The sequence below is a fragment of the Mixophyes fleayi genome, chromosome 2, assembly GCF_038048845.1.
Source record: "Mixophyes fleayi isolate aMixFle1 chromosome 2, aMixFle1.hap1, whole genome shotgun sequence".
Taxonomy (NCBI): Eukaryota; Metazoa; Chordata; class Amphibia; order Anura; family Limnodynastidae; genus Mixophyes; species Mixophyes fleayi.
Window position 1 is genome coordinate 88,687,783 of NC_134403.1, and position 144,179 is coordinate 88,831,961.

General features: G+C 41.6%; 4 protein-coding genes across 4 annotated transcripts in view; 2 read left to right on the plus strand and 2 right to left on the minus strand.

Moving 5' to 3' along the window:
* The first annotated feature begins 8,924 nt into the window (after positions 1-8,924).
* On the plus strand, positions 8,925-47,889 carry LOC142141271 (protein LBH-like). The gene is made up of 4 exons (XM_075199595.1): positions 8,925-9,018; positions 12,078-12,196; positions 33,025-33,226; positions 46,677-47,889. The coding sequence occupies exons 2-4, from the start codon at positions 12,086-12,088 to the stop codon at positions 46,721-46,723; spliced, it is 360 nt and encodes a 119-aa protein (XP_075055696.1). The 5' UTR covers positions 8,925-9,018; positions 12,078-12,085; the 3' UTR covers positions 46,724-47,889.
* A 5,541-nt stretch (positions 47,890-53,430) lies between these two features.
* On the plus strand, positions 53,431-69,382 carry COQ10A (coenzyme Q10A). The gene is made up of 5 exons (XM_075199596.1): positions 53,431-53,705; positions 62,898-63,041; positions 64,967-65,159; positions 65,848-65,949; positions 67,427-69,382. Exons 1-5 carry the CDS (start codon positions 53,581-53,583, stop codon positions 67,592-67,594), a joined length of 732 nt encoding a protein of 243 aa, XP_075055697.1. The 5' UTR covers positions 53,431-53,580; the 3' UTR covers positions 67,595-69,382.
* Positions 69,383-92,701: 23,319 nt separating this feature from the next.
* On the minus strand, positions 92,702-111,905 carry CS (citrate synthase). The gene is made up of 11 exons (XM_075199598.1): positions 111,713-111,905; positions 102,377-102,424; positions 102,145-102,252; positions 99,928-99,993; positions 99,715-99,846; positions 99,078-99,266; positions 96,328-96,527; positions 95,909-96,038; positions 95,722-95,823; positions 95,431-95,640; positions 92,702-94,367 (listed from the first exon to the last, which is right to left on the minus strand). The coding sequence occupies exons 1-11, from the start codon at positions 111,761-111,763 to the stop codon at positions 94,197-94,199; spliced, it is 1,407 nt and encodes a 468-aa protein (XP_075055699.1). The 5' UTR covers positions 111,764-111,905; the 3' UTR covers positions 92,702-94,196.
* Positions 111,906-127,789: 15,884 nt separating this feature from the next.
* CNPY2 (canopy FGF signaling regulator 2) overlaps positions 127,790-144,179 on the minus strand; it is a 20,911-nt gene continuing 4,521 nt past the window's right edge. The window contains exons 3-6 of the mRNA XM_075199599.1: positions 135,946-136,061; positions 132,825-133,022; positions 128,689-128,785; positions 127,790-127,978 (exon numbers count right to left, since the gene is read on the minus strand). Of these exons, the coding sequence (XP_075055700.1) occupies positions 127,935-127,978; positions 128,689-128,785; positions 132,825-133,022; positions 135,946-136,061 (455 nt within the window). The 3' untranslated portion in view covers positions 127,790-127,934. The remainder of the gene's footprint in view (positions 127,979-128,688; positions 128,786-132,824; positions 133,023-135,945; positions 136,062-144,179) is intronic.

Sequence of the window (144,179 nt, forward strand, 5' to 3'; positions counted from 1 at the left end):
GTCTACTTGCTTACAACAGAGGAACTGGGGTGCCTGTAAGGTAATGGAGTAGGTATGTCTCTGTAATGTTCGTTTGTACCAGCCAGAATTGCCTAATCCATACCTACTAGCACATACTTATCCTGCATATTACAAACAAGCACCTGCCAGTAGGGATACTCTTAAAGCAGCAATCCCAAATAGAAGGGTTTTCTTTTCTTTAAATAGCAAGTTGTGTACATTTTCAGCATGCATCTAATAGTCCTCTTTCTTAGCTGTCCTGCAAAACATTATCTCCTTTTCAATTTCTCTGAAAGTCACAAAACGTGACAGTTAAAGACTCCCAGTTCTTGGAACTACATAGTGCTCAGAGGGGTGTTCCAAAGCATCTCTGCTCACTACACCATGTACCATGTGACTGTTGCCACCATGGTAGCCCATGACTGTGCAGAATTATAAATAATAGCATAAAATTGTTACAACTACTGCGCTGTTCTTTTATTATCCACTCCCCGAAATACGTGTAAGTTATGTGCGAAGCACCATTGTTATAGTGCCTACAAACAATTTTTGATCGATACTTAAAATTAACTTAATATACTTAGTAAATTGATATCACCTATTTAGATTATCATTTAGTGAATTCATGTTGGTAGAAGGATATCCGGCCTGTTTTTTATGTATTTCACATACAGTGAAGCGCTCCCATTGATACACGTTTATTGCTGTCTCCAGCAGGCACTTAGTCCTTACCATGCGCATCTCCAATAAACGCTCCTTCCCCGGTGCCATTAACGCCCACAGAAAGCACCCGAGTCCCGTCCAGCCAGCGATCGCCAGGGAACCTACTAGTACCCGGTAGGCTGTGGACATGGCGAGACAGGGGAGACCTACAGGTTACCAAAGGACACACAGGAGTTACCAGTAACTGACAATATCACATAGAGAATCGTTACAGCACAGACTGCCCTCTGTCGTCCCGTCTGTACAGAACAGTATTATCTAGGGTATTACATCCCAGCTTACAACGTGTCCTCAACCACTCTTAGCATTCAGCGGTGTCGTCCATTTGCACGGAGACCATGACTCATTAATGTCTGTGAAAACAGCCTCATAGAAAGGGACGCCGATAATGGATATGAGGCGAAAACGGAGTTCTATTATCTATGAGAACTGACCGTAGACAATGTGTTTAGCGATTACACAGTTAGGCGGCAACCATTTTGTGGGCAGGAACAACATCCAGATACTGCAGCCTTTCAATTCACTAATGTCAATAGCGAAACACGAGGCACGCTGATCAGCCTACAAAATGGCCGCCTCCACAGTATGGAAGCTACGGGTACATCAAATACTGTAATAAACAATAATCTGATTATTGTAAAGGGTGTATTTGCCTGGTTTTAGTCAGTATTGGTATAGCAGTCACAAGTTGAGACTATTGAAAAACCACAAAGGACATTACTGGAAAGTCTGTATTATAATTTTGTATAAAATGGTGATCATGGCACACAGAAACAACACACAATAACATGAAACAGAAGGTAAATTTGGACCTGTAACATTAAGTTTACAATCTATGAGGTGTGGAAAACACTTGATCTATAGGGGTCGATTCAATTCGGCCACGGTAGTGTAGAAATGACACAATGTTAATTTATTACTGTTAATACAGTAATTGTAAGCCGGATTTCTGCTCATGGCCCCCGAGGATTCGAGCAAAAATCAACATTAAAATCAACATATTAACGGCAACAAATTAGAATTATTCCTACAAGTATTTTGGAGTAGATTTTATTAAGTAGCTTAATTTCATAGTTGAGGACGTAGTTAAATCCATATTTTGTTCTCTCAGAGTAACTGCTTTCAGATTTAGGAGTCCTGGCCAAGTTAGCCAAAGCAACCCCACTGCCTAAGTGGTTTGTACGTACATTGACTATAGACACATACCCATTCCCCGCCCTATTCCGTCCGTGCGCAGTAGTAAGTGTGTTTTGCACTGGAAGCTGAATTGAACGTGTTTGTGTTCTATGGCATATGGATTGTGTTCTTGGTATGTGCAGAGTGATTTTGCAGATTGTAATATCGGATCGCCATTTACGTTCCTTGATGAATCAGGCCCATTATCTTTTAGAACTATATCATCTTTCACACTTCCTGCAACATATTAATTTGTCCACATTACTCCCTCAAAACTCCAAGGGGCAAATGTATCAAGCTGAGAGTTTTCCGGTGGGTTTGATAGCAGCCAATCAGATTCTAGCTATCATTTTGTAGAATGTACTAAATAAATGATAGCTAGAATCTGATTGTTTTTTCAAACCCGCTGGAAAACTCTCAGCTTGATCCATTTACACCCAAACCTCTAATTAACCCTCATTAACTTTTTTTCTATTTGTATTCACTGTGAAATCCTCACCCTGTTGCCAGAAAATAAAAGGTCACATATCTTTTCACCTTTCCATCTTTCTGCTTTTGTTAGCTGGTGATATATCACCAAATAGAGGTCACTTTCTCGTGAAGCAGAACGCAACGCATTGGCATAAATCTCGTACTTCTGTACAGACTGGTCCAGTCTGTTTTCTGTACAGCGCTGCAGAAATTTTGTGTCGCCCTATAAATAAAGTTTATTAATAAAAATAATAATAATAAATATATAAAAAAAATGCTCTGCACACTGCCAAACAAACACACTTCAAATCTTTTATCTCTGCTTAGGCTTCTAAGCTCAAACACCTTTTTAACACATTTAAATCTGTTCTCAATCCTCCCCCAAAACCGTCTGACCACTATCCATGCTCAAGATTTTGTTTCATACTTCAAGGACAAGATTGATAAAATCCAACATGAAGTGGTATTTTCTTCCTCGACAAACAACCAGCTCAAGTCTTTCATGGCTCTATCAAGCACCCCTTCTTCATTTGATTCCACAAATGAAGATGAAGTATCTACACTCTTTTTATCTTCCTACTCTACTACCTGTCTTCTTGATACCCTCACAAATCAGTAGATTCCTGTCTCCTGTGTTCATCTCAACCTCAACTGAAATTTGTAATCTCTCCATACTGGTATCTTTCCATCAATATTCAAGCATGTATTCATTACTTCTATTCTGAAGAAAAAAAATTCTGACCCAAACTCTCTCTCAAATTACCATCCTACCGTTCAGCTCCAAGCTTCTTGAGAAAATTGGCAACACTCGCCTCACACACTTTCTTTCCTCACACAACCTATTGGACCTTCTTCAGTCAGACTGTCGATCCCAACACTCCAAACAGACCGCACTGTCTAGGGTTGTCATTGAGTTGATCACTGCTAAATCTAAAAGCTATTACTTCCGATTCCCCGGAATCTCTGCTGCATTTGACACTGTTGACTACTCTCCTCTCACTCAAACACTACTAACCCTAGGTCTTAAGGACATTGTCCTATCCTGGTTCTCATCCTACCTATCTAATTGCTCTTTGAGTGTTAGTTTTCCTGCATCAACCTCCTCTGCACTTCCTTGATCAGTTGGAATACCACAATGCTCAGTCCTAGGTCTTCTGCTCTTCTCTATCTATACCACTACTCTTGGAAAACTAATAAGCTCCTTTGGATTTCAGTATCATATCTATGCGGATGCTTCCCAAATTTATCTCTCTCACCAACTGTGTTGATCCGTGTTACTGAATGCCTTTCTGCCATCCTGGATGTCCTCTAGTCACCTCAAACTCGAGCTTTGAAAAAGAGTGATTAATATTCCCATTAGCTAATAGAAGTTACCCAGGGTCATCTTGACTACATTATAGGCCCCCAGGCAAAGCATGGCACAGGGGCCATAACTACACAACCACTTATGTACAATTAGCACATGTACATTGTTTTCATCAAGGATAAGATATGGATTCACAACAGCAAGATCACATGTACAGATAACAGCAGATACTGAGGTGATTAGTCCACCTAAACATTTTAATAAAGGGGGTTTGAAGGTTCTGAATAAATCTGGTATAATATACTGAAAAGTTGGCAAGCCTATGGGGCCCCTATGCTCATGGGGCCCCCAGGAAACTGCCCAGCATGCCCATGCGTTAAGACAGCCCTGAAGCTACCTACCTGATATTTCTACTTTTGTTAACACCACGACAATAAATCCTACCCCACAAGCTCGGCATGATCCTTGACTCAGAACTATCCTTTGTTCCCTACATCCAATCTATATCTAAGTCCTGTTATATAAATCTAAGAAACATTTCCAGAATATACACATATCTCACATAAGACAATGCACAAACTTTAATTCATGCACTCATGATCTCCCGCATTAACTATTGCAATACTGTCCTTACTGGCATTCCTAAAATCAGACTCTCATTCCTAAAATCTATTTTGCATGCAGCGGCTAGATTAATTTCCTAAAGCTGGGTACACACTACAGAAATTTCGACCAAATTTTTATGCCAAGCAATTTTACATGCGATCAATGTTCGGATCCCTCGGTCCATGGACTGCATACACACTAGCCTTGTTTAGGACGATAAAGGGAAGAGCGGACGTCCCTTTAGCTACTTTTTACAGCCATGTTGTCGTGAGCAATGACTGTAATTTCGTACACACTGTTGTGGATCGGTCAGAAGTTTATACACACTACACAGCGGAAACGAGATTGGAACGAAAATATTAAACAGTACGACCAACCAAATGAGGCGATAATCGTCCATTTGGGCAGACTTTCGACCATCGTGTCACTGCACACACTGACCCGAGTTTTGAACGAGCGGTCGTATGTCGGCTGTTTTAGCCGATTATTGGGTGAAAACAGTGTAGTGTGTACCCAGCTTTACAAATTGTTCTTTCACTGCTGTTCTGCTCTGTCAGTCTCTATATTAGTTTCCTGTTTTTTTACAGAATCCAATATAAACTAGCATACATGGCTATCAACAAAACTGCACTAACATACATCTCCTCACTTGTCTCAAAATATTTCCAACTCGACACCTTTGTTCTACACAAGATCTGCATCTCTCATCCACTCTCATTAACTGCTCCCATTTCGGGTTACAGGACTATTTTCAGGCTACACCCACTAAAGTATCCTATTAGGACACTTTACACAGTTCACACAAGCAACAACCCTCTGACCCCTGACCAACACTGCTGTGTGACTGGATCCTATATAGCCCACTAAGCACTTTTACACTTGCAATCTGGCTGGGCCTATATGCAATATGTAGCACTTAACCTCATGTATCAAACTGCCATTACCTTACAGATTGTAAGCTTGCGGGCAGGGCCCTCTCACCTGTCTGTCTGTATTACCCATTCTCGTTTTATCACTGTTTGTTCCCAGTTGTACAGCACTACAGAATATGATGGTGCTATATAAATAAATATTAATAAAGATAATGAGAGTCTACACAATATGCACCATTTTGTGAATATCATGTTCTTATTTCTGAAGTGGAATATCGATACAATTTACTGCTGTGAGCCTAGGGTGCAGGAATCTCTTCTCTTTATTCTGGAGTCAAACATTTCATTTAGAGTGCTTCAAATACAATACGTTACAATACTACTTAAACTTGATTTTGTCATTAATCAACAAGGGGGGATAAATTGGCATCTGATGCACTTACGTTTTTGGATAAAGCATGCTCTACAGAAAACTTAAGACAGTCAACTTGTACATTAAAAGTGACTGATCAATTGATTTAAACATACCTATAATCTTGTCTTGTTTTGCCAATTTGAAAGAAAGGTATGTTCTGCCCATGATTGTTTGCACATTTGATCTGTAAATAGAACAATATGCGAAACATCTTTTGCAGTCTTAAACCACATGTGTATGGTCAGATAACACAGATTGGGTTGATTGAACAACCTTATCTTGCCATACACTGGTTCAGGGGCGGATCTAGACTATTGATATACCCGGGGTGATTTTAGGGGGGCGATCTAGGCGCTGCCCCCTTTCTGATTTCTAAGGCTGCTGACGGCTGCACAGTATGTGCAGGTCTGCTCAGCAGTGGCAGTGTGCTGCCCCGCTGCTCTGATTGTGTTTAAAACACAATCAGAGCAGCCGGGCAGCACACTGTCACTACCGAACGGACCTGCACAGTGTGCAGCTGTCAGCAGCTAGCCCCTGCTAGGGAGGACGATCGCCCCGATCGCCCCCCCCCCCCCCCCCCCCCCACCTGGATCCGCCACTGCACTGGTTGATTAAGTAATTGGCTAAAGGATTTTCCTTACTGACCTATCAAATCCAGTCATTTAAATTTTTCATTTGATTAACACACAGGCACATCGACACCTGTGTAGCTAAATCTAGAACATTTATATTTTGGCTTGCTTATGTGATGGACAGATTTTTGGATACTGTACTCATGATTTGTAATTAACTAATACCGTTCTCCTCCATTTCTGTGCAAAGAGCTGCCAGCTGCTTGTCCAGGACTGACCCTCCCCCTCTCCAGAGCCTTCCTTTGAGAAGATAAGGGATAATCCACCACAAGCTGCTTTACTGCTCTTTGAGAATCAGCAAATCTCAATGTCTTCCAACCCCCTGCTCCTCTGACACAGCTGGAAAGTGGGGTGTTATGCATTTTAAACATCTAGAGCATTGGTCAATTAGTGGAGCTTATTAATTGCTAATTTTCAATACAATTTTAAATGCAGTTAGCCATTACAATTGAAATGTAAATAAGACTTCAAGATACTGGAAATCTGTGATACTTGGCTTTTCCTTGATTACTTAATGTTAAATAAGAATAGCTAAGAACATTTTCAAATTGAGTATGCAGGATCACTTGCATTCTAAAAGCCTATGGTTGAAATAGACAGAGCGCTCTAACAAAATAGATTTCACAAATAAATATGCAAATGTTTTCAAATCTCACTTTGAGTGTCAGTTCTGTTAACTTATAAAATAATTCAGAAGTTTATTGAGGCATTAAACCATTTTACAATATAAGTCAGTTTGTGTAATAAATTACCCCTGTTAGCAATGTAGACTTAAATCTAACTACTTATTTAAATGTAACACTTTCAAAAATGAGTAGCAGCAGACAGCATAGTACAGCCATCCTTCATATTAATCAGCATGGCATTCCCTATTCAGAAACTGCAACTGATTATATTATACTTGCCACAAATGTTGCAGTCCCATCATATTGGAACTATAGAAAGTGATTGTTAAAGCAATTTGGCCTCACACATAGAAGGCAAAATTGCACAGATCTACTTGGATCACAATGAACCAGTATAGGTAGAATGCAATAGAAATTGTTTGCATGGGCAACCTACTATTAAATCTAAGGTTAAGCTCAGCAATCAGATCGCTTTTAAATGAAAAATGTCCACTGAAGATGCTCTGATTGTTGCTCAGTTTGGCTATCTACTTTTGATCATATTATATTGTTTGTCACCCACAAATGTTTTTTCAATCTTTACAAAAAATGAAGTTTTTCTTTGAAGGCTATTAACAGATATATCTATAGGTCAGTTAGATTTTATACAGATAGCAATATACAGTAAAACTGTCAGTGTACATTGTAGAACCATACATTTGCATGTCTAAAGATGCTGTTTTCATTTTAGGTGAACTTATTAACATATCTCTCCTTTCCTTCAGGAGACTTCATCATCCTCTGAATGGGAGAGAAAGGAGTGCATACCAATGTTTTATGTGTTATACAAACCACTCTCCAGGCTTTACAGTTCTAATGTAAATATATTAATAGGTGCAAGTAAGGCACAATTTTATATTTCTGTCCAAATTACCAAATATGTTATTTATTCCTTCACTCTCTTGTTTGATAATGCTGGTTGTTATATAACAGCCATAAAAATATGAATGGGCCCTTACTATTGGGTAATGCCTATTACTCATTTTGGGCCTGATTCTTCAAGGCACAAATACTGAGAGCAATGTGTGTTTGTTTTAAGATGCTCCTTAAATGGATCTGAAGGCGTGCGCTCATGTAGGTGTAGGTCTGCTCTGCTCTACTACAGAATACACTGCAGGATACGTCCAAAACCTATGCTGAATATAAATTTACAAAAAAACGCACAGAAAAAAAAGAGAATATTGATTTAATATATATATAGATAGATATATAGCACCTTTCTCTCAATAGGATTCAGATTACATTACAATGTTGCAGTCGATGAGGCAGCCATCTTGGGAGCGCTCAGCTGCAATTCTATGAAATCTCTCGCATCCCTTCCCCATTAGAGCTCTAAATCTTCAGCCACACTAGGGTCCATTTTTGTAAGGAGACAATAAACCTACCAGTATGTTTTATGAACATAGACCGTAGAACATACAAACTCCACACAGATCTAGCTGGAATTGAACCCATGACCCCAGCACTATGAGGCAGCAATACTAATCACTGTGCCACCGTGCTACACATATGCTTTGAATATCATTTTCAAGATGCTCAAAACTTGGCTCTTAGTCTAATGACTTAACACAGAGAAGCTTCTCCCTTAGTTATAGTGCCCCTTTGATCTTTAGCACAAAAATGTTTCATGAATAGAGATTGGGCCCAATAAAGCACATACAGCCATCATTTAGTAACAGAAGTAGTTGAAACTTTTTAATTGAATTGTACAGCATGCTATCTAGGCTTAAGGAGTTTGAGCTGTACACTCCCAGCTGTTTCACTATTGTGTATTTGTAGTTAATTGCAAGGTCTAAGAACATCAAACAACCATGATATATATATTTTGTGTGTGTGTGTGTATATATATATATATATATATATATATATATATATATATATATATATATGAATACTACCCTAGCCACTAGTGCCATTGACGAGTTATCATTTTATCGTTTATATAAGAATAAAAAATAAGTCATCAATTGTTTTGAAGGGAAAATTTTAAGGATCTAATAGTGGCTGCGCTGAACTAAGCATAGCAGTGAGCAACACAGCGGGGATCATGGGAAAATGAGGATTAGCTAGTTCCAAGGACAGAGCTGTCTTAAGATAGCAGCTGGAGAAAGATCTACTAGCTCCCAGCATGAGACTGCGCAGCCACTGAGAGGTAGGCAATCGTAAACATTTTATTTTAATCTTAGCACAAAACGCCTAACAAAAGGTTCACATTATAAGTAAATTGGTACAATTTGTCATGTCCGCATAAAGTCATTCCCTTTAATTTCATCTTGTCCCTGGAATTACCTACCAACTAATCTCCAGCAAGTTTCCTCAGTAAATCTTTTTAAACTTGCTCTATAGACCCCCTTTTTTCAGACTCTGCAGGCGCCCATGCAAGTATTCTTCTTTCTTTCTGTTTTACATACATTGTAACCTCTGGGTCTGTGACCTCTATTTGTGTATTATTGTGATTCTTATTACTTTTGTCTCACTGTACCATGTGGCCCTATGCAATTATCACATGCAACAATCACATCAGAGACAATATCAACTTACAGGTAACATTTTATTAGACAAGAACAATAATTACTGATTTTTATAGACACTTTATACCATGATACTTTTTATGATATATTGCTGGAGTTTCCTTTTATCAATTGGCTAAAGATCTTTAAGTGACACAAAAAGGTACAGAAGCACCTAACTGACTAATGAATGAACATAGTGACACTATGCTTGAACATTTTGGGCTTTATCTCAGGATAAGAAGATTATTTTCTGATGGTATATTTTGTGATAGGTAATGGGGGTTGCTATGCTGCAGTTTTAATGTGGCCACTAATACTGATGAAAATAAGAATGATATATATCATAAGTAGGCGACTTGAGGCAGCCAAGCAGTTGAAGAATTTAACTTTCCAGCACTAGTCAAAGTTATCCAAGTCTGCAGTGTATTATAACCGAAAATATCTTCAAGTTAGCACTAGCATGTAATTCCTGAATATCCCTACTTTAGTTTAACAGTCCCACTTCCCTCTCTACTGTGTCTACTGATATTAATTCTGTTCAAAACAAGGGTATTAATATGTCTACTAAATACAAATAGTCCAATGTCCAGATAAAGTGCATTGAAAGGAGATACTAACTATTTAATCCTGTAGACTCAGATCCCTATGCTTTCCCACTTGATGATGTCTGAGACTTCTACTCTAAGGCACCAAACTAGCAGTGTCCTAATAACTTGTAGGACACACCTCTCACTAGTACAGAACATGGAAGCTGCATACAGTAATACAAACATTTGCATGAACAAGCAAATGTTCTAACAAAATTAGAGATGTACATAGCTCTCAAAAATAGCACAATAAGGAAGGAAAAGGTAATAAGGACATTTAAGCCCAAATGACGACTTATATTATTAATATTACTATTAACATTTATTTATATAGATAAAAAAGGAATAGGAAAATAAACAGACGCTACCAGTCTTTACCATCTCTCATTATAATGGTATGAAATTCAAGTCGTGAGTGAGGAAATGTTAAACAAGTCTTAAAATCTTGAAGTCTAACAGTGATGAAGCAGCTGATTCTTCTGTTTAAAAATGTTCTCTGCCAAAGAGGCAATCAAACACAAGGGAAAAAAGCAAATATAATGTAGTAGGTATGAATAAGAACAAAAACACATCACTCTGTTGTAGTGTATGTGGTTGTATATATCTCTCGCAGATGTATAGTTACAATGTATCTAACTGATTTAATACCAATATATCACCTTTATGTGCACACACTTACTAGAAGTAAGATGTACTGATGCTATGAACACACTCTCTATTCACCGTCCTTCACAGCATCTAGGATTTCCATTCTACAAATAGAATCTCATGAGAGATCCATCCATATAATATAGAAAGAAAAGGAACTTCAAATAGTGTATTACCATTTATTAAAATATACAATTAATTAAAAGGCATACAGAGAAATTGTATAAACTTGCATCAAAACGTTTTTTTTTTAAGAAGGTTGCTTCCTACCAGATCAAGGATGGAAAAAAGCAATAAGCGAGCGCTGAGACAATTGAAGTTTTTGCAGCATCGTGTTGGATTTCGGTGTATTCTGGAAATTATTTTTAGATGCATGTAACAGGATTTGTAAACATAGTGGATGTGGGGAACAAAGAACAATTCTGAGTCAAAGAAAACACATAGACAGTGAGCTTGAGGGGTAGGGTTTATATTTGTGTTGTCAACTAGTATAGAGATGTCAGACAGGTAGCTTGTGATGACTGATGGTAATATTATTAGCTTGCTGAAAGTTTGAGGTGGAGGTGATAAGAGATATCCAAGATGAAATGGCAGGAAGAAAGTAACACAGACCAACACAGATGGTGAGAGATCCGGAGAGGATAGGTAAATTTGGGTATAATCCTTGTAGATATTGAGATACTGACATCCATAGGAGCTTATTTGGTTTCCAAGAGAACACCAGAATAAGACAATGTATTGCAGTGAATGTAGCATTTGCATGAGAACAGAGTGGTCAACAGTGAGCAATTCAGCAGAGTGGAAACAGAAGCAAGTAATGTCCTTTATACTTAGCAGTGAACAGTCTCTGTGGAGTATTAGGTACAAAGGCATGACTGAAGAGGGTCCAATGAGGAAAGGAAGCATGTAAGGAGAATGTAGGCAATCCACTAAAGACACTTGTAGGTGCATAGGAGATTATAGATGGGACAGTAATATGAGATTTTCTATCAGAAATAGTTTTGTTTCAGAATAGAAATAATAACCACATGCTTGTATTATGTTAGGAAGAGAGATTAAAGATGTTAGTTAAGATTAGGACAAGCACAAGAGACAGCAATCAGATAATTTGTGAAGGGTTAGGGTCAAGTAGACAGGTAGAGTGGCAGTAGAAGAAGAGCGTAAATACGTCATTGGTGTCAAATTGGTGTCAAATGAAGACGTTGTTGCTCGGGTAAAAGGATATATTTCCATGCTCAATCTTGTCTTTAAAGTGGGATGCGAAATCTTGGGCAATGCTAAGGGAAAAAGGCTTGGGGTGGATGGCATAAGATTAAAATGTATTAAAGATGTGTTTGGGGTTAGCAGCTTGAGGGAATAATATTATTCTTTAACAAAACTCCAATAAAACATGTTGTATTATTCATAAACATTTCCAAGTGTTTGCCCACATTACAACTCTTCCCTCCTATTTTCCTTACAAGGAGGCATCATGAATGAAGTGTCGGTTCTCCGCCTTCCCGTGGAGGATGATGTAAATGAAGTGATTCATGGCTTGGAAGGTGTAGCCCTGAAACACAGTGACAGCCGTCTGCCTTTTCAGGTAACAGAAAGAAGAGTGATAGAATAGCCACTTGCCTTTGGTACCACAGACGGGGTGGGGGGACTGTAATGGAAGCACACTGCAGTGACTTAATGAATAGATAGAAATCTTCACTGAGTTGCAACAGTGCTGAAAATTCCCATAGGATAGTCATGTTAAAAGTATTTGAAATATAATGCAACTAATAAAAAATTAAAGAAATTAAAATATAGACCAATTCTTCAAAGTAAGGGTGCATACTGGGACTATGACTGTCAAATCCCAGAATGGAGGAACAGTAACGGTATACTTCTTGCACTTCTGAGGGCCATAGAGATAAGGGGAGCCGAGACTTTACTGTATTTGTTTAGAAACATGATGATTATGGTTGTTAGGGAACTGGGAACTATTCCAAAATAGTGTCCATTCAAGAATTGTTCTTATACTAGCTTGTCAAACAATCTGATTATAGTTTTGAAAAACAAACAAAGCTGCATCCTAATAGATCTTCCATGAATATATGAATCATAATAGATTAAGCTGAGTAAATATTATTTATTTATATAGCAACAACTTATTCTGCAGTGCTTTACATTTGGGAACAAACACAGTAATAAAACAATACTGGGCAATACAGGCAGAGAGGTAAGAGGGACCTGCCTGCAAACTTACATTGGGACATTGGGAGTTTGGTACATGAGGTTAAGTGCCCTATATTGTATATTGGACCAGCCAGATTGCAGTGGGACTATGTGACCTAATCACACAACAATGTTGGTTTAGGATTCAAAGGGTTGTTTGAGTATAGAAAGAGGATGTAAGTTTTGTGTGAACTGTGTAGAGAGATGGTAATCGGGTTGAATAGCCTAGGTAGGTCTAAAAGACGGTTGGGAAATTTCATAAGCTTGCTTGAACAGTCGGGTGTTCAGAGGTGTTCAGAGAATGTTTGAAGGTTTGGATTCTAGGGAAAAGTCTTGTTGTACGAGGGAGGGAATTCCACAGAGTGGATGCAGCCCAAAAAAAGTACCGTAATCAGTAATAAGTGTGGATGACAGACACAGATCTTGGACAGAGAAGGGTCTAGTTAGGAGACATTTTGAAATGAATAGCTGTATGTTGGTGCAGATTTGTTTATGGTCTTGTACATTAAAAGTATTTTATATTGGATTCAGTGACAAACAGGCAACCAATGTAGGGACTGACAGAGAGGAGCAGCAGTCAGGAGGGAACTGCAATAGTCAATGTGGAAGATGAGTGCATGAATTAAAGTTTTTGCAGTAATCTGGAAATGTTTATGTAACAGGATTTGGAAACAGATTGGATGTAGGGAACAAAGGACAGTTCTTAGTCAAGGATGTCACCTAGACAGCGAGCTTGAAGGGTAGGGTCACTTTTCATCATCATTATTTATATAGCGCCACCAATTCTGCAGTGCTGTACAGAGAATATTTTCATGTTATCAACGGAAAATGACAGAGATGTCATGTAATTTGCTTCTCTTGTCTGCTGGTAGTATTAGCTCAAATTTTGAACGATTGAGTTTCAGGTGATAAGAGGACATCCAAGATTAAATGACAGAAAGACATTCCGTAATGGGGAACAACACAGATGGTGAGATATCTATAGTCACTAGCTACAGGAGTAATAAACTGCAGATTGAAGAGTCCTAACCTCTGTTACCTTACCCTTTGTGACATATTTAAACAATACAACATATCTTCATGAATAAAGACGCGGACAACTGTTAAATTTAACTAATTAACGTTGTGATTTATTAATTGGATTATAATTGGCTGTCTTTTATACTCGGTGGTGGAGAAGGCAAAGATGGTGAGGCGACCCCGAGTGTGTGAAAACTTACCAAACAGTGTGGCCCTGAGGCACTAACCACTGGTCCCAGGACGACTCCTTTACGATTGGCCGGTGCTAAATCTGGCTTCAGTTTACCTGTCCCCCCTCTGGGCTCGCAGTGTCCTGCCCGTACAGAGCATTCCAAGGAGTTCTGTTTAATGAACCAAGAGCCAAGGTGCCTGGAAGAGGGTAGTGCCCTTTGGCCAATCAGCGGTAGCACCGTGTGACCGGTTGCCGACTCACCACATTTGCCTTCCTGTGACAATCTGAAAGCAAAAGGTTAATGACATATCATGACACCAAACATCTAGGGCGGGTGCGGTGGGTTTTTCCAGCCGGGTAATGAGGCTTCCACATGCCTGTGGCCGGCGTATATCCTCTCCAGGGAGTCCACGCCCCCTCCCAACCCATTGGTTTGTTACAGGAGAGGAGTTACCTTAAAGCTGCAGGTACCATTTGTTGTCCCTATCACTGAGTTTAGGGACGTTCCGCTTAGGGCTGCACTTGTCATTATAGCAGACTGGAAAAGAGTGGATGTAGTCCCACTGCACAAAAGTGGAAGCAAGGAAGAGGAAAGCAACTACCGACCAGTGAGCCTTATATCAGTAGTAGGGAAATTGATGGAAAGAGCTGTAGAGTATATCAAATCCAGCAACTTCCAGGATCCCAGCCAGCATGGACTGACATTTTTGACTGGGCGACTAAAGTAATAGATCAAGGGGGGGGGACAGTGGCTGTAGTTTATCTAGATGTTAGTAAGGCTTTTCACACTGTCTCACATAGCAGACTGTTAAATAAACTCGAAAGCTTGAGATGGGATTCTAAGATGATTGAATGGATAAGATCTAGGTTGCAGGATAGAAAACAGAGAGTTGTAGTAAATAGAGTGCATTCACAGAAGGGAACAGTTACTAGTTCAGTACCCCAGGGATTCGTACATGGACCAGTGTGTTTTAATATCTTTATTGGTGAAATTGCAAATGGTATTGAAGGGAAAGTATGCCCAAATGATTGATGATCTAAATAGACTAGATCGGCGGTTCCCAAACTGTGCGCCGCGGCTCCCAGGGGTGCCGCGGCGCTGTCTCAGGGGTGCCGCGGGCCAGACATAAAAAAAATAAACAGAAACACTTACCAATCTGCACGGCGCCGGGACCCACCATTCTCCTCTCTCACGCAGCTGTCATATCAGTGACAGCCACTGCGTGAGAGAGGAGGATGCTGGGTCCGGGGCCGCGCGGATTGGTAAGTGTTGCTGTTTATTTTTTTATGGCTGCCGCGCGGCAGAGGGGGCATAGTGAGAGAGAGACAGAGGAGATTGACAGCGTGACAGGAGAGGGACAGAGGAGAGTGACAGGAGGGGGACAGAGGAGAGTGGCAGTGTGACAGAAGGGGGACAGAGGAGAGTGACAGCGTGACAGGAGGGGGACAGAGGAGAGTGACAGTGTGACAGGAGGGAGACAGAGGAGAGTGACAGCGTGACAGGAGGGGGACAGAGGAGAGTGACAGCGTGACAGGAGGGGGACAGAGGAGAGTGACAGTGTGACAGGAGGGGGACAGAGGAGAGTGACAGCGTGACAGAAGGGGGACAGAGGAGAGTGACAGCGTGACAGGAGGGGGGCAGAGGAGAGTGACAGCGTGACAGGAGAGCGACAGAGAAGAGTGACAGCGTGACAGAGGGCAGAGGAGCTGGGACAGCTTGACAGAGGGCAGAGGAGGGGGACAGCGTGAGAGAGGGCAGAGGAGGGGGACAGAGGGCAGAGGAGCTGGGACAGCGTGACAGAGGGCAGAGGAGCTGGGACAGCGTGACAGAGGGCAGAGGAGGAGGAGGACAGTGTGAGAGAGGGCAGAGGAGGGGGACAGAGGGCAGAGGAGCTGGGACAGCGTGACAGGACAGAGGAGGGGGACAGAGGGCAGAGGAGCTGGGACAGCATGACAGAGGGCAGAGTAGCTGGGACAGCTTGACAGAGGGCAGAGGAGGGGGACAGCGTGAGAGAGGGCAGAGGAGGGGGACAGAGGGCAGAGGAGCTGGGACAGCATGAGAGGGCAGAGGAGCTGGGACAGCGTGACAGAGGGCAGAGGAGGAGGACAGCGTGAGAGGGCAGAGGAGAGGGACAGATGGGAGAGGAGCTGTGACAGAGGGCAGAGGAGGGGGACAGCGTGACAGAGGGCAGAGGAGGGGGACAGCATGGCAGATGAGCTGGGACAGCGTCACAGAGGGCAGAGGAGGGGGACAGTGGGCAGAGGAGGAGGACAGCGTGAGAGGGGCAGTGGAGGGGGACAGCGTGACAGAGGGCAGAGTGTCTAGATGCAGTGGGGGCAGAGTGTCTGGATGCAGAGGGGGCATTTTTGCATACAACTAAATAAGCATATCTGTCCTGACCTAAATACTTATTACAATTTTTTGACCCAACTACTTCCAAAACAGGACTGCTCGGTAATTATTTTGGAGGGGTGCCTTAAAAAAATTATGGAGACTCTAAGGGTGCCGCGAACTGCAAAAGTTTGGTAACCACTGGACTAGATGAATGGTCGAGATTTTTTCAAATACAGTTTAATGCCAAAAAATCCAAAATAATGCACTTGGGTATCAAAAACTAAGGCTAAATATAGTATAAACAGCACTTTAATGGAAACTACTGAGGAGGAAAGAGATTTAGAAGTCACTATTTCAGGTGACTTAAAGGCAGGTAAGCAAAGTAACAAAGCAATGAGAAAGGAAAGTCAGATCCTTGGTTGAATAGGGAGAGGAATCAGTAGCAGAAAGAAATAATAATGCCACTGTATAGTTCATTGATACAACTTCATCTAGAATGCTGTGTTCAGTTGTGGAGGCCATATCTCCAGAAGGATATAAATAAATTAGAGACTGTACAAAGAAGGGCAACTAAAATGGTGCGGGGCCTACAGCACAAAACTTACCTGGAAAGACTAAAAGATCATAATATGTATAGTTTGGAGCACAGAAGAGAAAGGGGGGACATGATAGAAACTTACAAATATATCATGAGTTTCAACAAAGTACAGGAGGGAAACATTCTTCAAAGGAAGAGAAGTATTAGAACACGAGGACATGCACTGAAACTGGAGGGAAGTAGGTTCAGAGGAAATATGATGAAAAATTACTTCACAGTAAGGGTAGTGGATAAGTGGAATAGCCTCTCATCAGAGGTGGTAGAGGTTAATTCAGTAGAGCAATTTAAACATGCTTGGGATGGAGATAAGGATATCCTTAAAAAGGAATAAAGATTAAATAGGGTTGGAGTTACCATATTTTAAAAAATGGGCAGACAAGATGGACCAAGTGGTTCTTATCTGCCGTCAAATTCTATATTTCTATCTGGCGAGGATATATACAATTGGGTGTAATCCACACAGAGAGGACACTGAAATCCAAAGGAACTTTTTAATTTTCCAAGAGCAGTGGTATTGATAGAGAAGTGCACAGTGCCTAGGAAGAAGCCTCATGGTACTCCAACTGATAGAGGAAGCAGAGAGGAGGTGGATCCAGAGAATTTAACAAAAGAGAAAGGATAGAACAGTTTCTGAAGACCTACGGAATGTAGCATATTTATGAGAAGAGAGTAGTCCGAATTGTCAATTGCTGCAGAGAGATCCAGGAGAATTAGAAGCGAGTAATGGCCATTAGATTTAGCAGTGATCAAATTATTGACACCTTTAGTCAGTGGAGTCTCTGTGGAGTGTTGGGAATTAAACCTTGATTGAAAAGGGTCCAGTAGGTTGTGAGGGGAAATAAAGCATGTGTGGCGATTGGCATGGAAGTTTAGAGATTGGTAATCTGAGACTTTCTATCAGAATTAGTCTATTTTTGAATAGGAGTAATCACTGCATGTTTTAATTCACTTGTGTATTATGTAAACCCAGTGCCGTAACTAGCCATTTTAGTGCCCTGGGCGAGACAGGGAACCGGCGCCCCCCATCTAAGTGGGAGTGTCAATTGTCGGGTGGGTGTGGTCAACCTACTGTGGGGGCGTGGCTAGCACTTTACAAGTTCTAGACCGCACTGAAACCCCTCCCTCCCCATTATTCTTGGTCTGGCTTTGTAAGGATCTTTATGTAATAAGCCTCCATAGAATCAAAGTACTTTAAATGCAGCTATCACATGCTAGCTGTATAAAAAAATGAATTGGTTATTGAAATAAAACTCACTGAAACAAATTAAAACATAAATGTAATGGTACCATCTGTATCACACTGCCCCTTCATCCCACTGTGCTCTCCATAACAGTTTCTCCTTTATCACACCGTGCCATGGAGCCATCTCTATCATTGTGCCCCCTTGTCACCATCACACTAAATATATATATATATATATATATATATATATATATATATATATATATATATATATAACACAAAACAAATGGGAGGGGGCGCCAAATAGTATAATACTGTATATAAAAATACAGAAAGGTGTACCAAAAGTCAGAATCTTAACCACTAAATAGGTATAGACACTCAGGTAATAATAGTGGATCAACAGGAAGAAGGAAATGAGGAACCACTCTAGAACACCAGCGCCGTGCCAATATAATATGCGTACCAGATAAAAGATCTTTAAAGCTTATCTGTAGGTATAACCGGTATCTTCACCAATCAAGTTGAGCCTTATTACCCCATGGGAATAGCAGATGCTTCATACAATGTTGAAAGGTTCTGGAACTGGCACTTCATATATACTCAGTAGTATTCAGGATAATGGAGAGGAAGAAACTCACATAGTGTAATGCTGTATAGCAATACATTTATTACATAAATAATGTGGATGTGCACTTACATAAAATATATATATATATATATACACACACATGTACACATACACATACAATATAAAGAGCCTCCTAGTGTCCGCCATACCTTACAGAGAACATTCCTGTAACCGCCATACTATACAGAGAGCATTCCTGTGACCGCCATACTATACAGAGAGCATTCCTATGACCACCATACTATACAGAGAGCATTCCTGTGACCGCCATACTATACAGAGAGGATTCCTATGATCACCATACAATACAGAGAGCATTCCTGTGACCGCAATACCTTACAGAGAGCATTCCTGTGACCTCCATACCATACAGAGAGCATTCCTGTGACCTCCATACTATACAGAGAGCATTCCTGTGACCTCCATACTATACAGAGAGCATTCCTGTGACCTCCATACTATACAGAGAGCATTCCTGTGACCACCATACTATACAGAGAGCATTCCTATGACCACCATACTATACAGAGAGGATTCCTATAATCACCATACAATACAGAGAGCATCCCTATGACCACCATACTATACAGAGAGCATTCTTGTGACTGCAATACAGATAAATACCTCACCTGAAATTAATAGACCCCACCATTAAATTAAAAAGCCCCATCAATAAATTAAATTGACCCACCAGCACCCCACAAATAAACTAGTACCCATTAAATAATTAGCCCCGCCTAAACGTCACCATTAAATTAATAGCCTACCTCCCACCCATGTACTAAGACACCCAACCTCCCTACCCTCATATCACACATTATATTAATACATACCCCCCTTCCCTCACACATTATGGCAGCATACCCCCCCTTCCCTCATAAAGCATAGCAGCATCCCCCCCCCTCCATAATAGCAAGATGCAGCACACATTCCTCCCCTCCATAATAGCAGCACACATTCCCCCCCTCCCTAATAGCAGCACACATTCCCCCCTCCCCCCCTCCATAATTGCAGCTTACATTCCCCCCCGCCTCCCTCCATAATTTCAGCTTACATTCCCCCCCCCCCTTGCCTCCATCCATAATTGCAGCTTACATTTCCCCCTCCCCTTGCCTCCATCCATAATTGCAGCTTACATTCCCCCCCCTTACCTCCATCCATAATTGCAGCTTACATTCCCCCCCCTTACCTCCATCCATAATTGCAGCTTACATTCCCCCCCCCTTACCTCCATCCATAATTGCAGCTTACATTCCCCCCCCCCTTGCCTCCATCCATAATTGCAGCTTACATTCCCCCCCCTTACCTCCATCCATAATTGCAGCTTACATTCCCCCCCCCCTTACCTCCATCCATAATTGCAGCTTACATTCCCCCCCCCTTACCTCCATCCATAATTGCAGCTTACATCTCCTCCATAATTGCAGCTTACATCCCCCTTCCCCTGCTTTGAAACTTACCTCCTGTCCAGCCGTCGCTGCCTGGCTCCTCTCTGCTTCTCTGCTCCTCTGCTGCCTAGCAACGTCATGACATCAGACGCTGAGGCAGAGGGCAGAGTTCAGAAGGGGGTGGAGCCGGGTGCCGGCTGCCATCTTGGATGCGCCGGGCGGCCGGCAGTCTGAATCTGAGGTCTGTTTCATTTTATTTTTTTTCTTTTCACTGCTCACACAGAAGTCGGTGCGGGCGGCCACTGCGCCCCCTTGGGACTGCGCCCGGGGCGGCGGCACCGCCCGCACCGGCCTCGTTACGGCTCTGTGTAAACCTACCTGAGAAATAAACCGGAATCAGTGGAAATCCTGGTCTTGAGGCCCTTGTTAAACTGTGAAGCCAAAAAAAGTGCTTTGCTTTTTCAGTATAAATGAAGCTATCACAACATACAGAGATAATACGCCTCAAATATGATGCTGAAATTACAAACTAAAAGAACAATATGACTTGCTTACTTTTTATATGTTAACATATCACAAAATACAAGGGAAAAATAAATATCTCCCTCTCTTTGTCTGTGTGTGTGTATGTTAGGGAATTTAGACTGTGAGCTCCAATGGGACAGGGACTGATGTGAGTGAGTTCTCTGTACAGCGCTGTGGAATTAGTGGCGCTATATAAATAGCTGCTGATGATGATAACAACAAACAACCCTTGTTTATTAAGAACTGAATACATTAGATAATTGCACCAAAATAGTTAAAAACAAAAATTTCTGGAACAAGGATTACTGAATACATGCTGTGCTCAGCCAGAGGTGTCTTAATAAAGGGAACAAAAGGGTATTTTCCCTGGGCCTATTAGGACAGTGATCTCCCCATTAGACTTCATAGCAATGCAGATTGAATAGGGGAAGGCCTATAAGGCTCATATCACAATACCCTGTGTCCTGAAAGACAAAAGACTACTTGTTACAAATAGGACTTGTCCACATGAGCAGAATAACATTGGATTAATATCTCCAGCAAGGGATTTATTGATCCTTATGATGTATACACTTTCTACATGGACAGGATTTAAATATACAGCACAGAGTAAACACATGAATCTTATGCGGCGGTTTTCTTGCAGAAAATTCCATGCTGTGTGTTTAATTGCTGCTCATGTGGACAATGTACATAAAAATTATCTTACAGAAAATAATAAAAAAAAAAAAAAATGTTTGTATGGCCCTAACATTAATCCAAGATAGAACTCTGAATCTACCCCAAAGCCTTTTATGCATTTTACACTTACAACTGGAGACGCAGAACGGTGGAGGGAAAGCGTAAGTCAAGTACAGTAAGCGCATGTTCACTAGGTGTATCACAGACCAGTGCCACTCCATAGGAACTTTATTGAATAAAATCTGCGTCTCAGAGGGAGAGGATGTTACCAATAGTCCTTCCAAAACAGAGTATGGTGTGATCCCTCTATGTAATAAGCCATATAAAAAGAATAAATAATATATTTTGTGTATTGTTTAATGAACCAGCATTACTCCTTTAATTTCTAATAAAACTGCTCACCTATTATAGTGGTAATTCAGCTTTTAGTGTATGATGTCACCCTTTTTGTCGTTTTAAAGGTAAGCCTCAAATCAGTCATTTTGTCCTGTGTATTAACTGTTCCCTTGGGGTCCCAGTTCAAATATAACCCTTATAAAAAAAAATAGAGCGATGTACAACTGAAAGCATCTTAAGATGTGTCCGAATGAGCATATGCATATAAATACATTAAATTGTGTACAACTTTACCTGAGAAATCTCGTGTGCAAATACATCCAACTTTACATGAGTCCCTTAATGTAAATAAATGACTTGACTCTCTAAAACACCATGGCACTTCAAGCTATACACTTAAATATCAGATGATATTTGTCGTTTTAACAATAGCGAAGCAAACTTGGCCATTTTCCAGGGACACTTTCACATTTTAAAGATTTGTCTTTGAAAAGTTTTACCCATGGAAATGTCCCTGTGTTTCAATATGCACAGTAAAATTCCTTTTTGTGCATGTTGAATGGAATGCTTACCATTCATTCCCTAAGCTCTCTAAATTAACATCTATTAAGGAGCAGTACTTAAAATGCAAAAAAAAAAGCTTTGTGTAATCAAATTCAGTAAACTTGTGATGAAGGGAATTACAGTGCTCCAAGCTCTGATAAGACACTATTGGGTACGTATGATGAGCTAAAGCTAGGTACACACTACAGAATTTTCCACCAACTTTTTATGCCGATCGATTTTACATGCTCGGTCCATGGACTGCATACACACTAGCCTTGTTTAGGACGATAAAGGGAAGAGCGGACGTCCCTTTAGCGCCTTTTTACAGCCATGTCGTGAGCAATGACTGTAATTTCGTACTCACTGTTGTGGATCGGTCGGAAGTTTATACACACTACACAGCGGAAACGAGATTGTAACGAAAATAGTAAACGGTACGACCAACCAAATGAGGCAACAATCGTCCATTTGGGCAGACTTTCGACCATCGTGTCACTGCACACACTGACCCGACTTTTGAACGAGCGGTCGTATGTCGGCTGATTTAGCCGATTATTGGATGAAAACTGTGTAGTGTGTGTCTAGCTTTAGATGTACTAGATCAGTTGCAGTGTGTTCTTAGAAAATATTTTAAAATGTTGACAACTACAGTAAAGGAAAGATCTGTCACGGGCACTAGGAGTTGCTTACCCGAGTTTCACCAGATGGAACTCTGCTAGAGAGGCGGGGTTATGGCACGCACCTCAAAGCAGGCAGGTGAATGATTGGAGCGACACAACAGCAGGAGAGTAGAGATAGTCTGAGGAAGTCAGCGACTTGCAGCTATGGTTAGAGGAAAGTCAGCGACTTGGAGCAGTAAACTGGAGGCTGAAGATAATGTAGACACTAGGAGTGGACGTGGATAGGTGATGGTAGGTAGAGGAGGAGTCAGTGGTCTGCGTACAGCAAGTTGTACCACTGTAGTGATGGGAAGAATAGTACTGGTGCAGGTAGGTAGCAGGGTAGTCGGTGGTCTGCGTTCAGCAAGTTGTACCACCGATATGGTGAGGAGTCTGGTCCAGGTGTAGGTAGCTAATAGGAGAGTCAGTGGTCTGCGTATAGCAAGTTGTACCACCGCTGTGATAGGAGGACTTGTCCAGGTGCGGGTAGGTAGCAGGGAAGTCAGTGGTCTGCGTGCAGCAAGTTGTACCACTGCTGTGAGAAGGAATGAGGACTTGTCCAGGTGCAGGAGAGTGAAGTTGAAAGGCAAACTGAGGCTGTATGGAAACAGCAGTAGTAGAGCAATGTCTTGTGAGGCAGAGATGGAAGGCACAATGAATAGTCTGTATGGAGTAGATGCCTTGCAGGGAGGAGAAGCTGGTCACAGCAGATATGCACAATAACGCTAAGTAGTAGCGTGAGGAGATATCGTAGCTTGAGTGAAAGCTTGTCCTAAATGAAGCAATGCAGTAACACAGTCTATATGGGTACTTGTACCCTGTGCAGCAAACAACAATGGATACAACTGGTATGCGAGCAATAGGCAATAGTCAATAGTCAGTAGAGCATACCCAGTTGTGCAGATCCGGAATCAGCTGAGAAGTAAAGCGTTGTAGCGGTATGGGAACCGCCGCTGAGTTGAGCAGGAAGCAGCGTGGAAGCTGAAGCACGAGTAGAGCTGGAAGCAGTTTGGAAACTGTACACACGAGTAGAGCTGGAAGCAGTTTGGAAACTGTACACAGAAGTAGAGCTGGAAGCAGTTTGGAAACTGCACACAGGAGTAGAGCTGGAAGCAGTTTGGAAACTGCACACAGGAGTAGAGCTGGAAGCAGTTTGGAAACTGCACACAGGAGTAGAGCTGGAAGCAGTTTGGAAACTGCACACAGGAGTAGAGCTGGAAGCAGTTTGGAAACTGCACACAGCAGTAGAGCTGGAAGCAGTTTGGAAACTGCACACAGGAGTAGAGCTGCAAGCAGTTTGGAAACTGCACACAGGAGTAGAGCTGCAAGCAGTTTGGAAACTGCACACAGGAGTAGAGCTGCAAGCAGTTTGGAAACTGCACACAGGAGTAGAGCTGCAAGCAGTTTGGAAACTGCACACAGGAGTAGAGCTGGAAGCAGTTTGGAAACTGCACACACCTATAGAAGTTCACTGGGAGTGAGACTTCAAGATCAGGCAACTACCTAAGGCTGCAGGTGCCTTAAGTAGGGAGGGGTGATTGATCCATCAATCACATTAGTGGTCAGGTGTAGTTGTTAAAGGGACCTGCGCATGCGCAGTACGACAGGATGGCGGACGGCCGCGGTTCCACACAGGTGTGAGCGGGAAAGATGGAGAACCACGTACCAGAGTGGAGGCACTCACACTCCGGTGAGTGACAGTACCCCCCCTTTTAAAGGTGTGCACAGAACACTTGGAACCGGGTTTGCCCGGAAATTTTTGGTAGAATTTTTTAAGCAGGGCTGGAGCGTTGAGGTCCTCAGCGCGAATCCAGGAGCGTTCTTCTGGACCGAAGCCCTTCCAATGAACGAGGAATCGGAGAGTTCCTCGCGAAATTTTAGCATCCAGGATCTGAGAAATCTCGAACTCCTCTTCTTGATGAATCTGTACTGGTTTAGGTACAGAAGGAGGAGCAGAAAAATGATTGATAACAAGAGGTTTGAGCAGAGAGACATAGAAGGCATTGGAGATCCGGAGGTTCTTTGGTAATAGTAGCTTGAAGCATACTGGATTTATGACTTGAGTGATCTTGTATGGTCCGATGAAGCGTGGCGCAAACTTCATGGACGGAACCTTCAAGCGGATGTTTTTTGTAGAGAGCCATACACGGTCTCCAAGCTTGAGTGGTGGAATGGCTCGCCTCTTTTTATCTGCGAAGAATTTGTATCTGGCTGATGCTTTCCTCAGGGATGATCTCACCTGAGTCCAGATGGTTTTAAAGTTTTGACAAAGTCTCTCCACCGCAGGGACTTGGGTGGGAGGGAGGGCAGGAAACTCTGGGAGAGACGGATGGTGATCGTAAACCACGAAAAAAGGAGTTTTTGTTGAAGACTCATGGTACATGTTATTGTGGGCAAACTCAGCCCACGGGAGTAAATCTACCCAATTATCTTGATTGGCTGAGGAAAAGATTCTTATGAAGGTCTCGAGATCTTGATTAACCCTTTCGGTCTGGCCGTTTGATTGGGGATGGTAAGACGATGATAGAGACAGTCGGATACCCAAGTTCTTACAAAGGGCTCGCCAGAATCTGGAGATGAACTGCACTCCTCTATCGGACACAATCTCGGACGGACAGCCGTGAATTCGAAAAATCTCTTTAATAAAATGGTCAGCCAAGGTAGAAGAAGATGGTAATCCGGTGAGAGGGACGAAGTGAACCATCTTGGAGAATCTATCCACCACTACCCAGATGGTATTACATCTCTTGCTAAGAGGAAGTTCGGTGACAAAGTCCATACTTATGTGGGTCCAAGGTTTGGTAGGGATAGGTAGTGGTTGGAGCAATCCCGCTGGTGTTCTGCGGGAAGACTTAAATTGAGAGCAGATCTCACAAGCGGCCACAAATTCTCTGACATCCTTTCTGATAGAAGGCCACCAATAACTCCGGGAAAGGATCTCAAAAGTCTTTCGTTCACCAGAATGTCCAGAGAAGCATGAAGAATGGTACCATGACAATATTCTCTTGCGTAGAGATGGCGGAACAAGAGTTCTTCCAAGCGGTAGCACATTGGTGGACGAAGTGGCCAAAGTCACACATTTGGGATCCAGTATAGGATGATCGGAAGAATCCAAGATGTCAGAAGGAGGAGCAAATGCCCGGGATAAAGCATCTGCTTTCCTGTTCTTTGCAGCAGGTTTGAACGTTATAATGAGTTCGAAGCGAGAAAAGAAAAGTGACCACCTCGCCTGTCGAGGGTTTAGACATTGGGCTGTTTGTAAATAGAGGAGATTTTTGTGGTCGGTGAAGATGGTTACCGGATAATGAGCCCCCTCCAGTAGATATCTCCACTCCTCCAATGCGACTTTTATTGCCAACAGTTCTTTGTCACCGATGGTGTAGTTCTTTTCCGCGGGTAGAAGACCCCGGGAGTAGAAGGCACAAGGATGGAATTTCTGTTGCTCAGATCTTTGGGAGAGAATAGCTCCTAGTCCGACATTGGAGGCGTCCACCTCGAGAAAGAAGGGAAGGTTTACGTCAGGCTGCCGAAGAACAGGGGCGGTAGAAAATGCTTCTTTAAGGCTTTGGAAAGCGTGAAAGGCCTCGGAGGACCAGTGTTTAGTATTGGCGCCCTTCTTGGTCAGGGCCACAATAGGAGAAGCAATAGATGAGTTCAGGATAAAACGTCTGTAATAATTCGCAAACCCCAGGAAGCGTTGTATAGCCCTGAGGGTAGTTGGCTGGGGCCAAAGTAGAACGGCATTAACTTTGTCTGGGTCCATCTCCAGACCTACTCTGGACACGATGTATCCCAAGAATGGAATTTGGGATAATTCGAAGGAGCATTTTTCTAATTTGCAGAATAGGAGGTTCTTCCGCAGTCTGGAGATAACTTCTGCCACATGTTGATGGTGGGAGACAAGATCTTGAGAGAAGATTAAAATGTCGTCCAGATAGACTACAATGCACACGTATAATAGGTCCCGGAAGATCTCGTTCACGAATCCTTGGAAGACAGCTGGGGCATTACACAGTCCAAAGGGCATAACTAGGTATTCGTAATGCCCATCCCTGGTGTTGAATGCTCTCTTCCATTCGTCGCCTGACTTGATCCGGATTAGGTTGTAAGCGCCACGGAGATCAAGTTTGGTAAAAATCCGAGCACCTTTTATACGATCAAAGAGTTCGGTGATAAGAGGAATCTGGTACCGATTTTTTACGGTTATGGCATTGAGCCCCCGATAATCAATGCAGGGTCTTAAGGTCCCATCTTTCTTTTTCACGAAAAAGAAGCCCGATCCAGCGGGAGAGCTGGAAGGTGGAATGAATCCGCGATGAAGGTTGTCCTTGATATACTCTGACATAGCCTGTGTCTCTGGTAGCGAGAGAGGGTATACACGGCCCCTAGGAGGGTTTTTGCCAGGTAGTAAATCTATGGGACAATCCCATGCCCGATGAGGTGGCAGGCATTCAGATTGCGCCTTATCGAACACGCCAGCGAACGGGGCATACTGTGGAGGAAGACCCGGAGGACCAGGTGTTATAGATGATCTGTTGATTTTGAGTGGTACCACTCGGGTTAGGCATCTATGATGACAATCCGGGCCCCAGGATGTGACATGGGGAGTACTCCAATCAACTTGTGGTGAATGAATCTGAAGCCATGGAAGGCCAAGAACGATGGGACTTGTAGTAGCAGGAAGGACCAGCAAAGAGATTTTCTCTCGGTGTAAGGCTCCAATTTGAAGGGTCAAAGGAGTCGTACAGTGGGTGATAAGTCCATTAATGATGCGAGAGCCGTCTATAGCGGTGACCGCTATGGCGGTTTTTAACGGGGCCACTGGTAGGGACCACTGGTTAACAAGAGCACTGGAGATAAAGTTGCCGGCAGCGCCGGAATCCAGAAGTGCTTGAGAGATAAAAGATTTGGTGGCTGAGAAGATGGTAACATCAAATGCACACACTTTGGAATCCATAGAAGATGGAGAGGAGTCCAGGGACCCTAACCTTACCTCTCCAGAACTGGTTAGGGCCTGGCATTTCCCGACTTCTTAGGACATGAGTTCAGGCTGTGAGTAGGGTCAGCACAATAGATGCAGAGTCTATTTTGTATTCGTCGATCCCTCTCTCTAGATGTTAACTTAGAACGTCCTACCTCCATGGGTTCCACTGGAGGGGGAAGATGACGAACTTGAGGTGATGGGCGAGTGAACCCCTTAGAGGTGCTTGTTCTTTCAGACTCCCTCTCACGGAATCTCATGTCTACCCTATGACATAGGGAAATTAGATCGTCCAAGGAGGAGGGTAACTCTTGTGTGGTCAGTGCGTCTTTGATCTTATCCGTCAGACCCTGCCAGAAGGCAGCTATCAGGGCCTTGGTGTTCCACTGTAGTTCAGAGGCGAGTATCCGAAATTGAATGACGTACTGGGCCACAGAGTGTGATCCTTGGCGTAGTCGGAGAATGCTGGAAGCCGCAGAGAAACAGTTTGTAGAGGAACTCCTCGGGTGGCCAGAGTCTGGAAACACTGGAACAGATGTTGCTGCCGAACATCCTGTTGTTCTACCCGAGTGATCAGATGCTGCAGCATCTCCTTAGCTGTTGGTTCCAATCCTGGGTCTGTCATGGCCTGATCTTACTGTCACAGGCACTAGGAGTTGCTTACCCAAGTTTCACCAGATGGAACTCTGCTAGAGAGGCGGGGTTATGGCACGCACCTCAAAGCAGGCGGGTGAATGATTGGAGCGACACAACAGCAGGAGAGTAGAGATAGTCTGAGGAAGTCAGCGACTTGCAGCTATGGTTAGAGGAACGTCAGCGACTTGGAGCAGTAAAGTGGAGGCTGAAGATAATGTAGACACGAGGAGTGGACGTGGATAGGTGATGGTAGGTAGAGGAGGAGTCAGTGGTCTGCGTACAGCAAGTTGTACCACTGTAGTGATGGGAAGAATAGTACTGGTGCAGGTAGGTAGCAGGGTAGTCGGTGGTCTGCGTTCAGCAAGTTGTACCACCGCTATGGTGAGGAGTCTGGTCCAGGTGTAGGTAGGTAATAGGAGAGTCAGTGGTCTGCGTATAGCAAGTTGTACCACCGCTGTGATAGGAGGTGTCACTCACCGGACTGTGAGTGCTTCTTCTCCCGTTGTTAGGAACAGTGGCCGCCCGTCATCCTGATGGTCTGCGCATGCGCAGCCTCTATGAACTCTTCAGACCTGTTGCTTTTAGTTAATTGGCTGATCAGACAACACTCCCTATTTAAAGCACCTGTGGTCATTACCTCGTGGCCTGATCTTGGAGTCTCATTCCCTGTGAGTCTCTGAAGGTGTTCCTGTGTTCCTCGTGTCTTCAGCTCCAGCTGATTCCTCGCTACTACTTTTCCGGTTTCCAGACCGCTTCAACTCTCCTGTGTTTCATCGTGTCTTCAGTCATAGCTGATTCCTCGCTACTGCATTACCGGTTTCCAGACGGCTTCAACTCTCCTGTGTTTCATCGTGTCTTCAGTCCCAGCTGATTCCTCGCTACTGCATTACCGGTTTCCAGACCGCTTCAACTCTCCTGTGTTTCATCTTGTCTTTAGTCCCAGCTGATTCCTCGCTACTGCATTACCGGTTTCCAGACCGCTTCAACTCTCCTGTGTTTCATCGTGTCTTTAGTCTCAGCTGATTCCTCGCTACTGCACTACCGGTTTCCAGACCGCTTCAACTCTCCTGTGTTTCATCGTGTCTTTAGTCTCAGCTGATTCCTCGCTACTGCACTACCGGTTTCCAGACCGCTTCAACTCTCCTGTGTTCATCATGTCTTCAGTCCTAGCTGATTCCTGACTACTGCATTGCAGGTTGCCAGACCGCTTCAACTCTCCTGTGTTTCATCGTGTCTACTATTCCTGCTGACCTCCGCAAGAATCATCATTGCTCCACTCGTGTTATGTTCTCTGTCTGTGTGCTTCACAGACACGGATTACCGCTACCACTCTCCTGTGGTCTCTACTCGTGTCGGCGTTCAGCCGCTCAGCTATCCCTGTGTTTCTCTCGTGACAGCCTGCTCAACTGAATCGCGGTATGCTTATCTTTTATTGACTTTATCAGTTTATTGCATATCCGCTTGGACTGTGTTCTGCTCATCTACGGAGTTCTCTATCTCACGAAGTTATAGATGCTATTGACTTTGTCTCATATGTCCTGGATCTCAGTAGTGACTTTGTATCTCCAAGCAACTCTAGTCATTTGCTATTGTATTATATATACCATTGGAATCAAGTTCCTTGTGCTCTCCGTGTTACCTTTGATGCTCCACTCATCTACCTTAGGGCCTATCCTCACCTATATATGCAGTGGTACAACTTGCTGAACGCAGACCACTGACTCCCTGTTTCCTATTGGCACCAGTTACAAGTTTCCTCACTATAAGCAGTGGTACAACTTGCTATACGCAGACCACTGACTTCCCCGTTACCTACTTGCACCTGGAACCAGTCCCATCATTACAAGCAGTGGTACAACTTGCTGTACGCAGACCACTGACTTCACTACCTCCTATCTATCCCTGGACATTCCTCTCACTATAGCAGTGGTACAACTTGCTGTACGCAGACCACTGACTTTCCTCACGTCTTCACGTCCATCAAGATCCTCGTGTTCATATTGTTTAACTCATAACCTGTTGCTGCTAGTCATAGACTTTCCTCTAGCATCCTCTCACCATCTGCTGATTCTCCTGTTCCGCTAGTCACCCTGCTACCAGAAGACCACTGTGTGCATACACTACTCTGGTAAGACTACATCTGGTGATATCCTGGGCAAAGACTCCTAGTGCCCGTGACAGGAGGCCTTGTCCAGGTGCGGGTAGGTAGCAGGGAAGTCAGTGGTCTGCGAGCAGCAAGTTGTACCACTGCTGTGAGAAGGAATGAGGACTTGTCCAGGTGCAGGAGAGTGAAGTTGAAAGGCAAACTGAGGCTGTATGGAAACAGCAATAGTAGAGCAATGTCTTGTGAGGCAGAGATGGAAGGCACAATGAATAGTCTGTATGGAGTAGATGCCTTGCAGGGAGGAGAAGCTGGTCACAGCAGATATGCACAATAACGCTAAGTAGTAGCGTGAGGAGATATCGTAGCTTGAGTGAAAGCTTGTCCTAAATGAAGCAATGCAGTAACACAGTCTATATGGGTACTTGTACCCTGTGCAGCAAACAACAATGGATACAACTGGTATGCGAGCAATAGGCAATAGTCAGTAGAGCATACCCAGTTGTTTAGATCCGGAATCAGCTGAGAAGTGAAGCGTTGTAGCGGTATGGGAACCGCCGCTGAGTTGAGCAGGGAGCAGCGTGGAAGCTGAAGCACGAGTAGAGCTGGAAGCAGTTTGGAAACTGTACACACGAGTAGAGCTGGAAGCAGTTTGGAAACTGCACACAGAATTAGAGCTGGAAGCAGTTTGGAAACTGCACACAGGAGTAGAGCTGGAAGCAGTTTGGAAACTGCACACAGGAGTAGAGCTGGAAGCAGTTTGGAAACTGCACACAGGAGTAGAGCTGGAAGCAGTTTGGAAACTGCACACAGGAGTAGAGCTGGAAGCAGTTTGGAAACTGCACACAGGAGTAGAGCTGGAAGCAGTTTGGAAACTGCACACACCTATAGAAGTTCACTGGGAGTGAGACTTCAAGGTCAGGCAACTACCTAAGGCTGCAAGTGCCTTAAGTAGGGAGGGGTGATTGATCCATCAATCACATTAGTGGTCAGGTGTAGTTGTTAAAGGGACCTGCGCATGCGCAGTGCGACAGGATGGCGGACGGCCGCGGTTCCACACAGGTGTGAGCGGGAAAGATGGAGAACCACGTACCAGAGTGGAGGCACTCACACTCCGGTGAGTGACAAGATCTCACAACTTGTCTTCACTGGATATCAGACAATAAATAAAATAAATGCAAGCCAGGATCCTAGGAGTAATACCTGACTTGGGTTGGGGCTCCTGGTATCTGGAGTTCCTGGCACCTTGCTACTAAGTATGCAATCCTGAGTTCCTGGCACCCTGTTACCAGTGTGTAATTAAAAATAAAGATTTCTGCACTTTCACAAGATCTCTCACTTAACTTGTGAGAAAATTCCAAACAATTTCACTCAGGAGCTGTCTGGCAAATTTTAGCTTAGGGAAATAGTCCAACTCCATGGGCCAGTTAACGTGGGCCCTTAAACCCCCCACCCTATCCATTTGAACACCAGAAGAAATGCGCTGCATCCATCTGCAAACCAAAAAGTGGTACATTGACAACACTAAACATAATTTGCATGCAGACCCAAAATCTTGAGCTTTTAGAAATGATCCTTACTATTTCTGTTGTTGTAACAAACTTTCAGTAGATTATGATATGTAGGTGTTTTCTTTGCTTGGCACATTTGGGTCCAGGCTTTTAACAAAATTGGATAACCACTGTTAGGTAAACACAGTTCCCTCTTCATCAGCAGAGCATCATGATGCGTGACATACCTCCTGACTTTCCCTGTAGTCGGGGCAAACTGCTGACTGCTCCGGACAGTCCTCCAAAATCACCACTGTCCCACCAAAATCAGCATAGTTGTCAAACAACTCTCCAACCTGTTCTAACAGCTTTGACTAACTGCTGCTGCCGGAATCTTAAGCTCAGTTTCTGCTAGACTGGATCCTGGACTGTTGGGGCCATGTTGGAAAAGTATAGATAGTGTTCATGTTCTGGAAAACTGATAAATTAGTAAACACTGTAGACCTCCCTTCCCCTAACTAGCCTCAACATTAAACCAATAGCACTCACAAAATCATTTGGCCTCTTTCCCCTAGCATTCACATTTAATAGAGAGACCCGACACTCCATTAATAGCTTCTTAAATATATTAACCTCCCCACAAAAGTCCCCACATAAAATTAACCACCTCACACCAGACCCCACATGAAATGAATACTCTGCACATCAGTCCCCAGATAACATTAATACCCCCACACCAGTCCCACATAACATTAATACCCCCCTCATAAAGTATTTTCCCCATTCCCCACATAATAAAAATAATACTCCCCAACACACTTACTGGCTCTGTAGAAAACCTCTTCCTAATTCTCTTTTGCGTACTACTCCTTTGCTCGTAAACAATTTTCTTTTCTCATGCTTCTCTTTTTCTATCCTTCACCAAGATCTTTCCAGACCCTTGTGAAGAAGAGGAAGTCCCAGTAAAGATGAGAGGAAGGTTGCCCTCCATTGTGGTGGAACCAACTGACTTAATTGATGTAGAGAGTGGCGAGTTGCGATGGCCACCAGAGTCTCTAAGAAAGGAAAAAGAGCAAGCTGCATTAGAGGAAGAAAGTGCAGAGGAAGAGGAAACAGAAGAGCAGTCAAGTAAGACAATAATAATAATAATTGTTCTATTATGATCTGCACACATTATTGTAGTCTACTAAAACATGTAGGTTGTTGGATCAGAGCTCATCTTAGTTACAGTTTTAGAACTTGGGCTATTGGCTAAGTTTATGCTTACAACCTGGGCTTGGACTAAGGTTTTAGTTGCTTAAGTTAATGTGAAGACCAGGGCATGGGATTAGAGTAAACATTGAGCTAAGGTTTGGAGTTAAGGCTTTGTTACAATATTAAGGAAACCTGTTTCAATCTCAACTGGCACTAACAGACCAGGGCGAGGAGTCTAACGAGTTACCCAGTTGTCACCAAGAACCGCTGCAAGGCAGGATGGGCTTTGCTGCCGAGAACTCGCAGGTTGTGGCCCCCTGGACTGCCTTGGGATGTAACAACAGGGAAAAATATATGAGAGAAGTTCCTTGGAGGTGCAGCATAAACAGAAACTAGCCGGGAACTGGTACACAGTAGATCATGCGGAGAATCGTCAGACAGGCAAGTTCGGTACACAGGAGATCAGGCAGCTCTTAGTCAGACAGCCAGGTTTGGTACACAGGAGATCAGACAGCTCTGGTTCAGACAAGCAGGGTTTGGTACACAGGAGATCAGGTAATAGGAACACACAAGGAGCAGCTCAGGAGTCAGTAGCATGGCAAACAAGTTGCACTGACACTGTCAGTGCGAGCCTTAAATAGAGACGCAAGTTAGAAAAGAGTCATGTGACCCACCTCCCAGAGGGTGTGGCACAGAGAATCGGGCGCTGGAGCGAGGAGAGGTAAGTTTCGTTACAAGCTTTAATTTAATAAGCAATGACCCTTGAAGAAAGTTTTTGAGTGGCCAAACTGCTATCCTAACAAACGTCAAAAACTTATAGTGTATCTTTTTTATTATATGACATTATTATTTTAGTCAAATCTAACTATTGACCACATATGCAACATTCCCAGAAAAATGTGCCATAGTTGTTTCAACGATATAATGAGAATGAGTCTCGGGGCCATTTTTAAATGAGTAAAAATGCAGAGGCACATCAGAAGAGCTCTTTTAGTGATGTCATGAGCATTTTTGCGTAGTTTTACCTGTATATACAGACATATGCACAGGTTAGCGCATCAAGATGTCTTAGAGAGCAAGCCAGACACGTTTGTTCTTTATAATGGGTGGAGCTGTCTGTACATTGGGCAGCACAGTGGCGAAGTGGTAGCACTTCTGCCTCACAGCGCTAGGGTCATGAGTTCAATTCCCAACCACGGCCTTATCTGTGCGGAGTTTGTATGTTCTCCCTGTGATTGCGTGGGTTTCCTCCGGGTGCTCCGGTTTCCTCCCACACTCCAAAAACATACTAGTAGGTTAATTGGTTGCTATCAAAATTGACCCTAGTCTCTACCTGTCTGTCTGTGTCCCTCTCTATGTGTGTGAGTGTGTGTCTATATTAGGGAATTTAGACTGTAAGCTCCAATGGGGCAGGGACAGATGTGAATGAGTTCTCTGTACAGCGCTGCGGAGTCAGTGGCGCTATATAAATAAATGATGATGATGATGATGATGATACATTGGCGGGTTGTGGTGTCCATGGAGAATACAGGCTAACTGAAACATTATGCCTAATTCTACATACAATACTTGCCTAGTCTCCTGAGACCACTGAATTTTGGAAAGTTTTCCCAGTAGACTATGCCACCCTCTTGGATCCCACTCTATCCGCTTGCAAGTGGGCACAGCCACAATTATGTATATCACTGCAATTGACTGAGAATTACGTCATCATGCCCCCTGCACCCACTTGCCCCTGCCCCAACCCTCTTTTTTACTACATTAAAAATGCAAAAATAATATTTTATTTTGCTTAAGAAATAATTGAGGCACCAATGGCCACTATTAGGAGAGAAAACTAAGCATTCTAATAAATTAAAAAAGTGGTCTAGTACATTGATGTCACATTTTTAATTTTGCTGACATGTACAGAGCACAGGTCCAAAATTGAGAGCGCATTAGTGCGATGCGAAGACACTGCACATGTGCAAAACTTCATCTGTATTTAGAGCTGGATGTTTCTTGCATTTGTGGCCCTTTCAGGGGAGTAAAGTGCAGTACAAGAAGATTTTACAGATGATGATCATTATTGCATCCTTTTTCTGGATGTATTTAAGGTTGCATATAACTTTAGATGTGTGCAACAGAAAATGCAGACATTGAAACGTAGATGTGCAGATGCATCCCTGCTCATATGCAGATGGGGATTTTTTCCCCCAACTGTAGAGCAGACCCCAGGTATCTGCACTGTTGAGCATTGAACAATCTATGCATACGGTGAGCAAATAGACACATTTGTGTGCTGCTTCTCCACATTTGCAGCTTGTAAATGCACACTTGCTAAAAGACAACTTTTTTATTATTATTCATATACCATAATTGGAATAAAGATGATATCCAATTACCTTTTATTAATTTTTAAGACCGGATTTTTTTAAAACAAATTCTGTATTTAAAACTTTTGAGTACTTCAATAGTTTTATACAGTGTTTTTTTGACCTTGGTTAAATACACTAGTACAATGCTGCAATGTGGTGTCTAATAGTATAGTAAATATCTTTATAGAAGTGAGATTATTTATTTTAAAAATGTTTAGAGGACATTTTGTATGACCTCATGAAAAAACCATTTGACCTTACAATTCGAATAGTCTCAGTAGGATTTCAAGTCTGGAGCAGATGACTGCTCAATATATTTATGCAGATTACTCAGTTGTGTCAACTGACACAACTTCCTGCAGACTGGGGGAAATATAATACTCCAGAAGTTGAAGAGAGTTTGGCTCAACTTTAGAGGGATGTGGTGTTACGCTTCTGACAAGTTAATTTTGACCAGTTTATATTTTATTCTTTGTTTATATCAACACTTTCCCAGAAACTAATTAAACAGTTATGCATCAGACAGATTGGTTTCCAATCAAACATAATAGAAAAATATATGTTTGTAGCATTAACACATATAAACATATGATAAAACAAAGCCTATCACGGTTTATTGAAATTGTAGTCCTCATGTACTATGCCCAGCACCTTGTCTCTAGGCAAATTATTATTAGCATTGTATTAAGTAAACTAAGGCATACTTACCGACTTTTGGCCCCTTCCCCGTAATGATGATGCAAGCGCGTCATTTTACAGTGGGCCAAATGCCGCGATTCCCTGAAAATCGCAGCATTTTGGATCTAATTCTGCAAGTGGGCAGATGCTGGAGGCTGCCATACTCTCCCGGGAGTCTGGGACATTCCGGGAGAGTTGGCAACTATGAACCAAGGTTTTCAGCTGTAATAAGCCAAATCTTTTTTAATATGGCATTTCCAATGAAGTCATGTATTTATATATTTAAACTAAAATATGTAGAGAAGGCATGTCTGTATTACATTATCACCAAATTCGGGGAAAATAAACCATGCATATAATGAGGGGTTATTTATCCTTCATTACTGTCAAAATCTGGCCACATGGTTTGAGTTCGATTCCCGACCATGACCTTATCTGTGTGGAATTTGTATGTTCTCAGCTTGTTTGCGTGGGTTTCCTCCAGGCACTTTGTTCTTTTTCCACAATCCAAAAACATACTAGTAGGTTAATTAGCTGCTATCAGAATTGACCCTAGTCTCTGTGTATGTGAGTTAGGGAATTTAGACTAATGGGGCAGGGACTGATGTGAGTTCTCTGTACAGCCCTGCTGGATTAGTAGTGCTATATAAATAAATGATGATGATGATGATGATAATGATGATGATCCTGCTGCACTGTGTAAGGCTCTGAATAACTGGTGAATTTCAGTGGCATCTCAGATAGCACACATTATTAGTATCTTTGGCACCAAGCAATTAAACTGGTGTCCTCCAGTAACATAAACAATGATATAGAAAGTCTCAAACAGTATAAATAATCGTCTCTGTACCTTTGGTATCCCACTTTCTGCTGTAGTGGAATGGAGCTTTTTCAGCAGGGAGTGTAGTCCAGGGAGAAGCCACAGGTATATACACAGGTATATACACAAGAATCAGTCAGAAGGATACTGAAACTGGCTTGTTGGTCTATAGACGCTAGTTCAAAAAACAATACTATTTCCACCACCATAAAAACTAGGTAATGTCCTATAATAATATTTTTATAAATTCATCCTTTAACTTCTTCAGTGCTAAGGATGAGTCCCACTCATCCTGCACATATACGTCTACAGTGCTAAGGATGCGTGGGATTCATCCTACACATATACGTCTACAGTGCTAAGGATGAGTCCCACTCATCCTACACATATACTTCTACAGTGCTAAGGATGAGTCCCACTCATCCTACACATACACGTCTACAGTGCTAAGGATGAGTCCCACTCATCCTACACATATACTTCTACAGTGCTAAGGATGAATCCCACTCATCCTTCATCATCATCATCAACATTTATTTATATAGCGCCAGCAGATTCTGTAGCGCTTTACAATTGGGAACAAACAGTATAAAACAATACTGGGTAATACACACGTAGAGGTAAGAAGGCCCTGCTTCCAAGCTTATATTCTATGGGACAATGGTTTGATACATAAGGGTAAGTGTTACATCATATTGAATATTTGTCTAGCTAGAATGCAAAGTATTTAGTGGGCTGTATGCTAAGGTCCCACAACTATGTTGGTCAGAGGGTTGTTGTCTTGTGTTACCTGTGTAGAGGGTGATAATAGGGTAAACGAGAACGTGTGAAGGTTTGAAGACTAGAGGAAAGTCTTATTATGCCAGGGAGGGGATTCCATAAAGTGGGTGCAGCCCGAAAAAAGTCCTGTAACTGAGAATGGAAGGAAGTGATGAGAGTGGAAGAGAGACGCAGATCTTGTGCAGAATGGAGGTGTCTAGTTGGGAGATATTTTGAGACAAGTGAGGAGATGTATGTTGGTGCAATTTTGTTGACAGCATTGTATGTTAGTAGAAGAATTTTATATTGGATTCATTGAAAAACAGGCAACCAATGTAGAGAATGACAGAGTGATTCAGCTGATGTAAAACAATTTGCAAGGAAAATTAATCTAGTCGCTGCGTGCAAAATAGATTGTAGGGGCTTGAGTCTGATTTTGGGAAGACCATGATGAGTGCATGAATTATAATTTTTGCAGTGTCTTGTGTGAGATATGTACATATTCTGTAAATGTTTTTTAGATGTATGCATGATGTAAATATACAGTTGATGTAGGGAACAAAGGATAGTTACGAGTCAAGGATTACACCTAGGCAGCAAGCTTGCGGGGTGGGATTTATGGTCATGTTGTCAACAGAAATAGAAATGTCAGGCAGTAAGCTTCTATTGTTGTGTGGGAATTGTCAGGCACCGTCCCGCACTCTTACCTGGTGCCAGGACGGACGCCTTCCCTCTAGCCACTCGTCCTGTTGCCTAGCAACGGGACGTCACTTCCGGTTTAGGAGGATGTTCGGGCGCATGCACCCGAACTTCCTCCTAAACCGGAAGGGGCCGGCCCCTCGGTTCCAGAACCCGAGCCTAGCTATTCAGGACGAGCCCATGCAAATAGATCGCTCCCGGTTATCACCTGAAGAAAGAGAGAGAAGACTTAGGCAAAATCTCTGTCTTTACTGTGGAGAGGCTGGTCACCTTCTACTTTCCTGCCCTAAACAGCCGGGAAATGCTCCATCCTAGTCGGTGACAGGGAGGCCGTTCTAAGAGTTAGACTTTCTACTCCCTATTCCACCTCCAATCCAGACTTTCTCATGACCATCACACTGGACTCTCCTAGTGGCCCTTTTCTGACCTCAGCCTTCGTGGATTCCGACGCTGCCGGAAATTTCATCTCCGTCACCCTGGCATCACAACTCCAAATTGCTATTCGTGACTTACCTCAGCCTTTATTCCTAACTGCCGTGGATGGAAACCGCGTCACTAACGGCTCCATCTCCAAGGTTACCTCACCGGTCCGGCTGATGGTAGGGGTCCTGCATTCTGAGTGGATCGAATTTTTGGTTCTACCACAATTCATAAATTCAGTCATCTTAGGTCTCCCATGGCTTAGCCTACATGCGCCCCAGTTCGATTGGAGTTCAGCACAGGTCACTTCCTGTGAAGCCCATTCCTAAGGGCAGAATTTATCCTCTTTCCCTTCCCAAGGATCAGGCTATGTCCTAGTATATCACAGAGAATTTGCAACGCGGGTTCATCAGGAGATCTTCCTCTCCAACTGGAGCAGGGTTTTTCTTTGTTAAGAAGAAAGATGGAACCTTATGTCCCTGTATCGATTATCGACAGCTTAATGCCATCACTATTAAGAACAGATATCCGCTTCCCCTCATTTCCGAACTCTTTGACCGTATTAGTGGTTCTAAAATCTTTTCTAAACTAGACTTGTGGGGGGTTTACAATTTGATCCGGAATCGCGTAGGGGACGAGTGGAAGACTGCTTTTTGTACTCGAGACAAACACTATGAGTACCTCATCATGCCCTTCGGATTGTGCAATGCCCCCGCTGTATTCCAGTCTTTTGTTAATAAGATCTTCAGGGACCTCCTCTACAACTAGGTGGTAGTCTACCTAGACGACATAATGTTAGGAACCCCTCCAGCCAGTACATCAAAACCCGGAGTCTGCTCTGAAGTCTGGTGTTCACTGGAGCCCCTAGTGGTGGGGACAGACTTGGCCGCAGACAACTGAGGGTTGAGAGTTGTGCACTGACTGGGGAGAACCCAGCGATGAGTATAGGAGCAACCAGCAGAGTGAAGTCCAGGCAAGGGTCGAGGGCCGGCAGCAAACAGAGTATCCAGTAGACAGGCCGAGGTCAGAGGTCACAGGCAAAACAGCAGCGCCAGAGTCCAGACAATAAATCAAAGGGCACAGGCAGTCAAACGTAGTCAGATATGCAGGCAAGGGTCGGCAACAATAAACAGGTATAATGACAAGCAGGTACAGAGAGGGAGCAGGCTAGAGCACAGTAGCTGGAGCTATAACCGGCAGGGAGCGCCTTATAAACAGATGAAAAACAATGAAAACCTGTCCTGCACAGCAGGTACTATTTAGCCCAGCTGGGCTATAACTATGTATAATGTGCGCATGCGCCCGGCTGTCCTAGATGCCGGGATGCGGCGCTAGAGGCAAAGAGCGTCCCGACCGTTGCCTAGGCAATGGCCGGGACCAGGAGGAAATGAGGTCCCGGTCGTCATGACGACGGCCGGAACACTGAGTCAGAACCGGAAGTCAGTCGCGGCAGTGTCTAGAGCCGCCGTGGCTCGTAACACATACTGATCTTTTCCTCCGATATCACTTCTCACCGTTCTCACATCAGAGAGGTCCTATTCCGATTACGGCAAAACAAACTTGTCTGCAAGCTTGAAAAATTTATCTTTGAAGTTCCTCAAATACCGTTCCTGGGATATATTGTCTCTGGTTCTGGATTAGATCTGGATGGATCCGGAAAAGGTTTCCGCAATCACCAATTGGCCTCGACCTCTGAGCCTGCAAGCTTTTCAACGCTTCGTTGGTTTCACCAACTATTATAGACAATTCATTAACCAATTCTCCACGTTGATTGCTCCCATCACAACTCTCACCCAAAGATCAACAAATCTGAAGGTTTGGCCTCAGGAGGCCAGTACTGCATAATCACACTAACCAGAGCCAGAACTCCTCCAGTTTTCTGCTCCTACTTGGAACCACACCTTTGCTTGAAAGCCCTCTGCTGGGCCCATGCTACTAAGTTTGCTGGCCACGCCGGATTTAAAAATTCTTGTTCTCTCCTTACCCGAGCTACTGGTGGCCTACGCTCCGATCGGATCTTAAGGAGTTCATAGATTCTTGTGAGATATGTGCCCAAAACAAGATTCCTAGATTTCCTCCCTCCGGCTTACTCCTGCCTCTTCTCGTGCCCAAGCGCCCCTGGACTAGTATTTCCATGGACTTCATTACTGACCTGCCACCAAGTGAAGGTTTCAATACCATTTGGGTGATTGTCGATAGGTTTTTGAAAATGGCCCACTTTGCACCCCTTAAGGGCCTGCCTTCTGCCCCTAAACTGGCCCAAGCCTTCATAAAAGAGGTGTTCCGGCTCCATGGTTGTCCTCAAGAGATTATATTGGACCGTGGGGTACAGTTTATATCTCGTTTCTGGAGGGCTTTCTTTAAAGACCTTGGAATCAACTTAAAGTTCTCCTCGGGATATCACCCCCAGACCAATGGCCAGACGGAGCATGTAAATCAGGATCTTGAGATGTTTCACCGCTATTTCTCCTCTGGTAATCAAGATGACTGGTACAATTTGCTCCCCTGGGGAGAGTTCACCCATAACAATCATATACACGATTTCACCGGTTCCTCTCCCTTCTTTACAGTATCTGGTGCCCACCCTGTCCTTCTGCACCTTCTGTTCCTGCCGCCTACTCTCTTGTTCGGGATTTGGCTCTCATCTGGGCATCAACAAAGGAAAACCTGCTGAAAGCATCTCAACAACATAAACAAGCCGCTGATCGCCATCGTAGAATTGTTCCCATCCTCCAGATTGCCGTCAAGGTGTGGCTCTCCACACCGATCCTTAGGCTCCGGGTACCCTCGATGAAACTTGCCCCACGATTCATCGGGCCATTTCCGGTGACACAGGTCATCAACCCAGTAACCTACAAATTACATCTCCCCCTCTTTGAAAATTAACAACTCCTTCCATGTTTCCTTACTAAAACCAATGGTTCTCAACAGATTCTCCCGCAAGACCTCTTCACCTCAGCCTCTATTAACTGCCACCTGTGACGAATAGGAGATCAGCCATATTTTGGATACCCGTAACTTCCGTGGGTGCCCCCAGTACCTGGTCAATTGGAAGGGCTTTGGACCTGAAGAACGGTCATGGGTATTTAAGGAGGATCTTCATGCCCCTCGTCTTCTGGCTAAATTTACCAAGAAACAATCCTCTTCAGTGGAGAGGGGGGGAGGTACTGTCAGGCGCTCTCCCGCACTCTTACCTGGTGCCGAGACGGACGCCTTCCCTCTAGCCGCTCGTCCCGTTCTCACTTCCGATTTAGGAGGAAGCTAGGCAACAGAGACGCTAAGTGGCGCTTCCTGTCGGAACTTCCACTCCCACCAATGGTATTTTGTGCACCACTATTTAAACTAGGTTCTGGCACCATTAGGGTGCCAGAGTATCTAGTCTCCCAGCTTGGTCTCTAGGCTCCTCTCTCTGATATATATAGTTACTAGCCTTTCTGGATTTTGACCCCTGCCTGCCTGACCACTCTCTTCGGATAATCCCTGGTTCCTGTTTGATATCCCTGACTACTCTTCTGGCTTACTCCTCTGTACCTTGTTGCCCGCTCAGTTTTGACCCCGGATTTTTGACTACGATTGTTCACCAGACCTCGCTGGTAGCTACTTTGGAGGGCGGCTAAGTCCAAAACTCCTTGCGGGGTTCCCTGGTGAAGACCTGGGGGTAAATGTATCAAAGTGCGAGTTTGCCAGCGTGTTTAAATCGCGGCAAATCACGTAAGCGCTAAATACAGTATTATGTGATTTCCCCACTAGCGTGGGAAAATACCATAATACAGTAGTTAGCTCTTACGCAAACGGCGTAAGAGCATTGCGGCTAGGACCTCCTACTAGGTAGGAGGTGTTTGCGGGGCCTCAAGTTTATTTTTTTTAAGAACTTCAATCAAGCCTAAAGAGTCGGGATGTTACAAATATGTGCTCCTTCTGGGCGAAGAGTTCCTGTTGGAAAAGATTCCCTTATGGAGGTATAAATGGCTGGGACTGGGGCAAGCCGGCAAGATGGATTTACAAATACTTAAGGACAGGACCAAGCCATCAAGAAAGAAGACATCATCGGTAAGTATTTGGGTTTTATTATTTTTAATAAATACTTGTGGTTTAAAAGAGGGTGGTTAGTGTCTTTATTGTGGGGTTTATTATTTTTAATAAATATGTGTGGTTTGTATGAGGGTGTTGTGGCTTTGTAAACTTTTTTCTTTGTGGAACTACAGGGCCCAGCAAGCCAGGGATGTCAGGGCATGTTGGCACTTGTGGTTCTCCAAGTGCCAACATGTCCTGGCTGCCGTGGGTATGCTGGTGCTTGTAGTTATACAAGCACCAGCATGCCCACACTGTTTTTGGCAACCTGGCTGGCTGGGACTTGTAGTTCCACAAACAAAATTGGTGTCAGTTTGTTTTTTTCTACTATTTACCGCCGTATTACCCTACTACCCACAGCCCAGGGGTAGTAGGAAGAGCCGTAGTGCTATCAGCACTGGGCTGGTTCTTTCTAGGGGGGGGCCCGCTCGTTTTTTTTAGCGGACCCCACTCCCTAGGGAATCCAGCCCAGCGCTAAACAGTCTAGAGTTGGTTAGTCATTATGGCAGGGGGACCCCTGCCGCGCGTCCCCCTGCTATAGTGCCGCCAACCCTGGCTGGTTTGCATAGTGCTGGTAAAGTGAAAATCGGGGGAACCCCACGCAAAATTTTTCCCCGATTTTCACGGGACCAGCACTAGTCAGGCAGCACTAGGGTTAAGCATAAATAGCGGGGGGACCCCACGCTTTTTTTTTTTTTTAAACTTTTATCTGTTCTTTAACATTTTAACACTGCCAGGGCAGTGTAACAGTGATGTGTTGATACAACACGCTGCTATCAAGCAGCGTGTTGTATCTGGCGTGTTTAGAAGCAAACTCTCCCGAGTTTGCTAACTCGCAGCTTAATACATTGTAGACTTGTATAGCTGCAGTGGCAAACAGTGGTGAGTTTGATCTCTGTCGATTTTGCAAGTAGCGATTTTGACAGAAGCAGAACTCTGGCGATTTTCTATGAAAACTCAGCTTCATACATCGGCTAGTTTCAACTCTCCTGAGAAAATCGCTGGAGTTGCAAACTCGCAGCTTGATACATTTACCCCCTGGGGTGTGGTTAGACTCTGCGCCTCCTTACGTAGCAGCGCAGATACCAGCAGGTAAGGTTTTCCTACTACCTTGTTCGTGACAGGAATATTATTAATTCTGTTTTTGAAAGATTGAGTTTGAGTTGGCGAGAGAACATCCAAGATGAAATGGCAGAAAGTCAGTCAGTAACGTGAGACAACATAGATAGTGAGAGATCAAGAGAGGATAGATAAATTTGTGTATCATCCGCATAGAGATGATACTGAAATCCAAAGGAGCTTATTCGTTTTCCTAGAGAAGTGGTGTAGATAAAAAATAGCAGAGGACCAAGGACTGAGCCTTGCGGTACTCCAACTGATAAAGGAAGCAGAGTGGAGGTTGGTCCAGAGAAATTAACACTGAAAGAGTGATTAGATAGGTAGGATGAGAACCAGGATAGGACAGTGTCTTGAAAACCTAGGGATTGTAGCGTCTGCATGAGGAAAGAGAGGTCTACAGTGTCGAATTCAGAGATCCAGGAGAATTAGAAGAGAGTAATCACCTTTAGTTTTATCTGTGATCAGATCACTGACAACCTCGGTAAGCGCAGTCTCTGTGGAGTGTTGAGAGCGAAAGCCTGAGTGAAGAGGATACTTAGCACACATGAGATGCAAATAAGTTATAATATTTAATTACCCACCCTCCACTATGTTTTCCATATCTCCTTTCTGGAGCCCAGGTGTATTCATTACTGACTGACACATTTTAAAAGATCCATAGTTTAAACTAATTATTTCACTTGTGACCTGGAAAACCTGTACTGTTAGGACTCCCTGAGGACTGGATTTGGGAAAAAGTACTCTATACTATATATGGGCGTAAGTATATTTTTTTACGCCTGCATAAAAATACTACTGTACTTTGCGCTGGATGTATCCTGAAACACTTGCAACTCAAAATAAACAATTTTGTGACCAAATTTGTATGCGTGTTTTAGACTTAAAAAATGGGTCAAACGGTAAAGAAGGCCCTATATGAGCAGTAATATTGTCCTTTAATATGCCAACTGATTACTGATGGCTTATTAATCAGCATTAATGATACTAATGGCATGGTAATGGACACTATTACTACTGATATATTTTATTTGGCATTGTTATGACGATGGTTTAGTAATGGCCAGCAATATGCCAGCATTAAAAATAATGCCCATTAATTATACTGCTGGCGTGTTATAATGTAGAAACCAGTAAAATATTCTCACTAAACCCATTCTGCTGCCTGGTTCTTTTGACCAGCCACGTGCTTTGCTTCTTACAGCACTATGCCAGCAGCTCTTACTATCCCACATCATTTCAGGCGATGTGACGGTTCTGTCACCAGCTGCTCATTGGAAACAGCCAGGGACAAAGTACCAGCAAATAATGTATAACTACTGCTGCCTGGTCAATCTGAGTAGATGAATAACACAAGTACACTGTCCCCATGCCTAGTCTAACCTGTAAATCTAAGCACAGCTTTTAGAGTCGTTATGGCGCATGTATGATGGGATTACTAACTTACCTACAGTGTGTGCAGTCACCGGCCAACTGAAGTTTTAGGATATCATTTGTCTGGTTGATTAGCTTGAACCCTAAGTTATTGGAACCGTGATGTACTCATCCATCCTGGTCACCTATGTAAGTTGCAAAATCAGACAGACATCCTGTTGCATGGTGCTCAGGTTTAGTGACAAGTTTTGGCCATGTGGCAAGAACAGATAAAGTTCATAGGTTTCTGTGGGGTGGGTAAGACTTGCAATGCCGTTTAAATATACCTAGCATGGCATGCATGTGAGGGCAGATGTCAATGCCTGTTCTCTACTCATTGTTTTTCCAGCTGCCAGGAAATGATTCTCTGGCAATGGAATTGGGATCAGAAAAATTTCTATACATGTTTTACTATTCTTGAGGCAAGATTTTAAGACCACTAAATCCCACATGTAAGGTACTAACATTGACAAAACTATCAGGACTTGGTCAAATGAAATATATATATATATATATATATATATATATATATATATGATAAAGATATGATTGTAGACGTTTTCAATGTAGAACAGTGCAGCAGAATTCCGTAATTGTGTGTTTTGTCGTTTAACATCACAAATAATTTGAAATGAAGAAATAAATTATCCTATTTTGATTATTTATTTAATACTTGTGCCTTTATGCTGACCACACAGCTCCAGTTATTCAACCTGGTCAATGAAGGATTGAATCTTTTGCAATTTGGCTATCCATGTGGTGCACCAACTGATCTAAATACTTGGTAGCCGGGCTAATCGATTGGAACACAGACTGCAACTAGCAAGTGCCATCGTGGTTATCAGGCAATCAGGCTACGAATGTATACTAAAGCAATCTGATTATTTTTCTACTGGAAAAGAGTGTCCTGTGACCATATGTATATAGCAAATTCAGACCCTTCTTTATAACACTGCCCAGTTTAGCGCCAGCTAAAAATGTTCACAAGACATGTCATGGATGCTATGCTGTATACATGTGACATTAACTATGTTTTACTGATATCTTTTAGACAAAAGCAAGGAGGCAGCAGAAGAGCCACATCCAGAGAAAGCTTAATGTTTACAGAGCTGGAGGCATTATCGTCTCACAGAAAATTGGTAGATGTGCCCAACAGAAGTTGAGGAATGCACTGAAGAAAGACTGTGTAACAATGAGATATCCAGCAGAGATGCATCAAGACTACACTCTGGCTTGTTATTTATTAGCAACAATAACCTCCTTTCATGTAAATTATATGTGAAAAAGCTGTGGGGTGGAGGTGGGGATTTAACAATTGTATTAATTAACATCTTAATGACATGATATCCAGCAAGGGACTCTTTTAGTTACTCTTTAGGTGGACATGAACTGTAAGTAGGCTATATATGTGTACTGTTGGATTTATATCACTGGAGTCTTTGGCCTAGTACTTTGGCAACCTAAATTAAGCTCCTTCCACTAGCCACATTCCTTTTACATGTAACCTCCACTTAACATCATCATCATCATCATCATCATTTATTTATATAGCGCCAACATATTCCGTAGCGCTTTACAATTGGGGACAAACATAGTAAACTAATAAACAAACTGGGTAAAACAGACAAAGAGGTGAGAATGACCTGTTTCTCCCAATCATCTTGCTTCAGAGTCATTAAATGTTACCATATTTGCAATGTAACATAATTAATATAAATTGCATTCTTAAGAAATGTCATATGTTAAAATAAATATCAACTATGCAGACCAACACCTAACTCACACACTGCCTTTCCTAGGCACAGGCCTTATACTAAATCCAATCCTTTATAAAGGATCAATTATCTAGACTGCTTGCAACTTTTATATTTATATATATATATATATATGTATATATATATATATATATATATATATATATATATATATATATATACACAAGATTTCATTTAAAAATTACATTCCCTTCCTCATTGCATTGTTTAGCAATGCTCCTCACTGTGACTATATGACTTTATAGCCAACTAGCAGTACTTATATCCTTCTTTTTTTTTTTTTTTTAAAGCAATCTCTCTGATTTTCTGGGTCTCTAGATAAAAGATCCTATACCTATGTATGACCAACTTTTCATTTTCACATTTATGTGTACTCTAAATATGCGTTTCCTTGTTTGTGTTATACATTAAAGATTATATTGGTATTTTAAATTTGACATATTACATTTATAATACTGCATGTAAATGATAGTGCATAGAAAAAATACTAACTGTACAAAATGTGGTATATGATTATAAATTTGTATATTTTGAAGATTTACAAGATATTTTGTAAATAGATATTTATTTCGTTTTATGCATCCTCTATATGTAATAATATAAAAATATTAAACAGTATAAGACAGAGTATCTGAGTTCATAATAAAGTTATGTTCATTACTTTTTTTACATAACAAACAGAAAGATGTCAATGGTCTGAAACTGTCAGTGTGCTTGAACATTCTACCTATCATCATCACCAGTTATTTATATAGCACCACTAATTTCACAGCCCTGTACAGATTACTCACTCACATCAGTCCCTGTGCCACTGGAGGTTACAGTCTAAATTCCCTAACATACACACACAGACCAAGAGAGTCAGAGAGACTAGGGCCAATTGGATAGCAGCCAATTAACCTACTATCATCATCATCATCTAATTATATAGCGACAACATATTCCCTAGCGCTTTACAATTGGGGACACAGTAAACTAATAAACAAACTGGGTAAAACAAACAAAGAGGTTAGAAGGCCCTGCTCGCAAGCTTACAATCTATGGGACAATGGGAGTTTGATACATGAGGTTAAGTCTACATTTTGCATTTCGGTCCAGCCAGACTGCAAAGTTAAAAGTGACTCATAAGCTAAATGATCCTGTCACACAACAATGTTGGTCAGGGGGTAGTTGTCTTGTGTGAAATTGTGTAACGGATGGTAATAGGTTAATGTAGTGAGGTTAAGAGGGAGGTTGAGGAATATTATAAGCTTGTCTGAAGAGGTCGGTTTTCAGAGAACACTTGAAAGTTTGTAGACCAGAGGAGAGTCTTATTGTGCGAGGAAGAGAATTCCATAGAGTGGGTGCAGTCCGAAAAAAGTCCTGTAACCGGGAATGGGAGGATGTAATAAGGGTAGATGAGAGACACAGATCTTGTGCAGAACGGAGTTGCCGAGTTGGGAGATATTTTGAAACAAGAGAGGAGATGTATGTTGGTGGCCTTGTAGGTTAGTAAAAGTATTTTATATTGGATTCTGTAGAAAACAGGCAACCAGTGTAGAGACATACAGAGTGATTCAGCAGAGGAATAATGATTTGCAAGGAAAATCAATTTTGCTGCTGCATGCAAAATAGATTGTAGGGGTTTGAGTCTGTTTAGGGGAAGACCAGTAAGGAGGGAATTGCAATAGTCAATGCGGGAGATGATAAGTGCATGAATTAAAGTTTTTGCAGTGTCTTGTGTGAGATATGTGCGAATTCTGGAAATGTTTTTTAGATGTATATAACATGATTTAGATATAGAGTCAATGTGGGGAACAAAGGATAGGTTTGAGTAGAGGATTACACCTAGGCAGCGAGCTTGTGGGTGGGATTTATGGTCATGTTATCAACAGAAATAGAAATGTCAGGTATGCTCTTGTTGGTGGGTGGAAATATTATTAGCTCCGTTTTAGAAAGATTAAGTTTGAGTTGACGAGAGGACATCGAAGATAAAATGGCAGAAATACAGTCAGTTACACGGGACAACACAGATGTCGGGAGATCAGGAGAGGATAAATTTGTGCATCATCCGTATAGAGATGATACTGAAATATGAAGGAACTTATTAGATATCCAAGAGAAGCAGTATAGATAAAGAACAGCAGAGGACCTAGCACTGACCCTTGCGGTACTCCAACTGATAAAGGAAGTGGAGCAGAGGTGGCCCCAGAGAAATTAACAGTGAAAGAGCGATTAGAAAGGTAGGATGAGAACCAGGATAGAACAGTGCCTTGAAGACCTAGGGATTGAAGCGTTTGTATGAGAAGAGAGTGGTCAACGGTGTTAAATGCAGCCGAGAGATCCAGGAGAATTAGGAGAGAGTAATGGCTTTTAGTTTTAGCAGTGATCAGATCATTGACAACCTTAGTCAACGCAGTCTCTGTGCAATGTTGAGAACAAAAGCCAGACTGAATCCAGGATCCAACAGGTTGTTTGCAGAAAGGAAGCGTGTGAGGCGAGTGTAAGCAAGTCTCTCTAGGAGCTTGGAGGGGCACGGGAGCTGAGACAGTAATTTGAGAGAGAGTTTGGGTCGGAATCTTGTTTTTTTAGAATAGGAAAGGGGCTTAACAGCACTAATAATACTGTCGCATTCACCAGTGACGTCATTCGTTGGCGCCGGACACTCGGTGTGTGTGCAATTTCTTGCAGGTCAGCTTTTCCAACAGTCAGCCAGCTGAAGATGTCAGGAATGCGAGGTTCGTGATCACGCTCCAGGGGTAAGCAGTGTCGGTAGTCGGGAAAGCGACTACCACCGGTTAAAAGCACTTTATTGAGATCTAAGGTTGAGGATACAGGAAACCTATCATGTCTAGTATCATTCTAATCCCCCATTTATCCTCAGACATCCATTTCTATTGGCTAAGAGATCGCACTTTGCGTATGTTAGTTATGGATGATAGGGAATTAATGATCAGAATGGTATTGTGTGTGTAATGCAAATAGACCAGTTTGAACCAGCTTTTCGGCGGGAAGATACGTATACAGCTGTTGGAGAGTTGACCCCCACCCTTGGAGGGCATCGTTTGAACTGACCTATGACCTGCATTATACCGACTGTCCTGAACCGATGGAAACATGCCAAGTCATCTCTACTGTTTTCAATGTAACACCAACTTTATATAAACTGGGCTGTGGGGCTATCATACAGTCTTCTTGACCACAGACTTCAGGATTGAATGACTGTATGCAGGATCCAGAGCGCCTGCATATGTAATCGGCTGTACTTATTTTATTAATTTACTATTTTGCTTCTTGCTATTAAATCACTTTGTGCGTTGGAACCACACAATTCGAAGTGGACAATTTTCATTGAATAGCTACTAGACGAACATAATAATATAGTAATGTATATATGTGTGTGTGCAAAATCATTTACATATGAAAACATTTTCCAAGGAATCCTTACTGTGTGTATAGATTTAAGAAAAGACAGGACACTACACCTTCTTACATAGTTGATCAGTGGATATGATATCATCATCAACATTTATTTATATAGCGCCAGCAAATTCCGTAGCGCTTTACAATTGGGATGATATTTGACACAACACACCCCTTTACAGTAAAGATATATTAGAAGTCACTAAGGTACACTCCCAAGTGACTCAGAATATGCTTATAGTTCATAATAGGGATGCCATTCATATAATACACATACCTCCAAACAGTCCCGATTTCGGGGCCCTTACCATGAGGTGGCCACACACCCCCCCTTCAGAGGAGGCATTGCTTTGTCCTGCTTTAGATCTTTCAAATGTTGGGAGGTATGAATATATACAAAATAGTTTTTGACTGTGAAATCAAACATTTGAGTATTTGTCTTTGTATTGGTTTATGCAGCACGGTGGCTTAGTGGTTAGCACTTCTGCCTCACAGCACTGGGGACATGAGTTCAATTCCCGACCATGGCCTTATCTGTGTGGAGTTTGAATGTTCTCCCCGTGTTTGCGTGGGTTTCCTCCGGGTGCTCCGGTTTCCTCCCACACTCCAAAAACATTCTAGTAGGTTAATTGGCTGCTATTAAATGGACCCTAGTCTCTCTCTTTCTCTCTGTGTGTGTATGTTAGGGAATTTAGACTGTAAGCTCCAATGGGGCAGGCACTGATGTGGATAAGTTCTCTGTACAGCGCTGCGGAATTAGTAGCGCTATATAAATAAATGATGATTATTTTGTTTAACTATGTATTTCACTTTTTTTTAAAGTGGGAGAAAACAAAGCTGTGGAGTGTAACAGCTGAAGTAAACTTGATGGAGGTAGACAGGAATAGGAAATGGTGGAAGTATATTAACTTGTATAACTCTCTGACACAGATAAGCCATGTCCTAACATAGCCACTGTAGTAAAATATATTATCTTTGATGACTAGTGATGTCAGAAGTTGACAAAGATAATATATTTCCCAGCATTTTCTGCAATGAATCAGAATATCCATGTAATATCCAATTCTATTAATCCAGGATGATCCTGGTACTCTTTGTGAGCACCTGGCAACAGGAATGCAAGTTGGCATCATTGGGATCGTTTAGTGTGGTCTGCACAGGCCGATTGGGGTCATCTTACATACGTTTTCAGCCATGCCTGATCATGATTAATTTTAATAAGATCATTATCGGATATCAGGGCAGTTATCGGTACATAAATGCTTATTGTTTTATATCAACTGCACTATTACAGTGTGTATGATCAGCATTACACTAGATACATACAAAGAACACTACATCTACCCAACATGTCCACTGGATCTGACTCAATTTTGTCTTACCTTTTACAGACATAGGTCCTGATGCAGAGTAAGAACTACGCCAGTGTGCCCAGTTCAACTTGCATATGATCACAAAGACACTGCATGCATATGCGGGAATGCTTGCATTTTATACTTGCTCCTCCTGGCCATCAACAGCACAGACATTTGCAGTGTTTTGAAAGAATGAAAAAAAATTAAGGCACCCCCTACCATCACCCCAAGGGCTAGATTTACTAAGCTGCGGGTTTGAAAAAGTGGGGATGTTGCCTATAGCAACCAATCAGATTCTAGCTTTCATTTATTTAGTATCTTCTCCAAAATGACAGCTAGAATCTGATTGGTTGCTATAGGCAACATCCCCACTTTTTCAAACCCGCAGCTTAGTAAATCTAGCCCCAAGAGTGTTGCCAGCATCAGTGCAAATAGCCTAGGTGCAGTAGAATTAAGGGGATAAAAAGCGTGGGATCACCCTCGATAAAGCTGCTACCAGCACTTAGCTATGACAGGATGGGTTGGTGATACTGTAACTGAGAAAACTGCAGCATGTGGTCCCCCTGTCACAATGTCACCCAGACCTAGCCTGTTCAGCATTGAGATGAATTCCTTAGGGGAACTATTGGTCCCAGCAAGCCCTGGCATGCCTAAAGTATTTGGGTCTGCTTTCGATTGACGGAGGGACGGTGAGCCCCATCGGCTGTTGGAGGGGAGGGCGGCGATCAATAGCCCCTCTCTGTGGATCTATCGGAAGCTGTGCAGCGGCCGTGGAAGTTATGCTCAACGGTTGCCGCACAGTATTACTAAATGTATTTAAATTCTGTGGCACCCTAGACAAATGCCTAACATTGCCTAATGGCAGCGCCGGGCCTGGACACAAATAGTTTAATTTTGGCAAGAATATCATGATTATGGGGCACAAACTATGGGTAAATACATGGAAAGGTGTAGCTCATTTCTATATTATTGTAGGAAAATTATGTGATGGTGGGTCCTAGTTAATGTGATTTTGGAGCAATGCATATAACGTAATTACATAACATGTTTACAATTTTTACTCTTGGTGAGACAAACAATATATATAGTTATATGTTTTATTGAAACACACTACACTGCTTTAGGTAAGAATGAGAGTAGGCCTACCAAAGCCCTTATTATTTAGGTCGCATACAAAAACACATACAAAAAACTACAAGTCCCGGCATTCCATTCACCTTCTTGGAGCCAACGTCACTACTGATCTCACGAGAAAACGTCACCATGGATCGCCATGGTAACGGGATGACGTAGGAGCCAGTGACTGTGGTGATCTGAACCGGCATCTTTCCGAGGTCAGACCTAGGAGTCCGGCCGAGCAGCGGCTCCTCCCCATAAACACTCCGCTCACATCGGTGCACCTCTACTCTCTCCCTCTGCAGGAATGGCCGCTAAATGCGCGAGCCGCCTCACCGGTGTGGGCGCGCGCTCCCTGAGTGACTTCGTCGGGCTCGGGACATTCCAGGGGCTCCGGGGCTGCCGGACGCGAGCGCAGCGTCACCCAATCAGGTGAGAGCATTTGTGGGGTGCGCGTGGGTACAGGGCGGGGCCTGGGGGTGGTGTCACGTGAATCTGGTAGTGTAGTTATAAAATGTGACCCGTGAGTGGAAACAGCCGGAGTGTAGTGATAATAGGTCTGTGCGGGGCTCGGCCCATAGTGGGTGGCTGAGAAAGTGATACCCCGTCATCTGTGTCCCTCAGACATGTAACGTTATTTATACAGAGTCAGCTACCGGGAGATCTATAGAGCGTTTATAACTTTAAGGCCTAAGGCTATTAGTGCTCTGTAATTTTCCTCTTACAGTATGCAGTGAGGCATAGTGCTGGTGATTACACGATAACAAGGTATAGATATAGCAGCCAAACTGTGCAGTAAGGGGGGTGTAGTAGCATGTATAGGAAATATATATATATATATATATATATATATATATATATATATATCGGTTGTGCCGACAATAGGACCAAAAAATGCATAAAATGTATGTATTGTCATTTATTTATATTGCGCCAACAAATTCCGTAGCGCTTTACAATTGGGGATAAACATAGTAATAGACAATACTGGATAACTCGGACAATGATGTGAGAAGGCCCTGCTTGCAAGTTTACAATCTATGGGATTACCTCTTACATGGTTTAGTTTGTGAAATGTGTTTATTCTTTTCAGATTCTTTACTGTAGTGTGTATATATACACACTACAGATAGGAAAAGTGTGCCTGTATATTCCTTCCATAATATATATGGCTGTACTCTACTAGAAAAAAAGGGCTATTGTCCAATTTAAGCTTTGGAAAAGGTAACGTGAAGCTTTAAAAACTAAACCAACATTTTCAGGAATGTAGAAGACAATGGGATTTCTCTTTCCTATGCAATTTTTTTGTTTAAAGTCCAGGAGTAGATTAAGTAAATCTTATTGTACTTGGGAACTCTTTGTAATGCAAAAACACATCTTATAAATAGTAGCACTTTGCATCATAAAAGAACCAATTGTGACATCTGTACCTTGGTCATGCAATGAGCCAAGGGGGTGTGAAATGTAGGCATGTAGCTGAATAGCCTATTGAGACAAGGCATGTATTAACAGTATGCAATTGGAAATTTGTCAGGGTTATCTGATAGCCAGCCTGCATCTAAAGCAGACACATCATGTGAAGTCGTCAATCCTTCAATCAGCTGTTGTAAACTGGTTATAAAACTGGTTGAGTCTATATAGTAGAGACAAATTCATAGATCTGAAGTAGGGCTATACTAATGCTACATACAGTAAATAGAGAAAACAAATTTTGCCATAGAGTTCCAGAAATGTCATGTACTCCGTTCATGTAAGTGCATAGTGCTGTTATACTAGTATGCTTTGTTTAATGTTTATATGCTTTGTTGGGTTATGAATAAAAAATGGAACAAACTCTTTGTTTGAATGCTGGATCTTTTAAACAACTTATTCACTTCAATTTTGATGTAAATGACTCTGTTATACTGCCTGACAAGAAATATGAATATGTGATTACAACTGCTGTTGCAATGTGAATTATAGCAAATCATTAATCTGCCTAATTGGCAGTAGTCTAATCATTTTTTAAAAGCACAATAGGGTTTTCTGATATTTTAATTACAATCTGTAAAATAAAACAAGCCATTTTTATTTCTCTAACAAAATTGAATATTTTATTACTGTATTTTTTTAGTTATTTTTTAAATAAGTATGGTCAAATACCAGTTACCTTTCACATTCTAGAATAAAGTCTTGCAATGGCTTCTTCACACCTTTATGCTTTTGATGCACATTTTAAATGTTAACAATTACATGAAAATAACATAAATATAGAACAAATAAGAGTCCATAGGATCACTTCCACTGTTGCAATATAAAAGTAGTTCTGTAAAACACATCTGACGCTTGCATTATTATACATTTTCCTAGCGCGTATGTGTAAATGAGCCATGAAGACAAAAAAACACAGCTTGTAATGCTTTGTAGCAAAAAATTATATTTTTTAATATTCTATTGTATATAAATATTACTTTTAAATAAAGTGTCACAAGTAGAAAATATAGCCTTCCAATATAATCTTAGAAATGCGAGAAATAAATCTAAAAAAGAAAAAAAAAATAAATATTTAACATTGAAGTACTGTTAAATGATGGTATAATTTAAAGCTTTAGAAGAATCTGTCGTTTATCGTCTGATTGGTCCAATAATCATGTGAAAACAAGGTAGTGTGTTAAGCTGGGTGCACACTACAGAAATTTCGACCAACTTTTTAGGCCGAGCGATTTTACATGCGACCGATGGTCCGTTCGCTCGGTCCATGGACTGCATACACACTAGCCTTGTTTAGGACGATATATGGAAGAGCGGACGTCCCTTTAGCAACTTTTTACAGCCATGTTGTCGTGAGCAATGACTGTAATTTCGTACTCACTGTTGTGGATCAGTCAGAAGTTTATACACACTACACAGCGGGAACGAGATTGGAACGAAAATATTAATGGTACGACCAACCAAATGAGGCGACAATCGTCCATTTGGGCAGACTTTCGACCATCGTGTCACTGTACACACTGACCCGACTTTTGAACGAGTGGTTGTATGTCAGTTGTTTGAGCCGATTATTGGACGAAAACAGTGTAGTGTGTACCCAGCTTTAGAGTGTAAGGAGAGCAAAGCAAACAAAAGGAGTAAATTTGTACTTTGGCAAAACCATGTTGCATTGGAGTGGGGGGTAAATTTAAAATCTGGGGACAGATTTATATTTGGGATAGGGCATGTCCTAGATCAGCTTTACATTTCAGTGTAAAAATAAAGCTATCAATTATTTGTGTGCTACTTGAAAAAGCAGCCAGTATTTTCCTTTTATGCAAAATAATAAATAAAATTGCACCCCTTGCATTGTAACATGGTTTGTTTAGGATGAAATATACTCTTCTTAATGACTCGGGCCCAAAGAGATCACTTCAGTGATGTGATCTGTCACTTAGGGGGCGTAAATGTATTAAGTGGCGATTTCCACACATCGCCGGAAATCGGCGACTTTGCAGCAAAAATTTAAAGTGGAAATGGCTTTAATGTCATTGTTTTGCCTTTAAAGCCATTAGCGCTTTAAACTTTCACTGCAAAGTCGCCGATCTCTGGCGACTTGCAGGAATCGGCACTTACTACATTTACCCCTTAGAGTGAATCCATCTAGCAAACTAGCCTCTTGCATTGTTTAAGACTGCAATGCTTGTAGTATCCTAATGCATTTAGATGATGTTTGCCCAATAAGATATGTTTTGCCAAAAGGAATTTTGAATTAAAACTTTATTCAGTTTCTGTATATGTTTTCAGCACATAAACTCAGTGCCATGGATGAGTAAAGTTATGCAGAATGCTTGAAGCACCACGCCTAAAGTGTACGAGAGTGCACATGCACAAAATGTAAATGGGCAGTTTTAAGGGTCCCAAGAATGAGCTTCCGTAGCTGAGATATGGTTGTCTACACTACACTATATGGCCATAAGTGTATGACACCCCTTCTAATTAGTGTGTTTGACCCATTGCTAACAGGTGTGTAAAATCAAGCCTACAGCCATGCAGTCTCAATATTAAAACATTAGCAGTAGAATGGGTCTTACTGAAGAGATCAGTGTCTTTCCACGTGGCACTGTCATAGGATGCCACCTTTATAATAAGTCAGTTTGTCAAATTTCCACCCTCTAGAGTTGCAGTGGTCAATTGTTAGTGCTGTTATTGAGAAGTGGAAACATCTAAGAGCATCAACAGCTCGGGCCGTGAAGCTGTAGGCCTCCCAAGCTTACAGAACGGGACCACCGAGTGCTGAAGCATGTAGTGCGTCCAAAATCATCTATTCTCGGTTGCAACACTCATACAGAGTTCCAATATACTGCTGGAAACGAGCAGCAGCCCGCAAGTCTCAGATCATCATGGCCAATGCACACACCCATTGGACTCTGGAGCAGGAGAAATGTGTTATCTGGAGTGATTATTCACACTTCAACATCTAGCAGTCCAATGGATGAATCTAGGATTGGCGAATGCCAGGAGAATGCTCCCTACTCAAATGTATACTGCCAACTGTAAAGTTTGGTGGTGGAGGAATAATGGTTTGGAGCTGATTTTGCTGGTTTGGTTTGGGCCCCTAAGTTCCAGTGAAAGGAAATTTTAATCTGAATTTGGAATGCTGTGAGCCTGGCCTTATTGTCCAATCGCCATAATGCTTTTGTGGATGAATGGATACAAATCCCCACAGCCATGTTTCAGAATCTAGCAGGAAAACCTTCCCAGAAGAGTGGAGGCTGTTATAGTGGCAAAGGAGGGCCAACTCTAGATGTTAATCCTCAATGAGGTATTCAGCAAGCATATGTGGATGTGTAGATGTCTACATACTGTTGGCCATGTAGTGTATATTGCCTAGGTTTATCATCTATGCTACCATTTTGTTTTGGTATTGTAAATAACATACACTTAATCATGCTATAAGCATTTAGTAACGCAAATTGTGGGTAAACTACTGTTTTAAAGGTTAAGGTCTCGCACCTGATATTTTAAATGGTCAGATTGGGATTTGTGTAAGTATCAATATTGTAAAGCATTATACTTTATAAGCTGAGTTGTAGGTTACTTAGGACATGCAGTACTGCCATGCAGGCCTATGGCTGGTAATTACTGCAGAGCTGGGAGTACAATGGCAAAAAGGAGACCTGAAAGGAAGGAGGGGAGGAGGTCATTCAGCATCTGTAATATGTGTAGCTGACGATCTCTTCCTTTAGTACTACTTAATTACAATATTACAGGTCTGCCGGTAGGCAGCTTTTTTTTTTTCTTTTTTTTTTTTCTCATCATCTCTGATAACTGCACCTTGTGAACTCTATGTATAATGGCATTTAATGGCTGGGAAAAGACTCCTTGAAGTGCTGTTGTCATGACAGCCGGGACGGGGCGCAGGTAAGAGTGGACAGCTGGGAGCTGACACTCGCTACAGTTGCTAATGCAAAATGCTAAATATGATCGTATATTCTGCACAAAATATTCCTGTTAGCCTTACTCTTTTACTTTGCTTATGTAGAACGCTAATTTGTTGTAATGATGTGTGGTAAGCATTGTATTATTGCAGTTTATGTTCCATGATTCTTGACTTTAGTAAGTCAAAGAGCTGGACACCTTTTATATTGTCCTCATATCTTCACTGGTTGCTCCAAAGTGTGATTTATTAAGAATAAATATTGATGGTGTTGTAAGCAGTTCCCTGTATTGGTTGACTGTGTGCACAAATATTTTCTTTTGTGCAGCCCTTCCTTATTCAGGGCTAAGATGTGGCCAGTCACTATGACAATTGTGAATGTATGTGAGCAGGTATAATACTTCCTCTTCATCTACCTTGCTGAACAATTCCATCCTAACATACTCCCTACTTCCAGGTATAATCTTTAAAAATGTGCATTAAAATATCAATGGAGTTGTGACCACCTATGCCACACTGTCTGTTGTTGCTGGAAACCGTCTGGGCTTACTTTGCCACCGTTCCCTTTCTTTATCCCAAATGCGCCCTCTTGCCGCAGTAGGAGGGGCTTACAAATGCTGCCACCACTGGATTTCTTACCAGCATCCAGAACCCGGTTTCTTCTGGGTAACTGACGCTGCAAGTGTACCCTGTTACTGGTGTACCTGGGCTGGTACTCCTGACCTCTTCCAATAGATCAGGGTTGCTGTGGATGGATCCCCGATGGCCTATTACACTGACCAGGGTTGCAGGGTAGCAGGCAGAGCGGTGGTACCAGAAAAGCTGGGTCCAACCTCAGAAACAGCCAGTGAACGGATTCGATTTAGGGTCTAATCCTCAGGTCACAGGAATACAGCAACATTGAAGATGTTTTCAAGCAGGTCTTTGAAGCAAGTGATGTGTATTTGCTCTTACACTGGTTGGAGGTACCAGTGATCAGGTCAGATGAAACAAGAACAACAACTTTTCAATACAAGCCAGTGCCTATTATACAGTTTGGACACAGGCTATTTTTAGAATCGGGAAGCCGTGTGTTTACATAAACATGGATTTACATGCAGTGCAAAGCCAACAATATTTACACTTATATATGAAATTCTAGAGACGCTGTGATGTCTTGCATCACATGCTGTTTACAATGTTTAGAACGTTTTGAACACTGACAAAAGGCTACACAGTAACGACCCTCTGCTAGGCCTTTGGCCAGAGCAGGCATTTGACACTTCATCAAATAACTTAGCAGGAATTGCAATCAGACTCCCTCCCTATATGCCTAATTGGAGGTTTTCACTAGCAACCTTACAACCACAAACAATGACACTTCCATACATAACACATCCCAATACACAAAAGACCTCCATCCACAAAGGCTCATTGTATCAGATATATAGATCAGAAATAATTCATTTCCTTTAGAAAAGTTAAAACAGAAAAACAAATTTTCTACCCTGGTCTCAGAAATGATTTCCTATCTCAAAATATACACAATATCAAAAATAATTGTATGTGCAATTATATAAATAAGCGCCCTGCGTTATTTCCTTTAAATAAATTTATATCAGAAGTTATTTATCAGTGATCCATTTACAGTAGTTATGTCACCCTCTTTATAATACTAGATTTGGCATATGGTACAAGCTGGTGGTATATAGTGGTGAAGTATATAAGTAGTGATACTGTGCAGACTTCTAATGAAGAGACTATACTGTGTGTTGAACTGTCTCTTCCTTAAAATCCTCATCACCCAACTTTCCAAACTAGAAAATGGGCCTAAACTTAGATGCACACATTTTGTTACCATACTTGATAATTTTGAAACAAGTTGGGTGTAAGATCTTGTTTTCATGTAGGAACTTGCAGTACTAAGGTGTGTCTCATTTTGTCGGCCCCTGATATAAAATAAAATCTAGGAGCCAGCAGGACATTTTAAGGAGCCAGGGAAAGCTGTGGATTAACATCAACACAAATGACTCCAAATACTAGGTGCCAATAGTAATTGTTTTGGATGCATTGACCAGCTGGATCTTGGGACTCGCCTAGCCCTGCACTATATGAAATGAAGATTATGGATCACTGGAGGTGGGCAGTTACAGAAGTCCTGTTCTGTAACCTAAGAAAATGAAAAACACGTCAAAATGCAGAGCTACTTTGATGCACTTTTTATGTGCTGAACAGGACTGCATTCATTAAGCACTGTCGGATATCAACACAGATCCATCAACCCATACACTACATAATATGTGTAACATAATTGCAGCTTTGAAGGAGCTTGAAAAAATTGTAATAATCTGATCTCTTTTGTCAAGAGTTTTGACACTGTCCGGACTCCTGGTCCACTTGCTTCAAGATAGTTATGAGGTTGACGGAGTACATTAAATTGAAAAATCTCTGCCTTCTTAGTATAACCTAGCAGGATACACACAGGTGTGCTCAGTACACATTAATAAACCTCATTAGCAGAGCCGTCTTAATGCATGTGCACGCTGGGCAGTTGCCAGAGGGGCCCCATAAGCTTGCCAACTTTTCAGTATAATATTCTAGGAGATTTATTCAGAACATTCAAACCCTCTATATTAAAATGTTTAGGTGGACAAATCATCTCAGAAATTTTGCAAATGTTTGTGTTATTATAAATAACGCATAGTAATTTTGTACTGTGCCCTCTCCGTCTATATGATTTACCAACTGAGTACCATGTTTATGTTGAATTTCTTGCTTTTCAACTTCAAGGCTCATGTTATATTGTCCAAACGTTTGTGCGGATTAGTCTCTGCTGTACAGCATGTTTTTTAATGTTTAAACACTGATCTTGTTGGAAGTACCAATAAATAGAAGCTTAATTTTATTGATACATTTTTATTCCTGTGAGTGGTTGTGTAGGTAGGGCCCCAGTGCACCGCTTTGCCCAGGGGCCTATAATGCTGTTAAGCAGACCCTGCTCATAAATAGATGATTTTGTAATAGAAGGGCAAACAATGTGTTCATAATCAACAAAGGAAGTTCCTGTTTGTTTATTTTTTTTTTTAACTGGAGTTGCAGCTATATCAAATCCCCTATGGCATCTGACTTCTTGCTATTGAGCTTATTGTAACCTTACCGATACAATAGAACATATTTCGATTATACTTTAGAAGTTAACCACTGATACTGCTATTGTGCCTGAAAGCACTCAGAGGTTAATAGCTAAGGGCTGTCATTGCAGGCTTCCTCTTGTTGACAAAATCACATATAATAAGCATGTTAGGTGCCAGGATGCATCACATGTCTAAGAAAAAGGAAAACCCACAAGCCTACTGTGAAAACTGGTAGTTGTCGGGAGCCCCAAAATTGCATAAACCCACACAATACCACATTAACATGTTTAAAACATGGGATTTTATTTATTACATGTTCAGGCAGCAATGAAGAGAAAGAAAACAGTATTTGAAGCACGCTTAGTATATTGAAAGCAGGTGCTTCCACTCAGATGAGCTTACTAATTTAATTAAGCAAATAATATTTTGCAATGCTTGGGCTCGCTCATAAAAATACTATATAGGATCTGATGTCCAGTATATTCTGGCTCCTTCTATTTTTGGCCTTGTGTATAAGAATCCCGGGGAGACCAAAGTGCCAAATATTCTCTGCACAATGACTAGAAGGAGACCCCCATGGAACGGAAGGGCTGATATTTTGGGCATGCTTGTAAGGAACTACACTGGTCAAATTTGTTCATCTTGCTAATATTTACAGAGCTGAAGAGGTAGACCTGAGGAACGTTTCATTTCATTAGGGCTTCCAGCAGATCGATTTGTTAATTAAAAATATTAACAACAAAAAATGTTACTCATTAGACGTTAAAAAATGTGTTATTCAGAGAATGCAAGTGCAACAAAGATGAAGACTCAATGTGAGTAATGTGTACTACAACTATATGGTTTTGCATTAGAGGTTTTATGTATAAATGAGTAACACAGACTGCATATAGAGGAATTATTTCAATAATGTAATGGAAGCCTAAGGCATAATACGACCATTCAAGTGACATTAACTATAAGATTATTTTGAGACTGTCCAAATGACAGTAGAGCAGTATAATTCTGTAGCCTACAGCCTCCTTGAAAAATGCACTACGCTATGATTCAGCCCATGTGAATGTTGCACAGCTCTTGAATCCACATTAATGCCATGATGTTGATCTTCTGTGTGTCTTGCAGATATCTTTCTTCCTGTGGCATTCTCATGACAAGAACATCAAAAGGGATTTTGCAGGACATCAGCAAACCTTGTGTCCAGCACTGTCGAGGCTTCCTGGGATTCACTAACAAGAGGAAGGAATACTCTGAGAGGAGAATCATGGGGTAAAGGCAATATTTATACCTTTAAGTTATGCATTGCCTCAGGTCTGTTCATGTGTTCATGCTTGTGAGAACCTCTTCATATGCACTGATTGACCAGAGCAACTTTCAGGTTTCACTAATTATCGTTTTTAATATTTATGTTGCAAAGGATACAACCGTTATTTTGGAATTAAGCTTTAAAACAACATATTGAGAGCTTCTTAAATTGGTTGTTGGTTACACTTTTTTTTAAGCTTGCACTGTATTATCTAGGCATGAACGCTGCATGGTGGGTGTACCTAGAAGTGGTCTTCTGAAAGTGTTGTGCAGTGCTTGGCTTTGTATCATTCCCTTTTATGCCAGCAGCAGCTTCACCACGTTTGCTGACTGTCTATAGCTATGGGCACTATTTAAATCCTTCTCTTCTCCCTTTCATTTGTGACAGAGGAGAGACAGAATCTCAAATAGAGATCATTGATCTCTATGAAGATACTGCAGTGCAGTGCACACGGTCATGACAGAGTGAGGATGGGGAAAGCAGGGCATGCAATTTTTTTTTTTTTTATTAGCTAATTATTATTTAGGAATCTGTCCTAATAAACATTTAGAAGGACTGATATGATTTGGAATTGTGATTAAATTCTCTGAATGTTAACCCACTTTACAAAAAAAAAATCTAATTAACGGCCATGGGTTTTGTTCTGACCAGGGCACTATATATTTGTATTTGTATGTTCTCATTGTCTGTCGGGGTTTCATCTGGCTGCTCCAGTTTCCTCCATCCACAATCTGCTAGGTTATGTATGTTCATGGGTCAGGGTTCAGTTCTGTTCACTGACGTTATCCATACATCTTGGCCTTCTCAGTGCTGTGTTCATCATAGCGTTGGACGACCACACGTAAACTGTGGATAGGTGTATGGTCATCCTGGGAGACCCTACTCCAGAAGAAACCAATCCTGTAATACGGGTTGAAGATGATCGTCCAGTAATTTTAAGTAGCAATTGGCATTGGCCTTGACTTCTAAGGGAATGACATGCACACATATACATGCTTCCGTATGTTGAGAACATGGTAAAGGATGATTTATCTAACTCTATGACTTTCCTCCTTTTTGCACCACTAAACTTGATGTAAATCCCATGTGTGATGAGCATTTTAAGCACTGTAACCAAACTATGATATCCTGCCCTATGGAGTTTTCACTGGTCAATTTTTTATAAAACTGGCTGCCTTCTTGGAATTTGCATTTAGTTGATCTGCAGCTGCCTGTTTTGCCTTGCGCTTTGATTTAACGCACAGAGATCATGACCCTGTAGTATGCGCTTCCAGTTATTGTTGCCCTTTGCGCTGATGTTTTATCCTCCGTTTCATGCTCACCGCACTTTAGACACCGTTGCTCGTAAACCATTAGCAAGTAGAGCTATCTTGGTCATAAAAGATCCTGCCAAACATCCCCCACCAGTCACACTTCTGTCATAGTCACGGAGATCTTGTATTGCAGCTGTATTAGGCATAGTTCTAGGGAACCAGGGTGACCCATCATTTTTCTTTTATACATAGCTCTGGCCGTGCTGGGATGTTTGCTTAGTAAATGCATGAGCCACGCCTGCGTAAAGTCCTTGCTTTCAATATGCTTGTGTCCCTTATTACGCAGCTGATCATTCCACTGTCGGTATGTAAAATTGATGTATTTGGCGTGGGGTAGATATAGGGTTTCAAAAGTGCCTCCCCCTCACAGTTCAGGTAATAGCGAAGTGAGTGTACAGTAAATATAGTGTTGTTTCCATAGGAAACAGTCAGATGTTTGCTCTCATTTTCTAAACAGCACTAGAAAAAAATGTTGGTCAGGATTTGGTTGCTAGGCAACACCACTATTTATTTATTTTTTTTATCCTTTTGTGTAAAGATGTTATGCCTGCCACTAAATGTCACATGGTCTTCAGGTACTCCATGCAGGAGATGTACGAAGTGGTGTCCAATGTGGAAGAATATAAAATGTTTGTCCCTTGGTGCAAAAAGTCCACCGTTGTCACAAGACGCACGGGATATGCAAAAGCACAGCTGGAAGTTGGCTTCCCCCCTATCATGGAACGATACACCTCCATCCTCACGCTGGTGCGCCCTCACCTTGTAAAAGTAAGTGTAAGATATTTGCATCAATATTGAGGATCATTAAATCGAACCTATACATATTGCCCTTCAAAAAACCGTAGTAATAACCTTCACAAATGGGACATTGTCTTAACTTGAGATATTTGACATTTCAGTTACATTTACTGTCTTATTTAGTACATTCTGCAAAATGACATCTAGAATGTGGTTACTATAGGCCACATCTCCACTTTATCAAACCCGCAGTTTAGTAAATATACCCCTAAATCTGTCTGCACATTTTACATTTGCCCCACTGGCCCTCCTGCAGCACCACTTCGTTCTGCCAAGGTACAAAACTGAATCTTTTATTTGGACTTGCCCCAATTCTGTATGGGAACTTTATATATTTGCTGTGAAAAACATTGGGGTCTACATATGATACGTATATTCAGGTTTGAATTTTAATAGCTCTTCACACAACTCTGCTGCAGTCTTCTCCTTCTTGCCTGTACTTAAATCTAAATTGGTCTCTGCCAAGTTGGACATGATCCAAAGTGTTTTCTTGGCATTTTAAAGGGTAAGGTAGATTTCAAGGTCACAGGACATGAAGGGAGAACATATTACTCCAAGCCAGCAAAGTTAGAGCTTGAGCCAACTCACAGCTAACCTTTTCTGACTGTGTCTATTGCCTGGAACTGTACCCAGAATATTTGCTGTATTGTGTTTCCAGGCTATTTGTACAGACGGTCGTCTTTTCAACCATTTGGAGACCATTTGGCGCTTTAGTCCTGGCATCCCTGGCTATCCTCGTACCTGCACTGTAGACTTTTCGGTATGTGATGTTCATTTAATAATTATAAGTAATATTGACTTTTTTCTTCTTGATTTTAGAGTGCTTTTACACCAATGAGCAGTCAGAGCAACCATTCTGGTTGACTGAACATAATATCTAGGTTTTCCTATTCATTGCATTCATTTTTCTTGCAGGCATAATTTAACACATGGGAATTTGGCGCTTTTCAGAGAATGGCATGCACACACATGTTTATGCTGAGTTTTGTTAGATTCCATACAACTCTATTGGGACATGCTTTTTAGTAGCACTTTAACACTTTTTAACACTTTTTAAGACTTCTAAACTGCAAATTTCAATGTGGATGGAGCCTGAATAAAAATGTAGTTAGAATTGTGACGTAGTCCTGGCAAAGGTTCCTCACATATACAACTTTATATTATTGGTTAGTTATATTACCTTTTTAGATCTTTGTTTTAGGTGTACATATATCAGTTACAAAATGTAGATGAACACCAGGCCAACAAGTCACAAGAAAAAAAATATATATTATTAAACTGGAACGGCGTATTGGGGAGAGGAGGGCCCCCTCGGGCTGTTACGGTCCCAACATTGAATGATCAGATCATTTTATTAAGATTTTGAACCCAGTTTGCCATACAAATTCTAGCACAAAATCAGTGCTTGATATAACAAATCAATTTATATAACATGTATTCTAAATTTAGATCTATCTATCTAAGGTGACTATTAAAGCATTTGAAGTTTTAGTTATGTTTGTTGTAACCTAATATTTCTCTTTGAAACCACAATAAGATATTATAATTCTTTGCATACAGGAGAATAATGAATAATATTTTGTACAATAACATGCTGAATGCACCTGAGGCCACAAGGGCTTAGAGTCCTGATGCACAAGCCAGGGAGCCCGTAAAAACCCTGTGTTGGACTGGCCCACTGAAATCCTGTGGACATTTCTGGTGGGCAATAATTGCCTGAGGACCCTGGCCACTAAGCTATGCATAACCTGCATGCAGTGTTTGGAGGTCAGGCTAGTTATCCTTCCTCTGTAAAGTGGCCACACCTGTTTGGCAGCATGCTCCACCATGAGCCCTTGATTTCTTCTATGGACCCTCATACCCTCCAGTCCAACACTGATTGGACTATACTTTGCCCTTAGTGAAGCTATATAAAATAATAAACCAATTTGCAGTGGAAAAAAACAAAACTTGATCAAAGAAAACTATCACAAAATTTGAAATGTATCAATTGCATTGTTTTGAAGCATTTCCACAATTATAAATGCATATGTTTTTACAAATTCCGCACACAACAAATACTATATACTAGTTTTCTTCAAAACATCTGAACAAACCTTTTGTAATTGCCCATTTTATGTAACAGTTCTGGGTTCCAGTCGCCTAAACTAGCTCTGCTTGCACATTATGATAACCACCACTTCTACCCTTAGACTTCCAGATGTGTTGGATACTGATTTACTTTCTCCACTTTCCAGATATCCTTTGAGTTTCGCTCCCTGCTGCATTCCCAGCTGGCCACTGTCTTTTTTGATGAGGTAGTGAAGCAGATGGTTGCTGCCTTTGAACGTCGGGCAGGGAAGACTTACGGTCCAGAAACCCCAATTCCCCGTGAACTCATGTTTCATGAAGTACACCAGACGTGATGCCCTTGCGTTGGCCTGACTGTATAGGGAGAGACCGTGACGGAACATCAGCACAAGCCAACCCAAAGTTCACAGAATGCATATGGAACAGGAGTCTCAAAGCTTTGTGCACTCACTGGGACTTTTCGAACCACACCTTGGTTTTTCATTGTTTTTGTTTTTTTTGTTTTTTAAAAACAAATATTTATTTAAGTTCACATCTGATTGTGCTGAAAACTATATGTATAAGTTATCACCAGTGGGAGGTGGAGAGTGGCTGGCATACTGCACAGTACGAACGGCTAGCACCTGCTGGGACAAAGGTATTTTAAGAGTGTTTTCTCCTATATTTGTTTTTTTAAGATATCAGTTATAACCGAAAAAGAAGGGGCTGTATAGGACAGTGCTCATTTTTAGGGAAAGGACTTATTTTTCTCATGCAATATTGGCACAACTGACACAAGGTCTATATTTGTAATCGTCTTTTAGTTCCTCTTGTTATTACAGTAAGCACTCAATGGTTTCTCACATACACTGTGTTGGTAGTTATACTATCTTGCTCACATATCACCCAGGTTCTTTCTTGATGCATGCCGTCAGTTTTCATGTATTAATACTTTCTCTCACAGTAATACAATGCTAGCACACGGGTGTAATGTTCTGTGTATCCTTACACTATTGTCAGTCACTGCTCACTTTGTGTAATAACAACATAGAGTGGTTGTACATGTCAAACTAGTGTACTTGTCATGTTACTGGAAGAAGGTATCTGATTTTCTGACCCATTCATGGCTATAATCCCCAGTTTGATAGGAAAGTAACACACGATAACTGTTATTGTTTCCCTTAACATGTATGAGAAAACATTCTATGCAATGGATTGTGTGTGTAATAACAGGGTAATGTATGACAGTAGGTTTGGGAGTCTTTGTGCCACATGACCTATATCACTTTATTACTGAATGTTTGGACTGGATGAAAGCAAAGAGCGAGAAGATCCGGAGCCTGAAAGTGCCACAGTCTGGTGCTATAGGTGGTGCTTGGCCCTGAAACACACTTTGAATTAGGGCCTTAAAAATCTGCTGCAATGCGTTGACAGTTAATATTGGGATTTCAATCCTATATTTACAGTGAAATATGAGTAGCACAAAGGATGAGTGTATATGTACTGGCCTGCAGCGATAAAGTCCAAAAACAAACAAACAAACAAACAAGACCTGTGTCTCCCAACAGCACAAAGAAGAGATGTAAATCTACTTGTGAGTGATCATGGTAAAAAAAAAAAAAAACAACAATCTGTTTACAGACAAAGTGCAATACTGCCCATCCATCACATTGCTGCTGTGTGAGTCACACCCTCACTACTGAGAAACATTCTAGATGAAATGCTTTGGGTTTCGGTTTTTCTAGCTGTAAGAAACATGTTCTTTTGTTGCAGGTTTAACTCCTAGCGTCAGCAACATGGAGAACTCTCCCTAGAATCTATTTTTAATGTTGGGTGATCTGCTGTTGCCTTTCCCTAGGCTTAAGGAGAGACAGGGACCACTTGTCTTTTGTTAATTAGGCCTTAAACCTCTCCATGTCTAAAGTAGAGGTGTTGTCTACATTTAGTGGGACTTCAAGAACAGGATACAGACAGACCCATCTCCTTGTGAAACATGTTACGTCTCCCCCTCCTAACTTTGTGTCAATGTAGTTATTCCTATTATCTGCTTGGTCAATGCAATATTTGCTTACTGGTAATATTGAGCTGTACAAACAAACCAACAAAAACAGGGACAAGCAAAAATAAAAATGTTTATAAAGCTACACCCATGTGGCGGTGTTGTCATGTCTTCTTATATGTTAGTAAAGCAAAACCCCCAATCTTTGGTCTGCTGTTGCGATGGCCTGTTCTTCCACTTCACACCCTTAAAATGAGCAACAACATTCTAAGAATAGCTGGATGTTTGACACCACTAAAGTTAGCTTTGCATGTATACCAAACTCATGGCGCTTGCCAATAATAGCATGAAGATCACAAGCTGCACACAAGAATGTATTGCAAAAACTCGATAAGACGTGTGCTTAAGTGTGAAGGAACTGAGACTACATTTCTGGGTGTGTGGCTCCTTCAGATGCTGCCTTGGATAATGTGATCTAATGCTGGATAAAGGTGTTCACCATGTCCACTTGCCAATAACACACTACTTTTTACAGCCTTCTAGATAAAAAAAAAAATCATCAGCCCTTGATTGATGAACAACACAAGCCCATATACCCTACATCAACCCAGAGCTGTCAGGTTAAATACCGAGTTCAACTCATTTTAAATCCTTTTATAATCTGTGTTTTGGCCTTAAACACAAGGGCCAGATATCATTAAAGACAGACCTCTTGGAGTGGCTCTGGTGAATGTTTTTGTCTGCTAGTAATTAGTTCTGACATAATATGCTGTAGCATCATGAATATTGGTTCAGTCTTTCAGCATATAAAACGGCCACATTTACAAAGCTCACTGTATTTGCACACATCAAGGTACACGCCTACTGCTCTCTCTCGGGAAATGCCTTTGCAAAAGTGTGCGAGTATCAATAAACCAGAAGATTACTTTGCCTAGAAATGCATGCAAAATGGGTACCATTAAATGTATAGGATAACATGAAGAGCGTCCTTCCTCAAATCCTACCTTGTAGGATGTCATATTTGAGCTTTGTCCCCAGTTTCCTGTATTACAAATTGGTTGCAGGGAAACCAAGGATTTGTAAACCTCTCTGAGTAATTTACAAGTGGTTTTCCTCATTTAGATGGTGCATTGACAGATATAGCATCTGTATTGATGCAAAAAATTAAGCTTTTTGTGGACAGGACTCCATCATCATCAGTTATTTATATAGCGCCACTAATTCTGCAGCGCTGTACAGAGAACTCACATCAGGCCCTACTCCGTTGAAGCTCAGTCTAAATTCCTTAACTTACACACACACTGACTGAGAGACTAAGGTCAATTTGATAGCAGCCAATTAACCTAGAAACCGGAGCACCCAGAGGAAACCCACGCAAACACGAGGAGTACATACACATAAGGCCATGGTTGGGAATCAAGCTCATGACCCCAGTGCTTTGAAGCAGAAGTGCTAACCACTAAGCCACCGTGCTGTCCCATACAAAGTGGCATGCCCCTTCTACACCTCTTTCTCATTTCCATAATCTTGTTTCTGTACAGTTGTGCAAAGCTAGGTACTTTGGCAATATGAAGGCATTCCTTGCAAACTCCTTTCCTGGGCTTGGGCAAACTTCTGTTCCTCTGCAAACATAAACTTAGGGACAGGTGATTTTGCTGATAAATAGCAAAAAGCTAGGCTGCGCACACACCACCAGCCTTTGCAGGTGAGGTTGTATGTGCAAACACTCACCCTCTGCAATGGGGATTAAGGTGTCTGTAGAAGAGACTAATCACTTAACACAGTTTTTTTCCTATCTTGTGTAAACTCCTGTGAAACTCAGAGAGTAAAATGGATTATGTAAGAGACTCTACTTACAACAATCTATAATGTAATCTGATTGGTTGACAACTGTCTGTAAAGAAAGCACAATATTTTGATTTCAGGATTTTCCTCCTTTTTTTTTAATGTTTTCTTTATAATTTCACTAGGAAGGCCTATGTTTGTTCAGTTAAAAATTAGGAAATGGTGCAATCTTACTATCACCAAAACAACATAGATAGAATTTTTCAATAAGGTGTTTACGGGAAAAGATTACTTTAAAAAAAATGAATTGCTTATTTCATGCAGTCTCAACATACAATATCCCATGTCATACCCGTTAAACCATATTATCATGCCACATAAGAGATTGAGAGTGTGAAATTCACTTTTTAGTCACATTAGTGAACTGTAGTCTCCGTGCAAACAGTCTTCCTTGCATGAAATTAGTCTGTGACATTGATTTTCTTTTTGTACTGAAGCCTCTCTGTCATGAATGCTGACACTTTTTAGCGGGGGGATTATAAGGAACATCTTAAATGGAGTTCAACAAAGATTTATGCCATCAACTATATCTCATTAGTAATACTATTAGTTTATGTTTGATTATTATTTGTGTGCAGATCACCATTTGCATAATTTGCCTCCTGACTAAAAAGGTTTTGGTTTTTAGTGTGCAGTTGTAATCATTATAAATATCACCATTCATATTTAATATTTTTCATAAATCCTCAATGGCAGCCATTATAAGTAAGTCTAGGTAGAGATAGCGCAAGTAAAACCACCCACAGGCAGTATATGTCTTTTCCTGTGTCTAGATCAGTAAGTCAGGTAGTGTTTGTTCTTGTTGTACAGGGTCTTACCTTCTTTGTGGTACCAGTGATGCACCAGGATTGGGCTAGCTACTAAGGGAACACCAGTCTGCTGTTGCCTCTGGGAGCAGATCTTGTGTAATTATTTAACTTTTGCGTCAGTTCACGGATCTTGGAGGTCTTCGCCGGAATGCGAACTGTATCATTGGTCACAGGACTTCCAAAGGGATAAAAACTCTGCTCAAACACTTACACGTCTATGTGGATGAATGAGGAAACAATATAAACTGCAGACCAGAAATCTCTTTTTGATGACCATAGTAACAATAGTTTTTCCTGTACATCATGTTAGGAAAGAACTCGTTTATAAGGAATAGGTGCAGATGGAAAAGCATCAGTTTAACAAATCTATCCATGCAGTTATGAAGATGCACTGAAGTGGGGCTTGGTTCCAAAACTAGATGCACCTATAGCTAGTTGGTATGTCGGCCAGAGCTACTAACCCTCTTGAAGATGGGGGGTCCTTATGGACAGAAACATGTTTTAAAAATTCAAATTGAAATCAGATGTGTTCAGACCACTGAGGTTATGGGGAGAGTCATTTAGCTTCAGATGTCCTAAAAAGGTGAGAACACAAGTTTGCATTTCAGGAATGTTAAAGGTTAAATATATACATACATACATACATACATACATACATATGTAAAGTATCACAGGCAAGGTAGCATGTGTTTTGTGGTCAGTGAGGAAATATGTGAAACCATATAGGTATGTAATACAGTATAGTAGGAACAATCTATATACAGCACAGCTTGAGTGATATGTATTTTGCATGGTCATAAACACACTCAGCTTCCTTGACTTTGGGTATTTACTGTAAACTCTCTCTTACCTATCACATGGTCTACAGATCTGCTGAATCACCCCCCAAAACAGCGCTCTCACACCCCCGCACACTTCGGTTCTACCACCTGTTGAATTAGGGAAATAGGATCCCGATATACTGTCCCACACTAGAACACTATGGTCCTTGATACCCACAGGTTAGCAAGGCCCTCAGCAGCAATCAAAGTGTTAACACCTCAAGACTGTTACACAAATGTAAATGCAAGCACACACTAGGCTTGTTAGTCAAATGTATTCACAAATCACACATCAGCATTCAAAGGGTTAACATGGTCAAGCTATATTCTTCCTAACAGGCTAATGGATTCGTTAGAGTATCAAGGACAAGACTTATTACTTTTTTAGATTTAATATACAAAAGTACAGGGCCTCCATATATAAACACAAATAGATAACAATTGACATACAAATATAAAATGCATACTAATTATAAAAGCAAATGGGATGAATGTACAGAACATAAACATACGTATAATAATCTGTATGGCTGAGGCAGGCAGAAGAGATGGACAGTCCTTCAATTGGATTGAACCCCAAGAGCTGACAATTTGTCCCTTCACAACACAGGATTTGAATCCATCTCAAATGGGACAGCATTCAGAGGGCCAGTGTGGATGCTAACGTGGGGGCGGAAATGTTCTGAGTGTCAACTTTACTTTGCTCAAGAATATTCCAAAAGTTTTGACCTGTCTTAACTTTTCTCAGATATATCGCAGAGACATAACTCCCCTGTCAATAAACTGGTCATAACCTCCCGCATATTTAAATACCAAACATGATGGAATTACAACAATATGAAATACCTTTCCCAAAGACATATAAATACTGTTGTTCCCCGGTACTGCTGGTACCTAAAATCCACAACCCTTGTGCAGTTTTGACCCCTGAGTACGGTGTGGCACACTGATTTCAAAAAAATATGAAATATGAAGGCATGTTCTTTGAAGTTCATATTTGTATATACCTACATAGATAGACTTCATGTTTCTGCATCTGTGTACAAGGTTCTCACCTAGCTTCCCCTACTTTACACTTTTGTTGTTACCCTGCCTCATTAGTCTACTCTAAATAGGAAACAATGCATAGCTGTGGTCTGCATATCTTAATTAGTTTCCTGGCAGAATGTCAGCTGAACCTAATTACCTTCCACTGGGCTTATTGACCAAATGTTTTAAAAAGGAAACAAACTTTTTATCGGAGGGAAAACCACGTTCACTTCTATTTATCAATTTGATATTTTATTTGGGGCCCTGACCTTTAATATTCTATTTATGCCCTCATCCTAACATACATGAAGTAATTAATTTGCAGCATTATATGTATTTTGTATAGTAGTTAGTGAGTACTCGTTCTTTTAGCAAATAAAATTAAGGTAGAAACTGTTCGGCTGACGGTCTGTTCATAAACTCACAGAAGCTGATGGTGGAGGTCTTCAGCTACAGCAGCCGCCTTTCCCTTAGAGCTTTATACGCTCACCGGTAATCAGATGCCCCCAGGACTTAACTCCAGATGTAGTGTAAGTTTGTAACACAGGACCATAGCGGCAGGCCAGGAGGCTGAATAGATGGCAGCGGATGGTCAAACGAAAGCCGAGGTCAGGGGTCACTAGCAAAGCAGAATGGTCAGAAAACACGCCAAAGGTCAAGGTCACAGGCAAAGCAGCGTAGTCCAAGGTACAAGCCAAAGGGTCAGGGTCACGGGCAAACAGGCAGGTTCCAAGATACAGGCAGAAGGTCACAACAGGAGATCTAATAGAAAAGTGACTGAGTAGCCACAGGAACTGGGACCAACAGGACAGGAGCAGGTCAGTAAACTGGGAAGTGTACGCTATAACGGCAGGGAGGCTAAGCCCTCCCTGCCTTAAATATTGACACTGACCAATCAGGGCTTTGCCCTGTAACAGACCACAGGTAGCAGGTAATTGAAACTTAGTTAATTAATCAGCCCACAGGCTGTACTTGTTTTAGCGCATGCGCCCGGCTGCTCTGTATTTCCGGGGCGTGTTGATTAGAACACTCAGTGTCGGGGCAATGGTCGGGGCCGAGAAACAGGAAGTGACGTCCCGGTCGTCATGGAGATGGCTGGGACGCCAGCACTAGGAGGAAGAGAGTTGCGGCGGTGCCCACAGCCGCTGTAGCTCCTGACAGAAGCTGGAGATCATTTGTTCTTATAACATATGAATAGTCTACAACATGGCGGTCCTTCCAATCCTAAAAACCTTCATAGAATTGCGCAACAACAGTAACTGGCCTATGAACACATATATCTGTATGTGGCCTGGGATATCACTTACCTACAAGTAAACATGTGAAAGTGATCATTTATTGGTGACAATTTACCATACAAAGGTAATCTTATTTTTAAATTAAATTAATGCTTATTTTAAAGGTATGGGACCTTTTATTTGGAGACCTTATATACAGAAAGTCCACTCCAACCCCAATCTCCACTGCTCCCTCCATCTTCATACTTAGTCCCTCCCACACCAGTCAGCCACTGACCGACGCAGTGGCGGATTAGGGGGGCGATCAGGGCAATCGCCCCTCCCTAGCAGAGACTTGCTGCCGACGGCTGCACAGTATGTGCAGGTCCGTTCGGCGGTGACAGGCAGGGACAGTGTGCTGCCCGGCTGCTCTGATTGTGTTTTAAACACAATCAGAGCGGCCGGGTAGCACACTCTCCCTGTCTGTCACCGCCGAGTATACCTGCACATAGTGTGCAGCCGCCGGCAGCCTTAGATGTTAGAAAGGGGGCGGGGCCTAAATCACCCGGGGTACAATAGTTTTCTAGATCCGCCCCTGGACCGACGTCTCACCTCCCCACTGGTAACCACATCTCATTCATGAATCAAAGACTTCTCCCGTGCTGCCCCCACCACTGGATCTTCCTTCTTCTATCACACTACCCCCTAGCCTGCAAAGCTTCAAAAGCTCCTTGAAAACCCACCTGTTTCTTTAAAGCCTACCATTCTACCGTTTAACAATTCCCCTACAAAATACACCTCACTCTCTTTCTTCCTCCATCTCACCCACTCAACCCTTCCTTTCTGATTTCTAGATCCTCTTACACTGACTCTCCCCCATTTGTTTACAGTTTGTCTGCTCTTTCCAATTAGATTGCATGGCCTCCTAAGCAGGGCCCTCTTCCCTCCTCTTCCTCTTTTCATTACCTATGACTTCTGCTGACCAGCTACACGTTGAACCTCCTCCTTGTACTCTATGCCCCTTGATTCCACTCCTACATTGTTTTCATACCTCTATCAGTGGCTCTGGTCCTGTTAGTCAACCCATGCTCCTGGGCACAGGTTTCAGTTTGCGCTGAAAATATCCCTTGTAACCCATTGTCCATTTAGGCTATCAGCTGTGTTGAAGGTTGTCTTGTTCTTTGATGACAGTATTGTCCTGTAATACCATGTACTGTTTTGTTGTTTGTCCTCTGTACAGCGCTCTGAACCATTTGTGGTGCACTGTAAATAACGGCTAATAATAATAACCAAAAAGAGAAAAATATGGTAACTGGTGTTCCCCCGATAGTCTTACATACAGAAATGATGCCTCTTTCTGCAGTAGTGGTGGATTAAGATGATTTGGGCCCTTACCCCTCATGCACGTCTCAGGTACATGTAAAAAATATATCAAAAAGTGAACCACACACTTTCTATCTCCATGTAGTGCCAGATAGCGATAGCTGAGGGCCCTAGGAACAATCCTTCCAATGTCCGGCTTGGCATGAAAGAAAAAGTAAAAATGAAGGGGAACCATTTGTGTTGTCACCTCATTTGAATATATATGAATTTTAAGGATTTATTTAGTATCCTTCTGATGGGGAGTGTTGGCAAAACATGAGTGGAAGTGGGTGTTCTGCTGTAGTAGCTGTGTTGCTAAGTTATTGGTATACATTTTATAAGGATCTATCCTATTATGAAACAAACCTGGGGATAAGTGTTGTCTATCAGACTTCTGACTATTTTAATTATACCTAAACTAAAGTTGGCCACACATGGGTTGGCCACACATGGGTTCAGTAATTTGAACCCTTGAGCTGGTCGTGTGGCCTGCTAGCACAGAAAGACAATGATGACACAACACAACAGTCAGGAGCGCACAGAGGATTTGTCAGGGGGGGTTTCCTCCGCCCCCGGAAAAAAAAAAATTCTAGAGACCTGCCGCGCATGTGCGGCAGCGCCGTTTCAGCTGCACTGTAGTATACAGCAGCCGCGGCGCTGTCAAAGAAGCGCCGCGGCGCTGTCAAAGAAGCGCCGCGGCTGTTGTATACTACAGATACGACATGTAGGGCACTTTTTAACGGAGGGGGGTTTCTGGAGACCCAGAAACCCCCCCTGCGTGCACCACTGACAGTGTCTACTGACACATTTTCCACCAAGCCTCAATGATCCTTTTGTTTTTAAAAGGATGATTATCAGAGACCCAGTCATTTCTATGTGTCTGTTAGACAAATAGATGTCTGTATAAACGTATTTGATTGTTCTCCAAATCGTCTCTGGGATAAAGGAAACACATTGGTTGAGTCAGGAGAAATTCACTAACATAGATGTATTACATCCCAGCGCCTGCAAAGGAGGTATTGGGACTATACTTAGATCTCATAGTACGCCTGTACTGAAGAACGCACTGTACAGAAATTTGATATCAGGCAACTAGATGGGAAAGTCAGGCGGCAGCTTAGACCACCCTGAACTTTACAGCTGTGTTGCAATCTTCTCCCACCCCCATCCTAGTTGCAGTATAAAACGGAAGTGTCTGCAGAAAATACAAATACTCGAATAACTGAAAATCATACAGCTGGGAAGCTGATAAGAACTTGAAACCTGACTATGTCCAGTGTTCTCTTATGTTTAGTTTTCTCACTATGGGCCTGATTCATCAAGGAACGCAAAACAAACATCAGGCATACGCACGTCTGTATACACGGTCGAGCGCACATAGGTAATACGCTCCTAGATGAATATGGTAGTAACTTACGTGGCGTAAAATCTAACGTATCTTATTACTCCTGAGTGACAGAGGAACGCACAAGCGTGTAATTCCTGCATCACCCCTTGTTATTTCTAAACACTTATGTTTCATGACAATAACTATGTACTAACCCTTTATACGCATTACCACATCAACCAGATTTGAAAAATCCCTTCACTGAATAATACTGCTTTGAATGAGCATTATTACTACTAGTCTTCATTGCTAATTTTGATACTGCTGGGCATTAATGAGCATGATCATGGGCGCTATTACTGCCATATTTCTTTCCGGGCATTATCACATTCATATTTTATTTTAGGGCATTTGTCACTAAGGTTGGGTACACACTACAGGCTTTTCAGATGCCCCCCCCTGCTCCCAGCCCAGCCTGCCCCTGCTTTAGATTATAATCAGCATAACAAATATAACTAGACATTACCGCCGGTATGCTTGATGTTCCTGGGTATTGTTACTGGAATACTTTATCATGTAGTTAATTATCACTGGTATATTATAAGTTGTTTACTGGTACATTACAAGTTGATGTAAATTATAACTAGCATAATAATATTACTGGTAATTATCACTGGCATATTATATACTAGTTTTGGCATGTACGATTAACAATGTTATTGATTTTCATTATAGAGTTTTAATGGCAGACCTGGGTACTGGCATCAAACCGGAACAGAGTTGCCTCTTATACTCAGTTGTCCAGTTGAAAATGGAACATTTGTGGCTTTATAACTTGGCACAGCTGCCTGGTCGGTCTCATTTGTATTTTCTTATTCTCTTTCGTTGCCACTGTTCTATGATATGCAAAAAAACATTTAGAACAGACCCTTAATCACATTATTACACATTTGCTTAGAAAAACAAAAACACACACACAAAGGTTTTCTTTTAAATAATAATTTTTTTTGTAACCAAACAAATGAAAAATAAACGTAATAAACATTGAACAAAATAAAAACATATTTAACTGTAATACTTTTTCAGCAGTTCTATAAATTTTGTTATTTGTTTCTATTTATTTTTTTATAAAAGTACATGGGTGGTGCATGGTATTTCTTCTGCCCTTGGAATAAAACAGAAAAAGAATATTTTAAACTCAGAACATTATTACATATTATAAACATATCTTTCCTCTGTGGGTGTAGTTTGTTCCCACATTTTCTAGCTCTGCAGAGTTCAGAGGTGCTATGTTAATAGAAATTCTTGGAAACATTGAAGTTAGTGTGAACACAGTACTAGCCAGAGGACTGCATTTTGGAGGCACAAGCAGATTGATTGGGGCGGTGGTAATCGCATCCGCGACGACGAAAAATCCGACAGCGAGAAGACCTCCTAGAAAATAACGATTTCATGAAAAGACTACATCAATGTTGACAGACTTACCTCAAAAACAACTCTGCAGATATCCGATGGAGGTAGAAGGATGACAGGACCTCCTTCCGACTGAGCAACTCTCCGGCATCACTGTATGAAGTCAGCGCGACCTGAATGAATTAAAATTTAAAGCAGCAATGTCGGGACCAGGCAGGTTAACTGCTTAAACAGCGCCATCAAAGATGGTGTGGTCATATTATTTGGGACGTGGCTTGCATCATTGGGGGAGTACCTAGCAGCAACAAGCAACGTACCTGGTAACAACCTAGCAGTTGTCACTTTTGTCCCTCCATCATCACACAGTGCCCCTTCATTGTTATTTTTTCCCCTTCCAGCGCTAATAGACAGTGAAATAATTGATTACAATATGTATATGACAAACCTATTAGGCTTTACATATTATAAAATCCCACTACAGGAAAACAAATGTGGATACCAAGATAAAAATGAATAATCACTATCAGAATAAACAATTAACACAAAGGTGCACAATATAAAACAATAGAAAAAATAGAACTGTCCTGAACCACTGAAAAATTGGTTGGTCCTAAATGTTTATATCCAGGGGTATGAGAAAACGTTCCAAAATAGCAAGGGATAGGAAGATGAGAGGGCGTGAAACGCCCAGAGTACTTGCGGTGTTGCTGAGCCCAAATGTCAGATCCTCATGTTGGATGTCCCAGAGGAAGGATGGCTGATCCTTAGCGTGTGCTGCAAAGCTAAAATTTTGCTCTCCAACAGGAAACAGTGTGCGTTTCACGGTGGAATGCACGCTACTCTCTAATTCCTGTTAGCGAATAATGTCCCGACCGGTCTTGTCACTTCTGTGACTTTTTCAATATTTTTTTTCTTTCCTGGCGCCCCCACCACCCGCTGGGCCCTAGGCAAGTGCCTAGGTTGCCTAGTGGTAAATCCAGCCCTGATGAGATATGTGTGTGTGAGTGACAGAAGGAGCATGACTCTGTGTGTATGAAATATGTGCGAGTCTGTGTATGAGTTAAGAAAGAAATGGTTTATTTAAGCCTAACTTACATTTTAGTTTGATGTGTTAATATAACTGTGTTACTGTGAGGCCTACTTCCGGTCTCATCCCCGGCCTTGAGTGCCGCTTCCTCTCCACCTCGTGTGTCTCCTCTGGGTCGTCCTGCACCTGTCGACTCCTCCTGATGACTGCACTTTGCTCCGGACGGACACACACTGTGGCCTCTCCCGGCTGCCTCCGTTGATTCCCCCATCCTCCTCGCTTCCGCTGACCCTCCGTTACTCTCCGTGCCCTCCACTGGAGCTATCCTCCACCCACGCCCTGGACTGTAACTTCACCTCTTCCCGCCCCTCCAGTCCCGACGCTGCTGTTCTTCTCAAGGCCTGCGGCTCCCCTCCTGAGCGGTCTCCCACGACCTCCTGCTGCTCTGCCATGGACTTCAGCTACTCCAACTCCTGAGGCGTCCCCACTGCTCCGGTTGTTCGTCCATCTGATCTCCGATCCGTTTTGCCTGGACCCTCCTGCTCCTGAACGCTGGTCTTTCACAAACTACTCCTGGACCCTCCTGCTCCTGAACGCTGGTCCCCATGAACTGCTCCTGTGAATACCTGGAACTCTCCTGAACTCTCCTGAACTCTCCTGAACTCTCCTGAACTCTCCCAGTACCTGCAGCCCTCACTGCCTTTTCTTGTGTTTCATTCCACCATACCATCTATCCATTTATTTAATTTATCTATTTATTTTATTTATTTATTTATTTTATTTATAATCTATTTATTTTATTTATTCCACCTCTTATTTTATTTTATTTTATTTTATTGTTCCCCACTGCACACGGTCTTCATTGCTTAGATCGTGATTTCATTCTTTTCACCATACTACCAAACTGTTTAATTTAATCTATTTATTTTATTTACTCCACCTTTATTTTATTGTTCCCCACTGTACATTGTCTACATTGCTTAGATCGTGATTTCATTCTCCTCCACTTTACATTGTTTTATTGCTTTGCCACTGCTCTCCATTTACATTGTCTACATTGGTTACACTGCTTTGTCCCTGCTTCTAATTTGCTCTGTTCCACCTCGGCTCCCTACCACCGCCCTCCCGGCTGTGCTCCTCCCTCTCACCTACCCCGCTTCCCCTGACCGTTCTCTTACTCCCCTACCTCTCATCATGCCGCCTCGCTCCTTTCCTATACCCATCCTCTCCCCCTGCCCCCACCAAGGCACCAAGGGCCCAAATCTCTCAGTCCCATCTCTCACCCCCCCCCTCGCTCCATCAACCCTGACAATCTCATCCATATCTCCCCTTCTCCATCTCTCCCTTTTTCGTGTGCCCTCTGGAACTCCAGGTCTGTCCATAACAAACTGTCCTCCATTCATGACCTCTTCATCTCTAACTCTCTTAATCTTCTTGCCTTAACCGAAACCTGGCTCACTTCTTCTGATACTGCCTCCCCTGCCGCTCTCTCCTGTGGCGGCCTCTCTTTCACCCACTCCACCAGGCCCGACGAGCGGCCAGGTGGGGGAGTGGGCCTCCTCCTATCCCCTAACTGCACCTTTCGGGTCATACCCACTTTACCTTCCCTCTCCTTCTCCTCCTTTGAAGTCCACTCCATTTGGCTCTTCTCCCCCATCCACCTCCGCATCTCCGTCATCTACCGTCCCCCTGGCCCTACCTCTCTTTTTCTTGACAACTTCGCCGCCTGGCTCCCCCGCTATCTTTCCTCTGACCTGCCCTCCATTATACTGGGTGACTTTAACATCCCTATTGACAACCGTTCTGACCCCGCCACCATCAAACTTCTCACTCTTTCCTCCTCCCTTGGCCTCACTCAGTGGACCTCCTCCCCCACCCACTGTCTTGGTCACTCCCTCGACCTCGTCTTCTCTCACCTCTGTGATCTCTCTGACTTCTCCAACTCTCCCTTCCCACTCCCTGACCACCATCTCCTCTCCTTCACTCTATCCTCCGCCCCTGCTCCCACCCTGCCTATAGCCACCCTCACCAGGTGCAACCTTGACGCCATCGACCCCATCTCCTTCTCCTCCTCTCTGGATACTCTCCTATCACCCCTTCTCTCTCTGGCCTGCCCTGATCAGGCGTCCTCTCTCTACAACCTATCTCTCGCTACTGCCCTGGACACCGTTGCCCCAGCCTCTTCTATCCACCGTTGTCGCCTTATTCCCCAACCCTGGCACTCCAAACTCACCCGCTCCCTCCAAAAGTGCTCTCGCACAGCTGAACGCCTCTGGAGGAAATCTCGCTCCCTGGCTGACTTCCTTCACTTCAAATTCATCCTCTCCTCTTTCTGCTCTGCCCTGTCCCACGCTAAACAATCCTTCTTTAAGTCCCTTATCTCTTCTCAGTCCTCTAATCCCCGCCACCTCTTTGCCACATTCAACTCACTCCTCTCCCCCCCCTCCCACTGTTCCACCCTCCCTCTCTGCTTCTGACTTTGCCTCCTTTTTCTCTTCCAAAATTGAAGCCATCAGACGGAACATCTCCTCCTCCCACTTCTCTCCCGCCCCCCTCACCACGTCACCTCCCGCCATTAACCAGCTGTGGTCATCCTTCATCCCCACTTCAGGTGAAGAAGTTTTCTTTCCTCTCCACCCTCTACCTGTCCTCTTGATCCCATCCCCTCCCACCTCCTTCGCTCTCTCTCTCCTACTGCCTGCTCTTACCTCGCTCACCTCTTCAACCTATCACTCTCCTCAGGCGTTGTCCCATCCTCATTCAAACATGCTCTTATCTCCCCTATCCTCAAGAAACCCAATCTTGACCCCCACCTCTCTTGCCGCCTCACTAGACACCTCTCTGACAACTCCTTCCTTGACCCTCTCCAATCCGGCTACCGCCCCCTCCACTCCACCGAAACAGCCCTGGCTAAAGTTACTAATGATCTCCTATCAGCCAAATCCAAGGGTCACTACTCCATACTCATCCTCCTCGACCTCTCCGTGGCCTTCGACACCGTGGACCACCCCCTCCTGCTGCATACTCTTCTCTCTCTCGGCCTCTCTGGCTCTGTTCATGCCTGGTTCACCTCATACCTTGCTAACCGCTCCTTCTCTGTATCCACGTCTGGTTCTTCCTCCACCCCCTCCCCTCTCCCTGTTGGAGTCCCTCAGGGCTTTGTTCTTGGCCCTTTACTCTTTTCGCTCTATACATCCTCCCTTGGAGCTCTCATCTCTTCGTTTGGTCTTCAGTATCACCTATATGCTGATGAAATTCAACTCTACATCTCTTCTCCTGATCTTTCCTCCTCCCTCCTCTCTCGTGTAACTGACTGCCTCTTAGCCATCTCCTCCTGGATGTCTTCACGCTTTCTTAAAATTAACATCTCCAAAACTGAACTTATTGTCTTTCCCCCACCCAGACTCCCTTCCCACCATGACCTCTCTATAATTGTTAACAACTCCACTATCTCCTCTGTCACCCAACTCCGCTGCCTAGGAGTCACTCTTGACTCCTCTCTCTCTTTTTCCCCCCCACATTCAATCCCTTACCCAAGCCTGTCGCTTCCAACTCCGTAACATTGCCCGCATCCGTCCTTTCCTCTCTCAGGATGCCACCAAAACGGTCATCCATGCTCTCATCATCTCCCGCCTCGACTACTGCAACCTCCTCCTTACTGGTCTCCCCTGCTCCCACCTCGCTCCCCTCCGCTCTATACTCAATGCGGCTGCGAGACTCATCTTTCTCTCACACCGCTCCTCCTCTGCCTCCCCTCTCTGTCTTGCCTTACACTGGCTCCCCTTCCCCTACAGAATCCTTTTCAAACTCCTCACCACCACTTACAAGGCTCTCTCCCAGTCTACTGCCCCTTATATCTGTAACCTCCTCTCCATTCACACTCCCGCCCGCTCCCTGCGCTCGGCCAATGATCGCCGCCTCTCCTCCACTCTGATTACCTCTTCCCACTCTAGAATACAAGACTTCTCCCGAGCTGCCCCCCTTCACTGGAACGACCTCCCTCGCTCCATCCGTCTCTCACCCAATCTGTGCTCCTTCAAGCTGGCACTTAAAACTCACCTGTTCCTTAAGGCCTACCAACCATCCACTTAACCTCTCACCTCTTCTGTTTCTCCCCTGGCTCCTTTTTGCTCTCCCCTTTGCTTCACTGGCTCCTCTTGTGCCTGATTTTGTCTACCCTCCCTTAGGATGTAAGCTCGTATGAGCAGGGCCCCTCTCCCCTCCTGTCTCCACACCTGTTCTTCCGCTCCGTCTTTACAGTATTTGCCTGCCTGGAGTTTCTGAAGTTCTGGTACTTTGTGTTTATTGTTCTGTATTGTTTTACCCTGTATAGTCTACTGTTTGTACCATGTACGGCGCTGCGGAACCCTTGTGGCGCCTAACAAATAAACAATAATAATAATAATAATAATATAACTGCAGCACAAGTATCTGCTCTAGAAAATGATGGATGCAGTTACTTGCTGGAGGCACTGACTTCTTCAGACCTTCATACAACTTCCATGGGAGTTAAGAAACATTAAAATATAAGTCTGAAAATAGCAGAATTAGCTATTCCTCTATAGCCCTGATGGTTATTATTAATGTCCTTCTAAAGATGAAAGTTGAATTATATTAATTAAGCCATACCTGATCCAATCAATCATAGTTACCATAGCAATCGCTAAATGGATGGATTGTTAACTATTATGAGGTCTATGCATCAAGCTAATTTTCTACTTAAAAGATGCGGAAACCGTTGTTTCCGCATCTTTTAAGTATGTTTACTATGCATAACATGCCTAACGGAGGAGATTTCACAGAAATCTCCTCCGTCTAGGCTAACACCGTGCAGCATCACAGTCCCCATAGATTACTATGGGGCCTGCGATGTTCGATGTTCTGCAATGCATGAAGCTTTGAAAAGTGTTGCATTGCTCAGACAGGTAACGCCATCTCAGGTCCATCATTTCCTTGGGATTCTGCTGAAGCCTCTCTCACTTTCATAGCTACGCTGGAGACATCAGAAGAGAGAAGACAGAAGAGAGATAAAGAAAACAAAAGAAGCGATTACATTAACTTATATCTAGGTAAGTGTATGTGCAGTACTTTTATATACCAGCATTATTATAATATAGGTGCAAAATATTGAAAATATAGATAATATAAATATCTATAATAAGTTGTTTTTTTTAAATTAAAATATATAAATGAATAAAATGTATTTTTTTCATTTGGTACTTGTCTATTATATGGACACCCCATTAGCTCGGCAGCACTTTGCTGCTACTTCCACTTCAGCTGCTGTTGTCAAAATCTTCTGCTGCCTGGCTGACGTGATGACTTGAGCTGGTAGCAGGAAATTTAAAAAAAAACAAAAAAAGAAAGGAGCTCAAGTGGTAGAAGTGAAACAGCACTGAGTAATTACAGTGGCATCTGAATAATTAACAACTTTTATTTTGTGGGCTGACCACACCCCTTCTAGTGGCTGGCCCCACCTTTCTGGCGGCTGGCCACACATTGTTAGGTGGCAGGCCACACCTTTTCACGGACCACTAACAATGCATTCCCCCGGTGGTCCCTTCATGCCCCAGTTCGACACTGCTGTAAAATATATATATATATATATATATATATATATATATATATATATATATATATTTATATTTGTATTTTATTGTCTGCTATTATATCTGATTTGACAAGATCAGGCAGCTATTCACTGTTAGGTTAACTCTTCCAACTCTACAGCTGATAAAGAACTAATGAACATAAAACACCCTTCATCTTCCTTTTACCTACCTTTCTGGTATGCGAGACCAATTAAGCTTTCTGCTAGTTTACCTAGTCTATGTTAAGATAATCCAGTTGCAGTTGTGCTTCCAGTCCATCTGATGTCATATGGTGCAGCTTTCTGAAGAGTTTACCTTCATAAAACCGGATGGCAGCTGCAATAATTCAGTGAGTAGCAGTATATTTCCCTAGAACGTGAAAACATAGCAGCCACACTGATTCTGTCTTGTTGGTGTCCTCAAGTTTCCCAAAGTTCTTTAGAAGGGGAAGCATTTGGAGGATCCTAGTTGTAAGATTTTGACTTCAGATGCCAGCAGGATAGTGCAGTGTTTATGAACCATTGAGGCTGTTTACACTTCTCCCAACATTTTTTAGTTCAAGTCCATTTTACATTTTTGGGCTTTCATCTGAAGATGATGATGATGATGATGGACAATAAGTCAACATTTGCCTATGTAAACAAGCAAGGGAGCCAAAGGGCAGAATTCAAGATGTAGCTCCTACTCGCAACTGAGCAGAACAAATCCTGTGCCTTTCTGCGATTCATCTTTTAGGTGTAACCAATCTTTAGACAGACCTTCTCATCAAGAACAGTCTGGACAATGGGCTCTAAACCCTTTAGTCTTCAAGGTGAACATATACTTTTGGGAAAGTCCTGTTCTGACCTTTATAGTGATGTGCTAGTATTGGCTAATATCAGTAGTAAAATAATTTATGACCTATTTTCAAGGTTGTCCTGTATCAGCATCAACATGACGTACTGAAATTCGAGTTACATAAAACTAATAATAAATACTTGCATCAACAATTAGCCAACGCATGTTCAACCATAATTTAAAATGTAATAGTTTAGTTTCTTTACTTAATTTAATGGGTAAAATTATTCCAGATTTTTGGAACCTGAGATTCTAGAATCATAATACCATATCTTGTATTGATTTTTGGAGAAACGTAATTTCTTGTTTCCATTAATCATCCCATTATTTTATAGGAAAATGCAAAGTATTTTTTTTTAACACTGTTATGATAAAACTATCCTAGTTTAAGTCCTTGTACAAAATACAATGGTGAGTATTATAGCTACATAACAAATGTTGTTGATTAATTATATGCAAGTTGTACGTTTTTCAAGTACTGACATTATTAATTGGTTTTACAATTCATATCCACAATCACCTGCCGATTGCCCCTAATTTATAGTTATTTGTTAATATGAGCTAAAAACAATAAATTGCACTCAGTCTCTCCATCTAAATATCTAGTTATTTTCATTTTATTTTTGTTACACTTTGTTGTTTTTTTTCTAGTTGGTAATTTGTTTCACAAGGAGATATTTCTGTGCACAGACATAAGGGACATTTGATTCTTTAGGTCAAAGGTTTCGTTTGCTCCTGCAGAATGCTGCATAAGATGTTAAAGGAAAAACCCAGTCACTGCAGACCTGCCTGATTGGCAAAGGAAGCAGTGATTTCCCTGCTACTCCACCTATATAGAAGCCTTAGGGGTAAATTTACTAAACTGCGGGTTTGAAAAAGTGGCGGTTTCCTATAGCAACCAATCAGATTCTAGCTGTTATTTTGCAACCAATCAGATTCTAGCTGTTATTTTGTAGAATGCACTAAATAAACGAAAGCTAGAATCTGATTGGTTGCTATAGGCAACATCTCCACTTTTTCAAACCCGCTGTTTAGTAAATATACCCCTTAGTCTTACGTTACGGTCTGTTCTGCTGACAAAGGGTCCCATTGTACACTCATGTCTGGAAATGCTTCCACTGTGTGGAAGCTCACTGGAGAACGCTAAAAGCCATAAAGCTTTTGTTTTCCACTTTGTTCCAAGCCAACATTCAGATTCTCACTAAATTGCCTGGAATACCTTCTGAGAGTGGGCGCCTACCCAGAATATTACTTTGGAGGACTTTTGGTTGAGTAGTGCCCTTGAGAAGGCGTACCTAAGGCCAGCGCCGGTGCTAGGGTTCACGGCGCCCTGGGCAAAATTTCGCCCCCCCGCCGCCGCCGCGAACACACTAAAAAAAAAAAAAAAAAGTAGATTTTACTTACCTTTTCTTTCTTTTCTCTAGCTGATCCACGCCTTCTTCACACAGGAGGCGGAGTGATGCATGCTGGAAGGGGAGGGGGGCACCGGGAAAGAACTTTATTCACACTGTCTGTCAGTGACAGACAGTGTGATACTTCACCGATGCGCCACGGACACTGAAAAACAGAGGCGGCGCAACCCTCTCCTGAGCCGCTGACTAGATTAGAAAATCTAGTCAGCGGCGCCCTGCAGATCCTGGTGCCCTAGGCAACTGCCTAAGGTTGCCTAATGGGAGCACCGGGCCTGCCTAAGGCAACTAGTATGAGAACTATTGGGCTAGATTTACTAAAGGGCGGTTTCATGTCATTTTTTTCAACCACTGGATTTACTAAAGGCCAAACCGCCAGTTAAAAGCTGAAAACCACATTTATTTTTTTATTAGTTTATAATTAACTTATAGGGCAAATTTTATTTTTCATTACATCAAGGATGTAATATTATTGTATTATATTATGGGGAAATATGAATATATAATTATATTAACTGGGTAATACAATTTGAATGCTGCTGGGGTCTATAATCATTACCATAATACATATAACACCAATTCTGCAGCGCTGTACAGAGAATTCCCACCAGTGCCTGCCCTGCTGGAGCTTACTGATTCTCACACACAGGTTACTTACGTCAGCAGCCTAGAATTATTTATGATGCACACATGGCACTCTCATAATAATACAATAATATTGTCCTCTTAATGAAAAAATAATTTTCCTCCATAAATTCATCAGAAATTAATTTTGTCCCCATATCAATAAATGATGTCTCCTCTTATGTTCTGAATGACACGATAGCTCCACCAACATGTATGCACTATCTAGGCAACCAGAAGCAGACATTTTTTTTTCTGGCAGTTTTGACTAAATCAGCGTTCATCAATTCGTGACAGATCACCTTATAGTAAATGCAGCAGCTTTAAGTACTAAACCACCGGCTATGTATGGGAGTTTAAAACCCCCACCTAACATGATTTTTAGTAACTCTACCTCCCTTAAAATGTCAGCTTTTAAGCTAGTTATCCGTTGAGGGCTCTTCACTTATGGCAAAGTTTATTTCTTGGCTCAATAGATTGTAAGCACGGATTGTAAGCTTCTCACCTCTGTCTGTATTACCCAGTATTGTTTTACTACTGTATTTATTTTCAATTGCTAAGCACTATGGGATGTGCTGGGGTGATATAAATAAATGTTGATGAAGTCCTTCACTGCTTACTGCCTTACCGGTCTCCTTTTGGGCCATAATCAGTTCTTTCAATGTGGCCTCTCACTATTATACCTGCACTGGTGTCAGCATGCTGGGTCTCCAATGCAAGCCGTGTCTTTTGTTCCTGCATATTTGAACTTCAACAAGTAATTCTAAAAAGCCAACCTCTCTATTTTCATAGTCCTTGAGGCTGGTTGGAATTCAGCAAGTACAAGGTTAACTCCTGAAAGCAATCACGGTGCTAATAAACTCCTCAGTGTGCAATTTTTTTTATTGGCGTTCACCGGGATAAAGAGCTCTGGTCATCTGCACCAGTGTGCGACTTTGTGGTACTGTGCCAGTAGAGATATCTGCAACAGACTACCTGTAGCAGAGGTGAGAAATGAATAAAACATATCACATGATGCAGTCATACAATATGCCATAAGGCAGTGTTATAGGAGTATAAAGGATCTGCAAATGTTTTTGATCACCTAGGAGTGTTGAGACCAGTACCAAGACGTTTCCTATACTGTGAATGAAGGACAGCACACATACTGCACATGCGAGTCTGGTACCAAATTATTTAGCCCTAGAAAAACACCAGATGTTTATTCTTTCAGAAAGCCCCATTTATGGTCAATGTACTGCCAAGTTTCTTGCCAATAATTATTTGGGTCAGACTGTATTCAATGTAGGGTAACACTGCCTTCAAATTCAGGGGCCTAGTGTAATTTAAGCTTTTAAAATGAGGGACATTAGTTGGATGATAGAGGGTCTCATTCAGACTTAGGAACAAAAAAAAAAAACCCCACATGCAGCCAGATTTAGAGTTGAGGGTGTGTGCCCTAGCTCAGCTCTAAACTGCAGTGTAAAAATAAAGTTGTATAGCATTTAAGCAACAAAAAGAACTTTTTTTTTATATGCCTTTAACTCGAAGCACATAATATCAGCTCAGAGGCAGAGCATAAGACCCAATAATAAAGCAAATTTGATAGATATGACTATTATTAAATGGCAGTTTTATATAGCAAGATTTGTTATGTACCAATAATTTATTCATATATTGCTTAGTCACATTTGCTGCACACACTTTTATGAAGCTCCTGGTCTATTTTTCTTGTAAATATTTGACAGTTTCTTAATTCTTCAAGGCAGCAGAGGTCACAGAAACACAGCTCCAAGGACAAGTGGACAGATGGACCTGAACAGTGCAGACAGAGTAGGTGTAGATTTGACAGACTATGGGCTGAGCTCAAATATATGGGATAATGTACACATTGCTTTATGTAATAGGAATATTTGATGTCACCATGGAGTTACACAATCTATAAAGGCATGAGGCCTTATATTACAGGTTTTATCTGAGGCTATATGACCCATGAACAATGCAGCCACCTTCAGGCTACATCAACTCACAGCACAGGCTAAAACCAGAGGAAATTATATGTAGTATGAACAAACCCTGATCACAGCGTGATATATAGGTTGTGCAATAACTGCAAAAAAAAAATACTGAAAGACATTACCATTAGAAATATACCGTATATATTTTTTCATCTAGCATGTGTGGTCATTTCTGCAATGTCTACAGATTGAACCCGAGATTTGGCCCCACATAACAGAGACCTAAAAGCCCACACAGTGTATCCAGAAACACCGGCCATCCAGTTCTCCACATTTGTTTTGCTATTGAGCTGGGAGGCGTTTCTGGATCTGACAGATGTTCCTACTTATACTCTCTAAATCAGCACCGCGCTGCCGCTTCTTATACAGACATTTAACATGTGTGTTCAGAGCCAATTATTTCCAACCTTCTGGTACTTAAGGTATATACACAATTATTTTCAGCTTTTAAAATTACTACGAATGTGATAAGGCAGTAAGAGCCCATCCACACTTCAGTAACAATAAGTTGTTGTTTATACCTGGTAACACTTATGTTATAGTTACATAGAGATTAATGCACTATTCTAAACGCAATATACACTTAAGTATATCTTCTAAAATTATAACTCAAGCTTTAAATATATGTAATAAACCAATCCAAGTCTAAGAAGTGTTTCAGTTTTATTACTTTGAAGCAAGAAATCCAGTTTGTAGGAGTTTGAGTCCCAGTAACAGATTCCTGGCTTCCCATTCTTTAGGATACAGTCTAGGTGGGGGAAAGGCAGTGCTGAGATGTCACTGCAGCCGGTGCACAGTACTTGTGGCCGAGATGTACATATATAACAGAACATGATGCTTCCAGACAGCCAACAGCTGCAGAAACCATTACCCAACATGGAGTTTGACGTGGAAGGAGTCAGTCCTAAGACAGCATAACAATGTCTGTTACCCAGAGTAACCAAACTCACTCACCCTGGGAAGACCGTCATTGCTATATCCTGACAATGAAGGCTGAAAAGGTACAACGGCTTAGACTATTAGATATCTTGCTTGAAAGTGGCAAGTTCCTCATCATTTCTATCATCTTTGCATGGATATTCATCACACTCATTTACTCTTTCCAGAAGTTAGGATACAGAGAGGCCACAAGGAAGGAATAACTAACTGGACACATGAAAATAGCAGGCGGAGCTTACACTAACAAATGTCCACAATGTGTTCTATGTTGTAGTAAGGGAAGTTATTTAGCAAACTGCACACTTGGGGTTGCACTTGATGTAAGCCAGTTATGTTCTTGTAGAGAGCCTGCAGCTACAGCCATCCCCAATGCTGTTCTCATGGTTAATATACATATTTAATACAAATCCATATTTAAGAATAAGAGCGTACTGCGTGATGCATAGGCTTCCTGAGAGTGAGTACTATGCCGGCAGACATCACTTAAATGCAGACGCTGATGTAATAACTATGGTACCATCTGATAGAAGTATGCGATCTCATGACTTCGAAAGCTGGGGGGGTCAAGTTCCCCACATCCCCGAACACACCTTTCTGCACCAGGCATTTGCCTCCTCAGTTGGGTGCAGAACTCCTCATACAGAGACTGTAGGAGGAAGAACATAGTGAACAATGTATTTATGACATGTATTTTTTTTTTTTGTTAAACGACCAGAGAATTGATCATTACTACAACTTCCTCTGGAACAACATGTTATGTCCTTGTGAATACAAGGCTGGTCAACTACAACTCTGGAATACACCATGTGAAAGCTTTGCCATGTTAGGTGGTATGATTGGTTGTCAGCAGCTTGCAACAAATAACATGCAGCCCTCAGCAAGGACCATGCACTTCATCCCTTCAGAGTCCTGCTGCTGAACCCGGTCTAAAACAGCAGGATGACTCGGGCTGACTGCGGTTGTACACCAACCCCAACATCCTTAGGAGCCGCATAGGAGACTGGATAACACACCCTCTGTGGAATCCATCATACCATGTTGGTACATTAACTTCTTATAGCCTTAAAGTTACAAGTTCCTGTGCTACCAGAGAAACATTGCAGTAATACAGCGAATACTAAAGCACTGTGCCAAGCATTGCCTTTTGCAGTCAAAATAGAGAAGCATAACACAAAAGTATATATATTTACTTGAACATTCTTAAGCTGACAATGATCTAATTAATAAAAACATTTATTTTGCATTTATACAGAACAACCTTAAGTCTATTGTGAATCTGAACATCCAATCCTTATTTTGCACAGCCTTTGCCTGCACAGACGAGGGAGCAGGAAGTTTCACACAGAGGGTGCTGAAGGAGTGTATTATAGCCAAGTCTTACGGATTCCCTTTCAGTCTGTATGCTTATGGGTGATTAACAGTGCTGCAGAGGAAGACTGCTTTAACAATTATTTTACAAGGTTTGGGACAGCTCCGTTCCATCCCAGTTACTTCTGACAAGGAGATGGTAACATATTAATGCCAATGTGCTTCCTTAAGGTAGAAAAACACCCATAAAACGGACATTATCTTTAACACGTTTCTCTATCACCATTATCTTGAATTTAAAAGTCACATTAGTAACAGATCACCTAAATCAGACTGCATAGAGCAGACATTAATGAAAGATGTCAAAGCAGGCAGTAGTAGATTCATATGAAATCACTAATGATCTCTAGGTACTGCCAACTACATCTTGATGGGGGTATGTCAAGGAAGCAGAGAAACAAAAAGGTTTAAGATCAGTAGAAATAACAAGTCTGATACCTGTACCATCTCTGTCACAGTTATTTTACCTTGTCACACACACACACAAACAAAAGTTAAATGTTCACACATTCATGACATGACCAAGAATTTGGGTGGAAACGACAGCTATACATACATAAAATAAAAGCTTCTTAAGAGGATGAAGGACCAGGAATAAAAGCTGCACACACTCACAGGTAGGATTGCTGCAGGACAGTTCCTGGTTCTCTAGCAAATTCAGGTGGGAGCATTCTCTGCATTATAAAAACAATAAAAAAAAAGCTAGACTAGCAGCCAGCAGGGAGTCAGAATTGCCCATTACCTCCTCACACATCTATAAGTACACCTGGAAAGGATTACTTCCCAACGGCCACACATTTCTGCAGCACCAGGGTCAAGCTGTTTTTGTGGCAAGTGGCAAATAAGATATACTTTGTAAATATGGAAACATGCACCAATGTATAGTGCTCGACAGAAGCCTTCTACAAAGAGGGCCCTGTAGTATGACATAAGCATTGCATTGTCTACTGCTTGTTCACAGTGTAGAAGCACACAAAGTGTTGTATTTTGTGGTTTAAGTCCAGCGACCTATAAAACTCTGCACATAGTGTATAAATAACTAAAATGGAGGAGGGCACAGTTTTAACTACTCAATAGTTGCTCAACTACAAGTCTGATCCCTACCGGCAGCACATTAGCCCTTTCTTGATGGAGAAATTGAGTCTAGAACCCTCCATCAGGGAAGGGAGGTGAACGAAATGTGTTGTAAAGATGATGTGTTACAGCATAAATAACCAGAAGTGTTTTTCAGTCAGCGGTCAGAAGACGATAGGGTGCAAAGCAGTCTGTTGAAACAAAAGGTGTACTGTCTTTTAATTGGCTCTTCACTTGGATGGGTGAAGCCCTTGTTTTGCAATTCTTATATTAACCAGACTTCGGTCCGACCAGCTGAATAAGGCCGTCTGTGCTCATGGATTTAGGCCTCTCCAGAGGGAACCCAAGTGCTCGGCTCCAGATAAGCTGAGCTAGAACACCCAGAGCTCGTGACACTCCAAAGAGGACTGTGTAGTAGTTCATCTCCTTCATGCCGTAATACTGCAGGAAATAAAGAGAACGTTTAACTGAAGAGTCAACTTACAAACCAACAAAGGGTTTACTTTTAGTAAAAAACAGACATATACAAAACACCAGTATTCAAGGAAATCTGACAGCATGTATCTCCTATGCCACGCTGTTGTGTAAAGCGCTACGGAATACGTTGGCGCTATATATATATTCTAAAAATGAAAGTACCAGAAACATGTAGAAATCACCACCAATGGATTAGGAGCATTTTTACAGCACTGAAGTATTAAAGGAGACTATTACCCCAAAAGAGTGCGTCTCTTGATACAATTGTTTTAAGTGGACACAATAAGCTCAACCAAATTATTTTACAGGGGATATTTTACGGGTTATATTCAGGAAAACTGAATGGTTCTATGGCCCCACTGTGTCAAGTTACAGCAATAAGATCAAAGTACGACCACTTCTGTATTATGAAAATCTGTGGTAAGTGAATCACGTTATTTCTGTGAATGTGGCCTACATTTATGTTGTCAAACTGAATACTCTGATCAGACGATGCAGGCCAAAGGTTAATCACCATTTTTTTCCATTTATTTTAAAGGGCTATTAATTGATCACGAGGACATGTAGTAGACTCCTTCCAGGGATTCCTGCTACAGACACGACCAACAGTAGTGTTTACTATTGTGACCATCACGGAAGGTGTATTCGGAAGACAATATGCCACAGGTACATATTCTATTAACTATCAGTATGTATCAATTTATGTAGTGGGAAGAGTGTGTCACAGAAATATGAGGTCTGCCTAATTTGGAACACATGAATAACTTCTTCGGAAACATTCTCCATACTAGTCAAGTTCAGCTTTAAATAAAATTGTTTTACATTATTTGGAATGTAAAGTTTCTGTACACTATTGCACTAAACTAGAAAACATTTCCTAGGCTTTTGTTTATACTGAATATTCATTTCAGTTCTTGCAGTACATGACCGATGGCTACCGATACTATTTTCTGGGGTAAATATAATTTCAGCTGTGGATACATCATGCCTGTTGCTTTCTAAGTCTCCAGAATGGTTTCTTTCCTACCTGTAGGAGGACTCCACTGTGAGCATCCACATTGGGCCAGGGGTTCTTTGCCTTGCCTTGCTCTAGTAACACATTGGGTACAATCTTGTAAAGTTGAGCTACCAGCTTGAACATAGGATCGTTAGGAAGATGTTTGAGGGCAAACTCTCTCTGGCATGTGTAGCGAGGATCAGTCTTTCTTAGCACAGCATGACCATACCCAGGTACCACCTAGTAGGAAACGGTTTAAACAATTAGGTTCAAAAATTACAATTTAACACCACACATTTAAAAGGGATAAGTTGTATATACCCTGCCGGAATTCAGAGTGTTCCAGATGTAGTCTCTTAGCTGCTCATCTGATACCTCCCCACCTAAATCCTTCTGTAGGTGTGTTAGCCATACCAGTACTTCCTGTAAATGAACAGAATAAGCATCATTAAACCACCAACTACCAAAGCAATGCAGACTGGTGTGAATGTTTGAATTGGACACATACTTGGTTGGCCAGTCCATGCAGAGGACCTGCTAATCCATTCATGGCAGCAGCAAAGGAGAGGTAGGGATCAGATAGAGCGGAGCCAACCAAATGGCTTGTATGTGCACTGACATTGCCTCCTTCGTGGTCACTGGAAATGGAGATGAATCGGTCAAGAGAGAAAATTAAGCAGATAGCCAACACATAAAGTGACCCTGCGACACTTAGACACGAGTCTCAAGTAATAACATGTGCCTCTAAAACAGAGAGGCCAAAAACAAAATGTATACAATAAATTAAATGGATATAACGTGTAGTAACATATTCATTACAATAGATAACTTCTAATGAACAGTGACACTATTGCCAGTTACCAGCATTAAAAGCATTGGTCACAGTAAACCATTAAGAGTCATGGATTCCACAGAACCACCACCTACCTGTGGATGGTTAGATAAAGTCTCATGAGCTCTGTAAACTGTGCATCTGTGTAGCCCAGCATGTTGGTAAAGTTGTTGGACCAGTCCAGATTGGAGTCGATGGCACCAATACTACTTCCTTCACGGTAAAGGTTGCGGTAGATCTTCGCAGCAATGCATGGCAGTTTAGCAATCAGATCCATAGAGTCTTCATATATCAACTTTCGGTAAAAGGGAGAAACAAATTTAAAGTTAAGATATTGGTGTTATTTCACCTAATTTCATTACATATTCTTCTGCGCCAAGATGATTTGTGTCTCCTGGGGAGCCCAAAACAACCTACATTAATACAGAAGTAATCCCAAAGTTATAAACAGGAGGGGCAACTGAAGTTTAAATGTAACTTCTGCCTTGTCATTCAGCAGCACAGTACGCCATGTTATCTTAACGTCCTGCACCCTACAAACACAAAACCACTAAAACAGCCCTGGACAAATCTTATGTTGGGAATGCTAACCAAGTTGTAAGAGTCAGCAATTGAATAATAAAGGCAGTATCAAGATGTGGGGCAATGTATGTTCGTAAATAATACATCATACTTGGCTAAGACAGCTTTTAAAAATGTACAGTCTATGCCCTGTTCACACACAATGCACCAGCCTATTTTACACAGCAAATGGAATTAAAATTCAAGACAGATTTGTTGCAATGAGGAAAAATAAAAAAATAATCGGGACGTACTCTGAAGAACATTAACTTTTCTATACCACATTCGTGGACTACATATGACATCTGTTCATATTAAGTTTATCCGGTCAGTCACTGCCTGTTACCTGAACACATTTTCATATTACATGTAACATAGATCTTCTGCAAAGTTTCCATGTGTCCTTTTTAGAACAGCGTCAGAGTCCAACATGAAGTACGTCAACCTTCGTACCCAGCACATACAATAAATACTTTGCATGCTCTTTATAGTGTGTTCACAATCATGGGGGAGGAATTCTTCCAGAGAGAAATCAAGGGCTGGCTGACATTGAACAGTCACATGAGCTTTGCTTTCCGGGACACATTTATAAGCCACACTTTTCCTATCTCTGCACGTCTCTTGCTGCATGTTAGATGGGCTGCACACTACACACTACCCTCTCATTCCAGTACTACATGTGTTTGTGACAACCTCAGTGTTCTGTGTGAACGACCTGTCACACAGCCAAGGACATTGATGGGTGGAGAGAAAACCACATGGAAATTCCTAGCACCTCCCCATAAACATAACTAATGTTAGTACAAGGTGATGCAAGGACACTCAAGTATGACCTTGAAAATTAATAATAGGAGTATGACAGTGTATAGAGGCAAGTGATAATACACTACTAAAAATGTTCAATAAAGGAAAAAGTAAAATGGAGAAAACTTGCATTGGACAATCACAAAAGTTGTGATAAGAGAATAGTAGGTCTCTTGGTCTATCCTTTTATAAAGCACAAGTTGCGTTTGATCCCCATATAAGACATCTCCTTTTACAGCTCATTAATGTGGTGCATTTAGGTTCAATGCAAAGCACTCGTATGCTCTTAGAATTTGGATTCATATATAATATGCATAGTTGCAGCCAATTGCAACCAATTCCTATGTTTCACCATCTATTTCTGGTAAAATAAAGGTTACTCTGCCAGCAGAATATCTAGAACTTTCTTTTCTTAGGCCAACCTATTTTGAATGAGATCTAGGTATGTAGTACCAAAGCTGAAATTGTACACTTAGGGGTGGAATTCAATTCCAAGCCCCGTCAGAGCCTTGCGTGAGTAGACACAGTAAGATGTTGGGTACCTAGAACATGGCCGATTTTGGAAATGGGCCCAAATGCAAATTGCATGAGGCTCCTACAGGAGCTCCCGATGAATCTCCCTCTTTAAATACACATAATAGCTTTTTGTAATGACTGAAGCCTAAGTGAATCCAACAGGATTACAATGCATGCGACTGTGAAAGGGAGGTTTTCACGGCAGTGCAAGAAGCCTTCACCTGCGGCCCACCAGCCAGCTGCTCCCAACCTTACTTCCTGCTTTGCTAAAACAGAGAAGGCGGCAGACCAGGGACAGCAGACTTCCACGTCACGTGAGCTATTCTGTACAACAGTGAGTTCACACTGCATAACAGCTGTGCAACCCCTAGGAACGTTGGAGCCTTGAAGAACATGTTGTCCATCCTGGTTTACAATGTAGCCACAAGTGATTAAGGGACATTTTAACCAATTGGAGGTGGGTGATTATCTATTGTACAATTTGATTTAAAAAAAAAAAACATTTAAACTAAAACGCGAACCATCAACAAATTAATGAGGGAGATATGAATGGTCAATACATAAAATATTCCCCCTCTTATTTTTCTCTTTCAAAAGTTCCATCTTCTGTGCATTTATATATTGTATGCATTTGTATTCATAGATCATAAAGATTGGTCCATTTAATAAAGTTTATTTGCAGATACTAGCAGAATGGTTTCTTCAGAGTTATTGATATGGTGCATGTGCAAAATTTAGATCAGATGGGGAAAACTAGAACACAAATGTCATTTTGGTGTTGAGTGCCCTCTGAAGGATGTTCATGATATTACACAAACACACTAAAGGAATAGTCCACCTAACGTTAATTATATATTACCTGGGGCCAGTACACAGTTTGTTAACTAACTACATTGGGTAAAAGCAAAGTAAACATATCCCTATGTGCATTTTCAGGATGTTTAGCCAAGGGAATGACGCTTACCTCCCAATACTTTGATCTGTTAACGCCTTCAGCATAGGCACGAGCAAAGTTGCTCTCGCTGTTTAGCGCTGTGATTGCAGCACTGAACTGAGACATTGGGTGCAAGTTGGTGGGGAAATTGTCCAACATAGTTACCACATGGGAAGGCAGAGCAGCTCTCTTTGCCCACTCTTTAGAGAGCCAGCTAACCTGTTAAAGTAAAGAAACAGATCTATTAATATACTAGTAACTATGAACAGATTTAAAATAGAACGCTAAATATATCCTTACATGTGGAGAATGGTGAGGTCACATAACTAATATTGTGAATGTTCTAAGATGGAGCATTATTGTAGAGAAAGTTAAACACCTGAATATTAGGAGTATTCCCATTATAAACACACAGTGGGGTCACATATTAGCATGTAGGTAATACCATAGCACTCTAGTCACGGAGGCGATAATCGTACAAGCATGTGAATGGGGGATGGACCCAATGCCGATACAATTTTCCATGTGCTGTAGTGTGAACAAGACCTAACAAAGCATGTTACATATTTAGCAACTGTTATTGAGTTTTCAGCAGACAGTGCAACAACTGACCAATGTAGACATAGCTTACAGCAATAGCAAGATGCAGATTACACCTAAGTTTTACCTGCTCCTGAGTGGGCACCTCCCCTGTAACCAAGAGCCAGAAGAGTCCCTCGGGCAGTGGTTCTTCCCCTCCTGGAGCCCTGGGCAGCAGCTTCTGGCATTCAGGGATGCTGTAACCACGGAAACGGATGCCCTAGAAACAAATATAAAGAGCTATATTCTACAAATACAACACAGGGCCCATGAATAAAGACAGACGCGTGGTCATTCTTACCTCATCAGGATCAAGCACTGACGTTTCATAGACCAATCCTTTCATGCCTCTCATGCCACCATACACCTAAAGAAAATATATAAGAACTACAGCTAAAAATGTGTGGAGAGGTTGGTGCAAGTAAACGTGCTTACTGATGTTCTGGATCATGACTGCCCATGAAACAAAAATACATAGGGGGCAGACTCACCCAAGCATGCAGCAACTATACTCAAACCAAGATTTCTACACAGATATAGAATATATCTATCTCTATCTCTCTATATCTGACTTGCACAGGCTGCATTTGAAATGGGTTATCTGCTTTAAGCAGAAAATGGAATAAAAATGCCCTGTTCCAAAGATGCTGGGGTGTGGTATGCAGCTTCAGCACATATGGCTTCCCCAGAGCAACATGCTGAAGTCATCATAGATTGTATGCAGCAAACGTTCATCTCGGCACCACGAAGCACACCAAGTAGCTTCACTAACATTGTAATCAAACAACCCTTTCCTAACTCTATATTGCATAGTGTCATTTACTTATAACAGCTACACTTGTACAACGTTTACTTGTCATTCCCATGAACGCCTAAACATGCTGCTATTTAGATGTTTAACTATTCAGACAGCCAACATCTGGTTTTCTCTTTTGCATTTATGTTAAATCACTAAATGAACACGAGCCAAAGCCAAGGGTTAAAAATAAACACATGGCTGCACAAGGAATGAAACCGGCATAGTGCAGACACGCACATATACGTGTTTAGGCTCCGGACTCATAAAATAAGACAATACAACTGGATATTTCACGTTAGACACACTAGAACATTCAGAGAAGCATACTGTAACCAATAACATACAAAGTTATATTGTTTCACAGATTTCTATTTGCTCGTAAAACTTTTGCACCAGAAGGTTCCTGCATTGTTTGTTATAGATTTATCTTCCTAACTTCCTTATGCGCTTTCCCCTACACTTATATCAGGCAGTTTATTGTTGCCGTTGGATAGGATGACTATTGTGCTTTCTGCGTTTGAAACAAACGTTTCCATGGAGCAGATGGATGTAATTCCTCTGGCCAACAGAAAACCGCCTGAAAGTCCAGTGACGGCTGAAAATAGAGAAAGTAGCAAAAAAAAAACTATTCACTGAAAAAGTTCAAGTCAATAAACTAAAGAAATATAAAAGGTGCTAAACCCCCTTAAAATAGACCAGTCATACACACAGCGCAGACATGCATTTTGTGGGCCAACCCATTATAAAGCCTATCAATTTGGCAGGAACCAGTGATATCAGCGAGGCACTGGATGCCAGTGAATAATTTGCTTATGAATGTTTTCAGCCCACACAATGGATGCATGTAGGCAACAGATTCACCTTAAATATAAAAGTGTGTAGGATGTAAATTACTTTCCCCTCAGTAACATCACACTGTTACGGTTTAAGAATTTATAAGAATAAGTAGACAAACCTACACCAGTCACTACTAGTGCGCTCTCTGCTTTTACTTAGAGACTCATCAGGGAGAATATGAAAGTGTTTGAAGTTTATTTCACCTTTTCCTAATATTAGAACACTTTCATTTTATATTGTCAGCTCACAGAAACAAAAGCTTTGGCTATTTAAAATAGAAGCTCAACAAAACTGTATATCAGGGGTACGCAACCTGCGGCTCTGCAGGTGTTGTGAAACTACAAATCCCAGCATGCCTTGCCACCTATCTGCTGGCAAAACATACTGGGACTTGTAGTTTCACAACACCTGGAGAGCCGCAGGTTCCCTACCACTGTTGTATATGTTAGTTATTTAACTATGGTTTGAAATGGGGAAATGTTTTTGGGGATAAACATTATGCACAAAAGAAATATTTGTACAGCAGCACTGTATTACACATCTCTTCCCAGGAGTACAGAGCGTTACAGTTTTATTGCTGGGTTCTGTAGCAATCATTGTAACCTTCCTATCTGCCGCAAACATTTAACTGTATCAAAACTAAAAATACCCAACAGTGGACTTGCATGTATAGAAATGTCAAATCATTAAAACAGAGGTAACCCTATTTTTCTCCCCATGATAAGTAACCCTGTACATATTACTGCTAAACTGTGTCTAGTCAAGACCCAAAACTGAAGCAGGTTTCTTAAAAAAAATCTACCAGTTTTTACAAAAGCACAAAAGCATTTAATATAACATGAAAACTGGTACTAGGAGTGTTTTTTTCCTGGCTGGTCTTACCATGTCCACGGTGATCTGGCCAATGACCGTCTTGCCATGTTGTTGCTTAAAGCTTTTGATTCTGGCGCTTTCTTTAGGAATGAGATCGGACAGGACATCTTTTAGGTTCTACAAAATAGTGTAAAAGAAACAGCTTAGTACATCTTGAAAGGGAACTTCAAATGGGTGTTATAAATCACACTAAAACTGCCCAAAACCAAACCAAGAGCAAAACAAAAGACCAATAGCTTACCGTGGAAGAGCTGGCCTGCCGAGCAGCAATCAAAACACAGGGAGAGTTCTGTTTGGAGAAGAAAGAAGAGATTGTGCCCATTATATTCAGATGTTTGGGCTTCACAGGCTGGAAATAAATGCTGTTGCCTGCCAATGAGATTATGTAACAAGCAAACTCAAGGGATGGGAATATTCTTTACACAGACATGTAATGGATCTCTAAGGTATTAGCAGTACCTGATCAACGGCAGCCTTTCTGTTCTCTCCAACGTAAATCAAACAATACAGTGTTGAGGGAGGTTTATCACTATATGTTTCAACCAAACTTACTACTACTCCTCTTATAGAATACAGAGCATGTGGAGCCAGTCCTGAAGACTCCCTCTGACATAATTTGCAGCAAAGTCTGTAATAGGAAGTAGGACATCCTGAGACTAATGGGGACAATGAACAGCACTGTAGGAAATGTGGAGTCCTAGACTGTAAATGGATTACAGGGTTGCAGCTAACATTCTTATCTGACAGAGCTCATCTGTAATTATGTAACTTACACAACATTCACAAGTCACTTGTCTGAAAACTATTACAAAACAGGTCTTCACTCTATACTGTGCGCTATACTTAAAGTGTGTTTAGCATCTGGGGGCTCATCAGTCCAGCAGGATCTCTACTAAATTAAGAAATTAGAAACGTATAACTTAAAAGGTTAAATCTCAGATCATTACAACACACTGACAGTTGACATGATCAATAGCAGCAAACAGTTCACATGACAACAAACGAACAAAGAGGATGAAAACAGGAGAACCAACGAGTAATTACATAACATTCAGACTGTTATATGACTCATACAATTGCACTTGTACAAAAAACCAGTTCAAAATCATATATGAATGTACAACTTTAGGCAATTCTGTTTAGGAGACATCTTTCACACAGCTGTGTTGTTCGCAGTCTGGAGAAGAATGCTTACACACTAGAAACTACCACCACCGATAAGGTCAGTAACAGTCAAGTAAAGCAAGGAGGCAAGAAAAATAAACGTGTACAACATGTATATTGATAAGCATTTGACAAACAGCTGGGAAAGGGAGGACTGTAGTGACAACTCTGTGGGCAGTGTCTTAATACAGCTATATATTACTGCTTATAAATAGAGACTTCATATGAAGTCTGCTCTCATACACTACATGATATTTGACTTTTAAGTCTTGAGTGACATCTTACAAAGAACAAACATTAGCCAAAAGGAGCATAGGGCAATCAATTCATGTAAATGTTCTCACCATGATCCCCAATATGCATGTATTTACAACTTAAAAAATAGGGATTTGCCTGATAACTCTCAAAGCAATAATTAATGCTTCTGTACTTTCAACCCAAGGTGTAATTTGCATCACTAGGCTATCTTATTAGACTTTGTTCCAGAGGTGCAGGAATGACCAATTAAAATAAATGCTGTTTTTTTTAATGAACTGACCTTTTAATATCCTTTCAAAATCTATTCGCTAATCAGTTGTACTGTTTATTGTGTCAATAAATGCACAGTCTGGAATGATCATGTAGCAGAAGCATAACTATCTAGTTATGTTGTAACTCAGGGATTGTGCACAACTATCTGCTTTCAATATGCTTTTCACACATTAACCTTAGGGCTGTACTCACTATTGTGTTATAAAATTTAAAGCAGTGTTGAAGAATTTCAGAACACAGCAGGCGACATATTTCTCATGCATTAAGTACTACCAGTATATTGCACTATATTTCTAAAAGCATAATGCATGTATGAAAACGACCTGACAAGCACAGTACTGCACTGGTTAACATTCCTGCCTCACAATATTGGGGTCATGGGTTGATTTCTATCTCCGTTAACACCAGCTCTTCCATTTCCCAAGTCAGCTGCCTGAGCGTCACCGTCGGCTCTACCCTCTATTTTGCCCCTCACATTCAATCTCTTGCCCAATCCCATCGTCTTTAACTCGGCAACAGTGCCTGCATCCAGCTCTTCCCATCTCAGGATGCCACGAAAACCATCAATGCACTCATTTCCCACCTTGATTACTGTAACCTCCTCACCAGCCTCCCCCACCTCAGGCTTATACTTAACACTGCTGTGAGACTCATCTTCCTCACCCACCTCCCCTTCAGAATCCTTTTCAAACTGATCACCCTCACCCGCAAGGCCCTCCTCCCACTCCACTGCCCCATACATCTCCAACCTGCTCCCCATTCGACCTCCAGCCCGAGCCCTGTGATCAGCCAATGACCGCCATCTCTCCTCCCCTCATCTCACTCCAGAATCCCAAAATTTCTCCTGGGCTTCCCCCCCACTATTGGAAAGATCTGCCACGCTCTATCCGTTTGTCCACCTTCAAATAAGCACTTAAAACTCATTTGTTCCTCAAAGCCTACCACCAATCCACCTAACCTTCTTCCCATGCTTTATCTCCTCACCCTCTCTTCCCCCTGCCCCGTTACCTCTTGCAATTGTTCCCATTTGTCTTCCCATTATGCCTTCTGGTTGTTTGTCATTACTTTAGGGTGTAAGCTTTTACTAGCAGGGCCCTCTTCCCTCCTGCCTATCTCCCTATTCTCCTCCAACTCCACTGTGCTAGCTATGTTTGGAGCAATTGAAGTCCTGGTATTTTAGTTCACTGTTCTGTTTTACCCTGTATGGTCCACTGTTTACTGTATGGCGCTGCGAAAATCTTATGGCATCCTATAAATAAAGATTGTGACAGGATGGACCGCCTATGCCACCCTGTCTGTTGTTGCTGGGAACCGGCTGGGCTTACTTTGCCACTGTTCCCTTTCGTTATCCCAAATGCACCCTCTCACTGCAGTAGGAGGGGCTTACATATGCTGTCACCACTGGACTCCTTTACCAGCATCCAGAACCGGGTTTCTTCTGGATAACTGACAAAGCGAGTGTACCCCGTTACTGGTGTACCTGGGCTGGGACTCCTGACCTCTTCCTATGGATCAGGGTTGCTGTGGATGCATCCCCCCTGGCCTATCAGGCTAGCCAGAGCTGCTGTGTAGCAGGCAGAGCGGTGGTACTGGATGCTTGGTCCAAACCTCAGAGAAAGCCAGGAATGGATTAGATTTTGGGTCTAATCTGTATGTCACAGGATTTTCAGCATGGATGACATTTTCCAGCAGGTCTTTCAAGCAAGTGATGTTTATTTGCAGTCACACTGGTTGAAGGTAGCAGTGATCAGGTCAGATGGAACCAGAAGAACAATTTTTAATACAAGACACTGCTTTTTATACAGATTTGAACACAGCCTCACTGGATAAGCCAGCCCACTGAGGTCTGAGCTATTTTTAGAGTCAGGATGCAATTTGTTTACCTAAACATGGATTTACATTCAATGCAAAGCGAACAATTTTTACACTTATCTGTGAATTCCTGCATCTTATGTTGGACACAGGAAATCTAACAGCAGCCTAATTAAAAATCCTGTGCCTTCAGGTGCTAGACCCTCACATGAAAAGGTCTAATTAAGATGGGTCTTTTCTTCAGACAGTCGCAGAATACACATTCCCAAAGAAAGGTACAAAACCCCAAGCAAGTCATTTCCCCACCTCACAATACACAAAAGACTTCCTCCATAAAGGCTTATTGTATCAGATATATACCTCAGAAATCATGCATTTCCTCTAGCAAAGATAAAACAAACAAATTTCTTCCCCTGGTCTCAGAAATAAAGATATCTTTTACAAACATACCCACAATATCAAAAATAAGTACATTTGCAATTATATAAATAAGCATCCTACGCTATATCCTTTATATAAATTTATAACACAAGTTATTTATAAGTGATTCAGTCACAAAGATCAACAACAAAATGGGTTTGATTCCGATAAAGGCCCTCTGTGGAGCTTGTATGTTCTCCTTGACTTTGTGGGGTTGCGCTGGTTCTCCTCCCACACGCCAAAGACATACTTATAGGTTATTGCATGTTTGTGTGCTCCACTGGGACAGGGACTGATGTGAATGATTAAATATACTTTTGAAAGTGCTGCATTGCATGCAGGCACTATGTAACCAACTTTGTAATTAAAACACATCAATAAAATACATCTTATGCACAAAGCAGTTCTCATTAGTGCCAAGACAGAAGAAAAGTGACACAATGTGGCTTACTGGTTTTATGGTCTACAATGTTTGTTGCTTGGAGAAAAATTGTAGGGTAGGGTATACAAACAGGGGGGGGGGGGAAGTACCTTAACCAACACCGCATTCCAGTAACTTACAAACCAGATTCAGGCTGAGCTATGAGCTAGTCTGGTTCGCACGGCATCAGTCAGCTCAGAACAGCCGTTCTAGCAAAGCAGACTCTTACCGATAGCCCCAAGCGTTACTGTCATTTTATAAATACTGTAGCATAAACAGATATGTGTCACTGCAGGCAGTATTGATTTAAGCCACGTTAACTTAGGCTGATTAATATTTGTGAGAGTTAAAAGATTAGCTAACACTGCACACAAATTAAAATGATCAATATTAAGGACTGCCTATATGTAGATGAAATATTTCCCTTAAGGAACTTTCGCATGTACTACTCATTCAGTTCCAAAGCCTGAAGACAAATTGTGACTGGATCACTCATAAATAAGTTATGGTATCAATTTACTTACGAGAAATAGCGCAGGGCACATATTTATATCATTTCATAAGCACTTTTTTGTATTGCATATATTCTGAGTTAGGAAATCGTTATTTCTGAGACCAGGGTAGAAACTGTTTTTTCCTGTTTTCACCTTACTAAAGGATATGCCTTATTTCTGATGCATAGATCTGTTACAATAGGCCTTTGTGGATGGAGGTCTTGTGTGTATTGGGATGTATTTAGTATGGAAGTGTCATTGTTTAGGATTTGTAAGGTTGCTAGTGGAAACCTCCAATTAGGCATATGTGGAAGGGAGCCTTAGCAGGCAGTGCTAACGAAGTTTTGTGATGAAGTGTCATGCCTGCTCTGCCCAAAGGCCCAACAGGGGGTTATTACTGTGTGGCCTTTTGCCCAGGGTGAATTTCATTGATAAGTGTAAATTTTGTTAGCTTTGAAATGCATGTAAATCTGTTTTGGAAACCAGGGTACAGCCTGATTCTAAAAATAGACTATTTTTGAACTGTATAAAAAGCACTAGCTTGTATGTGAAAAGTGTTCTTCTCATTTCAACATTTGACCTGATCACACTGGTAGCTCAAACCAGTGTGAGCAAATAAACATCTTGATTCAAGACCTGCTTGAAAACATCTTCAATATTGCTGTATTCCTGTGACCTACAGATTAGACCCTAAATCTAATCCGTTCGCCGGCTGTTCTGAGGTTTGGACCCAAGCTTTCCAGTACCACCGCTCAGCCTGTTACCCAGCAGACCTGGTCAGTGTGATAGGCCAGGGGGGGTCCATTCACAGCAACCCTGATCCACAGTAAGAGGTCAGGAGTACCAGCCCAGGTACACCAGCAACAAGATACTCTAGCAGCGTCATTTACCCAAAAGAAACCTGGTACTGGATGCCGGTAAGGCGTCCAGTGGTGCCAGCTCGTTTAAGCCCCTCCTACTGTGGCAAGAGGGCGCTTTTTGGATAACGAAAGCGAACAGTGGCAAAGTAAGCCCAGCCGGTTCCCAGCAACGACAGACAGGGTGGCATAGGCAGCCCATCCTGTCACATAAATTGTTTCCTGTGAGGTGGGAACTCCATTCTGTTAAGGACCAATTCCCAAATTCTATTTTGAACATGTTGAGCTGTAGGTATTGTTGGGGTATTAAAAGTGGGGATGGCAAGGGGCAGTTGGACACAAGGGATAAAAGAATGTGATCAGCATAAAGTTGACAGTGAATGCTAGTGTGGCCATTATCAGTGGAGCTTTTCAAAAGTTCCTGAATAACACTAGAAGTAATAGTCACACTAGATTGACTATTGTTTCTAGTGTTTCTATAATTATTGCGGTTTTATACTTGTGATAACACTCCTTGTTCCATTTGGTGTATAACCTACATAAACACATTGAGTAGCTTAGTGATCGCAAAAACACAAGTAAAACGCATTTGATATTTTTACAAGCATTAAGATATGAGTAAAATGGCTGTTAACCTTAGAAAAGGAATAAATGTGCTGGAATTTTTTCAAAGGCACTCATTATCAAAGATGATATAATATAATTAAAAAAATTAAATAAAAATATCACATTGTACAGATTTTTTATAAAATCCATGGTTCAATGATGTTTTCATTAAAGCTTAACAATAATGCAGATATGTTGCAGTCTGGTTACATGCATTTACAACAAGGTCCAGTCTCTTGCAGACAAACGTAGATGAAAGGTGTATCGCTTGGTTTGTCCATTAGTACAGACCAAGCTTAGTGGACACCGGCCATTTCCCCTCCACACCCGATACAGGCACATTTAAATAAGAATTGCTGTGGCACTAAAAGAGATATATAAATATAAATATATATATATATATATATATATATATATATATATATATATATATATATATATATATATATATATATATATATATAGAGAGAGAGAGAGAGAGATTTTAAAATTGCCCTCTTGGGGCTTCTCCAGATGTGCGGAGCTAGGGTGTCCCCTGGAAGGGCTGCAGTAGAAGCCCCCGAGCTAAGAGACTGAATGTAGCTGCTGCATTGCAGTCCCTGCCGACAGCCATAGTACAGCTGCACAGGAGGAGATTTGCAATGATGCCTCCTGGATTCATTCCCTCCAGGGAGTCACAGCAGGCAAAGCACAGGACTGGAGCCCAGGGGCTCCAGCAGCAGAGAAAATGCTATCCCATTATCTGACCACCCATCCTCTGGAGCAGGTCTCCTGACAGTGAAGATTAAACCTCCCAACCCAGACTTCGTGGTGCCATGGTTGGGAGAACACCCCATGCCACAGAGCACAAGTTTACCAGGCATTAAAACATCCAAGCTGTGTGAATAAACCTGGATTGGTTAAAGGGACAATGGGCTGGATTATCCTCAGCCAATGTATGTAAAGTGTACAATTATTTTATTCCTCCTGGATGATCATCCCTATCACATAGGGATATTTAACAAGCCTTGTATGCTCATGCTGTCACATGTTTTATTTACTAAGCTCTATTTCCCTATTGTATGGTGTTGATACATTCGGCAGTATCAAATAATAGCAGCACTGTGTTGCACCAGAATGTCAGTAAATGTATATACTATAAACACACTTGTAGTGCCCAAAAGTCCCAAACAGCAGCAACTCTGTTGCGGTTATGATGTAGGTAAGTTCTGAGACAATGGTTAGCATTTCACTGGAGAAATCTCTCACTTACATAACAAATGTCCAACACATGACTACCTTATCTAACTTCTGATTGAACTAAAACCTGACCTTCAATGTCAAGGACGCGTTAAACATAAACATTTTAGCTAAATCTGTCAATCAGTGTTGGTTTAGTTTTTTTTTAGTATGATTAGGTTTATACACAGAACAAAAATTGAAATATTAAAGAACTGTTCACACATTAATAATAGTGAATATTTATAAAGTCCCAGAAGTCTGACCTTCATTCTGCTATGCAAAGGTAGAAGAAATTATAGAGAACACAGTAAATTTAAACTGCTTAGTTATTTTCAGATATAGGTCTAGGGTACAGCTGTATGCAACAGGTACTCTAAATTATTGCAATATGTTATACCCATAAATAACACTGCACACATGCACGTTACTGAAATATAATGTTAAATTGATAGGTTGACCCAGGTCAAGAGGAGGGTCTTCACTCAAATAGCCTTAGTACAAGGGAGAATTAAAGCAGACAATACTTTGTAGACGAGGGTGAAGTGACTTTCTCCTGAATGTCAGAACAGCTCTTGTGCACCATAAAACATAAGTTACTTGCTCTATGCTGCTAAGAATTGGCTTATAAGGAGCAGCATATTTTAAGAGCTCATCACAGCTCAGTCAGGTGAAGCTCAGATGCCAATACTGATACAAGTCACTATAACACAAATGAATGTGTGCATGCATACCTTGCACACTAAGCTTTAAAACAAGGGTTTCATTTATTAACTTTAGTTCCACTTCTGCAAATTTGTGTTTACAAGACAGTATTAGTTCCACATTAGTCACTGAATTAAGGCCATAGCCCAGTCTAGGACCACTAGTCATTCACTGACCTCAACAACAGTTCAGAGCTAAGCAGGTCTCCACTTCTGACCTTCCCTACACGTTTGACTGATTAGATAGAATGTAAAGCCTTAACAAAAGGCAAAAACCTAAAATGAATCAAACTAAACTAAAGTGTTATTTAAATGCAATCACCACATATGTATAAACGTTGCAGTACATCCAATATGAAAGAGTTAAGAGTGTATTATCTGAAGGGTGGAAGAAAGAGTAACAGAGCAGGAACCGTCTCTGGCCTTTTTGGCACTGGAAGTTTGTGCCCTTCCCTCGCCAATAATCTGCGAGTGAGGTAGGGAATATTGTGAATGTCACCCTGCTCCCACTGCTGCCGGCCGGCCTCCTCCTGGAGACCTGTAAGGTACACCGGCAGGAGGGCGGCCATCGCCCATCGCAGTGCGATGCGATGGGCGTTGTAACAGGATCCCGGGACTGCCCGATGTAACGTGATATGGAGGAGAGCAGCTGCAGCACACACAATACGCCGTACACCGGCAGGGTATAGCAGGTATATGGGAGGGGGATACGTCCATCACACACAGATCGCCGGACACCGGCAGGGTACAGCAGGATCGGTGTATATGGGAGGGGGGTACGTCCATCACACACATATCGCCGGACACCGGCAGGGTACAGCAGGATCGGTGTATATGGGAGGGGGGTACGTCCATCACACACATATCGCCGGACACCGGCAGGGTATAGCAGGATCGGTGTATATGGGAGGGGGACACGTCCATCACCCACAATACGCCGGACCCCGGCAGGGTACAGCAGGATCGGTGTATATGGGAGGGGGACACGTCCATCACACACATATCGCCGGACACCGGCAGGCTATAGCAGGATCGGTGTATATGGGAGGGGGACACGTCCATCACCCACAATACGCCGGACACCGGCAGGGTACAGCAGGATCGGTGTATATGGGAGGGGGACACGTCCATCACACACATATCGCCGGACACCGGCAGGCTATAGCAGGATCGGTGTATATGGGAGGGGGGGGTACGTCCATCACACACATATCGCCGGACACCGGCAGGGTATAGCGGGATTGATGTATATAGGAGGGGGGTACGTCCAGCACATACACACAGAGCCGCTCGCCCCGCTAGGGATGTGCGGGAAGAGGTTACACAAGCAGCGTCTTGCCCTATACTCACCTTGGCCCCTAGAATACGAGCGCACAGGCGTCCGGCTGTGATGAGAGACATTGCTACGATGGCTGGAGCTGGATCTGTAGTCGGGGAAGGGCCTGAGCCGGGAGCAGCTGCGGCGTCTTACTGGAACCGGCAAATCCGAAAACGCCTGAAAGGCCGGAGCCGGGACAAGGTTGAAAAGGAGGATTCGGGCCCTCCTCCTACTCAGTGACGTCACAGCGACGTAATCACGCCCGTGTGTCCCCACCATCTTACTAGGGGCGGAACTCTGACCTTCCCTTATTCCTTGCACTCAAAGGGCATTCCATTCGTCATACGTCTGCTGTACGCATGCGCAGCACTCATTGTGGGCAGGCAGTAAAACATGATCCGTGTATTACAAGCACCACGTCACAGGTGACCTGATACGTGTGGAGGTTTTCTACTGGCAACACTTTATGCCAGAGGCAGGGAAGCCATAGAGGCAGGGAAGCCATGCCTCTCCTGCTAGTATGGAACTGTAAGGCAGCAGGTGGGAATTTTACAACAAGTTCTCTGTGGGTTGTGTTACGTACGTTGCGCACATGATTGACAGGTATGAAGCGATGAAGAGCTTACACCTCCAGCTCTTGTTATCGCAACCACGCCCTCTCCGGCGCCAAAGCGCGTGATGCAGACGTTCGCAGACTCGGTCTGTGATTGGCTCCTCGGCTGCTGCTTGGGAAGGACTTGTAAAAGCGCAAAGACTGGCGGGAGGTCACAACGGCAACATGTAACATTGTTATAGGTTGTCAGGGATCTGCAAATGCTGCCAAATCCCAAACGATAATTAAAGTAACACTGTGCTTTCATTGTTGAAGCTTAAGAATAAAGGCCACTCTCATACCATGTAAAGAAAAAGTACAGTGTATAAAGGGAATTTATAACTTATTAAGTGTAGCTTTATGCATAGTTGTCTACTGTCCTGGAATGTCTGGGAGACGCCTGAATTTCTGGGAGAGCAGGGCAACCTCCAGCATTCTACCCACTTCATTAGTGATGTGGGTGGGATATATGGGCTTACTGTAGCAATTCACAGGGTCCTAGGGACATGGTCACATGGTATGCATTATTGTAGCCCCACCCCTTGCTGCAATAGCCTGAAAATGGTGAATGACCGCTGAAGGGCAGGACCTAGTGACAGAACCCACACGGCCACCACCAGGGCTGCCAAGAGGAATTCAGGGCCCCCCTTATAGCTGCCAATGAAAACATTTTTGGGGCACCAAGACATTTTGGTGCAGCAAAAAAAAATAAAAAAAAATATTTGTATGACTCCCAAAAATTTTTGCACCACCCAAAAATTGTATAACCACACCCAGAAAAAAATTTGTACGGCCACACCTACAATTGTACGACCACACACACAAAAATGTGGGTGTGGTCGTATAATTGGGGGCGTGGCTATGAATCACTTGGCGTGCCCAGGAAACCCTCTTACAGAGAAAAAACTTGTATTGCTGTGTCACCAAAAATTGGGATTGACCCACTAGAATCACAACATTTCTCACACTCTCCTGCTCTCTCCTACCTGTTCTCACTTTCACCAACTGTGGCTGCAGGTTTCCTTAGCTGCGGCTTGGCAGGATCCTGGAATGTTGGGGGCCCCATTTGGAAAAAAATGGGTACTTTTAGAAAATTACAGCCAGCCCCAGCGTTAAATCAATAGTACCCACGATTAACAATTAGGCCTCCCTCCAGCCCCAATATTAAAATAATAGTATTCACATTTAATAAATAAACCTATTTCCCTGCCTACAGACAGCCCCAGCAAAAAATGAATATTTACACTTCAGAAATATACCTATTTACCGCAACCATCACTGATAAGAGACCTCATTCTCCCCCACATTCAGTAGCCCCCAAACCACCCCATCTTAAATTAATAGTCCGCACTATAAAATTGCCCCACCATTACACCACAAACAAAATTGCACACATTAATTAGCCATCGCCCACCTCACACTACATTGCCACAAGCCCCCTGTGCTATCACACATACATTATTGTGCCCCTTCATCATCATGTTGTGCCCTCTTATGATCACACTGTGCTCTCCATGCTGCTTTTACCCCTTCACCTGGCCCCCCTAACTTCATCACACTGTGCCTTCCTGCCCTCCCCTCTCCATCACTGTGCCATTCTGCCCTCCCTCTCTTTCATCACTGTGCCATGCTGCCCCCGCTCTCCATCACTGTGCCATCCTACCCCCCACTCCATCACTGTGCCATCCTGCCCCCCACTCCATCACTGTGCCATGCTGCCCCCACTCTCCATCACTGTGCCATCCTACCCCCCACTCCATCACTGTGCCATCCTGCCCCCCACTCCATCACTGTGCCATCCTGCCCCCCACTCCATCACTGTGCCATCTTGTTCCCCCTCTCCATCACTCTGTGCCTTTTTGCTGCCCCCCCCTCTTTTTTCACTCATACTGTGCCTCTCTCTCTCCCCCTTTTTTCTCATACTGTGCCTCTCCCCCCCCCTTTTTTTCTCATACTGTGCCTCTCTCTTCCCCTTTTTCCTCATGCTGTGCCTCTGTACCCCTCTTTTTCTTAATACTGTGCCTCTCTACCCCCTTTTTCTTAATAGTGTGCCTCTCTCTACCCCCTTTTTCTTAATACTGTGCCTCTCTCTACTCCCTTTTTCTTAATACTGTGCCTCTCTACCCCCTTTTTCTTAATACTGTGCCTCTCTACCCCCTTTTTCTTAATACTGTGCCTCTCTCTCCCCCCACCGTTGTTCCTCACACTGTGCCTTTTTTTTACTTACATTAGTATTAGCTGTTTTCCTCTCTTCTCTTCTCTTCTCTTCTGACTTCTTTCTTGGTCCTCTCTGCGCTGCTCCTCAATGACTGCCGGCCGTGACCTGATGACGTCATGCCCGGCAGTCAGTGTAAGCAGAGCAGGGAGGAGGGACGCCGGCGCCGCTATCACGCAAGTATCTTCCTTTTTTTTTTTTTTCACAACCCTGCTCCCCTCCCCCCCACAAACGAAGGGGCTGATATCTGCTGCTTTGCATTCAATTTCGTTTTCTGAGCAGTGCCTATAAAATAGTATGGGGACTACTCCCTAACGCAATCTAAGAAGTTCCAAAAATTAGTAATTTTTGGAAATTTGTTAAATTAAGATAAGCCAGCTGAAGTTGGCGTACATTAACGTGATTGAAAACTTTCCTAGTTGTCAGCTCTGCTTTGAAGAGCAGAGCTGCACAGCACATGTGTGTAGGGATCATGTGATCCCTCTCTTCCACATAATAACAGTTCCTTGTTACTATAGTCTCTGGGCGCATGCCCTATACTTTTGGTCGGGCATGCGCAGTAGGAGTTCAACAAGTTCATTGGAACAAACGTAGAGTTTTTAATGTAAAGGAAACAGCTATCTTCACAGCTGCTGGTCAAGTTTCCACAGCAGGAGCTTCAGTCACAGCGGGGGTTCCTAAATCCACCAACAGTTCAATGTGTTAATCCCTAGTGTCAGATCAATATGTGATCATAGCTGTTTCCTTTACATCAAGAACTGTAAGTTTGTTCCAACTAAATGATTATCATCTTATGCTCCAGAACCCGGTATATGGACTTTTAGCACAATGGTGCTGTTTTTTGGGGGGCTTCTATTACCATCTATTCTGTGCAGTGACTTTTTAATGAGCTCTTAATATCATTGATAATAGCCGATTTGGTTGATAAATTAACAACTATCTGATTAAGGGATATGGTATTTTATGCTGATTTTATTTTATAAGACCTAGTTTTGCATTTTTATTGTCATGAGATCAGGGCCGGATTAAGGGAATGGAGGCCCCTGGGCTAAGGGGGCCTCCATTCCCCTGTGATCCGAGCCGCCCCCTAGGCACTTACCTCCTTCTCTTGGCATTGCAGTCCTTCCCCGATGCGCTGTACGCTCTTTACTGAGAACTCGTGAGAGTGAGACTCACGAGATCTCAGTAAGGAGACTACAGCGCGCCGGGGAAGGACCGCAGTGAAAGTGCTCAGCAGCATTGATCGGGCCGGAGGCGCCCCCGACCGATCAATAATGCTGTTGAGCACTTTCAAGGGCCCCCTGGATACCCAGTTAGCCCTATGGTTAATCCGGCCCTGCATGAGATATAACTGTTTGAATAATTTATACTGAAATATCTATATTATGTGCATTAAATAAATTGTTATATATTGTATTTTACTTTTCAGCATCGTGTATGTGTTCTCTTGATCAAATCCAGCGCTGTCTTTATTTCTATTCATTATCTATGACTGTATGGATTCACCACTGGACGTTCCTCAAACCGACCGACCGACCCTCCCTAGTCACCTGTCCTAGTTCAAATCCTTACTTATGTTGTTCCTTTTTTTATTGTTTATTGAATGCAACTGTTAAAACTGATTTTTGTTGTTTCAACAGGCTTGTACAAACCTCTAAGATTGCAACATGTGTGAGACAAGACTTATTCAGCTCAAACCCAACTATATATGTAAATATCTTGCAATAAAACTTTTTGAAAGAAAATCACTGATTTGGTAACAGAATGTTTTATTTGAGGCTTAAATAAATTGACACAAAACTTACAAACTTTTTACCTAATCCTTATGTGTTTTGGAAAAAGAAAAGGCCAGAAAGCAAACAAGGCGACTCTGGTGGATGGATTAGAAATGGGTTTGTAAATGTTCTACATGAAGAGGTCTTACACCTCCATTACCTGTAAAAAAAACAGCTTTCTCCTGGGCAGCACTGGCTAAGACCTGATCTTCCAAACATACATTTGTGAAATATGACAGGATTGATATCCTTACTTCAAAAGGGAGTTTTTTTTAAATAGAAAATTATGTAACTATTGACCTTACCAGATGTGCTATATTTGGCCTTCAAGTAAGAAATGTTTTCTATAACATATGAATAGGTATGGGGGTCTGAGCATGTGTTTTTTATTTAATTAGCACAACAAAGCACATTGTAAGTAAATCAGGTTAGTGTTGGTGCTAGCTCTTTACAGTTCACATCAGAGAACATAAAGACATTTGGTTTCAGTCAGCATTTATATAAACAGTATATAAGTTTACACTAATGCAGCGGTTCCCAGGGGTGCCGCGGGCAAGCCAGAAAATAAAAAAGAAAACTTACCAATCCACGCGGTGCCCAAGACCGAGCATTCTCCTTTCTCCCGCAGCTGACAGCTGCGGGAGAGAGGAGAATGCTCGGTCTTGGGCGCCTCGCGGATTGGTAAGTTTTTGGTTTTTTTTTCTTTGGCTGGCCGTGGCAGAGTGGGCAGCGTGAGAGAGGGCAGAGGAGACAGCGTGAGAGGGGGCAGAGTGAGAGGATGCGGATGGGCATAGTGAGAGGCTGCAGAGGGGGCAGAGTGAGAGGATGCAGAGGGGGCAGAGTGAGAGGATGCGGATGGGGCAGAGTGAGAGGATGCGGACGGGCAGAGTGAGAGGATGCAGAGGGGGCAGCGTGACTGGATGCAGATGTGGCACAGTGAGAGGATGCAGAAGGGACAGAGTGAGGATGCAGAGGGGGCAGAGTGTGTAGAGATGAAGGAGAGCACAGTGTGAGTTAGCTGTCAATTATTCTTTGACAGAAATATAATTTAAATTTAAATATATAAAAATATTATTTTCCCTTGGATTTATGTGTATTATTTTTGCATACAACTAAATAAGTATTTCTGTCCTGACCTAAATACTTATTATGTTTTTTTTACCCAACTACTTCTAAAACAGGACTGCTCTGTAATTATTTTGGAGGGGTGCCTTGAAAAAATTATGGAGACTCTAAGGGTGCCGCGAACTGCAAAACTATAAAACAGTGCTAAGTAAGCTATTTTGAGGGTAAACACAATTCATAAAGATAAAATTGCACAGGAAAGAAGAGCTTAGTCAAGTGGTTGCTGGTTTCTTGACGTGACAAATGGTATTCGGTCTTACTGCTCAGCTGTAAATCATCATCAACATTTATTTATATAGCACCAGCAAATTCTGTAGTGCTTTACAATTGGGAACAAACATTAATAAAACAATACTGGGTAATACATACAGACAGAGAGGTAAGAGGGCCCTGCTCGCAAGCTTACAACCTATGGGAATGTAAATGGAAGAGGTTTCATCTTTAAACACTGAAACAAGCAGTAAACATTATTTTATTTGAATATGTCGTTTGGCAATAACCACTATTTTATCCAATTAGACACCAGGTTCGATTACTTCAAAATCCTAAAAAATTATGTTGTGCCACCCTTGTCTCTTGGCCCAAGTCATAGTAACTGATGGAGTAAATTGATCATTAATAAAGAGTGATGTCATGGTTCATGTAGATACATTTAATAAACTGTGAACTGATTGAAGTCCATAGGCCCTTGCTTTGAGAAGTTATTGAAGATGTTTCCAAGATATTGTATTCAATGCACTTTCGGCATCAGCTATCTTTTATTTCTTTAGTCGCAGCCAATATAGCCGCTATAGCAATTCTTACACCCTTCACTGAATGTCTATTATGGGTAAACAATAACTGATAGGGGCTTAATGTCAGGAATTATGGATTGTAATCTAATTATTGTTACATTTTACAAGACCTTAAAATTGTGGTTCAACAATATTATATGTCTGTAAGAAGATACAAGATCTTGACTGCTTCCGGATTTTAGGAAAACTTTGTTTTGTTTTGTTTTTTTAAAATTCATAAACACTAAATTTTATTCCCAAAGTTTATTGAGGGCTATACTATTTTTATTTTAAAACCTAAAAAGGATACCAAATTGGTCACAATGTACAAACACATTATTCTATTAAATCTAAACTTGTTGGCAAAAATAATTGCTAATAGAATGCAAGCAATTATGCCTCAAATAAGAACACATCACCAATTATATGGGATTCATTCATGGAAGGTATACAGTTAAAGGAATTAGAGTGGCTCTTGATGCAGTTGTTGCTTCAGCTGGGAATATACAATCTGAGAATATACTTCTGAGTTTGGAAAAGGCATTCGATTAACGGTTGTTCCTACGAATGGTCTTTAAAATCCAGGCTTTTGGTCCTACATCTACACAATATATTAAATATCTTTATAGAGATCTATCTACTTCTATCTTCATATATAACAAAAAAGGAGTTTCTATTACTATGGCCAAGGGCAGGGGGGCCCAGTCTAACCCGTTAGGGCCTCCAATCAGCCGACATCCGACCGTTTGGTCAGATATCGTGTGAGTGTGTATAGTGACACGATGATCTAAAGTCGTCCCAAATGTACTGATCATCGTTTCATTTGGTTGGTCGTACTGTTTAATATTTTCCGACCAACCACCGTCCTGTTATATAGTATGTATGCACTCATGCTCACGATATCCATAGAGTTTACAGAGTCGGGCTCTTTTCAGCCGATGCGAACAATGAATGTCCCAGTGAATTACTGTAGAGAGTGCTGTAGAAGGAATAATTCATTTGTTTGTTCTGAGACAGAATGTTTCATTTCAGAGTCATAGAAACTAACGAAATGCGTTAGGACATGTGTATAGCTATAACAAGGCGGGTTCTAATCAATGTGACAATAATGAATGAATATTGTGCTGTTATTCTCTGAAGAGTAGAGGACCAGATGAAGAGCACATATCTGAAGGTAAATCGTGTCAGTGTGTACGCATGCATCATCAGACTGATTGGACTTTCAGTCCTAGGTTCAATCGTTTGAGATAATACATCGTTCAGAAAATTCTTCAATGTGTACCTAGCTTAACACTAAACAAAGTTTACAGCCAGTTTTTAATAAAATGAAACAATTTAGGTCAGTTTCGGGTTTCTCTATGAATGTTGAGAAACTGGTGAAGCTGGGAGGGAGCAGTCATACCTGTTTGCAGTCACAGTTTCCATTTTCAATGGGCACAATAAAATGTCACTTATTTGGGGATATACTACCTAGAAATATTTATGTGTGAGAACTTGGGATTTTATATCTACGGGGGAACACACCGCAAAATTTATGGAGGTGATATAAAGAGAGGTTGACTTAACACATAGTGTGAAATACAGTATACTGATGTTTTGGCACTGTATGATCAGCACATAACGTGTGATAAGGTGTGTAGTGTATAATGAGGTACAAGATGTGTACATTTACCCACTGCAGTAGTTTACTTACCTCTCTGCATCTTCTTGCTGTCTCCTTCGGCTCCCCTCAATTGACCGTGCTGTGATGTTATTAATTACATTACGGTGTCCCTTCATCACCATGCTGCGCCCCCTTATGATCACACTGCGCCCTCCATGCTGCTTTTGCTCCCCCCTTCATCACCGTATGCCATGCTGCTTTTGCTCCCCCCTTCATCACCCTGTGCCATGCTTATGCTTCCCCCTTCATTACCCTGTGCCATCCTACTCCCCCTTTCATCACTGTGCCATGCTGCTTCCCCCCTTTCATCACTCTGTGCCATGCTGCCCCCCTTTCATCACTCTGTGCCATGCTGCCCCCCCTTTCATCATTCTGTGCCATGCTGCTTCCCCTCCTCTCCCTTCTTCACTATGCACCACCCAGCATTCCTCCCCATGCCTCTGTTCCTTTTCTTAACTTTTTATTGGCTTCTTTATTCTCTTCTTGGGGCATATTTAAGAAAGCATGATAGTGCACTATCGTGCACTTACCGTGAAATTAAGGTCTCTCTGTGCCCTCCGCATATTTATGAAAGGTGCACCGCAGCGGATATCGTGGATATCTGCTGCTTTGCACTCCTCTTCGTTTTTGGGAGCAGTCACCATTCAACAGTATGGTGACTGCTCCTGGCCGCAATCTAACAAGTTCTGAAAAAACATTTTTTTCGGAAACTTGTCATGTTGAAGCTGGCGTACATTATTATAATTGACAAAATCCAATGCTGTCAGCTCTGTTCCGAAGAGCAGAGCTGGACAGCGCATGTGTGGAGGGATCACATGATCCCTCCCTGTCACTCACCGCTCACTCTCTGCAACAATAGTTGCAGAGACACAGGAGGGATCTTTGTGCGAACTGCACATGCGCAATTGAAGGATGAAGAGGAGCGAAGAACATCTGGAGGAGACCCTGAGACAGCGCTTCGGAAGAGGGGGGTAAGTATGATTTTTTTTATCACAGAAACCGCAGTTTTTCGGAACTGCTGTTTCTGTGATCCGTTTTTAATAAATTTGAGAAATAGTTCAATCCTTATCCATGCGATAAGGATTGATAACTATTTTTCATTTTTGCCGATGATTGATAAATATGCCCCCTTGTCTTTTGTCTTGCTTGCTTCTCTCTACGCCGCTCCTTATTCATCATTAAATCACGCCTGACATTCAGTGCGAACGGAGCAGAGAAGAAGGAGGAGGAGGGGCGCCGCGATCACAAGTATTTTTTTATTTTTTTTTAAAGTATTCGCTCCCCCCACCAACAAAGATGGGAGCCATCAGGCGTCGGGGCCCAACAGGTCCAACCCTGGTCACAGCCCAGTGTAGTTGGTTCCTTCTGTGAAAGCAGCAGAGTACTTAGCTGGTATGGTGACTCTGCCAAAATAACACAGATGGAAATGTGGGCATTGGTGTGCTGCTGGTGGGAGACTGAGCAGGTTCTTATAGTGACTAATTGATTGGCGATTCCTGCATGTGTCATTAGTACTGGCGGTTAGTGGTAACACCTTTGAGACGTGTTATGTCATATCTAACCTGCAGCTGAGCCAGCTGGGTTCTGTTAAGGATTGTAATTTGAAAACTCATCCCTTTTTTTTTTTTGTAGAGATGACCTTATCCCTGATAACACTATTCCCACTAATGCACTTAAAGCAACTGTCCCAATCTCCACTCTGAGCCGCTCCTCTTGTTTCAGCTGTGCCCTCTTCCACTTAGAATGTAAGCAGGGTCCTTAATACCCTTTGTTTTCATGTCTGCGCTTATTTTGTCTACCTTGTATGTCACTGTTTTATGTATCTATTTTTCCTACTGTACGGCGCTGTGGAGCACTGTGGCGCCTTAAAAATCTACAATAAAAATAATATGAAACATCTGTTAACTAAAGGACAATTGTATATAATAGCATCCATTGTGTGTTTTTATTCATACATTAAGTTCTCACAAATTGTGACTCTATATTGTAAAACATCAAGGAATACCTTGACTCTTTATGAATAATAGCTAATTAATGTTCTTGAAAATATCATAAAAATATCACACATGGCGAGAAATATCACACATGTAGTCTCACAGCAATTCCCAAGGAGAACATTTCTCTTATCTAGTGATGCACATGGGTTTGACCCCAGGGAGTATATTTACTAAACTGTGGGTTTGAAAAAGTGGAGATACTGCCTATAGCAACCAATCAGATTCTAGTTATTTATTTAGTACATTCAAAATGACAGCTAGAATCTGATTGGTTACTATAGGCAACATCTCCACTTTTTCAAACGAGCAATTTAGTAAATGTACCCTCAGTTGGTCAATATATGGATAAATGGATAAACTCTGCTCAGTTTTGCATCCCACTGCAAACGACAAGGAATTGTCATGTATATATTATATAGAAGCAGACTTTGAAGAAAAGCAGGCTTGGATCAGAAAATTCCTTTATTCTTTATACATATCCAAAATTAATCAGTGAAAGCAGAAGAACAAGTAAGTCTAAACCGAACATGAAAACAGAAACTGTTCCGTTTCGGTGCCGATAACGTTTTCTTAATATAATGCTAGATATGTTTCACAGAGGTGACACATCTACATAGGGTATGAATTCACTAGGTTCTAGATTGCTGGAGTAGTATTTTAAAACAACTTACACAAGCAATAGTAGCCGTTTAGATTGTGAAAATGTATATGTCCAAGTTTCCATTTTGTAATCTATAACTTAAAATGAAATCATCAGCCGATAAAATAGATTGAAAATTGTTGTACTGCAAAATATGAAAGGAGGGCATTGCATAGTTATTCCTTATGTTCATCAACTGATATTCTTCCAGTTTCCTTTTTTTAAATAGGTGCTGCATGTTCTTATTCCTCACATCCAGACTCTCTTCCAATTCTGTCGATTCCACCTTAAAAACATTGCCAGAATATGCCCTTTCTTACTCAATATGCTACCACAACTCTTATCCATTCTCTCATCATCTCCCATCTTGACTATTGCAACCTCCTGCTATCTAGCATTCGTGACCAGGGCTGCCACCAGAAATTGCGGGGGCCAGTACAAATGTAATAGGCAGGGCCCCCCCTCATTTCTTCTCTCACCCCACCTTCATTTCAAATTATTCTCTAGCCAACATTTGCCTCCCCAGATTCTATATAGTCACCCCACCCCCAGTTCCATTTACCCCCTGCAGTAGTTTACTTACCTCTACATCTTCTTGCTGTCTCCTTTCGGCTTCCCTCTATTGACCGCGCTGTGAGGTTATTAATTACATGACATCAGCGATACTGCAGGCAGTCTATTTGCTTTGTCACAGCTCTATGTCCGGGAGCCGGGCACCTGGGGGGCTGGGACTGGAACAAATGGTGGCAGCTGTGGGGCCCCAATATCTTGGGAGTGGAGGCAGACATGCTGCCTACAAGGGGGCCCATTACCGCATCCTTAATTACACGCAGAGGTCTCTACCCACACCACATCTCAGGAGAAGCTGCTGTCTAGAAATGGCGCCCGCTACCTCCCTTAATTCACTGTGGATGCCTCCCCCCCTAATAAATTTGTTTGGGCTCAGGGCTGGCAGGGCCCCACTCTGTTGCTGCGCCCCATACTGCAGTATTTCCTGTACCCCGCCCCCCTCCAATGGCGGCCCTGTTTCTGACACCCATATATCCACATTTCAATCCATTCTAAATGCTGCTACAAGACTGATCTTCCTCTCAGCACTCCACAACTGCTGCACCACTTTGAAAATCCCTACACTGGCTCCCTGTGTCCTCTAGAATCAAATTCAAATTACTCACCCTTACCTGCAAAGCCCTCAACACCCCTGCATACATCTCAAATCTCATATCAAAATACTCTCCCTCCTGCCCTCTGACCTGATCCTTGTCTTGTCTGATAATCACCTCTCAATCATGCCTACAAGACTTCTCCTGTGCTGCTCCCCACTTATGGAATTCTCTACCACGCCCAATCAGACTTTCCTACAGCCTTCAAATCTTTAGATGCTCTTTGAAATCCCATCTCTTTTTTAGAGGTGACCTTATCCTCGATAAGCGTATAGAAAAATATTATATATCTGCGCAAACACCAGTTGATATCGGTGATGGCTGCCAAAATGGGGACAATGTAAACGGGGGGGACCCCTCCTCCCTGGTTGAACTGTGAAAAGACCACAAGAAAAACTTGGGGTGGTCCCCAGGCAACTTTCACTCGGCAGCTGGATGTCTAACAGCGTGGACGGAGACTCGTACAGCGGCTTCCCCATACGGACACCTGTGGACTAGATCCTGCAGAAGCAGGCCGAGTTAACCCCCTTCTCTGTTCCCTATCCCTTATGAGGTTTACCGGAGCTGTTAGCACCCTTGAAGCAATTGCCAACTTACATTGTTTTCAACTAACTGTTTATTGTGCACCTTGGACGGATACTAGTTATTTACAGTCAACGAGATCACAATACCTATTGTTGTTTGGGCCTAATACACATGGCGAATTTTTAATTGCTTTCAGACTTGGCAACCACTTTTCTATTAGAAGAGTATCAAACAGACGGCTGTCTGTTCTTTGGAACTTTTATGCATACCAGCAGGACTGCTGAATGTTTACTGTGCTTGTTTTATATTATTGCAGCACTAGAAGGTGTAAGTTTATGCCTCCAATTCACCATTGTGTTTATGTTTCAATAAATACTCATTAACTCATCCACTACCATTGTTTATATGTACAGGCGCCTGGGGACCACCCCAAGTTTTTCTTGTGGTCTTTTCACTTATCCTCGATAACACTAGTCACACTAATGCACCCTCACAATTATCCCAATCTCCACTCTGAGCCACACTCACTCCTCTTGTTTCAGCTGTGCCCTCTTCCACTTAGAATGTAAGCTCTCTAATGAGCAGGGTCCTTCTTACCCTTTATTTTCATGTTTCCATTAATTTTGTCTGCCTTGTCTGTTCTTGTTTTACGTTAGTCCTGCTTTATGTGTGTCCTTGTCTTCCCTAATGTACAGCCCTGCGGAGCACTGTGGCACCTTACAAATTTACGATAATGATAATAGACAGTTTACCTGTATTACTGGCCTTATTCCCTTTTCAATCTCAGATCTTAATTGGTATTACTGCATGGATCAATAGTTATTTTGACAGGAGTGGCTGTATTTGCCCTATCTCATTTGCATGTTGCGAAAATAAGGTAGGATGTACTTGAACTGGGATCTCTTTGCTGTGTACTTTGTAAGGAACTGTCAATCCTTTGTACTGTGGCCAAAAGATCAGGTTAATTCCCTAAGGTAACAACTGGTTATACCCCACCTGATGCATAATTGATAGCACATCCTAGTTTGCATAATATTTCTAGTAGGTTGACATTGAGATTTCTAATTACCTATTCCAGCTACTTGTCCTTGTATGGCTGGATCTGTTTGCCTTATTTCCCCCTTAACACCCTCCTTTTTTAGCAGCTGAGAAACTTGGGCATTTAAAAACAAATCACATAAGCAGTGTTTCAGCAACCTTCTTAAATGCACTTCACAAACCATTAATTTTCTACCAGCCGAAAGCTGGGCTGTACAGAGGGTAAAGAACCATTCACAAAGGCTATAACTATAGCCTGGTAATTCAATCTGTGATTCCTGAATACATACATCATATAAATTATCAAAAACAGTCTGCTGGCAATTCCCTTGTTTTGTTTACTAGCATTTATTTCAGACTAATTCGTCTATGCGTGCTCCAGTTAACAGTTGGGTACATTTTACCTTAACTATCTGAGGCCATCACAGTCTCTTGCTAACTTCATCATCATCCAATTATATAGCTCCACTAATTCCGCAGCGCTGTACAGGGAACTCATTCACATCAGTCCCTGCCCCATTGGAGCTTACAATCTAAATCCCCTAACATACACAAACACACACAGAGAGACTAAGGGTAATAGCAGCCAATTAACTTACCAGTATGTTTTTGGTGTGTGCTAGGAAACCGGAGCACCCGGAGGAAACCCACGCAAACATGGGGAGAACATACAAACTCCACACAGATAAGCCCTCGGGAATCGAACTCATGATCCCATCACCATTTATTTATATAGCACCACTGATTCTGCAGCGCTGTACAGAGAACTCATTCACATCAGTCCCTGCCCCAGTGCGGTCATGCGGAAGTGCTAACCACTAAGCCACCGTGCTGCCCACTTCAGTCTTGAAAGCAGCTCACAACCTCAATCTAACGGTCATGTGCTGAGCCCATAAATACTTTAAAGTCACTTGACAAAACACACTATAATAATTTTCCTGGATAGTGTCTACATGACTTATGCAGTATTTAAAAACATTTTACTATAATACCTGCCTGTTTGTGAAATGGCATATGATTAACTTTTACCTTGTAATCTACAAGTTAAAATTAAAATTATTGGCCCATAAAGATTCTACACAAAGAACAAACCACATGCATGAAGCTACACATGTACAGTCACTGCAAAGATCATGTAAGATTGCCAAATGGAAGACATGGGAATTAGGCAGTGTAGGGTTCTCGGCACTACAACCAAAAGTTTTCTTTTCTCAACGATCTCCTGAATTCGACCTTTGCACACATGAATTAATATAATTGTGGGTGCTAGTAATGTTTCCAAATAATTCTTTGAAGGTATGTGTTACGTTGTCTTCCAACAGTCAGCTCTGTGCAGACTAGGTGATGGACAGAGTACATTAAATACTACTGCAATGCAATTCAGCCATTGTCATGGCACACAAAGCGCTTATATGGCTGCAGGCTACTCTCTCTGCATTTTGAACTAATACAAAACGCCCAAAAACTCTACTGGGGTTCATATAAAAGCTGTTAGGGGTCACAAAAAAAAAAAAATATCCCACATTTCGTCAGAAAATATTACCACTACTACAGATCTTTATAAAGATGTAATTACTGATTTATGACAGCTTTGTCAACTTTGGTGGCATGTATTTATAAAAAAAAAGAGGTAGGATAGCAAATGTAAACCATTTCAGAGTCAAAGGAATACCTTATAATTTGTTTTTAATTTTGAAAAGAAGCATGGATAGGATTAAGTTTTTATTCATGAAAACTAGAATGTGAAGCCAATCTAGCACACAAAAGTTGGCTTAAGACAAAAAACAAAACAAAAACAAAAGAGCCCACACAAACAAAACCAACATGTGGCAACGGGCAGGCCTTGCTATTTAATGAAAGGAATGTACATTTACTAGTGAGGTCACATTAACATTTATTGCATCTTTAAAATGTTCATCAATAAAATGTCAGCCTTATTTACATTCCCCTAAATTACTCCACTGTAATTTCCCTACACACAACAGACTTCCTGACAATAATACCATACAGGACACACACTGCAGTCAAATACTTCCAGCTACCTTTTCCAAAGTTGATGATGATGGTGGCTAATTGGTTAGCACTTCTGCCTCACAGCACTGAGGTCATGAGTTTGATTCCTGACCATGGCCTTATCTGTGTGGAGTTTGTATGTTCTCCCCGTGTTTGCGTGGGTTTACTCTGGGTGCTCTGGTTTCCTTCCACACTCCAAAAACATACTGGTAGGTTAATTGGCTCCTATCAAATTGGCCCTAGTCTGTGTGTGTGTGTGTGTGTGTTAGGGAATTTAGACTATGAGCTCCAATGGGGCAGGGACGGATGTGAGCGAGATCTCTGTATAGCGCTGCGGAATTAGTGGCGTTATATAAATAAATGATGAGGATGATGATGATGAATGACTTCCAGTCACTTACATAGTGGATGTAAACAGAATATCAAATATCTCAAGCTCGGTCATGGAATGGAGACTTTTACATATACTGTACAGTATATTGGTAACTCTTTACTATAAGACAACTTGTATTAGATTTAATGATCCTTTAAGTACTTTTTGTAGTTTGCATACTATCAAAAATATGTGCACAAAATAACCACTACACATGTTCACAAAAGGAAGTCTGCTTTTTAATGTAAAAAATATTCAAGGAAAAATATGGTGCTACAATCTCATTCATATTCCCATTACTTTCCTCCTTTGTAAACACTAAGTGACGTTTTATGGACTGAGTGGATCGTGGCAGCGGCAGGTCAAAGTTCATCATGAGCTATATGCACAGCATGGTCACACAGATCTGTATATAGGAAATACAATGACAAATACTCATTACTGTCAATTGCAGAGTCATGTGTCTCAATGTTCTTTCGACATTTCCAAGTAATGTGCATTCCAACAGCAAGCCATAAATTTACCTTGGGGTGGAACCCATTCAACTTTATTAGTTTATCTCAATAGCTAGTATCTAGGACCTGGGGGTCCATGCAATGTATTGCTGTGAATACTTGCCAAGGAAATGTTATTTAACTTAAGTTGAATGAAGCTGGATTACCTTCTAATGAATGTTTATGAAGGTGTCAGAGCACAAAGAATGAGTCTAACTAGACAAGTGTCAGGTGAATCTACACTCATTTCCTAAAATCACATAATAGAGTCCAAAGTGCAGCAGCTGTGATAAGAGTGACATTGGGAATGTCAATTTATCTCTGTAAGTCTGGAGTATCAGAAGCCACATCAGTGTGTAAGAATCATAAACAGATCTGAGTATGGCACAGACATAAGGAGACTGCAGCTTTCTCCAGTTACAATATATAACTATGTAGGGATTTGGAGTGTTTGTGCCTTTATTTTCTGCAAGACTGACCTATAAGAATGAATGAGTTACTGTGAATGTCAACGACAGTCTACCTTAATCCAAGTGAAGTAAAAAAAGAATGTAATATACAAATTGTAGGACACTATAATTGTGAAGTATTGTAGCAGCATGTGACAAAGTGAATATATTACCTGTACGTTTACTGCAGAGTTTGTCTTTCACATTTTCTGTTTCATGAGAGAATAATTCAATCAGCTCATCTTCATATTGTTCAACAATGCGTTCACACTGAGGGCAAGATAAACATCATCTCATTTCCACTGTAACACATATGATTGAACATGTATGTGACTGAGCAATCAGAGCCCCCCCATCATGCCATTCAGTTCTGATCAGATTGCATGTGGACTGCGTGGTTGTACAATTAGACATGTTGGTCTAATCAGCCAAACAGAATGACAGCATCTGTGTGTGTGACTAATGAAAGTAAAGGTCTGATTGGTTATAAGGTTTTGTGCACATTTATGTCTGGAGACATGTCACTAAATATTACACCAGTACTCCTACACCACATCTGCTAACAGCTCACACACCATATACTACTGCTATTACATATTAAATCTTTAAAATACAATGCCATACCAGACAAAGGGCGCGTCCCTTTTGGTACTTTTTAACAAATAAAACAATGGGCAAATAATATTAATAATTGCAATTTAATTCTAAAATATGTTTGATAATGAGCTTATCACATGTTGGTTGTACACAATATATTTGCACCCAAAGAATCAAATGGTGTAGCAAGATATGTTTTGTGTCCTGACCCACAGCTTATTATCAAACTACTATGAGGGGAGCGGTAGGAAAAAACATTTAAACCCCCCCCCCCCGGAAATTCCAAAACATTACAGCCATTCTTTTCAGTAAAATTTCTGGATGTATTGTTGTTTAGTGCAGACTAAACTGGTGCACGTCTGTGTAACAAAACACAATTTAAGGACAGGCCACAGAATTACTGGTGACATTCGGTTACTTTTCAGCAGGTCATGTGCCCAATGAAAATATGCAACTACTCTATAATTAACTCCTGTAATGTATTACGAGCCTCAACGCGTCTCAAGTGACTACAATATTAAGTATGTGTCAAAGTACCATTTGTAAATAAAATCAGCTACTTTAAGCACTATTCTGTACCATATCGCTCAGGCAAAGCACTTGGGAAACTGTTACCTAGAAAACTATGGTTGGTGGGTTTTCTTTTTATTGCAAATAGATTTCAACTATTTAGAATGAATATTATTATTGGTAAGATAGCTGGGTGTTTCTCAGAACCATTCTTAATTGTGTTTCATTCAGTGGAATACTTTAATACAGAAACTTGTGAGTTTTGCAAGCAAGGAAAATCATTTCATACTTTACAGACAATAACGTATTTATTATAAAGTTATTTACATTATATTTGTGTAAACTATACAAACTATTCATTAAGCACACTTATGTAGACTAACTACAAATATTAATATAATAATAAATCTCGCACTGTAGAATGGAAGGATATTTTAATGTACTTTTCACCTAAAAATGTGTTTTGATAAATTGCAAAATGTAGATGAACTTATGCTCTTGCTGTCCCTTGAATGCCTTGAAAGCTCTATATGCTCAGAAAATCATAAAAAAGTTAAGTGTATGTTGACATATTTCTTCTGTGGGAGCCCATAGCCATAGCTTATAATCAGTACACAGCCCTGATCGCAGTGTGTAGCAGACGTTAACCTCTCTTTAAAACATATTTTCAAACACCAGACAAAACATTTACATTTTTCCATACAAGCTTTCTTTGAACTCATAAACCAGTATCACCCCTATTGAAAGACATCTAGAAATCCATCTGTCAGCAAAAGTGAAGACTGGTTTCAAGTCAATGCACACACATATACATGATACATTTTATAAATGAAAAAGTTTTATTGTAGCTCCAATAACCTCAGAATTCCCTTCTCTGTATAATAGCAATCAGACTATATATGGTCACAGAATAACTTCATACACCTTTATAGTTTTCAACAAGAGAAATATTGTTAAATATATATAAGAACATACGTATGAGTACTTGTGTGATTCTTAGTGACCTTCTGACCACTATTCAGAGGTAGGTAAATCGATGATCACTCTACAATGAATACAGCACCAGGGATAGCTGAACAGACACCTCTAGGTACTTACCAGACCTCTGTCTGCGTGTCACAAATTACCACTGACAAATACAGAGCAGTAGTACATTAATGTTGGTAAGAGAAAATAAGATTTAATAATACGTAAGTAAATAATGACAGAAAAATACATTTTAATCTACAAACTGAAGCCAAACTTTCACATACTAAGATTTTTGTGACATTGTGGTTGTTCTCATTAGAAATGACAAACAAATGGGAGGCGTATGGGTCTGTCCCAAACTGAATTAATCTATCAAGAAGGAAATCCTGTCTGCCTGTGTATGTATGTGATCAAGGGTGGATGGGTAACACAACTTGCTTCAAAGGCTCTCCATCTGCCGCACCCTAATGACACTGTCAGCTCCATTTGGGTACAGGTACTATTCTGGTTATTGTTATTATCTGGCTGTGAATGACTTTGTTTTACTTACATGTTGTTGCTATAGGGAGAAACTTGCAGCTTGTAAATGGCTCTGAAAACTCACTCATTATATAGGTTCAGTATCCATGAGCAGCTGTTTGTTTACTCTCATGCAAGACTGTATCCAGGTTTCAGCCATCACTAAAGGCAGCATTGATATTCAAATTACCATTGAGTACAAGATGATTTTCATGACGGACAGTTCGCAGAAGGCAGAAAGCAGATATATTGTATCCTTTCCACTACTGAGACCAACGAGGAGCCATCTTGACCAGAATACTAGGATAGGAAGATGGAAGTAGCAAGGCATACATTATTGGTTAATAATTGATTGAAATGAAACAGAATCCAGGAAATTGATTCACGACATGGTCCAAATAGGGGCAGAGGAGGGGGACAGAGGACAGAGGAGGGGGACAGCGTGAGAGAGGGCAGAGGAGGGGGACAGCGTGAGAGAGGGCAGAGGAGGGGGACAGCGTGAGAGAGGGCAGAGGAGGGGGACAGCGTGAGAGAGGGCAGAGGAGGGGGACAGCGTGAGAGAGGGCAGAGGAGGGGGACAGCGTGAGAGAGGGCAGAGGAGGGGGACAGCGTGAGAGAGGGCAGAGGAGGGGGACAGCGTGAGAGAGGGCAGAGGAGGGGGACAGCGTGAGAGAGGGCAGAGGAGGGGGACAGCGTGAGAGAGGGCAGAGGAGGGGGACAGCGTGAGAGAGGGCAGAGGAGGGGGACAGCGTGAGAGAGGGCAGAGGAGGGGGACAGAGGGGGCAACGTGAGAGAGGGCAGTGTGCCTGGATGCAGAGGGGGCAGTGTGCCTGGATGCAGAGGGGGCAGTGTGCCTGGATGCAGAGGGGGCAGTGTGCCTGGATGCAGAGGGGGCAGTGTGCCTGGATGCAGAGGGGGCAGTGTGCCTGGATGCAGAGGGGGCAGTGTGCCTGGATGCAGAGGGGGCATTTTTGCATACAACTAAATAAGTATTTCTGTCGTGACCTAAATACTTATTATAATTTTTTGACCCAACTACTTCTAAAACAGGACTGCTCAGTAATTATTTTGGAGGGGTGCCTTGAAAAAATGTGGAGACTCTAAGGGTGCCGCGAACCGCAAAAGTTTGGGAACCACTGTCCTAACCACATTATGTGCATTCCCAATAATGATCAGATCTCTTATGAATGGATTAGTATTGAGCATCCCGCAAAATTTGGGACTAACCATACAGTGATATTGGGGAAATTGGTTGACAGCGTAGGAGATATTGCCACATGTGTGGCCTCCTCTGTAAACAGGGCAATTCAAATCACAGCCCAGATTTTTCTATCACAGAAAGCTCAACTTATAACTCACTTAACTCCAACCACAGGTAATACAAATGTTATCTTGTATCTATATGTATGTAATCCACTAGAATTTGCTTTCAAGATATAAAAATCCACCTTTGGCTATAACAAAAAATGAAATATTCAGTTTAGATTCTTTTTCTTCACCTATATTTACACATACAGGAGAAAATCAGTTGTCAGATTGTTGGTGCTGCATAATGAGGGAACAAATAAAAAACAATTGCCGTAGCACAACTTTCACTGGTATCGTCTGCCTTTGTTTTAAAGGAGACAATTGCACTCCACGTTCAATTAACAGGGTGCTTTCACAAGTCATAGTACAACAAAACTTAAGCAGTTTACTTATCAGTAATACTCACTGTAAACTTCAAGTCAGATATCACTTCTCTGCCAATGTTAGTATTAGAGGCATCCATTTTCTTGCCATCACGAGAGAGAACACGCAGGTAGATTTTACGATTTGTATCTGGGTCTATTCTCTCGCCATATTCTGTCATCTTTTCACATATTTGTTCCAGGAGCTCCATAAGATGAGCTTCTGTTCGGGCATAGGGTACCTAAAGTAAATGTGGTAAAAAATCCTGTGGTTATTATTTCAACCAGTATACACCAACTCACAGGCTGTAATCAGTTTTTGTTACACTATAGTTATCATCCACAAGCTGTTAAAACAATCTATTACACAATGAACGGATTTGGGTCCATATGGTTCTTGGAGATGTAAAACTCGGAAATAGCTAGACCGCTATTCTTAATTTTCAGAGATTTAATCTCATCAGGCTCAGTACCAAGGGATTTGCGAATAGCAGATGTGGTGCCGTTGTTTAAAAAGGGGACGAGATCACAACCAGAGAATTATAGACCTGTAAGCCTGACATCAATAGTGAGGAAACTACTGGAAGGTATTTTAAGGGACAGTATTCAGGATTACTTGGTACGCAATAAAATTATTAGTGGGAATCAACATGGATTTGTGAGGGATAGGTCATGTCAAACTAATCTAATTAGTTTCTACGAGGAAGTTAGTGGGAACTTAGACCAGGGCAGGACAGTAGATGTGGTCTACTTAGATTTTGCCAAGGCCTTTGATACAGTGCCACACAAGAGTTTGGTTTACAAAATAAGGGAACTGGGTCTAGAAATCAAAATTTGTACTTGGATCGAAAACTGGTTAGAGAATAGGGAACAGAGAGTTGTGATAAATGGAACATTTTCTAATTGGTCAAAGGTCTTAAGTGGAGTACCTCAAGGTTCCGTGCTGGGACCACTCCTTTTTAATATATTTATTAATGACCTTGGTGATGGTTTAGAGAGTAAAGTTTCTATTTTTGCAGATGACACTAAACTCTGTAAGGTAATAAAATCAGAGCAAGATGTAGCTTCTCTACAGAGGGACTTAAATAAACTGGAGGATTGGGCGGCGAAATGGAATATGAGGTTTAATACAGATAAATGTAAGGTTATGCATTCAGGGATCAAAAACAAGAACGCAATCTATAAATTAAATGGAATCAATTTGGGAGAATCTATAATGGAAAAGGATTTGGGAGTGCTCGTAGACAGTAGACTTAGCAATAGTGCTCAATGTCAAGCAGCAGCTGCAAGGGCAAACAAAGTATTGGCATGCATAAAAAGGGGCATAGATGCAAGGGAAGACAGTGTAATTTTGCCACTGTATAAATCGTTGGTAAGACCTCATCTTGAATATGCAGTACAGTTCTGGGCACCACTCTATAAAAAAGATAATTTGGAACTAGAAAGGGTTTAGAGAAGGGCGACAAAATTGATAAAGGGTATGGAGTCATTAAGTTATGAGGAAAGGTTAGCCAGTTTAGGCATGTTTACTTTAGAAAAGAGGCGTCTAAGGGGAGATATGATTACTATGTACAAATACATTAGGGGTCAATACAGAGAGCTTTCATGGGAACTTTTTACCCCAAGGACCATACACAGGACACGTGGTCATCCCCTAAGGTTGGAGGAGAGGAAATTTCACAACCAGCAAAGCAAGGGGTTCTTTACAAATTTTTAGCGGAAAGGTGTATCCAGGGATACGACCGTTAATTTAAAATAAAGGATAGAAGTGGATATAGGGTAAAAATTGGATTGCAATATTGAATCTGGGGGGATTTTCAAAATTGAAACAGATGGGCGGTTGCCTACTCTGGATTAATTTCAAATATAAGTGCAGGATCGCAGGAGATCCAAAATAGGTTGAACTTGATGGACTGGTGTCTTTTTTCAACCTCATCAACTATGTTACTATGTTACCACTATGTCCCAAACTCACTTCCAATTTAACTTCCAGGGTTAAATTACCAATTTATTCTAGAACATATGAAATATTATTTGACTTCCAAGTCAAATAATACTTCATATGTTCTAGAATAAATTGGTCCCTGTTATCACATACTTACCCCAAGTTGTGGTTTTCCAAAGACCCCCTATTGCCTTCTTCAGATGTGGTGTGACTGACAATTTTTAAATCACTACTCCTAATCAATTTGATTGAGGCTCATACTGTAATATATGCCCTGATTTACGCTATATATTGTGGAAACTATGCAAAGGACTTTTTGTAATGTTCTCAATGCAATTCTTCTGCAAGAAGTGAATTTAATTGCCTACTCTACTCTCCACCATTAGTATACTATAATACATCATCATAGGAAAGGTAATTACAAGTTAAAAAGCTTAAATGAAGAGAGGTGTATTTATAAAGTGCTGATATACTACACAGAGCTGTACATTGAGGGGATTGTGGCATAAACAAATGACATACAACGACATGAAACAGAAGGTAAATATGGCTTTACCCAAATGAGCTGACAATCTAACACCTGATACATAAGGTGGTGGAATAACAATCGTAGTTGCTGGTCAGGAGAATATGTGTAGTTATTGTAAGACAGCAGCATTATCAGCTGCCAGTAATAAAACAGTTATTGGTGACTGGAATTTCTGTTTGGCTACCAGTGTTGTGTCATGGTTGGAACAGGGAGAGACAGCCGAAGGCGGAGACACAAAACATGAACCAGTCACTGTAGTACTGTGAGCTGCTGTCAACCATCACAGTCATTCACCATTTATATTATACTGAACATCCTTCTTCTGGTCCTGGAGATGGATTTGATTTCATGCTGCACAGACTCTCTTATGGTTATCTTCCAGCTTGAAGTAGCTGTATCATGCTCACTGATGGAAACAGAGCCAGAGCTTATGTTCCCCAAGTTCTGCCACGGCTGCTGCCAACAAGGAGGCAGTGGATATTGATATGTACTGCGCTGTATGAAGCCTGGCTGGGTCCTGCTAATGAGCAAACTTTCCAAAACCACCGGTGCTCCAAAAGGTAAGGGTCTGCTCATTATTCAGAAAGTGCCTTTTGTGCAACACAGATGGCGTGTCATAAGTTCAAAAAATAACTAGACCCCATTTTCAGTTTAATAATTTTTGACCTTACGCTCAGACGAATAGTCATACCTCTATTATAGACTGGGAGCCATCTGGGTTTATTCGGAAAGATCCTTTCTGAATTGTCTTTTTGGGATCCACTTGTGCGATCTCCCACTCCAATTCATCAACAAGAGCCCGGCAAGCTGACACAGGAGAGATTACTTATTATTCCAAGTGAGAAAGTGACCCAGTCCCAAAGTAATATATCAAGAAAAGCCATTATTAAGATATATGCAAAAACATAAATCTGCTGGAAAGAATAACTCATTTGCCATAACCTCCAGCTCAGAACAAGTAAGACAACCTATATATAAGGGATACATTATTCTAACTTCCGCATTTGAAAGATAGAGAATCCTCTATCCGGCAGCAAACTTTTGGGGTGCCATAAGTGGGACCCTATTACGGATATAAAACCTCTCCAGTACCCAGTTGTTGTTTTTTTTTTAAATTACCAAAATATTTGCTGAGCGTTTAGATAAACAGGAATAAGCATACTAATAAATAAGAAATGTTTTTTAAATAATACACATCTTCTAAATGATTAAACAAGGAGATATTTTTAGCAGGTGGACCTATAATACTGTGAAACGGTCCTGGAATAACCATTCTGCATAATACTTTGACAGATGCTTATTTCACTCATGAGATCAGCTTTGTTTTCTCAAACGACATCTGCTGTAAGATATGATATCATCAGAGGGTCATCAAGTCCAATGAGAAAATAAATCTGCATTATCTCTATTTTACGTATAGCTTAACTTAAAGTAACAGTGTATGTGTGTATATATATATATGCACACCTATGTGTATCAGGATACAAATCGGTCAGGTTTGTTCATTGCTTTATTTTAATTAAAACACTATATAGCTATAAAATCACAACAATAAGAGTAACAAATAAGAGATATGTATGCCCCATCATCACACTGTGCCCCTTCCAATCCACCCTCATCACACTGCTGTTTCCTCCCACACTCCAAAAACATACTAGTAGATGAATTGGCTGTTATCAAATTGACCCTAGTCTCTCTATTTCTGTCAGTGTGTTTGTATGTTAGGGAATTTAGACTGCAAGCTCCAATGGAGCAGTAACTGATGTGAGCGAGTTTTCTGTAGAGCGCTGCAGAATTAGTGGCGCTATATAAATAGATGATGAGAATGATGATCCAGGTATAATCCATCAATTTCCATTACAAATTCCTTAACCACCCATAAATGAGCTCTAAGTGACCCTTGCTGGGGCTTTAGCGGCACAAATGGATGGACCCAATAATGCCCTTTCTTTAGAAATATATGGATAAAGAACAACTGTTATTGATGCCTATTTGGTTATTAAATATTGCTATTAAGGCAAGTCAAATCTAGGAGCTGTCTTTCTGCTCACTCTGGTGATAAGCAGCCAAGATCTGACAGGTCACACCAAAGTATCATGGATCCCATCGAATGCACTGAAAATGTGCTTTCAATGTGTTATTAATGCATCAAAATTTGATTTCAAATAGGTCAAATGCAAGTTAAATTATATGTGCTGGATTGCAAAAGCACTGTGGATACATGTAAATGAGCCTTAGATGTGCAATGTATTTTCATACTGTACATTTAATTTTATTTTTTGTATTGTAGATTTGTACTACTATAGGATTTCTTAAGTTTACTTAAAAACTAATAAAAGGACAAATGCTTATTATGCCATCTGTATTGTCTGCCTGCTGTTTCTAGTATCATAACTGACCTCTATTATTTGAATAACGCGGTTTCAGATTGACGTCACTTTCAGTTTGTCACTTCCGGGGTTGCTCCTGTCTGTCTCCCCCCTCACTTTGCTCAGGATTTTAGTTAAGACACTGCAGGGAGGGGGATGGGGGGAATCCTAAATCCGCCCCTGACACTGGCATATATTGTACTCAGACCCGGTTCTTGGACAAGCTTTAGCTCTGCCACCAATGTTTTGTTATAAGCGGAGCCGCAGACTCAAAGACATCTTGGTCCGTAATGATGTGGTGCAAAATGTTATACAGAATAAAGCCAGGGGGTGGCTTGCACCCAAAGTGAGCGCTCCCAAATACACAGGATGTGTCAGTTGTTCATTTCTCTTAACTGGAGATAAATTCACTAATCCAAATACAGGTGAACTATACAATATCACCCAATGGCTCACTTGTGAGATTATGTAAATATCGTAGTTAATGTAATCATCTGCCCGTTTTATAAGATTTATACCAGCAAGACCTCGCACATGTTAAAAGAACGGATCTCTATGCACAGATCCTCGATTAAAAAAAAGCAACGTTGCAAGTTGACATCAAGTCTCCACCAGTAGCACGCCACGTTGTTCAATGAAATCACAAAATTCTGAAATTTAAATTTATGTAAATTGATCAAATTTTGCCATTACGGAGAGGAGGAGATCGCGATAAACTGTTAATACATAGAGAAGCTCGCTGGATCCATCTGCTAACCACAATGAAACCTCATGGTTTAAATGAAGAATTATCATTGTCTTATTTTTCATAAGTTTATTTTGATCATATGTTTCTTTTGAAATGTTTTGGAAATCAGTTTGAATGTGTACATTTCTTGGTTATTTGCTTTCTTTAAAAAATGTACATTGTAGTATGAGTTTGTTTCTAATGTACTGATTGTAATATTATGAATACTTATGGATTTCCACAAGGAGGAGATATATGGTAATTAATTTTCTCCTTATTCACCATTTTCTACTGAGGGAACTACACTTGAAAATGTAATATTGTTGGTATGTAGTAAGTCTATGTAATAAGAGGTAGAGAGCCATTGAGCCCTTTCAGTTCTGATATCCAGTCAATATATACATTTGAGATGGATAATATGTAGATTTGATGGCCAGCCCGGATTGTTTAACTATTTATAGATTCTTCATGATATTGTTAAGTTCCAAATTTTCATATATTACCCTAACTGAATTATATCTTGAAAATATACTTACCTTGCAATAATGTCGCTTATAGGCAAAAGAAGAATTTAGCCTGTTTAATATGGGGCGTTATATAACCTTCTATATATATAGAAGGGGAACCTAGGAGGGACACGAGCGACAAAGTTTTATTAGAATAAGGGATTGTCATAGGTTGCATGTTATTTTTATTGTCAATATGTAATAAGATGTTCCGTTTTAATTGTATTATGTAGTTTTTAAAGAAATTACCTATAATGTATTGTTCCGGATTCGGGGCGGTATCCATGGCAACCATATGCTAATTTGAAGAATCGGATTGGTTGGAGGAAGTTTAAAACAACGGAGATGTGCTTGTTACCGCTATGCCTTGATAAAGATATGCAATATTGAAACGCGTTGGCAGGGGGCAGTTATCAACGGAGAGACACTCGCTCGAGAGTGTTTGGACTCAGTCAGTGTATCGGCGGTGTGTGGACATATCCGGTGGGCTCCTGATCGTTGTGGGAAGGAGTTTAAATATATTTCTACATGCCGGTTTATACTCTGGAGGGGGTAAGAGTCCAACCTTAAAGAGGAGTTGCCCCGTTGATTGTTTGTTTTTGTTTTTATGTGGAAGACAAGAAAATGTTCTATATATGTTTTATCTATTAAATGCAATATTATTTACTTGGGTAATGCACCATTTTGCCTATATTTTTTCTGTTTGACATCTATGACAAAACCGTTTAAGGAGAGAAGAAAGAGGGTATCTCCTATAAGTCCAGTGCATCCTAGATGCTGATATTAATTAATGGAGACCTTTTTATGTAAGTGTGGATTTGGAACAGTCATTACTCATGTGGCGATTATATTAACCATAGAACCACTTACTTTGATATTCGATGGTGCAGGGAATTCCTATATGTGAAACATATTACACTAAGATGTGTTTCTAATTTCTCTTTTTTATGTGTATGGAATCCCACGAACGAGCTGCTTTGGTATATCTTTTTGAACATTTGGAAGAAGGAAAAAACATTATCATAAGTACTTTAGAAATCTCAACATTCAACATACTGTTTTGAACTATTCCCAAGGAGAGGATTTTATGTTCAAATTTGGGATTTATGGACTATATGTTTAAAGACATTTATTGAGGTCCACTCCAATTGTTAATAGAAATTGATTGGTACTTTTTAGATAGCGCCGTTCCTATTGTCCATAGTGTGTGTGATTTATATGTTTACATTCCTGGGTGGAGTGTATGTAGGATCATAGGTGGCTGCTGTCTATAGTCAGTGCTGGCTTAACCCCATCCTATTGTGTACTTATGGATTGCCAGCTTTTATGGATATAATATTAATTTGGTTTCCTTTTTTATTATTTGTAATTTTTTTTGTTTCTGTGAGCAATTTTTTTTGTGTTTCCTTTTTTTTTCTTTTATTATAATTTTTTTTTTTTAAAGACTTTATTTATTAAGTTTTGACACATAAAAATGCAAATAACCGACATGGTCAAAAGGTAGCAGAAACAAATGATATCTTACAGTATAGGCAAGAATAGAATACCAAACTTGATTAGGATATTTGCATAATATAAATATATATACTGGGTATAGTACACACATAATTGGAAAAAGGCCTTGGAGAAGAGTATAGAAGTGTGACGATGTATAAAGTAGGTAGGAAAGAGGTAGGAAGAAGAAAGGTGGGAGTAGGGGGGATTGAGACCGAATCTGGGACCCCCGGGGGTCGATTGACAGTATGCAGTGTGTAACCTCCTAAATATCAAATCACAGGAAGAGGGCTGAGACACTCGGAGGAAGGTCAGGTGGTTGGGCAGGATCAAAAGTACCATTTTAAAGCAACCAGTCATCCCAGATTTGGGATAATTTTGGGTTTCCTTGTTTACATATGCACAGATTTTTTCCGTAGATGCCAGGTACAAATGACAGCAGCAACATCATCCCACAAAGAAGCAACTTGTGGACAGGACCACCAGACGTGGAGAAAGGACCTCCGTTCCCCACAACCCCTCCAACATATGTCAGAGGTGAAATCACAGAATCTTTGCAGCCTGGTGGGGACAAGGGATAAGATTGATGTCCTAGAGACTATCTCTCTAATTGTTGCCCAAGTGTCTTTATCTGGTGGCCTGCCCAAGTCAGCCTCTCACCGGAATTCATGGATGGAGGTGTTGGTTTGCTTGAAAAGAGAAAAGGAGATTATATAGCGTGGAAGTAATCCCCCTTTGTAGAGGCGAGTGTACATACAAGGATTCCAGGGGAGTTAAAGATCTTGTTGTATCAGGTTTAGGAAGGGAGTCAACATATTGTCTCATTTGGAGATAAGCAAACGGGCTAACATTAGGTTAAATTTCTTCCGCAGCATCTGTAGTGAAATACATTGGTCTGCGTGTAAGACGTCCCCCACCATACGGATTTCCCTTTCCTGCCAGGCCCTGAAACGGGAGGAGCATTGTCCTGGGGTAAAGGCGGAATTTTTCCAGACAGGTGTTATAGGAGAATGAGTGGATGTGATCTCGAAATGGATCTTGCAATAATACCAAATCTGACAGGTGAAAAGGGCCACAGGGTGCGATCTCAACCAGAGGGATTTGGCACCCACTGAGACCCCCAAAGCTGAGCCCAAGGACAATATACAACAACAGGATGCCTCCAGATCAATCAACCGAGGGCCTTGGCATTTTGTAAACCATGGCACAGCTTGGTTCAGGTGAGTAGCAAAATATTATAAGCGGATATCCGAAAACCCCTGCTGCCGCTAACCGCTGCTCTGCGCAGAGTAGTGAAGCTCGTGTGTGGGGGTTTATGCTGCCACACGAATTGAGAGAACCAGCAATGTAATTGGATTAGGATGGTTCTAGGTACCTGCGTGGGGAGAGTTTGAAAAAGATAAAGCAAATGAGGCAGGATGTTCATCTTGAGGGTGACTATCCTACCCAGCCAGGAGATTATTAGTTTTTGCCACCTGAGCAGATCTAATTTAATTGCTTTATTTGTTTGTTTTGACTTGCTGCTATAGATGGCACAAAAGAGCTGTTTTGCTGCAGATTTTAAATGCAATTAAACAAGCCTTTTGTTCTTATAGAATGCTGATTTCCAGTCTTATTTGGACAGGAAAAGTTATGTGTGTATACAAATTAGAAAAAATAATTATGGCATAATATTCAAAAAAATACAGATCTGACTAAAACCACTCAGTCAGTATCGGAAAAAGAGACAGAACAAGTAGAAAGCTTCACAACATATTATAAACATTTTAACTCCTTTTAAAAGTAAGCTTTATAAAAGGCCACAATGAACTGAACAGTAAAAAGCACTACAATTCCTGATGATAAAAGTCAAAAAATAAAATCACCTAAAAGAAAATCGAAATAGCATACACAAAAAGTCAGATGACTAGTATACAGAGCAGAGCCTACTCCAGTGGCTAATATACAACACAGACCACTGATCTCATGGCTATTCCACAAAGCAGACCTCCGATCTGATTGCTAGTCCACAAAGCAGACCTCCGATCTGATTGCTAGTCCACAAAGCAGACCTCCGATCTGATTGCTAGTCCACAAAGCAGACCTCCAATCTTATGATTTGCATACAAATAAGAACTCACACAGAGCAGAATTCCAATCTGGTGGTTAGTATACAGAGCAGAATCCCAATCTGGTGGTTAGTATACAGAGCAGAATCCCAATCTGGTGGTTAGTATACAGAGCAGAATCCCAATCTGGTGGTTAGTATACAGAGCAGAATCCCAATTTGGCCGCTAGTACACAGAGCAGAATGTCAATCTGGCAGTTAGTAAACAGAGCAGAATATCAACAGGGTGGGTAGTATACAGAGCAGAATTCCAATTTGGTCGCTAGTACAAAGAGCAGAGTGCCAATCTGGTCTGCAGCATGCAGAGCAGAATCCCAATTTAGAAGCATACATTACAGACCCCATTCAAGATCCTCACCCATTCTAGGTCACCGTTCAGTGCATATTAGTTCTAAATTGGCAATGCACCTGATAAATGTCAAGCAAAGCAGGTTGGCCAGGATGAAATACATTTTCAGATTCAAGCACAAAAAAAAAAAAAAGCAGCAGCATTATTTACCTTGATCTGGCTCAACTTGTTTCGTTCATAGTCCCCCTCCCACAATGAAAGTTGCATTCTATGTAAATAAGAGGGAGGAGGCAGATTAAGCAACATTCCAGTAGTGTAAAAAAGAAGACTGGACCTTGTAACAATAGCTTTGTGGTGATGAATAAGCAAGGAATTTCAAATCTTACTTTTATGCAAACAATCAAGTCCAAACATATAGGCTGAACCCCTTGAACATTACTAGAGACAAAGAAACAGCCAAGAAGACAGAAGGGTAAAGTAGATCTTTTAAAGCTTAATGCTGACAATGATAGGTTGTAATTTATCCGGATTGCAGGTTTACAATAACGGAAACCGAATAGTGCTCTGGCAACATGGTATAGTTGAATAATCTTTCTACCATGGAGGATGTATTGAATATTAGTCACACAGCATAAACATTCTTACAATTGTAGATCAAGAAAAAGTGGTTACTGTGTTTAATGGATAATTCCAAACAAAACTAAAAAACATATCTCTTAGTTGTCTCCAAATTGGAGAGAAGATCTTAGCTTTTGGTGAAATGATCTTTTAAAGTACCACTAAACTAGTGAAATTTTAACATATAAGGCATGAAGATAAAATACATTTGCTCAGTGTTACCCTGACATTTCATTGCAGCTCTGCTAAATGGTAATCGTTAGTGCAACTTCTCCACTGAATTACATATTGCTGATTCCACATCAAAAATCTAAAAGAAGCGGCCGGATAAAGAACAAATAGCTGAGAATTTAAAGGACCTATGCAGCTGCAGTTAAGCTGCTATGACATTACTGCCATTGTGTTTAAATCCATCAAGCTACACAGTTCTAGACTGACAGCATGAATTACATATGTAGTTTAGTATAATCACTTTAGTTATTTCATGGATATAATTCTACACAGTGTAATCAGACTCAGGGCCGTCTTTCTGACTGGGCACGATGGGCAGGTTCCCGGGGGCCCAGCGGGAAAGGGGGCCCTGGCAGGTCTGTTTTAAAAAAAAAAATCCTGTTAAAAAATAAAAAATAAGAAAGTTACCTTTTGCGGTCACCTGACCGTTCAGATCAGGTGGTCAGCTGACGATCCGGCACGCTCCGTGGTCCCCTCTTCCGCACTGTGCTCGCAGTGAATGTCGGGCGTGATGTCACGTCCGACATTCACTGCGAGCACAGCACGGAGGAGCACAGAACAGAGAGACTCAGTGAGGGGAAAAA

Excerpts from the sequence above, each read along its gene's own strand:
- LOC142141271 (XM_075199595.1), top strand. The coding sequence starts at position 12,086 with ATGAATGAAGTGTCGGTTCTCCGCCTTCCCGTGGAGGATGATGTAAAT. Across the intron at positions 12,197-33,024 it reads ACAGCCGTCTGCCTTTTCAG|ATCTTTCCAGACCCTTGTGA; the intron begins GTAACAGAAAGA and ends TCCTTCACCAAG. Across the intron at positions 33,227-46,676 it reads GGAAACAGAAGAGCAGTCAA|ACAAAAGCAAGGAGGCAGCA; the intron begins GTAAGACAATAA and ends GATATCTTTTAG.
- COQ10A (XM_075199596.1), top strand. The coding sequence starts at position 53,581 with ATGGCCGCTAAATGCGCGAGCCGCCTCACCGGTGTGGGCGCGCGCTCC. Across the intron at positions 53,706-62,897 it reads GCGCAGCGTCACCCAATCAG|ATATCTTTCTTCCTGTGGCA; the intron begins GTGAGAGCATTT and ends TGTGTCTTGCAG. Across the intron at positions 65,950-67,426 it reads CCTGCACTGTAGACTTTTCG|ATATCCTTTGAGTTTCGCTC; the intron begins GTATGTGATGTT and ends TCCACTTTCCAG.
- CS (XM_075199598.1), bottom strand. The coding sequence starts at position 111,763 with ATGTCTCTCATCACAGCCGGACGCCTGTGCGCTCGTATTCTAGGGGCC. Across the intron at positions 102,425-111,712 it reads CTCGTATTCTAGGGGCCAAG|AACTCTCCCTGTGTTTTGAT; the intron begins GTGAGTATAGGG and ends TTCTCCAAACAG. Across the intron at positions 95,641-95,721 it reads ACACTCTGAATTCCGGCAGG|GTGGTACCTGGGTATGGTCA; the intron begins GTATATACAACT and ends GTTTCCTACTAG.